At 56.1% G+C, this 132,854-nt stretch overlaps 14 protein-coding genes and 1 non-coding gene across 20 annotated transcripts; 6 read left to right on the top strand and 9 right to left on the bottom strand.

The window, feature by feature from the left end:
• Positions 1–55: 55 nt before the first annotated feature.
• On the bottom strand, positions 56–6,709 carry RXRB (retinoid X receptor beta). 2 transcript variants are annotated; one of them, XM_055128559.1, is made up of 10 exons: positions 6,306–6,709; positions 5,421–5,662; positions 4,861–5,017; positions 4,313–4,492; positions 2,713–2,885; positions 2,237–2,366; positions 1,945–2,077; positions 1,737–1,840; positions 1,380–1,485; positions 56–1,288 (listed from the first exon to the last, which is right to left on the bottom strand). In XM_055128559.1, exons 1-10 carry the CDS (start codon positions 6,535–6,537, stop codon positions 1,141–1,143), a joined length of 1,605 nt encoding a protein of 534 aa, XP_054984534.1. In that variant the 5' UTR covers positions 6,538–6,709; the 3' UTR covers positions 56–1,140. The 2 variants fall into 2 exon arrangements, with proteins under 2 accessions (XP_054984534.1, XP_054984535.1); XM_055128560.1 differs by having other exon boundaries at positions 1,737–1,828.
• A 113-nt stretch (positions 6,710–6,822) lies between these two features.
• On the top strand, positions 6,823–10,267 carry SLC39A7 (solute carrier family 39 member 7). 2 transcript variants are annotated; one of them, XM_004617674.2, is made up of 8 exons: positions 6,823–6,974; positions 7,273–7,663; positions 7,751–7,919; positions 8,046–8,102; positions 8,231–8,371; positions 8,449–8,589; positions 8,798–8,994; positions 9,418–10,267. In XM_004617674.2, exons 2-8 carry the CDS (start codon positions 7,277–7,279, stop codon positions 9,661–9,663), a joined length of 1,338 nt encoding a protein of 445 aa, XP_004617731.2. In that variant the 5' UTR covers positions 6,823–6,974; positions 7,273–7,276; the 3' UTR covers positions 9,664–10,267. The 2 variants fall into 2 exon arrangements, with proteins under 2 accessions (XP_004617731.2, XP_054984537.1); XM_055128562.1 differs by having other exon boundaries at positions 6,885–7,029.
• Positions 10,268–10,464: 197 nt separating this feature from the next.
• HSD17B8 (hydroxysteroid 17-beta dehydrogenase 8) lies at positions 10,465–12,491 on the top strand. 2 transcript variants are annotated; one of them, XM_004617673.3, is made up of 9 exons: positions 10,465–10,573; positions 10,740–10,939; positions 11,028–11,144; positions 11,239–11,331; positions 11,423–11,508; positions 11,613–11,697; positions 11,867–11,909; positions 12,082–12,156; positions 12,299–12,491. In XM_004617673.3, the coding sequence occupies exons 1-9, from the start codon at positions 10,528–10,530 to the stop codon at positions 12,313–12,315; spliced, it is 762 nt and encodes a 253-aa protein (XP_004617730.2). In that variant the 5' UTR covers positions 10,465–10,527; the 3' UTR covers positions 12,316–12,491. The 2 variants fall into 2 exon arrangements, 1 of the variants encoding a protein (XP_004617730.2); XR_008628642.1 differs by lacking the exon at positions 11,867–11,909.
• A 1,567-nt stretch (positions 12,492–14,058) lies between these two features.
• Positions 14,059–17,816, top strand: RING1 (ring finger protein 1). The gene is made up of 7 exons (XM_055128563.1): positions 14,059–14,216; positions 14,318–14,450; positions 15,123–15,283; positions 15,418–15,633; positions 16,315–16,704; positions 16,877–17,147; positions 17,406–17,816. The coding sequence occupies exons 2-7, from the start codon at positions 14,373–14,375 to the stop codon at positions 17,505–17,507; spliced, it is 1,218 nt and encodes a 405-aa protein (XP_054984538.1). The 5' UTR covers positions 14,059–14,216; positions 14,318–14,372; the 3' UTR covers positions 17,508–17,816.
• A 32,869-nt stretch (positions 17,817–50,685) lies between these two features.
• Positions 50,686–65,740, bottom strand: VPS52 (VPS52 subunit of GARP complex). Its single transcript, XM_004617671.2, has 20 exons — positions 65,427–65,740; positions 64,449–64,533; positions 64,256–64,308; positions 63,465–63,540; positions 63,230–63,297; positions 62,139–62,314; positions 61,769–61,919; positions 61,286–61,386; positions 61,049–61,181; positions 60,896–60,953; positions 60,509–60,642; positions 59,872–60,027; positions 59,403–59,521; positions 59,080–59,203; positions 58,749–58,844; positions 58,561–58,668; positions 58,296–58,361; positions 51,970–52,081; positions 51,561–51,679; positions 50,686–51,413 (listed from the first exon to the last, which is right to left on the bottom strand). The coding sequence occupies exons 1-20, from the start codon at positions 65,514–65,516 to the stop codon at positions 51,267–51,269; spliced, it is 2,172 nt and encodes a 723-aa protein (XP_004617728.2). The 5' UTR covers positions 65,517–65,740; the 3' UTR covers positions 50,686–51,266.
• On the bottom strand, positions 65,010–65,115 carry LOC129402883 (U6 spliceosomal RNA). Its single transcript, XR_008628913.1, has one exon. It is a non-coding gene; the product is annotated as a U6 spliceosomal RNA (small nuclear RNA).
• Positions 65,741–65,906: 166 nt separating the features above from the next.
• On the top strand, positions 65,907–70,688 carry RPS18 (ribosomal protein S18). The gene is made up of 6 exons (XM_004617670.2): positions 65,907–65,964; positions 66,357–66,455; positions 69,858–69,944; positions 70,040–70,141; positions 70,371–70,462; positions 70,575–70,688. Exons 1-6 carry the CDS (start codon positions 65,962–65,964, stop codon positions 70,648–70,650), a joined length of 459 nt encoding a protein of 152 aa, XP_004617727.1. The 5' UTR covers positions 65,907–65,961; the 3' UTR covers positions 70,651–70,688.
• An 801-nt stretch (positions 70,689–71,489) lies between these two features.
• B3GALT4 (beta-1,3-galactosyltransferase 4) lies at positions 71,490–72,993 on the top strand. Its single transcript, XM_004617725.2, has one exon. It carries the CDS (start codon positions 71,611–71,613, stop codon positions 72,745–72,747), a length of 1,137 nt encoding a protein of 378 aa, XP_004617782.2. The 5' UTR covers positions 71,490–71,610; the 3' UTR covers positions 72,748–72,993.
• Positions 72,994–73,251: 258 nt separating this feature from the next.
• Positions 73,252–83,030, bottom strand: WDR46 (WD repeat domain 46). The gene is made up of 15 exons (XM_004617668.2): positions 82,878–83,030; positions 82,556–82,768; positions 82,374–82,454; positions 81,551–81,663; positions 81,147–81,234; positions 80,952–81,013; positions 80,468–80,572; positions 80,217–80,367; positions 79,981–80,116; positions 79,734–79,833; positions 74,537–74,850; positions 74,137–74,231; positions 73,846–73,941; positions 73,594–73,707; positions 73,252–73,512 (listed from the first exon to the last, which is right to left on the bottom strand). Exons 1-15 carry the CDS (start codon positions 82,941–82,943, stop codon positions 73,411–73,413), a joined length of 1,836 nt encoding a protein of 611 aa, XP_004617725.2. The 5' UTR covers positions 82,944–83,030; the 3' UTR covers positions 73,252–73,410.
• Positions 83,031–83,351: 321 nt separating this feature from the next.
• PFDN6 (prefoldin subunit 6) lies at positions 83,352–84,481 on the top strand. Its single transcript, XM_004617667.3, has 4 exons — positions 83,352–83,624; positions 83,819–83,889; positions 83,984–84,108; positions 84,338–84,481. Exons 1-4 carry the CDS (start codon positions 83,561–83,563, stop codon positions 84,465–84,467), a joined length of 390 nt encoding a protein of 129 aa, XP_004617724.1. The 5' UTR covers positions 83,352–83,560; the 3' UTR covers positions 84,468–84,481.
• Positions 84,482–88,172: 3,691 nt separating this feature from the next.
• On the bottom strand, positions 88,173–96,984 carry RGL2 (ral guanine nucleotide dissociation stimulator like 2). Its single transcript, XM_055128555.1, has 18 exons — positions 96,571–96,984; positions 96,186–96,383; positions 95,042–95,125; positions 94,678–94,856; positions 94,533–94,583; positions 94,156–94,453; positions 93,657–93,908; positions 93,472–93,575; positions 93,127–93,211; positions 92,986–93,054; positions 92,722–92,796; positions 91,382–91,414; positions 91,158–91,279; positions 90,968–91,063; positions 90,775–90,886; positions 90,400–90,687; positions 88,922–89,036; positions 88,173–88,817 (listed from the first exon to the last, which is right to left on the bottom strand). The coding sequence occupies exons 2-18, from the start codon at positions 96,342–96,344 to the stop codon at positions 88,606–88,608; spliced, it is 2,334 nt and encodes a 777-aa protein (XP_054984530.1). The 5' UTR covers positions 96,345–96,383; positions 96,571–96,984; the 3' UTR covers positions 88,173–88,605.
• A 767-nt stretch (positions 96,985–97,751) lies between these two features.
• TAPBP (TAP binding protein) lies at positions 97,752–107,950 on the bottom strand. Its single transcript, XM_055128561.1, has 8 exons — positions 107,706–107,950; positions 107,450–107,617; positions 107,001–107,261; positions 100,863–101,258; positions 100,184–100,525; positions 100,011–100,100; positions 99,842–99,882; positions 97,752–98,609 (listed from the first exon to the last, which is right to left on the bottom strand). Exons 1-8 carry the CDS (start codon positions 107,740–107,742, stop codon positions 98,592–98,594), a joined length of 1,353 nt encoding a protein of 450 aa, XP_054984536.1. The 5' UTR covers positions 107,743–107,950; the 3' UTR covers positions 97,752–98,591.
• An 89-nt stretch (positions 107,951–108,039) lies between these two features.
• On the bottom strand, positions 108,040–111,629 carry ZBTB22 (zinc finger and BTB domain containing 22). Of its 2 annotated transcripts, none has more exons than XM_055128558.1 (2): positions 111,449–111,629; positions 108,040–110,627 (listed from the first exon to the last, which is right to left on the bottom strand). In XM_055128558.1, exon 2 carries the CDS (start codon positions 110,556–110,558, stop codon positions 108,642–108,644), a length of 1,917 nt encoding a protein of 638 aa, XP_054984533.1. In that variant the 5' UTR covers positions 110,559–110,627; positions 111,449–111,629; the 3' UTR covers positions 108,040–108,641. The 2 variants fall into 2 exon arrangements, with proteins under 2 accessions (XP_054984533.1, XP_054984532.1); XM_055128557.1 differs by lacking the exon at positions 111,449–111,629 and adding an exon at positions 111,224–111,327.
• Positions 111,630–111,870: 241 nt separating this feature from the next.
• DAXX (death domain associated protein) lies at positions 111,871–116,807 on the bottom strand. 2 transcript variants are annotated; one of them, XM_055126573.1, is made up of 8 exons: positions 116,649–116,807; positions 115,245–115,503; positions 114,242–115,070; positions 113,934–114,148; positions 113,584–113,782; positions 112,969–113,440; positions 112,304–112,523; positions 111,871–112,120 (listed from the first exon to the last, which is right to left on the bottom strand). In XM_055126573.1, the coding sequence occupies exons 2-8, from the start codon at positions 115,452–115,454 to the stop codon at positions 112,061–112,063; spliced, it is 2,205 nt and encodes a 734-aa protein (XP_054982548.1). In that variant the 5' UTR covers positions 115,455–115,503; positions 116,649–116,807; the 3' UTR covers positions 111,871–112,060. The 2 variants fall into 2 exon arrangements, with proteins under 2 accessions (XP_054982548.1, XP_054982549.1); XM_055126574.1 differs by having other exon boundaries at positions 115,245–115,500.
• A 5,962-nt stretch (positions 116,808–122,769) lies between these two features.
• On the bottom strand, positions 122,770–123,009 carry SMIM40 (small integral membrane protein 40). Its single transcript, XM_055125815.1, has one exon. It carries the CDS (start codon positions 123,007–123,009, stop codon positions 122,770–122,772), a length of 240 nt encoding a protein of 79 aa, XP_054981790.1.
• Positions 123,010–132,854: the final 9,845 nt, after the last annotated feature.

The following is a 132,854-nucleotide window of genomic DNA, read 5'->3' as shown; positions in this document are numbered from 1 at the left end:
TCCCCCACCCCGCGGCGGCGCGCCCCCCCCCCCCACCCCCAGGAGTCAACCTCAGTCGAGAAAACAGCGATTTTAATTTGAAAGCGATTTTATGTGAGTCAAAGTGTGGGGAAAGGACCCCCGGAGAGGGCTGCCGGGCGGAAGTCATGCAGCCCCGGCACCGGCTCGGCGGGGCGGGCGCCCGGGCTCCCCTCCACTCCGGGGCCCGCGGCCCCCGACCACGTGGCGGGACCCTGGATGCCCAAAGGCCGAGGGGTCGGGGGGGGGGGGGGGGGGGGGGGGGCTGCTCACCAAGCCGGTCCCCAAGCCCCGCGCTGCCGTGGCCGGCCCTTCCCCGTGGGAGGCCGGGCTGGGAGGGCCCAGGGCAGCAGCGCGGGCGCCTCCCCCACCCCACGGACGTCTCCGCCAGCCCGGGGAAGTACAGTACTTCTTTGAGTCTAACTGCGAGTCTCTATCCTCTGAGGAAATGAGAAAGCAGACCAGTTCCTGGTCTTCACCGGCGCCCCGCCACCACCCTTTCCTTTCAGTCTGACTGCAAGAGGTCAAGTGCGAGCGGCGGGCACCGTGGACGGGACACGGGGCAGGAGGGACCCCCGGCACCCTCCTCCACAGCAGCCCCTCATCTGCCGGGCTTGGAGAGAGAAAAGAACTGTGGGAGCACTACTCCCACGCCCATCAGCTGGGGGGCCTGCCCCCCAACAGCCGTCTCTGGGGAGTTCCCACTGCCACTCTTCAGAGGGGGGTTAGTGAAAAGGAAGATGAGAAGGAAGCAAACTCCTGCGCAAGGCCAGTGCTTTGTGCGGGGGGAAGGGGAGCAATCATTCCGGGCAGGGTTAAGGAATCACCCCAAATCGTGGGAGACCCAGACAGACTCAGAGCCTCAAGGCCACTGGAGAGGTCCAGTCCTTACGGGGGTCAGAGCCCCTCTGACGTGGGGCACGGAGAAAACCCTCCAGGAGTTTAGAGACCCCACCTAACCCCTCCCAGAGGTCTGCACTCTGTGCCTCCTCCTCACCCACCAAGATTCTAGGACCTTCTAGGATCCAGGCCCTCCCCAGAGCGCCTCCAGGCTCCACATCCCTGTGGCCAGTACACGTCTCCGACACCAGCGCCCGGACCAGGCCTGGGTGTGGTCTCGGCTCAGGCCAGCTGGTGGGGAGCCTCCAGCATCTCCATGAGGAAAGTGTCGATGGGGGTGTCGCCAATAAGCTTGAAGAAAAACAGGTGCTCTAAACACTTAAGGCCGATGGACCTGAGGGCAGGAAGACGGAGCAGCAGCTTGGCAAACCTGCGGGGGTAAGGAAAAGCAGCTGAGAGCTAGAAGACCCTCTCGCAGATGCCCCCCACCCCACCCCCTGCACAGGGCCCCCAGCTCTCACCGTCCCTGCTGCTCCGGGTACTTCTGCTTGCAGTAGGTCTCCAGGGACGCGTACACTTTCTCCCGCAGGACCTCTACTTCACTGGGGTTGGACAGGCCCTTGGCATCTAGGACGGCAGAGCAGAGGCCGAGGACAACACGTCAAATCAAAACATACGTGCACACATGGCCCTTTGGGGCCTCCTGGCCACCCCGTTCAGGCCCTGACTTGCCCGACACTAGATGCGGCCCGTGGGGCATGTGGGCCACGGGACGGTCCAAGGGGGAACACGGCAGCGGACACGGGAGAGCCTGAGCTGAGGGTCTTCCTGAGGGGACCGCTGGGGGCCTAGGAGGCTCCGAGGGCCGGTGCTCTTACCTGGGTTGAACAGAATGATGGCCCGCAGGCAGCCCAGCTCTGTCTTGTCCATCCTCATGTCACGCATTTTGGACACTAGCTCTGTCAGCACCCTGGAGAGGGACCTGCAGGTCACTCAAAGGTCACAGCTCAGCCAGCCTTGGACACGGACCAGTCTATATGCACCACCCCGACCACCGACACGCCGACCTAGCTGACGGCCACTGACCGGTCAAAGATGGCACCCACGCCGGCAGAGTGGGCAGAGTTGCGGTGCACGTGGAGCCCCGTGGCCAGGAGGATGCCATCCCGGACGTCAATGGATCGGTGGGAAAAGGAGGCAATGAGCAGCTCGTTCCAGCCTGGGCAGGGGGCAGCAAGGGGCAGACGCCGGAGATCAGTCCCCGGGACCACAAGCGCATCGGGCAGGGGAGAGGAAGAGGCGGGAGGGCCAGTGAGCTCAGCCCGGATGCGGGTGACTGAAGGACACCGACAAGGGGGCAAACGTCAAGGGCACTGACCTGCCCGCAGCAATATGACCTGGTCATCCAGAGGCAACGAGGAGAAGTGTGGGATCCTCTTGGCCCACTCAACCAGCGTGAACAGCTGTTTGTCAGCGGCCTGACAGATGTTAGTCACAGGGTCGTTTGGCTGCAGGAGACGGAAGTGAGAGTTACAAAGGGTTTGGAGGTACGCCGAAAGCCCCCCCACACTTGTAAAAGGTGGCTGACACTCCCTCCTTGCACTCAGGCTCTCTTCAGTCCCCACCTATAGCGGCTCCTGCCCATCGGGCCCTCTCTTCCAACAAAGCTTTGGGACTTGCCTTGGGCTCTGCCAGTGGGTTACTGGGAAGCCACACCCCCGCCTATGACAGACCGTGTCTGACAGCACTTCCAGTCCCAGGCCGTGTTAGTTGGGAGAGGAGGGGGAGAGAGACCTAAGTTCCTGCCCCCCGCGCCCCCACCAGGAAGGAGAGTGGACTGAACCCATCACTCACGCTGCTGCCGCTACCCCCGGTTCCCCCGGGACCCTCAACGCCCTGGTCACTCTTCTGCTCCACAGCCAGCTCTGCCTCCAGGATCCTGTCCACAGGCATCTCCTCGGGGGCTCCCCCAGCCCCCTCCCCATCCCCGTCCTTGTCCTTCCCCCGCTGACGCTCCTCCTGTACCGCTAGGGAAGAAGGGAGAAGAAAAAGTAGAAAATCAGCAGTCAGCCCCCAGGGGCTCCCAGACTGTCCTCAGAACTCTCAGGGTCTCGTGGCTCATAGGAGGTATTTGTAGGAACAGTTGCAGAAAGTGAGTACGTCACTAAAACAATGGAGATGGCGTCCAAGAAAGAAAAGGGAGAGGGGCTGGAGCGATGGCACAGCGGGTAGGGCGTTTGCCTTGCACGCGGCCGACCCGGGTTTGAATCCCAGCATCCCATATGGTCCCCTGAGCACCGCCAGGGGTAATTCCTGAGGGCAGAGCCAGGAGTAACCCCTGTGCATCGTCGGGTGTGACCCAAAAAGAAAGAAAAGGGAGAGTAAAGGAATTAGAAAAATTAAAAAACCCTGATATTTAAATGGAGTCCTTACAACACACTAGGAAATGTGCCAAGCACGCTGTAACATTCATTCAGTCACTGCAAGGAACCTGTATTTGTCTGTGTTTTTGTTGTTGTTTTGGGGCCACACCCACCTGTACTCCTGTAGGTACTAGGGGACTGCACCTAGTGCCAGGGACGGAACTGTCGAGCCTTACCCCTGAACTCGCTCTCCAGCCCCGTCCCCATTTGTTACAGAGTTCAAGGCTTGGGGAGTCAAACAGCTTGCCCACGTCCACACATCACACAGCAAGTCAATCTGAATCAAATGCAAATCCTGCATTGGGACTAAATGAAAGGCAACGTCCGAGGTCATCAGAGATAGTCAGACCCCAGCCCTGCCACTCTTTGCTTGATGACCCTGGCTAAGCAGCCCTCACTCACACCCTCCAAGTCAGGGATTGGACCAAGAAACTCTCCCAAGTCTCTCAGAACTCCAGAAGGAGACGTAAGAAAGAGGCGACAGGTGGGTCTTCAGTCAAGTCTGCAGCTTACAAGGGTCGACTCCCAGTGTGGAGAAGACACCACAGACAACAGGGAGATGGGGACAGACACTAGGTCAAAAAGGGGGTCGGAGCAATAGAACAGTGAGTAGGGTACTTGCTTTGCACACAGCTGACCCTGGTTTGATACCCGGCATCCCGAGCACCACCAGGAATAATTCCTGAGTGTAGGAGTAAGACCTGAGCATCACCGGGTGTGATCCCACCAAAAAAAGAGCGGGGAGGAAGGGCAGCTAAGGAGTTCCCACCACTGAAGAAGACAAGTCATCCTTCCCCGCAGCAGCCCAGGGGAGGGTAATCAAGGTAGAACCATTAGGAAGGAAACTCAGGAGGCCAACTAGACCGTGTCCAGGAACCCGGAAGATGAGCTAAAAGGGTAGAGACATGAGAAATCAAACACCGCCCCCTGGAGGACAGAGAGAGAAAAACCAGCGCCGTCTTTCCCTGAGAGTCTGGAAGTCCCCTCACATTTCCTGGGGCCTGGGGAAGGCCGGAGGGGCAGGCCCTTACCTTCCCGCTTCATGCCCGTGGCCAGGCACTTCTGATAGCGGCAGTACTGGCAGCGGTTCCGCTGGCGCTTGTCCACCGTGCAGTCCTTGTTGTCGCGACATGAGTAGGTCAGGTCCTTACGGATGGTTCGCTTGAAGAACCCTTTGCAGCCCTCGCAGCTATAAACCCCGTAGTGTTTGCCTGCATGGGGATGGAACAGCAGCGAAAGGCTGTGTGCAGACCGCGCGCGCGCGTGCGCGCACACACACACACACACACACACACACACACACACACACAGAGCCTGTCTTCTCAGTCTGTCTTCACCAAACAGAGCAGGGCACTCGGACACCAGAGATGATCTAGTCCCACTCCCTCCTTGCTGCCCACTGACCTGACAAGAGCCCCCCTTCCTCCTCATTGCCCACTCTGGGCTGCAGGTTCTGGCACTCTCATCAGGTGTTCTCAGCCCGCTGGCTCCAAGACAACCCCTCCAGCCCAAGGGACCCCCGGGGAGGGAAGGTGAACAGCACACTTCTCCCCTCCAGCTGGTGCTCTGAGCCCCGTACCTGAACTTCGGTCCCCACAGATTGCACACAGCCGTTTGCCAGCCCCAGGGCCACCAGGGGGCGGTGGACAGTGCAGGCCCCGGACTCCTAGGACTGGTGGCTTCACATCTTCAGGGGGGCCAGCCCCACCCACAGGGAGCGACACTGTTGAGTTAATCTGGGGTGGGGGGAAACAGGGAGGTCACAGGGGAACTGAGTGGGCAGGACAGTCTCCGAGGGGAAGGTGATCATTCCTACTCCCCCACCCCATCCCTTCATTGCACATTCCGGAGGGCACCAGCTACAGTACTCCAGGAGTAGGATCACCCCTGGGGCAAGACCCTCAAGAGATTAGCCTCCCTGGTAACAAAGGCCTAGAATGGTTTGGATCTCCATTAACAAGACAGAAGACCGTCTGGGTTTCTTCAAAGGATGGGGAAGGCAGCATGCAATGAAAGGTCAGTCACCTTAAAAGGGCAGGGCTGCCCCCAGACCACAGATCTCAAAGGTCAGTGGGTCACCGAGACCACAGAGAAATTAAAGTGGAGAGGAAATAGAGCCCCCCTCCCCCAACCTCTCACCTGGGGGCTGCTGACAGGCCCGGAGAATCCAGGGGGCGCTGGAGGGGGCAGGCCAGGGGAGCCCATGGAAGAGCTGATGACAGGGAAGGGGGAGCCTAGGGGAGGGGGTGGCATTGGGGGTGGGGCCCCTGAGCCTCCAAGGGATGGCGCTGCTGAAGGGGGTAGGGGGGGCCCAGGAGGAGAAGGGGGAGGGGCTCCCTGGGGAAGGGGGTTGGGGGAGGAACTGTCTGGGCTTCGGGAGTCTGAGGGAGGGGCACACGAAAGCACAGACACACACAAGACAGGAGACAAAAAGAGAACATGAGTTTTCACTTCATCATCCAACTCCAATTCTCTGCCCGCCGCACCACGCCAGCCCACCCCACTCATCCCGAGTCCAGCGACACCCTGTTATCACTCGACAGCCGATGTCCCCACTGTGGTGAGAGGGAGGGGGTCCCAGTGGGGAGGAGGGCAGTTCAGGCAAGAAAAAAAAATCCGGAACAACGCATCTGGTCACCCCAAATCCAGCGGCTTTTCGGGTGGGTAAAGCGGCACGTGGGGTGGCGCAACTGGCCCCGGCACTTCCAGCTTGGGAGCCGGGACATGCCGGGAAAGGGACAGGCGCCCGACACCCCTCCGAGGGCTCGGGACCCGCCTGCAAATGTCGAGTCCTCGAGCCGGGGAAGCCGGGGCGCACGGCCCGGCCGGCCCTGGGGCGCGCGGGGCCTCGGGCTCCGCGGCGCCCCCGCCCCGCCCCGCCCCGGGGGGCCGGGCGCTGGGGCCCCGGGAGGAGACGCGTGTTTACAAACAAGGGGGCGGGAGCGCCGGGGACGCGGCCAGGCGCGGGGGAGGGGGCAGATAACTCGGTCACTGGCCCGCCAGCCCGTCTGCCGGGACACTCACCCCGCCCGCTGTCGCCCATCCCGTCCCGTCCAGCCTCCCCCGGCTCCGGCTCCGGGCTTTGTGGGTCTCCCGCCGCCGCCGCCGCCGCCGCCGCCGCGGGATCCAGCCAGGGCCGCCGCCGCCGCCACCGGGACGCGACCCCACAATGCATTTCTTTTCGCACCCCCACCGGCCCACACTGCCCCGCGGCATGCCGCTGCGGGAGGAAGGGCGGGCGCGCGGCCCAGGACATGCCGCCCGGCCGAGCGCGGGAATGTCGAGGGGCCCGGGGGCTGCCGGGGGACCAGCCGAGCACGAGGGAGACCCAGAGGGAAAGCAAAACCGAGAAAGAGACTGGCCTCGACCGGGTCGGACTACACGCTGCGCTCTGCTCGGTACCAAAATGACAGCGCCGCTGCGGCAGCCATGTTGATACGGACGGGAAGTCTCGGCGCCAGGGCCCGCCCCCGCGGTCTCGGCGGGCCTGTGAGCGGCCCGGCCCGGCCCGCCGCCGCCGCCCCCGCGCCCGCGCATGCGCGCCGCCGCCCGGCGCCTCTCCGCTACCCGAGCGCCTCCATGTTGGTAAAGGGGTCGGGGACGGGGACAGAACGGAACTTCCTCTTCTCGCGGGAGCTGGAGGCGTGACTGCCACGTCCGAGCAAACCGGGAAAGAAGAGGATCCCGGAGCCGGTGAGACTTCCCTGCTTTTCGCTACCGTCCTTCCCCAGGCCTCTCTCCGCACGTGGTGGGTCATAGAGACGAGGGCCCAGAGAGTCCCTAGAGTGCAGGATCTAAGCCTAGAACGGTGTCCCGGGGGCCCTACATCCGGGAGGGATCGCGGGAGCAAAAGAACGAGCCTTGGGAACAATGTGGGTGGAGACAGAATGGAACGGGGGGCATGAGCCTTGGAAGTGGATGACGGGCATGTGTGAAGCCCGCATGGGTGTTGAGGGTCAAGTGGAGTCACTGTCTCTGTCCCTCTGGTCAGCGTGATGGCCAGAGGCCTGGGGCCCCCCTACAAGGTAGCCGTGGGACTGCTGACCTGGGCGGCCTTGGGGCTGCTAGTGGCCGGACACGGGGGTCACGGAGACCCGCACGACGAGCTGCACGAGAACTTCCATGGCCACGGCCACGGGCACTCACATGAGGATTTCCACCATGGACACAGCCATGCGCATGGCCATGGACACAGCCATGCCCATGGCCATGGACATACTCATGAAAGCATCTGGCACGGGCACACCCACGGTCACGACCATGGACATTCCCATGAGGATATGCACCATGGCCATAGCCATGAGCACAGCCATGGAAGCTTTGGGGAGTCTGGGGCTCCAGGCATCAAGCAGAACATGGACACTGTCACTCTCTGGGCCTATGTGAGTCCCCAGGGAATGGGGGGAGGGGATGGCTCTGGATTGTCGTGAATCCCTGCACCACTTGACCCCATCTCTCTCTCCCCCCAGGCACTAGGCGCCACAGTGCTGATATCTGCAGCCCCATTTTTTGTCCTCTTTCTCATACCTGTGGAGTCAAACTCCCCCCGGCATCGCTCTCTGCTCCAGATCTTGCTTAGTTTTGCCTCAGGTGGGCTCCTAGGAGATGCCTTCCTGCACCTCATCCCTCATGCTCTGGGTAAGTGACCTCAAAAGTAAATAAGAGGCTAGCGTCCCTGAGATTCCTGGTCTCCTGATATTTTCTCCAGTGTCAGACTCACATGGGATAAACTCCCTCATTAGGCCTTTCATCCCCTTCCTCCAGAACCGCATTCTCATCAGCCTGTGGAACAGCCTGGAGGACACGGACATTCCCACAGTGGTGAGGAGGGAGTGGATGGGCACGGGTTGGGGCGCTGGGGAAGGTCTGTCCCTTCCTGTCCGCCTGCCCCTGGAGAGAAAGAATCCCGAATCCTCACCTCCTTAATGTGTCACTCTCTCCATCCCCAGGACAGGGTCCCCTACTGTCAGTGGGCCTCTGGGTGTTGGGTGGAATCGTCGCCTTTCTGGTGGTGGAGAAATTTGTAAGACATGTGAAAGGAGGACATGGACATGGTCACAGCCATGGGAGTCATGGACACGGAAAACATGGTGAGTCCAGGAACATTCCAGAGGTCATCTTGCCGATCTTAGGTGCCCCATGCTCACCAACTTCTTTCTTGCCATAGAGCGTTCCTCAAAGGAGAAGCAGAGCTCAGAGGAAGAAGAAAAGGAAGGAGGGGGGTCACGAAAAAGGAAAGGCGGACAGGCAGTACCCAAAGATGGGCCTGTGAGACCTCAGAATTCTGAAGAGAAAAAAAGAGGTTCAGGTGAGGGCCTGGGTTGGTGATAAGCTCTGGCAAGTCGGGTCATCGTGGGTCTCCCGGAGTCTGGGCTGTGGATAATGACAGGTGTTTGGGAAATGGGGAGGGACTGGGTGTGAGGGGGCGCCTGAGCGAGAGAGTGATTGGGCTGGCCGGGGCTCGGTAGGTTGGGCGCCGCCCCTGATCATTTCCTCTCCCTTTCCTTCCATACAAGATCTCCGTGTATCGGGGTACCTGAATCTGGCTGCTGACCTGGCACATAACTTTACGGATGGCCTGGCTATTGGTGCCTCATTTCGAGGGGGACGGACACTAGGGATCGTGACCACAATGACTGTCCTGCTACATGAAGTCCCCCATGAAGTTGGGGACTTTGCCATCTTGGTCCAGTCTGGCTGTAGCAAAAAGCAGGTTGGTGATAATGTGAACCAATTGTGGTTGCCTTCGACCCTTTATTCATTATTCACCCTCTTCAAACCCGAGACTGCCTTCATTAGTTCCAGACAGGTTACACTGTTTGGAATATCAGACCCCTTAGGAAGGCAGGGAAAGGAGTTCCGTTCCTTTGCCTTCTAGTTCATAGTGTTTTGGACTGTGATCCATAAGCCATCTGTGTAACGGCTGATAAAGGCCTTTGTATCCCCCTTTGCACTGGACCCAGTGAATTGGAAGATGTGTGAAAAGTCAGACTCTTCGGGCAGTGTCTACTCTCGACCTCTTTCTGTTCCTTCTCTTGTGTCCCTCTTCTCTGCATCCCTAATACCCCGCAGCCATATATGAGTCACCAATAATCCTTAGGTGTTAGTGAGTGCCTCTCTCTTTTCTGCTCACCAGGCGATGCGTCTGCAACTCCTGACGGCACTAGGGGCACTGGCAGGCACAGCCTGTGCCCTCCTCACTGAAGGCGGAGCGGGGCCTGGCTGGGTCCTGCCATTCACCGCAGGTGGTTTTATCTACGTAGCGACAGTGTCTGTGTTGCCTGAGCTGTTGAGGGAGGCATCACCACTGCAGTCACTTCTGGAAGTGCTGGGGATCCTGGGGGGCGTTGCCATGATGGTGTTGATTGCCCATCTCGAGTGAGAGGTGGGACAAACTACCCCCACCTGATCCCAAACCTCTAGCCTCGAGGTCCTTCAGGTCAGAGTCCTGTGGAGGCTGGGGGCCCTGGCTAGAGACAGCTGCCAAGGGAGCAGCATTGGCTTGGCGTGAGGGTCCGGAGGTTTGTTGACTTTTGTAGAGGTGAGAGGGAGAGGGACCATATGTGTATGTATGTGTATATATATACATGTGTGTGTGTGCTGACCATGTTTGTTGGGTTTGGGGAGCTAAGTAGGGGGGTGGGGGGATGAAGACTGGCACAGAGGGGGAACGGCAGCCTACCCCAGCCCCCTACCCATTAGTTGGGGACCAAGCTGCCACACGCTGGCTTCTGTTTTCCCTCCCTCCCACAGCGGAGGTGTCAGGGAAGGCCGGAGCCCTGGACAGTGGTGGTAGCAGGAGGAGTCAACAGGAGGGATGACCATCAATCAGTGGTGTGGCCTGATTTGGAAGTGATGAGGGAGGGGGTTGGGGGAGCTGTTAATCTTAGGGCCTGATTTTTTTTTGTTTCTATTCTTTTTATATCACTGTTGGAATCTTGGGGAAGGGTGGTGACTAGCAATAAAGTCCTTGAATCTCCGCCCCATGTGCAGTCTTTGTCTCTTCCTTTTTTTGAAGGGTCGGGGGACTGAGGGGGGATTAGTAGGGTCCCATGCTCCCTGGTCTCCCCAGGCCCGCAGCGGTGGTGCCTGGCCACGCCCCCGAGGTGGGAGGTCTGACTGCGCTAGCGGCCGCAGATGGCCCAAGGGGCCAGCAGGCTCTCATTGGCTGGGCTTTGTCCTAGCCCCGCCCCCTCTGCGCCCGGATTGGCTCGGTGCTGAGCGGTCCGCCCCGCGGCTGCCCGCCATGGCGTCCCAGCTCCGGCTCCGCTCAGCGCTGGCCCTGGTCACAGGTTGAGGGGCCTGGTCTCCGGGTCGGGTTGGGGTGCCCGAGCATTCTGGGGGCCCGCAGTCGCTGTGGCCTCTGTCCCCAGGGGCGGGCTTCGCTAGCCGGGCGCACCGCTGACCTCTGCCCGCGGGGCCGCCCCGCGCCCCTCTCCCGCGTGTTCTCTCGCTCAGGTGCGGGGAGCGGCATCGGCCGAGCGGTCAGCGTGCGCCTGGCCGGAGAAGGCGCCGCCGTGGCCGCCTGCGACCTGGACGGGGCAGCGGCGCAGGAGACTGTGCGGCTGCTGGACGGGCCGCCCCCGGGGCCCCACGCCGCTTTCCAGGCCGACGTGTCGGAGGCGGGGGCCGCCCGGCGCCTGCTGGAGCAAGTGCAGGTGAAGCTGGGCCCGGCCCCGCGCCGCCGCCGCCGCCCCTCTTCTGGCCCGCGGGACTTGATTGGTGTGTCACCTCCCCCTCCCACAGGCCCGCTATTCTCGCCCGCCATCTGTTGTCGTGTCCTGTGCGGGCATCACCAGGGATGAATTTCTGCTCCACCTGTCTGAAGATGACTGGGACAAAGTCATAGCTGTCAACCTCAAGGTGGTGACCTATGCATCTGTGGCTTGCGGCCCTTCCTGCCCGGAGAGGGGGTGGCTGGCTAAGACTGCCTGTCCCTGTCACTCTCTCCCTGCAGGGCATCTTTCTAGTCACTCAGGCTGCAGCCCAGGCCCTGGTGTCCAGTGGTTGTCACGGCTCCATCATCAACATCAGTAGCATTGTAGGGAAGGTGAGGCTGGGACAGGTCAGCCGACACAGTGGACAGAGCGCCCGCACCTTGGGACCGCTGGTTTATCCCCGAATGTCTGACTCCCCCGTAGGTGGGAAACGTGGGACAGACCAACTACGCGGCATCCAAGGCTGGAGTAATCGGGCTCACGCAGACCGCAGCCCGGGAGCTTGGACGGTGGGGAGCAGGGGTGCCTTTGCCCAGGCGGGGGAGCGGGGCGCCCGAGGACGGGGCAGCGTCCAGTGCCTCTCCAGGGACAGCAGCCGCTCTCCCTTCCACAGACACGGGATCCGCTGTAACTCGGTGCTCCCAGGGTTCATTACAACACCAATGACACAGAAAGTGCCACAGAAAGTGCTAGACAAGGTAGGCGGCTGGCAGAGAGCAGCAGGGTGGCCTGGGCCACAGGGAGGATGCCGGGCAAGGTGTCTGGCAGAGAGGAGGGAGCAAGCAGTGAGTCGTGAATGAAGATAAAAGTGTTGCAAACTCATTCCACCCAAAACACCATGAAACTTACACGTGTGTCTCCTTACAGGTGACTGGAATGATCCCTATGGGCCATATGGGGGACCCTAAGGGTGAGCACTGAACGATGAGGGGGTCTGAATACAAAGACCCCAGAGTTTGTAGTACCTTGGGTTTTCACCAGGCCTGGGATGGGGGGAAAGGGCAGGGGGGCATTGGAGAAGACCATGCGTCTGCTGGGAGACGACAGCCACTTTAGGCCCCTGATCCTCGCCGTTTCCATAGACGTGGCAGATGTAGTCGCCTTCTTGGCATCTGAAGACAGTGGATACATCACAGGGGCTTCAGTGGAAGTTACTGGTATGAGGCCACAGTGGGGAGGGAGCGGGCCAAAGGGGACCTGGATGGGGGGTGCGGGGAGCCACCAAGGGCAGAAGTTGCCCTGAAGGAGGGCTCCCGACCCATCCCAGTGCCTCTGTCCGAATGTTCCTGCCCCTCCCAGGAGGTCTTTTCATGTAATGCCTCAAGGACCCTGGATGGTGCTGCTCCCCCGCCGCTCCACCCGGCCTCCCGCTGATGAGGACTCGGAGTTCCCAGGCCACAAAAGGGGTGGCCGGTGTATGACTCAGGAATGCTGAATATGGGAGGCAGGGGTGCCTGTGACCCTAATAAATTCCAAATCCTCTTCCCTGCCACCTCCGGTTCTTCTTGTGTCCAAGCCCTCAGACCCTTCCCCACCGCCCCCTCCTTCCCCTTTCCCGCGGGATTGTTCCCTTTCACTGTCTGGTCTCCCAGGGCAACCCCCGCCACCGGGTGTGAGAGGAGAGTGTGTGTCACTGTGTCTGCGTGACACTCTGGGCTTTTTGGGGAGGGAGGGGGGTCTCCACCCCACCCCTTCTACCGGCCCTACAGCCCCCCCATCCCCTACCCCCCAAGACCCTGAGTTCTTATGGTCCCCCAGGGGTGATTTTTTTTTTTCAAGGCCTCATCCCGGTGTCCATTCTGGTCTTGGGAGGGGGTCTTGGAACAGGTGGTCCTCCCCCCACCCTCTCCTTTCTCCAGGTCCCCTCCCCTTTCTCTCCACCTTACAATAGCTGCAGCCGGCCTGGGGTCGGATGGGGGGATTAGGGGAGGGGGCCAGGATTAGGGGAATGGACCAGCCATGAAAGGGGCTGGAGGAGCGCAGAGGGAGGGGGCTGGGAGGAGGAGGGAGGGGAGGGGGTCCGCGCTAATCGACTCAGGAGCCCACATAAGGACTGGCCACCGACTGAAGGAGAGGACAGGGAAGTAGGGGGAACCCGGGGGAGGGGGCGAGGGGACCCACATCTGCCTTGGCCCAGAAACGGGCCACCCCCTGGCAGCTGCAGCCCAAGTCCGGGAGGCCGAGCTCAGGCTGGAGGAGACGGGACGCCCCTCGGGGCCTCCTTCCCCGCTGCACCCCCTCTCGTCCCCCTGCCCTCGGTGGGGTCGCTCTGCCCCTTCCTCTTCCCTTCCCTCCCCGTCCCCTTCCTTCACAGTTCTGGAGGGGGGTTCTGCCCGCTTCCCACTCCAGACACTCTGCCCCGTCCGCCGCGCACACCCCCGCCCCGAGAGGGACCCCATGTAGTGCTTCCGCGTGGTGTCTCCACCGCCCCGACCCTCCCGTGCGCCTCCCGCCCCCGGGCCGGGCCGGGCCGCGGCTCCTGATTGTCCAAACGCAATTCTCGAGTCTCCGGCTCTGGCCGAGAGTTGAGTCTGGACGTCCCGAGCCGCCGCCCCCAAACCTCGAGGGGAGAGCGGGGTCGGAGAGGGCAGGGGGAGGCCAGGCGGAGGGGGCAGCCAGCGCCCCCGGTGGGAATGGGGTTCCCGGACCCCTCGGCACGCAGTTGCGTTCACAGGACCGGAGAACTGAAGCGGCGACGGACGGGGCCCCCCACCCCAGCATCCCGGGCTGGGGGTGCCCGAGAAGTTGCGTGCAGCGGGGTGGGGGCTGGGGGGCTGAGGCCGGCTCCGCGGGGACCCGGGAGTGGGGGAGGGAGGCGGACCCTTTCCCGCCCCCCCCCGCCCCCGGCCGTCCCCTCCGGGGGTCCGGCGGTCCCAGGCCCCGCCCTCCGGAGCTGGGGGCCCGGGCCAGGGGCGCGCCGGGGGACGCGGGGGCCGGCCGGGGGCGCGGCCGGCGGGGCCGGCGCGGGGCAGCGCGGGGAGCCGGGCCTCACGCCGCGCGCCACCCGGGCCGCGAGTGGCGGGTGACGTCCGGGCGCGGGCGGGGTGGCGGGCCGGGCGGAAGTGACGTCGGGCCCCAGCGCCCGGGCCATGGCGGCGGCGGGAGCGGCTGCTGTGTGAGCCGCGGCCGCCGAGCGAGCGAGCGAGCGAGCGGCGGGGCCCCGACGCGGGCCCGAGAGCGGCGCCGCGGCGGCGGGAGCGCGGGCGGCAGGAGCCGGGTGAGGGGCCGCGTGGGGGCCGAGCGGGGACCCCCGGAGGGGCGGGGTCTGCGCCGGGCGCCCCCTGACGCCCGCCGCCCCTCCCCCTCCCCGCTCCCCAGTCTACCTCTCTCCGCCGCCGCCCCGAGCCCCGGTGGGGGTCTGGGCCCCGTCACCATGACGACGCCGGCGAATGCCCAGAATGCCAGCAAAACGTGGGAACTGAGTCTGTACGAGCTCCACCGGACCCCGCAGGTGACAGGGGACCCCCCCCCGCCCGCCCGCGGCCCCTCCAGCCACACACCCCCTCCACCCGCGGCCCCCTTCTCCTCCGGACCCTGCCCGTGTTCCCCGCCCCGCGACCCCCGTCCCCTCCCCCCCAATCACCTTTAATCTGTTCAAAGCACTTTGTCGCCTGTGTCGTTTCATTGCATTTCATCCCACAAACCCGCCACCCCAGCAAGGCAGAGCGCGGACAATTGCGAGCCTTGTTTGAGAGACAGTAAACAGAAATCTCCACCATTGCTCAGTTCAGTGTCTCACCGGGCTCTGCATTTAAGACCGCCCCCCGCCCCCCCAGCCCCACCCCTGCACCCGGACTCCTTCGGATAACTGGAATGGGGATAGGCAGGATAACTGGAATGGGGAGAGGCCGTTGAATCTGCCCCTACTCTTAGTGGATGCTAATCCATTGTTCTATATTTTTTTAAACACACACACACACACACACACACACACACACACACACACACACACACTACACTCCCGTCATAAATCCCATCTTCTTTAGGTAGCAGCGACAAGGGGTACCCACATTCCACCCTCATAATGTATTTCTCAGACCTCCCTTTCATGAACCACTTTGTTTCTAAAATCCTTTTCCCCTCCCACTGCCCCTGTTTCCCCCCCCACCCACGGGACCTGCAGGAAGCCATCATGGATGGCACGGAGATTGCGGTTTCCCCACGGTCACTGCACTCAGAGCTCATGTGTCCCATCTGCCTGGACATGCTGAAGAACACGATGACCACCAAGGAGTGCCTGCACCGCTTCTGCTCCGACTGCATCGTCACAGCCCTGCGCAGCGGGTAATGGAAGGAATCACTGGAGCTTGGGGTGGCCGGGGGGGGGGGGGGCGCGGGGCGGGGGAAGATACAGATCTGGGGCTGCCCCATGACATGCAGGAGACTGACGTGCTGGGCCTTTCTCTCACCCACGCCAGGAATAAGGAGTGTCCTACCTGCCGCAAGAAGCTGGTTTCCAAACGCTCTCTGCGGCCGGACCCCAATTTCGACGCGCTGATCTCTAAGATCTACCCTAGCCGGGAGGAGTACGAGGCCCACCAAGACCGCGTGCTCATCCGCCTCAGCCGCCTGCACAACCAGCAGGCTCTGAGCTCCAGCATCGAGGAGGGGCTGCGCATGCAGGCCTTGCACAGGTGCGAGGGCCGGGACAGGAGGGTGGGGGGCAGCAGGACTGGGGGGGCAGCTGGGTCAGACTCCTGATGCTCTTGGTGGCCAGCCCCCTTCTGAGCCCGAGCAGCCCCCAAGATGCCCACGGCCTCCGGGGCGGGCCTGACTGACGCCCTCCACGGAAATGGCAGTTTGAAACTGGCCATGGCCCTTAAGCCCAACTCCCCCTCCGACTCTGGAGGAGTCAGACCAGGAGAGTGGGAGAGTGACTGAGCATCATTCCCTCTGCGGGTGGTGCACACGCATGCACACATGCACGCACGCACGCATCCACTCCACCATCTCCAGTATGTCTGCCCATGACCAGAGGGCCTAGTTCAAACTGCCAAGTCCCATGGAGTATGTCTGGAGCGGAGGGGCCTGAGGCCCTTTGTGGCCATGAGCGTCTGCTTGCAGGCTCTTAGGCCCCATTTGGAGAGGCGAGGGACTCTGGTCTCAGTTATTTACCCTGTCTAAGTCTCGAATAGAATCTAAAAAATACATATATATATATATAGAATTGGTGTTATGTGAGGCATTGTGTGAACGGCATAGCTAGCGTGTAATAAACCTGAGGTGCTGTCATGTAATTTCTCTGATGTCTTATTCGCTGCAGTGGCGAGTCTTAAGGCCTCGTCTTTTCTAACCTTCCCCACTTGCTTCTACAGGGCCCAGCGTGTGAGGCGGCCGATGCCCGGCTCAGATCAGACCACCACGATGAGTGGGGGGGAAGGAGAGCCCGGGGAGGGAGAAGGGGATGGAGAGGACGTGAGCTCAGATTCAGCCCCCGACTCTGCCCCCGGCCCTGCTCCCAAGCGGCCCCGTCCCGGGGGTGCAGGGGGGAGCAGTGTAGGAACAGGGGGAGGTGGCGCGGGTGGGGTGGGTGGGGGTGCTGGCTCTGAAGACTCTGGTGACCGGGGAGGGACCCTGGGCGGAGGAACCCTGGGCCCCCCAAGCCCTCCTGGGGCCCCCAGCCCCCCGGAGCCAGGTGGAGAAATTGAGCTCGTGTTCCGGCCCCACCCCCTGCTCGTGGAGAAGGGAGAATACTGCCAGACTAGGTGAGCGCCCTGCCCCCACCCCAGACCACTGCCGAACCCATGGTCATGTAGACTTCCGTCCGACCCACAGAGACACCCCAACCCAGAGACCCTTTGGAAAGGCCCCCACGCCCCGTTCCCTCCACCATTGGAGGCTTGCGGTGCCCTAAGCCTGCCCCCTTTCCGTCCCCAGGTATGTGAAGACCACCGGGAATGCCACCGTGGACCATCTCTCCAAGTACCTGGCCCTGCGCATCGCCCTCGAGCGGAGGCAGCAGCAGGAGGCAGGGGAGCCAGGAGGGCCTGGAGGGGGAGCCTCAGATGCTGGGGGACCTGAAGCGGGGGGTGGGGAGGGCGGAGGCCCCGGAAGTGACGGCCCTGAGGAGCCCGCCTTGCCCAGCCTGGAGGGGGTCAGCGAAAAGCAGTACACCATCTACATCGCCCCTGGGGGCGGGGCTTTCACGGTGAGACCTGGTTGGGGGGTGGGGGGGGGAGGCACCTGGTAGCCCGCTCTGGTCCTGACGGCCGGTTGACCATCACTTATTTCTTTCCCTCCACCTTCCTTCTCCGTCCTCTGCTGGCTTTGCTGCTGCTTCTCGTTGATTTCCTTTTTCCTTCCTCCATCCTGGTCACTCATGATTCCCGCTTTCACTTCTCGCCCATCTTCTCCCACCTTCCCGCCCGCTCCCCACCCCTGCCCGTCTCTCCTGCCCACTTCTTAGACACTGAATGGCTCGCTGACCCTGGAGCTGGTGAACGAGAAGTTCTGGAAGGTATCACGGCCACTGGAACTCTGCTATGCCCCCACCAAGGATCCAAAGTGACCCAACTGGGGACAGCCAGAGGATGGAGACCATGGGCTGTCCCTGTGTCCTGTCCCAGTCTAGCTTCCTTGCCCCCATTATTCCCCCCTCTCAGCTCCGCCAGCCAGCAAGAGAACACAAATGAGGACACGTGGCTTTTATACAAAATATCTATATCAGATTCTTCTATATTGTACAGTGTGACCCCACCCCCACCTCCTGCCTTTTCTATCTCCCTCTCCGCCTACACGAGTGTTGGGAAGGTTGAAGAACCCTCCCTCTGTTCCCTCTTACCAACAACAACAAATTTGCTTTGTTTTTCCTCTTTGAGCCCTGCAGTTGTGTGTCTGTGTATTACGTGGTACTAAGGGAGGGGGGAAGCAAAGGTGGGGGGATTCCACCTTGGAACAGGAGGGGAGTGTCAAAGATTACCCAGTGTGCAAATCCCACTCGTCTGAACTCCAAAGCAGCAACTAGAAAGCTGGGACGTGCCAGAGAGCTGGGACTCGCCAGCCTGGTGGCCGAGACCAGGTCCCGGCTGGCCCCAGAAGCCAGAAAGCCTGAAAGGCCGGGCCTGGAGTGCGGGAGGAACGGGAGGAATGGAGGGGAAGCAGGAAAGTGGCTCCAGAGAGGAAGGCTTGGGGCGTCCAGGGAAAGCCGGGTTTGCTCCCCTGAGTAGCCTGAAGAGCTCCCGGGGCCACCGGGTGCGTCAGAAACCAGAGACCGCCGCGCGAGCCTGGGAAGATTGGCGACCGCTGGCAGCGCCCACTTGGTGGCAAAACCCCAGAAGCCGGTTTGTGCGGCAGGAAGATGGAGTGGGGCGGAGTCGCGGGTTCGAGGACCTCCCAGCACTCGGCCCTGACCGCCACCCCCAACTCAAAGTAGTCGGATGGGGGGAGGGGCGGGGATGCGTTCCCAGCTGAGCACCAGCCTGGGGCCTGCGTGCGGGGGTCGCGGCGCCGGGTGCAGCCGTCCGTGCCGCCTAGCCGCCGGCGCGGGGCTGGGCCCGGTCTCGCGGCGTTGGAGAGGAGGTGTCGCCTCCGGGAGGGGACCGGACCCCGCCTCCCCGCCGCAGCCGCCAGCCTCGGGGGCCCTCGCGTCGCCCCTTGCGCCAGGTCGGCTCGTCGACTCCAGCCTGGGCAGCGCCGAGAGGGGTCACCGAGGGCGCTTCTCCTCTGGCTCGCAGTTTCCAGTCCCAGAACCGCAGGCCTCGCACCTGGGGTCACCCCCATACCTTCCGCCCGCGGACACAGCCCCCGCCGAGACCCAAGGGTGTGGTGGAGGAAGGTCCCCGGGAGAGCGCCCGCGCGGGCGGATCCGCCGCGTTCCGGGCACCCCGCGCCCGCTCCGGTCTCCCCGCGCGCCCGCGGCCTCGCCCCCTCTTCTCCCCCTTTTGTTTCCCTCCGGAAAGCTGCGCGGCCCCCAGCCCCACTCCCGCCTCTGGCCCCTGGTGTCTAAGTGGTCCCCCGCCCCCACATACACCCTCCAGCCTGCAGCCCCGCGGTCCCTATCCCCACCCCCCACCGCTGCCTGCGGCCGACCCTGGGTCCCTATCCCCCCACCTGCAGGGGGCCCCGGGTCCCTACTCCTCCCCCGACCAGGCCCCTTGGTTTCCCGCCTCGGCTACTCGTCTTTACGCTCCCTCCTCTCTACTTCCCTGTCTCTCCCGTCTCCACCACTGTGCACTTGGCCGCCGCGCAGATGCCGCGTGTGCGGGACGGCCCGCCCGTTTGCCAGGTCAGTCTCCGCACCCCGCGCCCTCCCGCCCCGGGCCGCGCTCCCTCGGAGTTAGCGCCTGAAGCCCTTCGCCCCTCTCTGCTAAGCCTGAGTATTTGGGTTAGGCGAGGCGAGATACAAAGTATACAAAAGGATTTGGCGCTGCTTGCTACAGATACATGCAGAGCCAGCGCGGGGGGATGGGGGGGGGGAGTAGCGACCCTCTCTGAGGCGGCTACAAAATGCCATTTACAAACCCAGGAGTCTTTTGTACAAGAAGCTTGGACCACACCATCACTGGTGATGGGGGTTGCTTGGCATGTCTGGGATCGAACCCTGACCCTATTCCTATTTCTTTTCTTTTCTTCTTTACTTTACAATTTTTTAGTATTAGTATTTTTTTGGTCACCCCTGGCAGTGCTCAGGGCTTCATCTTGGCTCTGTGCTCAGGGATCACTCTTAGCAGTGTTTGTGGGACCATATGTAGTGCCCAGGATCAAACCAGGGTCAGCTGTGTGCAAGGGGAAAAGGTGAAGGAGAATCGGAGTAGAGTAATCTTGCCTTCCAACAGCCGATCCGGGTTCAATCCCTAGTACCCATACTGCCCCCCAAACCCTGCCAGGAGTAATCCCCGGCACAGGTCCAACAGTAAGCCCTGAACATCCCCCACCCTAAGGTGTGCTAAAAAAAAAAAAAAGTACTTCCAATTTCCGGTGTGCCTGAGAAGTTTAACTGGGCCCTCTGGGACCCACCATCTGTCAAGAGTGGATCAGATTGCTTGGGATTTTCTTGATCATTTTAAGGAGATAACGATTCCACAACAGCCTCTTTTATTAAAGCCTAGTCCCCCACTAATCTTGCTGAACCCATTATTCCCCCTGCTGGTTCCTTCTGTCCTGCAGAACCAGTCCCCATGCCGGATAATTCCATCGCTCCACCTGCTCCTGGCCTCACTGGGTGCTGTTTCTAAGACCCCCAAAGGTCTCACACAGGCAGGACAAGAGCGCGACTGCTGAGTCACAATCCTGCAGGGGCTCTGTGGCTTGTAAAGCTTCCCTATGGTCACTCCAAGAATAAAGCACAGATGGAGAGCTCCTTCTGGCCACCGGGCTGCAGTGCCGGGATGGAGCCCGGGCCTTCACCTGGACGGGGCGTGCCTTGTCGCCGGCCTACCCCGAGGCCCACAGACCTTGTGGACCCAGGAATGCATTCCTGGATGCAGGAGTCTCACAGTCTCAAGTTTGATTCTTGGCACCATGCAGCCTGTCATGTCCCCCCCCCACACACACCCTCCAAGAACTGCTGGGTGAGATCCTAGAAGCCCCGCGCTGCCTGAGTGTCACCTTGGTTGCCCGGCAATGCTTCACTATATGATGCGCTGCCAAGGGTCAGAGAGTACAGCGGGTAAGGTGCTTGCCTGACACACAACCAACCCAGACTCAGTCCCCAACATAACCACAAATGGTCCCCTGAGCAGTACCAGGAGTGATCCCTGAGCAGAGAGCGAGGAGTAGGCCATGAGTATTGCCAGATTTGACTCAGAAACAAAAAAGTTTTGGGGAGGGGGGCCAGAGAAATAGTACAGTGGGTAGGCACTTGCTCTGTATGTGACTGACCTAAGTTCAGTCCCTGGCACCACACATGGTCCCTCGAGCCCACCAGGAGTGATCCCTGAGTGGAGAGCCGGGAGTAACTGGGCACTACTGGATGTGGCCAAAAATGTTTTTATTTTAAATTTTAAGTACCTGTCAGACCCAGCAGCTGCCAGGCTGAATCTCACTGAGAGTGGACTTCTGGCCCCCAAGCACTGCTGGTCAGCCCCACCCCCACCCCCAGAAAAAAAAAGTGTAAACAGGCAAAGTCAGAAGCAAGAAGCAAGGTCGGTGGTGATGGAAGGAGAAATGGGAAGTTCTGTTCTGGACTGAAGAGGAGAATAGGGACTTGGGGGCTGCCACAAGAGAAAGGGCTAGAGAGATGGGACAGGGTTAAGGCTCTTGCCTTGCATGCAGCCGACCATGGTTCAATCCCTGGCACCACTTATGGTTCCTGGAGAGATCCCGGAGCACAGAGCCAGGAGTAAGCCCTGAGCAATGCTGGGTATGGCCCCCAAACAGAGAAAAGAACACCTGGGAAACATCTCAGAAAAGCTTAGAAATGTCTTTAGATACAGATGTCCCCAGGGTTTCACTCACTACTTTAGGTTTTTTTTTTTCTTTTTGGGTCACACCCATCGATGCACAGGGGTTACTCCTGGCTCTGCACTCAGGAATTACCCCTGGCGGTGCTCAGGGGACCATATGGCATGCTGGGAATCGAATCCGGGTCGGCCGCGTGCAAGGCAAATGCCCTACCCACGGTGCTATCGCTCCAGCCCCACACTACTTTAGTTTTACCCCACACTCCCCCACCCATGTCCACACTCCGTGTCCTGCATGCGCCTTCCTGCAGAGCACCTGGTTAGTGTCAGCCCTCCAGGGAACCGGGGCTGGAGCACAGAGTCGGGCCCAGCTGGCAGTAGCCCCCTTAAAGAAGGTTCTACCGGTGAGTTAGTCCCTTGATCCACACCGCAGGAAAGTTGCTGTTTCTCTTCGTGTCTGAGGATTAGGTAGGGACTGGGAATGTGGCTCAAGCAGCAGAGCACAGGCATGGTCTCCCTGAGCACCGTCAGGAAAGCCCCCCACCCCCAAAAGAGGCCTAGGTGGACCTTCATTCCTTCTCTGAAATCGTACTTGTTAGAACCGGAGCAGGGCGGGGAGCAGTTTCTTCTGAGATACCAGAGAGGCTGATCATTGGCACACATAAGAAGCAATTAAAGAACGTTGTTGTCCTTGAGTCCAGCAGATATCAAGGCGTGGGTGTCACCATCAGACACAGGATAGGGTATTTGTGGTAAACATACCAGTACCGAACCCAGCAAGTCGTCCTAGCAAATACAACTTCAGTTCCATCCACGCTTCCCCATCTACCCATCTTTCCTCTCTGGTCCAGCTGTCACAATCTCTGAACCGCTGTGTGTGTGTGTGTGTGTGTGTGTGTGTGTGTGTGTGTGTGTGTGTCACCTGGCAGTGCTCAGGGTTTACTCCTGGCTCTGATGCTGCTCAGGGACCATAAATGGAGCTGTGGATCAAACCCAGGTCAGGTCCCTGCAAGCGCCCTACCCGCTGTACCGTTGCTCTGTTTCTCTGGGAGCTGGAGAGGCTTGGCCGCCTTCGCTAGCAGATGCAGTTCCTCTCCGTAAGAAGAACCTGTTTGAAATGCAAATCTGACTGTCTCAGGCATCCAGCTTAAACCCATTCAACATCTCCCATCCCACTGATCTGAGATTAAAGCTTCAAAGTCCCCCTCCCCCACAGAGTATAGAGGCCTGCACCCTCCCCCCCCCCAAACCCCCACTCCCATCCCTACCACTCACTCCCTACCAGGACTTCCTTACCCCCCACCTCCTGGTGCTCCCTGGGGACACACACTGTCCCTAAGTGCAGACAGATCTCCCTCCACACAGAGCGGGGATCTTGGGTTGAGAGGGGGTCTGGAGAGGGGGTCTGGCCGGGGTCTGGAGTCGGGGCCACACTCGGCGGGGCCCCTGGGCAGATGGATTGAGGGCATGGTCTTTCCTCCAGCAGCTGCAGCTGGGAGGTCCACGGCCTGTTTTTTCCCATCATCCCCTTCTGCTCATCTCCCCACCTCATCCAGCCCCAATCTCCGCCTTCACCCAGGCCTCCAGCCCCTGCCTCGGGGGGCTTTGCAGCACCCCTTCCTGAGGCTCTCAGAGGGCGGCGTGGGATGACAAGATAGCAGCATGGGATTCTGGCCCAGGGCATCCAAGTTTGGTCACTCGGTTCACGGTCTTAGCAGTGCAGTCTTCAGTTGGCTAATGCACACTCCAAATCCAAGTTTCTTCATCCCACAAAAGAGAACAGCTGCGGAAGCAAGCGAGACGGAGGGATGTGAAAATCTACAGGCACCCTGGCTAGGCCTGCTGGGTGAAGAAGCGGGGATATGTGAAGCATGTGTCTGAGTGCACAAAAGGAAAAGTAAAATCCCAAGTGCTGGAACAAGGAAGAAACTGAGGCACCAGAAGACAAGCAGGCTACGGCCTCAGTTACTGGAAGGGGGGCTGATTCTGTTCACCTCAGGCAGTTTTTTTTTTTCCTGTTTGTTTGGTTTGTTTTTGTTTTTGTTTGGGGACCATCCCCAGTGGTGCTCAGAGGTCACTTCTTCTTTTTTTTTTTTTTTTGCTTTTTGGGTCACACCCAGCGATGCTCAGGGGTTACTCCTGGCTTTGCACTCAGGAATTGCTCCTGGCAGTGCTTGGGGGACCATACGGGATGCTGGGGATCGAACCCAGGTCGGCCGCGTGCAAAGCAAACGCCCTACCCGCTGTGCTATCGCTCCGGCCCAGTCACTTCTGGCTCTGTGCTCAGGAATCACTCCTAGAGGGCTCTGGTGACCCTCTGGGATCCTGGTTGCTCATGTGTAAGGCCAAGTGGTCCTATCGCACGGCCCCCTCCAAATGTCAGTTTAATCAGTGCAGGAGCAGGAGGTGAGGTCTTGCTGCTGGTGGAGTGGGAAATTGGATGACAGGTACTCAAAATGGACTCAGAGAAAACCTGAACAAACAATAAATTCTAAGAAACAGAGTGAAGAAAGAAAAAAAAATGCATACTCGGGCTGTAGAGATAACACAATGGGTAGGTTGGATTGCAGGTGGTCAACCCTGGTTTGTTCGTTTCCTGGCACCCCGTATGGTCACCCAAGCCCCTCCAGGAGTGATTCCTGCATGCAGAGCCAGGAGTAAAGCCAACACATACTCCTGACTCTGTGCTCAGGTGCACTCAATGGCTGGGCTCGGGAGACCACATGGGGTGCCAGGGATCAAACTGGCACCTGGACACAAGCAAGGCAAAAGCTTTACCCCCGAACTCTATCTCAGGCCCCTTGAGCTAATTCTTAAACACACACACACACACACACACACACACACACACCTGAGCACCATCAAGAATGATCCCTAGCACAGAGCACCACTGGGAGTGAATCCAAAAACAAAAACTTTTTTTTTTAATCATGATGTAACCCAGGATCCATAGTAAGTCAGTTTTGCCACTCGGCGCCTAAAACTCTCTGGAGACTTGGGAGATGTTGATCTCACTCCTTTCTCTGTCATTTACCACATCTCAGGTGCCTGGACAGTTGCTTCACACCTCGATGGGGCAGAGCGAGAGTACAGTGGTAGGGTGCTTGCCTTGCATGCAGATGACCTGGGTTTGATCACCAGCACCCCATCTTGTCCCCTGAGCACCGCCAGGTGTGATCCCTAAGCACAGAGCCAAGAGTAATCCCGGAGTGTGACTGGATGTGGTTCAAAAACCAAAAAGAGAACAAAAAAGAAATACACGCCTCACTATCATTTTATGCTGAGAAAGTTATGCTTCAGTCCATGTGGCCACATTTGCTACTGCATGAAAGCTCATACCTCAGACTACCCATACTCTAAGAGTACTGCACCACATTTGATGGGGTTTAAAGTAGGATGCAACCAATCTTACAGGGAAAATATTTTTATAGATATATATATACATATATATGTGTATATCTATATATATGTTACTGGTGCCCACTTGAGCAAATCTATGAGCAATGGGATGACAGTGATACAGTGATATATATGCACACAAGGCTCAACCTTTAACAACATGTTAGTGATCTCTTATAGAAGGGCTTAATGGCCCCTGGGTGAAATACAACAATCTTCACACGCTTTCCTCTAAGGAAACTTTTTGAACATTTTCAGCGGTTTTTATAACAAACAATACAAAATAAATTATTTTGTTTCTGCTTTGGGGCAGGGATTGGGATTCTGGATGGAAACTTTCGAAATATGGTGGCGGGAAGGTGTCATGGTGGTGGATTAGTGTTCGAATATTAAATATAATTAAATATTGTGAACTACTTTATAAAATAAAAAAATGGAAAAGAAAGTTATGCTCCAGAGAGGGGAGGTTATCTGCCTTAGGTCACACAGATGACTAGGGCGGGGCGGAGGCCGGAAGCAGGGCGCGAGGCTGGCTCCTTTCCTGGTAGCTCCAGTACCACTTGGCAGCCGGACTCAGATCCTGGAGCGCCCGGAGTGCCACGTGAACAATGAAGATTCTCCCTGGAGGGGAGAGGCAGCCACTGAGAACCCGAGTGGGCTGTTCTGCTTTGCCTTCCGGCCTCGGAGAGCAGCACAGGCTTCAGACGGGAGAGCAAGACTCAGAGAACCCGGCAGGGGCACCCTCCAGAGGCCTGAGCAAGCCTGGCCACGGGGACTGGCACAGAACACATGTGGCTAGCAAGGAAGCCAAGACTAGAGTGATTGCATGTTCAAAAGCGGGGCCAGAGAGATAGTTCCGTGAGGGCACTTGCCTTGTAAGCAGCTAAGCCCTGTTCATCCCCGGCACCATATAGGGTTCCCCCAAGGCCCACCAGGGGTGGTTCCTGAGCACAGAGCCAGGAGTGAGCTCTGAGCACAGAGCCAGGAGTGATCCCTGAATACAGAGCCAGGAGTGATCCCTGAGCACAGAGCCAGGTGTGATTCCCTGAGCACTGCCAGGTGCGGGCCTTATGAGTGTTTGCACCCTTGTCAGGCCTTTCGGCCAGCAGATGGAGCAGCTGATGGAAACCTTAGCAGAGGCAGCTGTCCTGGCACCTCGGTGGGTCCCGAAGGAGCCTCCTGAGGAGAAGGCAGACATAACTGATGTTCCAAGAGCCCAGGGCAAGCGTGAAATAAAGTCCAGGACGTTGCAGGGATTAGTTCATCTTTCTGTCCAGGCCGCCGCTGTTTGGATGACAATGAGTCAGAAAGTTGGTTTATTTTTATCGATTTATGCGGGGGGGGGGCGGTTTGAGCCGCACTGAGCAATGCTCAGGGCTTACTCCTGGCTTTGTGCTCAGGGATCACTCCTGGCAGTGCTCTGGGGTCGCTTCCTGAGGTGCCAGGTCAGCAGCAAGGAGAGCACCTTAACCCCCAAACTCCCACTCCGGGCCCTTCCACTGTTTCCTTTAACTCAGGGCTCCTGGGAGTCCTGCCTTGAGTACTTGCTGATGCTCAGGTGACTTGAATGCCAGCTACTCACCAGCCTCCTCTCCACATTCTGGGGAGTTTTTTAAATATATATATATTTCTGCCCTTCCACTGCCCAGCAGCCCCCCTCCTACACCACCCCCAAGTCCCCAAGTCCTGGACACACTGGTCTGCTTCACTTTTTTTTAAATTTTATTTTATTGAATCACCATGTGGAAAATTACAATGCTTTCAGGCTTAAGTCTTAGTCATACAATGCTGAAACAAGCATCCCTTCACCAGTGCCCATATCCCACCACCGAAGACAAAAAAAAAAAAAACAGTACACCTCCCATCCCACCCACCCCCGCACTCCCCCCACCTTGTAACTGATAAATTTCACTTTACTTTCTATTTACTTTGGTTACATTCAATATTTCAACACAAACCTCACCATTATTATTAGGAGCACCCCACTAGAGTCAGACCTGTTGTGAAGAGAAATAAGGTACTGCGGCCGCGCGGTTTTGTATTTCTGTACTTTAAAAACTAAGTCCAGGGAGATTTCTTCCGGATATTCGATCATTGCAAGCTTGTAAACCCCATCTGTGGTCTTCATAATATGGCGGTCCCCACGCCCTTCATCCCCGGGAAGGGACAGGCGAGAGAGAGAAATACCTTTCCCCTCCTGGGCGGGCATGGGGTCGCGGCTTAGTTCTCTGGCTGGAGACAATCTGCAAGGAGCTGCCCATGTTGAAGTTGGTTCAGCTGGGTCTGGATTCACGCTCGTGCAGCTTCGGAGGAGCCGCACGTGTGTGCGGCCCCCGGGGTCACATCTCGGCAGCGGTGGGCTGGTCTACTTCACTTTTGTTGGGTTTTGGGGAGGATTTTTTTTCTTTTTACTTTTTGGGTCACACCCGGTGATGCACAGGGGTTACTCCTGGCTCATGCACTCAGGAATCACCCCTGGTGGTGCTCAGGGGACCATATGGGATGCTGGGAATCAAACCCGGGTCGGCCATGTGCAAGGCAAACGCCCTACCTGCTGTGCTATTGCTCTATCCCCCTGGGAGGATTTTTGTTTGTTTGCTTGTTTTTGTCCAGCAAAGCCCGGGGCTTACTCCTGACAAGGTTCAGGGACCATAGGAGATGCTGGAGGTTGAACCCAGCTTGACCGCCTGCAAGGCAAGCACCCGCCCCTCCCTTACTCTCGCTCCAGCTCCCACATTCTGTTTTGTATTTTGTTTCTGACCCTGCACAGAATAACTTTTTTAAAAAATTGAATCACTGTGAGATACAGTTACAAAGCTTTCATGCTCCGGCTTGCTTCAGTCATACAATGTTCCAACACCTATCCCTCCACCAGCTACATTTCCTACCACTGATGTCTCCAGTATCCCTCCTGTCATCCCCACCCCCTCCTGCCTCTGTGGCAGGAACTTTTCTTCTTTGTCTCTCTCACTGCTTTTGGACATTATGATTTGCAATACAGATACTGAGGGCCCATCATGTTTGGTCCTTTACCCACTTTCAGCGTACATCTCCCATCCGGAGTGATACCTTCTAACCATCATTGTCACAATGGTCCCTTCTCTATCCCAACTGCCCTCTCCCCTAGTAATTGAGGAAGGCTTCCAGCCGTGGACCAATCCTCCTGGCCCTTATTTCTATTGTCTTTGGGTATTAGCCTCATACTAAATTTTTTTAATATTCCACATACGGGCTGGAGCGATAGCACAGCAGTAGGGCTTTTGCCTTGCACTCGGCTGATCTGGGTTTGATTCCTCCACCCCTCTCAGAGAGCCCAGGAAGCTACCGAGAGTATCTCATCCGCACAGTAGAGCCTGGCAAGCCCCCTATAGCATATTAGATATGCCAAAAACAGTAACAAGTCTCACAATGGATATGTTACTGGTGCCCACTTGAGCAAATCGATGAGCAACGGATGACAGTGACAGTGATTCCACAAATGAGATGCACCGAATAACTTTAAACATGTCTCGGGCTGGAGCGATAGCACAACGGGTAGGGCATTTGCCTTGCACGCGACCAACCCGGGTTCGAATCCCAGCATCCCATATGGTCCCCTGAGCACCGCCAGGAGTAATTTCTGAGTGAAGAGCCAGGAGTAACCCCAGTGTATTGCCGGGTGTGACCCAAAAAGAAAAAAAAACATGTCAGTCTCTGGGGCTGGAGCGATAGTACAGTGGGTAGGGCACTGCCTTGCACACAGCCGACCTGGGTTTGATCATCCATATGGTCCCCTGAGCACCACCAGAAGTAATTCCTGAGGGGGCTGGCGCGATAGCACAGCAGGTAGGGCGTTTGCCTTGCACGTGGCCAACCCGGGTTCAATTCCCAGCATCCCATATGGTCCCCTGAGCACCGCCAGGGGTAATTCCTGAGTGCAGAGCCAAGAGTAACCTCTGAGCATTGTCGGGTGTGACCCAAAAAACAAACAAACAAACAAAAAAGTAATTGCTAAGTGCAGAGCCAGGAGTAACCCCTACGCATCACTGGGTGTGACCCCAAAAGCAAAAACCAAAATCAAAACAAACAACAACAAAAAAAAACCAAAAACATTTCAGTCACGGTCACATTGCCTTTATCACTAAATTGATTTATTAATGGGATCAGTATTCCATCATGCCAGGGAATTTTCATGCTTATTTAACCAAGGTCAAAATGTGGGGTCTGGACAAATAGTCCAGGGATTAAGGTTTGCTTTGCACGTCACTAACCTGGTTCAAATCCCCAACACTGTAACGATCAGTCGCTCCTGAGCATAGAGTCTGGACTAGTACTCACCGTCTGTCCTCAGTAGGCCAGGATCCACACTCAGTGTCTGGGCTCGGACTCTGACGAGGAAGTATGGTGACACTGGCAAATATAAAATCACTGATGATGACAGAACTAGAAAAATCACTGTGAGCATCACAGGCTGGTTAAACAAGTGCACAATAGTCAGCCCCAGATTTGATGCACATCAAAAATCTAGGGGAAAAAATGACAGAAGCAACTTTTTCCATCGCATCAGCTTGGTTTCATAGTTCTGGCAACCTCAGGTGGCATCTAGGCTGCAGGGAAGCAAGACCAAAAACACAGGGAAGGAGAGAAGTCTGGCTTTCATTTTTTTTTGGGGGGGAGGGTAATACATGTGTGCCAATAAACTCCCTCCATGGGGTCAGGAGGAGTCCTACAGGAGTCCTAGAACAGGCTGGTAACTTAATAAACTTACAGAATCTTTATTTTTTGATCTTTGGGTTTTGTTTGTTTATGCTTTGGGGAGCACACCCAGCAATGCGCAGGGGTTACTCCTAGCTCTGCACCCAGGAATCACTTCTGAAGGTGCTCAGGGGACCATATGGGATGCTGCAGATCGAAACTGGGTCATTGTGTGAAAGGCATGTGCCCTACCCCACTGTCCTATCACTCCAATGCCCTGAAATTAATTGTGTTAAATGTGCTTCTGTTTGGCTTGAAATGTTCCATCCTATTGAATTAAAGAAGTCAAATCCTGGAGGAAGCGTTCGGTGGCTTAAGATAAGTGGCTTGGCCACATCCCAAAAAAACAAAAGCGAACAGTGTTGGCGTGGATGTGGGGAGAAAGGGACTCTCCTTCACTGCTGGTGGGAATGCCGACTGGTTCAGCCCTTTTGGAAAACAATATGGACGATTCTCAAAAAATTAGAAATTGAGCTTCCATTTGACCCAGCAGTACCAATCCTGGGAATATATCCCGGAGAGGCAAAAGGTATAGTAGAAATGACATCTGCATTTCTATGTTCATTGCAGCACTGTTTGCAATAGCCACAATATGGAAAAAACTAGAGTGCCCCAAAACAGATGACTGGTTAAAGAAACTCTGGTACATCTACACAATGGAATACTATGTAGCTGTCAGAAAACATGAAGTCATGAAATTTGCATATAAGTGGATCAACATGGAGAGTGTCATGTTGAGTGAAATGAGTGAGAAAGAAAGAGACAGACATAGAAAGGTTGCACTCATATGTGGAATATAAAGTAACTGAGAGGTATAAGCTTGCAATGATGCAATTTCTGGCAGATATTTCTCTGGACTTAGTTACTAAAATACTAAAATACAGAAATCCAAAACCGTGCGGCTGCTAGTGTGACCGCTTGACCTCATATCTCTTCATTCTCAACAATGGAAAACAAATTATCATATGCTTCCTTTTCAGCAGGTCCGACTTTAGGGGGGAGAAACTCCAAACAATAATAGTGAGTTTTTTGTTGAAATATTGAATGTAATTAAAGTAAAGTGAAAGTAAAGTGAAATTTATCAGTTACACAGGCGGGGTGGGGGGCTGGAGAGGTGGGGGATGGAGAGAGGTATACTGTGATTCTTGGTGGTAGAATATGTGCACTGGTGAAGGGATAGGTGTTCGAGCATTGTATGACTGGGACTTAAACCTGAAAGCTTTGTAACTTTCCACATGGTGATTCAATAAAAGAATAAATTAGGGGCTGGAGCGATAACACAGCGGGTAGGGCGTTTGCCTTGCACGCGACAGACCCGGGTTCGATTCCCAGCATCCCATATGGTCCCCTGAGCACCGCCAGGGATAATTCCTGAGTGTAGAGCCAGGAGTAATCCCTGTGCAGAGCCAGGTGTGACCCAAAAAGCAAATTAATTAATTAATAATAATAAGTAAATAAATAAATAAAAATGAAAAATGAAAAAAAAAAGATAAGTGGCTTGGGGCCAGAGCAATAGCACAGTGTATTGGGTGTTTGCCTTGCATGCGGCTGACCTGGGTTCGATCCCCAGTATCCCATATGGTCCTCTGGGCACCACCAGGAGTGATTCCTGAATGCAGAGCCTCTGAACATCGCCGGGTGTGACCCAAAAGGAAAAAAAAGAAGATGAATTACTCAGTGGCTTCTCAGGGTCATGTCCAGAGTTTGGTCCCAGAGGCTGCCACCTGCACTGAGAGCCTGGCAGCTCTGCATCTTCATTGCCCAGTGCTCGGGATGACGTGCAGCCACTCTGCAGCCGGGCGTCTGTGAACCCCACAACAAAGGGCGCTACCCTCAGTGAACAGCTCAACTAAAAAGATGCAGGAACACCACAGCTAGGAAGTGGGTCCCCTGGCACGTGTGTGAGCACTGCAGTGACTCAGCTGAGCAAAGCCTCCCACCTCTCACTCTCCCTCCACCCCCCGCCCCGCTGTAGGCACTGCAACCAGAGTGCATGTGTGTGGGGGGACCAGCTCTGAGTGAGCAGGGCTGAAGCAGGGAGGAAAAGAGACAGACGGCCAAAGCTATAGTACAGCAGCTAGGTTGTTTACCTTGCATGTAGTTGACCCGAGTCCAATCCCCAGCACAATTTATGGTCCCAAGAGCACTTCCAGGAGTGACCCCTGAGCACAGAACTAAGAGTAAGCCATGAACATCATTGGATGTGGTACAACAAAACTGTCACTGTCACTGTCATCCCGCTGCTCATTGATTTGTTCGAGTGGGCACCAGTAACATCTCTCATTGTGAGACTTGTTGTTACTGTTTTTGGCATATCCAATATGTCACGGGTAGCTTGCCAGGCTCTGCAATGCAGGCATGATACTCTCAGTATCTTGCCGAGCTCTCCGAGAGGGGCAGAGGAATCAAACACAGGTCAGCGCGTGAAAGGCGAATGCCCTACCACTGTGCTATGGCTCCAGCCCTGTACAACAAAACAAAAAGAAAAAAATGAAAAGAAAAAAAAAAAGAGACCAACACACAAAAGAATCTCAGAACCAGCAGCTAGCTGCAGAGATCTCTCCAGACCCTAATTATTAAAATTTTAGAATTTCAGGAGCATGCGGCCAACAAGAGTGGCTGTGCAACATCATGTGCTATTCATAACAAGCAATGCAAAAGAAATTGTCTAGCATTGCCTTTGCAGCAGGTTTAAGTGGTGGCGGGAAAATTCCAAATAATAATGGTGGGACTGGTGTCAAAATATTGAAGGTAATCTTAGTAGAGAGAGAGTAATGTGGAAATTGTCTACCACACAGGTAGGGGAAGGGTTGGGATGGGGATGGGGGATATTGGGGACTTTGGTGGTGAAAAATGTGCACTGGTGGAGGGATGGGTGTTTGATCGTTGAAGACCGAAACTCAAACATGAAAGCTTTGTAACTGTATCTCACGTAAGTCAATTAAAAAAAAAGAAAAAAGACAGAGACCAAGATTGGGAGCAGGGTCTGCCGAGAGACCCACTGGTATTTCACATTCCGTATTTATTGTTCTAAACCAATAATCATTAGAAAACTAAGGGCGGCATTTTACAGAAGTTTCTTAACGGGGTTTCCAAAGGGTCTCTGCAGAGGGACCAAGTGGGGCAGTCTGGGAAGTGGATTTATCTTAAGGGACACCTCCCCTGGGGAATGAAGCCTCAGGAGTCTGCCTGGGACCCACGCTCCGGGTTTCAGGGTCCTGTGATCAGGCCCACTCGGACTCTCTCCCCTCTGTCTTCACTCTTGGTTCCCACCCTGTGTGAGCAGTAAAACTGAACAATGTCCCTCTGGGAGGCATGTGTTCAGGCCCCTCCACCAAAGGAAACAGGCTTCCAGCCCCTGGTTCCACCTCTGGTCGCCCCCGCAGAGCCCAGTAGGCACCGCCCCCTCATCACCAAAGCAGCACCAACCAAGATGAGGGACACGGAAGTGGGGGGGGGGGTAAAAAATCCTTTAATTCTTTGTTTGGGACCACACCCAGCGGTGCTCAGCGCTTACTCCAGGCTCTGCACTCAGGGCCACTCCTGGAAGGCTCTGGGGACCGTACAGGATGTCAGGGATCTAACCCTAATTGGATGTCAGGAAATCTAACTGAATTCACAATTCCATCTTCTGTGGAATGCAAGGCAAGTCCTTACCCGCTGTACTATTGTTCTGGCCCCAAACCCCCCCTCTTTTTTTTTTTTTGTTTTTGGGTCACACTCAGCAATGCACAGGGGTAACTCCTAGTTTTGCACTCAGGAATTACTCCTAGCAGGGGGACCATATGGGATGCTGGGAATCGAACTTGGGTCGGCTACATGCAAGGCAAATGCCCTACCCGCTGTACTATTGCTCCAGCCCCAAAACCCATTTTTTAAAAATGGATTTTTAATTTAAACAAATAAAAGCTAGGGCTGGAGAGATAGTAGGGTGGGTGGAATACTTGCCTTGCACGTGGTTTACCTGGATTCAACCCCTGTACCTTATATGGTCCCAGGAGCACCACAAGGAGTGATTCCTGAGCACAGAGACAGGAATAAGCCCTAAGCATTGCCAGGTATGGCTCCAAACACAAAAATAAAATAAAAGTAAGATGTAGGGTTTTTTTAAGTTTGTTTGTTTTTGGGTCTTTCTGTGTGGTCAACTTTATGATTTATGACCCATTCATCTCTGCCCCATTCCCAGAACAGGCTGCTTAGAGCTTCCGCCTCTGGCTGCCGTCCTGGTTACCTGTGCTGGGTTCACTCCTTATGTTTTTCTAACATGCCCATCACTGTAACAACACATCAAGTTAAGACATTTCTTGATTCAAAGTGTACAGGGAAAGCAGAGCAAAAAAAAAAAAAAAAAAAAGGCCGTTTAACCCTTGCATATCCCAGTCCCTTTGCCAGATTGCAAAGGGATGCACTGCTTTAGAGCAGAAATAAGAGAAAACACAGGTTAGCCTCGCAAAGAACATAGAAAAGCATTTCCCAGTTGGGCCACGTGCTCAATTTTCTTTTGTGCTCTAGGGGTGTCAGTGTGGTGTTGAATTTGTAACAGTTGCAATGGACAGTGGAAGAATATTTCACTTATTAAGTATTATCCCATCTGCCTGTGCTGCAAATTCATATGAGTCACTGGTTTCGGTCTGTCTTGACATTAAGTCATGAAATTTCTGCTTTCTCCCCTAAAGATAGCTTTGATGTGATTAGTGAAATGAATTCCCACAGGGTGTGGATGGAGTTACCTTTTGTTTCCAGATTACAGGAGCGACTGTCCCGGGCTGCAGGCCGGGTTATCCTAGCATTGTTATACTATACCGCATCCCAAGTGCCACTTGACACTTAATCAGTGTGTGTCACCTTGCTATACCTAAAGTGTGTAGCCAGAGCAGGACTGCTGTGGTCCAGATCTGAGGCTGATGCTATGGGGGGGGGCATTAAGGGGAGATTATGATTCTGTCCAGAATAGAGTGTGTTTATGGCACCTTTGGGATATCTACTTCCATATGACGTTGGGAGTCAGGCGCAGCAGTCAGGAGCTCAGAGGAGACGCGTGTATTTGAGAGTCAGTGGATGGCAGCCAAAGCCGGAAGTCAGGTGTGACCAGCCCCCTCAGAAGAAGTCCCATACTCAACATCCTTGGCGAGCCCCACGACCATCAAACTCCACCGCACAGAGAAGCCCCCAAAGAGCAAGCTGCAGACACAGGGAGATGAGGGGAGAGTGAGGAGTCCTGGAAGGAAGCCAGCTTGCAGTCCGAGCCGGAAGGGGAGGCCGGAGGAGATTCGCAGTGTTATGGACTGAGGGCTCGTGGGGCAGGGGCTAGTGGCGTGCTGGGCCAAAGCCGAGTACTGAGGTGAGGTGAAGACAGTGCTGCAATAAAGCAGGGGAGGGGCTGGAGCGATAGCACAGTGGGTAGGGCATTTGCCTTGCACATGGCCAACCCGGGTTCGATTCCCAGCATCCCATATGGTTCCCTGAACAATGCCAGGGGCAATTCCTGAGTGTAAAGTCAGGAGTAACCCCTGTGCATCGCTGGGTGTGACCCAAAAAGCAAAATAAATAAATAAATAAAGTGGGGCTGGAGCGATAGCACCAGCGGGTAGGGTGTTTGCCTTGTACGCAGCCGACCCAGATTCGATTCCCAGCATCCCATATGGTCCCCTGAGCACCGCCAGGGGTAATTCCTGAGTGTGGAGCCAGGAGTAACCCCTGTGCATTGCCTTGTGTGACCCAAAAAGCAAAAAAAAAAAAAAAAAACCCGCAGGGGAGCAGGAAGGAGGCAGGCTGGAGTCCACCCAGCGAGGCTTAGGCAGCGTTTATAGTGTCGGCTAAGGGTGAGTTCTCCCCTTCAAGCCTGTCCAGACATCGCTGCTGGTCTATGGTGGGCTAAGCTGCCTCCCGCCCTGGGCCTTCTTCTCACCTCCATCTTCTGTGGAATGGCGGTAACTGACCTATCAGGGTTTCTGCCATGATACAGGGACTCGGGACTTTGCATTTAAAACGGTCTTTGTGGGGAGGCAGTGGGACCAAGAGGACCGCAGAGGGAGAACAGTGTTTACCTGAAAACCTGCACCCCAACTTCGTCCAGTCTACACAGACGTGAAATGCCCACAAACAAAACCTCTAGAGCAAGCGACAGAATGAGAGGGTCCAGGCTGACAGAGAGAAGCACGCCCTGAACGAAACCCAGCCTGAGGCAACCGGCTGAAACCTAGAGAGACTTCTGGGAGGACTTTTGTCTGTTTTTGTTTTGGGGCCACACCTGGTGGTGCACGGGGCTCACTCCTGACTCTGCACTCAGGGACTGTGCCTGTGAGGCCCAGGGGTTCGGGGCGCAGGGGATCAAACCTGGGCTGGATGCATTAAACCAGCCTTCCCAGACACTTTTCTTTTGCTTGGTTTGGGACCACATTCAACCATGACCAGGGCTTGCTCCGGGCTCTGTGCTCAGGGATCGCTCCTGCTGGTGCTTGAAGGACCTTTATGTGGTTCCGGGTATCGAACCACTGTAGGGAGCCAGAGCACATTGCGCATGTGCGCATGCGCATGATCGCGCATGCGCGACAACCACATTGCGCATGCGCAACGACCGCATTGCGCATGCGCAACGACCGCATTGCATGCGTGGCGAGAGCCAATAGAGCGCCACCTCATATGGGGTGATTGGCGAGAGCCAATAGAGCGCCACCTCATATGGGGTGATTGGCGAGAGCCAATAGAATGAGCACCACCCTATATGGGGTGATTGGCGAGAGCCAATAGAGATGAGCACCACCTTAGAGGCGGGGCAACCAGGCTATATAAGGACTGCCATTACCCGGGTTGTGGTTCTTTCTTTCGTTCTTTCTCCTCGTGAAGTTAACTGAATAAAACTGCTGCAGAAGGATCCTCAACCCGTGTCGTCTCACTCTTTGCTGGCGAAGGGAAATCGCGACGCGGGCTACGAACAAACCACCAGGGTTAACTGCGTAAAAGGCGAGTGCCTTAACCCTGTACTATGTCTCTGGTCGTGTGTGTGTGTGTGTGTGTGTGTGTGTGTGTGTCTTTGGTAGCAGGGAGAGGGGTGTGTTTGGGCCACCTGAGGTGATGCTCAGGGACTACTCCCAGCACTGTGGTCAGGGGTCGTTTCTGGTGGTGCTCAGGGGACCCCATGCAGTTCTGGGGATCAAACCCGGGCCTCCAGCTGCTAGGCAGTCATCCTAACCCTGTGAGCTAACTCCCAGTCACTTATCGTCCCCTTTTGAAATGGGATGTGAGGGTCCCCAACGTTTGTCTTATCCTTCATTTTCTTCCCCTGTGGCATGGTCGGCTTTCAGTAGCCTCTTAGGGACTGTGTCCTCCAAGTATGTTCACCTGGACACACCCATCAGGTCAGCGCTGAAGTTCTGAGTCCACATTCCCTCTTCAGCTCAGAGCAAGTGAGCCTCCCGTGCATTACACACGTTCTCCCCCGCTTTGCTTATCTGTCTGCTCCCAGGTGCAGTTTCTTTGCTTTTTTTTTTTTTTGGGTCACACCCAGCGATGCACAGGGGTTACTCCTGGCTCTGCACTCAGGAATCACCCCTGGCGATACTCAGGGACCATATGGGATGCTAGGATTCGAACCCAGGTCAGCCGCATGCAAGGCAAACGCCCTACCCGCTGTGCTATTCCTCCAGCCCCTCTTTGCCTTTTAAAGAAGACCATCTAGGGCTTCTTGCAAGGCTGATGGAATGGCCGTGAACTGCCTTAACTGTTGTTTGTCTATATAGCTTCGTGTCACTTCACCGATCTGAGTGCAAATGTACCCGGATAGTGTTTTTTTACTGGAATGTGTATTGCATGTGTGTGCTGAGTCAAACCATTCCCCTTCAGCCTGTAAATTTTTTCATTTGCTAGGTCTGTGAGTCTTTTTGGTCTGTTGGGTCTTTGTCTTTCCTTTGGGGCCACACTTGTGGGCTTGGGCACCACTCCTAGCTCAGGCTCCGGGATTGCTCCCAGCAGCTCTCAGGGGACCATGTGGTGCCAGAGTTGAATTAGGACCTGACCTGGGACCTCCAGCATACAAAGCATCCAGTGTGCTGCCCCCCAGCCCCGCTGGGTCCTGCGAAGGTCCCTTTATTTATTTATTTATCTATCTATCTATCTATTTATTTATTTATTTATTTTAGGGGGCTTTTGAGGTCACACCTGGCAATGATCAAGGGTTACTCCCGGCTCTGCACTTAGGAATTGCTCCTGGTGGTGCTCGAGGGACCATATGGGATGCCGAGGATTGAACCCTGGTCAGTCGGGTGCAAGGTAGACTCCCTACCGCTGCGCAATCGTCCTGCCGTAGTGCAGTGACTTCTTATTGCAGTTTCCTCCTACCATCTCTTGCCTTCTCTTTCTTCGTCTCAGGCCTGTGGTGTTACTACTACTTCCCTTCTCTTTGTTAGCCATCTTTGCCGTTGCCACTTGGCAGGCTATAGGAAGTTGGGAACGTAGGAACCTCCCCCGGGTCTTGTCTCCATCCATTGTGCTCGTCCAACCTCCTCCCTGCATCTGAGGACCGTGGGGGTCTGGTTTTGTGCAGGCTTTGAATGCAGGGGGGGTTCCTGTTCACCAGGTCTGTGGCAGCCAGAGCTGAGACGGGCTGTGCATGCAGCCAGCCCTGCCTCCCAATTCCCGGTTCTCACCGCCTGGCATCTCACTGAGGCCCCGTTGCCCGTCCGGGAGGTTGTACCACAGAGCGGACCTTCCTGACGCCTGAGCTCCCGTCTCCTCTCTAAGTGGGTACGATGCTGCGGGGAGGGGAAGCGGAGGGGATGGCCTTTGTCTTCACCCCCTCAGGTCACTCTGTCACAACCTCAGCCCAGAATGTCACTGCAGACCCCACTAGAGACCCCAACCTCGACCCCAGGACCTGGCCCACCTCTTGCTCGGGGTGGAGATTCACCAGGAGATTGATGGGGTTGGTCTTCAGCTTATCTTTCCCCTAATGGACCCCCCTCCCCATCCCACTGCCCCCCCAGCTTGGAGTCCCCCTCAAGCTCCTTCCTGTGGGGGCGTGTGTGCTTTGTGGCGGTTTGTGACCCCATTCTGTCTCCTTACACGCTCCTTCACCACCTTGGCTCTATCTGTTCCTTGGGGGTGAGGAGGTGGTGATCAGGGGTTACTGCTGGCTCCACTCTGAGGAATTACTAGGAGGGGCTCAGGGGGACCATATGGGGCGGCGGGGAATAAGCCAACATCAGCTGCGTGCAAGGCAAACGCCCTACCCACTGTACTTTGGCTCCTCCATAAACGTGCGTGCGCAGCGGATCAGGGTGGGGAGCGGGTGGGAGTGGGGGTGGGTCCCTCCCACAGGGAACTGGAGGGGATCGGGCCCCTCCCATGCCAGGGTTTACTCCTGACTCTATGCTGGAGCGACCCCTAGTGGTACGTGGTGGACCAACTGCAGGGCTGGGTATTGACGGAGTAAACTGCGGGTGAGATAAGCGCCTTGGCCCCCGTGCTCTCTCTCGGGTCCACGGTGAGTTTATTTGAGAGAGGGCCACACCCTTCAGTGGTCAGGTGGCCGCGCAGTACTGAAGACTGAGCCTGGGGCTCCTGCGTGCACAGCCCTTTGAGTGATCTCCCTGGTCCCCAGGAATGTTTGCTTCAAGAGAGTGTATTGTTCTATTCCTGTAATGATGTGTGGACTTTATTGTTTGATATGATTCCATAAAAACCTCTTAGGGCCCAGAGAGACAGTACAATGGTAAGGCACTTGCCTTGCATGCGGCCGGCCCCAGTTCAATCCTCGGCATCCCATGTGGTCCCCTGAGCACCACCAAGAGTGATTCCTGAGTGTAGAGCCAGCAATAACCCCTGAGCACCACTGAGTGTGGCCCAAAATATACCCCAATTCCAAAAAATCAGCTTAAAAATAAAAAGCAGGAGCCTGAGAGATAGTGCAACAGGTCGGGTACTTGCTTTGCACACTGCTGACTGGGTTTGATCCTGGCGCCGCATATGGTCCCCTGGGCCCCTAAACACTGAACCAGGAGTAAGTAAGCCCTGAGCACCTCCGGGTGTGACCACACACTCCCTTAAAAAAAAAAAAGAGGGGCTGGAGCGATAGCACAGCGGGTAGGGCGTTTGCCTTGCATGCGGCCGACCCAGGTTCGATTCCCAGCATGCCATATGGTCCCCCGAGCACCGCCAGGAGTAATTCCTGAGTGCTGAGCCAGGAATAATCCCTGTGCATCGCCTGGTGTGACCGAAAAAAAAAAAAGAAAGAAAGAAAGAAAGAAAAATAAGGCATATTTTGTCAGTCAGCCAGCTATGCCTGTGGTGGCGATAGAGCCTGCGAGAGTAGCTTGTTGTTTATCTCGACACTGCTCCTGGCTAAGGAGGAAAGCCAGTGGCAGCCACCTGGGTGGGAACGACAAGTCAAGTCTGGTGCACATTTTATTCATTGTTTGTTTCTGTTTGGGGGCCACACTTGACAGTGCTTGGAACTTACCCCTGACTGTCTGCTCAGGGATCACTCCTGACAGGGCTCAGGAAAACTCACATTGCTGGGAATTAGCCTGCAAACAAGGCAAGTGCTTTGATCCACTGTCCTCTCCCTCCAGTCCCTTGTAAGTCATTTTATTTATTCATTCATTCATTCATTCATTCATTCATTTATTGGGTCACCATGAGATACAGTTACAAGTTTTCATGTTTGAGTCACAATCATATAATGATCAAACACCCATCCCTCCACCAGTGCACATTCCCCACCACCAATGTCCCCAGTATACCTAACCCTTTCCAACCCTCTCCCTGCCTCCATGGCAGGCAATTTCCCCAATACTAAATTCCCCAATACTTTTAGGCATTATGGTTTGCAATACAGATACTCAGAGGTTATCATGTTTGGTCCTTTATCTACTTTCAGCACACATCTCCCATCCTAAATGATTCCTCCAACCATCATTGTCTTAGTGATCCCTTCTCTGTTCAAGCTGCCTTCTCCCCCAGTTCATGAGACAGGCTTCCAACTATGGGGCAATATTCCTGGACCTTGTCCTTGGGTGTTAGTTTCATATCACGTTGTTTTATATTCCACAAATGAGTGCAGTCCTTCTGTGTCTGTCCCTCTCTGACTCATTTAACTTAGCATGATACTCTCCATCTCTATCCACTTATAAGCAATTTTCATGGGTGAGTCATTTTAAATGCAAGAGTTTTGTAAAAATGATGATAGACGAAATCAAGATAATGACACCCAAGATGATCCCTGTGGGAAAATTCATTTTTGGGGGGCAGCAGTTGGCAGACACCCACTGTAAGTGGGCTCTGAAAAAGAAGACCCCTTTTCCCAAGACCACAAAGGGTAATTTTTGCTGAATTCCAGGCCAGCTGTGGCTTCTCTAAGGATGCTGTGCTAATTCTATTCAAATGCTCAGGATATCAACACTGGGTGTGCAGAGTAACCTCCAAGAACAACCCACTCCCAAGCCATGACTCGCAACAAGAGGTGAGTAATGGGCTGGAAAGATAGTATAAAGGGAAGGTTCTTGCCTTGTAGGCAGTTGACCTGGGTTCAATCTTGGGTTCCCCACGCATAACCAGGAGTCACTCCTGAGCATAGCCTCAGAGCACCATTGGCTTTGGCGCCAAAATAAATAAACAATAAATAAAGAAGTGAGATTAAAGAAAGACAGATGGTTTTATGTTGAAGTTAGAAATCCAAGTAGATCATGTTGGTTTACTTCCTTAACTGTGAGTGAATTTATACAACTTATATACAAATTTTGCATTTTTGTTGATATTTGAGTTTGAACTTTAGAAGAAAAATCAACTAAATACTAAGGGGGGTGAACTTTACTACACTTGAAAAGGGAATCTGTGAGTCTTGCATTAAAACTTTTAGGTAAAAATTAAGTTAGAGGGGCTGGAGCGATAGGACAACAGGCAGGGCATTTGCCTTGCACATGGTCGACCCGGGTTTGATTCCCAGCATCCCATATGGTCCCCCGAACACTGCCAGGAGTAATTCCTGAGCACAGAGCCAGGAGTAACCCCTGAGCATTGCTGGGTGTGACCCAAAAAGCAAAACAAAAAAAAAATGAAGTTAGAGGGGCTGGAGTGATAGCACAGCGGGTAGGGCGTTTGCCTTGCACGCGGCCGACCCGGGTTCGAATCCCAGCATCCCATATGGTCCCCTGAATGCCGCCAGGAGTAATTCCTGAGTGTAGAACCAGGAGTAACTCCTGTGCATCACCGGGTGTGACCCAAAAAGAAAAAAAATGAAGTTAGAGGGGCTGGAGCAATAGCCCAGCAGGTAGAGCATTTGCCTTGCACGCGGTCGACCCGGGTTCGATTCCCAGCATCCCATATGGTCCCCTGAGCACCGCCAGGGGTAATTCCTGATTGCAGAGCCAGGAGTAACCTCTGAGCATCGCCGGGTGTGACCCAAAATGCCAAAGAGGCCTGAAGAGAGTATAAGAATTAAGATGCTTCCCTTGCATGAGGCTGATCCCAGTTTGGTCCCTGGTACCACATATGACCCAAGTATTGCCAAGAGTGACCTCACAGCACAGAGCCAGTAGCCCTTAAGCACTGCTGGGTGTGCCCCAAAATACCCCACAAAAAGAAAAATAAAAAGCAGCTCACATTTTGGTATATTTTTTCATTTTATTTAGTTTTGTGACCACACCCAGTGGTGCCTGGGGTTGAGTCCTGGAGTTCCCACATGCAAAGCATGAGCTCCCGCCCTTCAAGCCATGCCCCAGACCCTGGTTCTTAAGCTCTTATGCCTTTACAGTAGTCTATGAAATCTCAGAATAGTTTTCAACTGCGTGCAATATGCTCAGGAGCACAGAAGGAAAATAACTGAAGTGCAGTAATCTAAGTAGAAACAGTCCTAGAGAGATAGCTCAAAGAGGGGAGAGTGGGCCTCACGTGCAGAAGGTCCAGGGTCAGTCTCCACCACTGGCCCCCAAGCAATGCCAGGACTGACTCCCACAACTGAACTGGGAGTAGCCCCTGAGCACCATCAGATGTGGAAAAATAAAAAGAGCAAATAAATAGATCATTTAAAAGTAAATGTGGGGGTCAGAGAGGGTACAGTGGGTAGGCATTTGTCTTGCATGCAGCCAATCCCAGTTGGTTGATCCCTGGCATCCCATATGGTGTCCTGAGCACTTCCAGGAGTGATTCCTGAGTTTAGTAGAGCCAGGAGTAACCCCTGAGCACCTGTGGATGTGGCCTCCTCCTTTCCCTCTCCCCCTCAAAAAAAAAAAAAACCCTGAGCATAAAGAGTATGGCTCCAAACAAAACCAAAGAAAGCGTGTGTTAATGAGATAGTGGCAAGTCTACCCATTACCATAACTACCAAGTATAGAATTTTCTGTAGCAACTTAAAAGTTAATATAGAAATTCTGGCATTTCAGGGCCCCAAGATAGTACAGTGAGTAAGGCACTTGCCTTGTATGCATCCAGCCCTGATTTGATCCCTGGTACCATATATGGCCCCTGAATCACCACAAGGCGCAACCTCTGAACCCAGAGCCCTGGGTAGCCCCTGGACGCTGCAGAGTGTGGCTCAGGCTCCCACACCCCCCCAAAAAAGGAAAAAAAACCCAAACTTCGTTTCAGAGCAGAGATGTGGCTCAGATGTAGAACACTTGACTTGCATGAGGTCCTGGATGTAATCCAACTCTTCCTCCCGCAAAAAAAAAAAAAAAAAAAAAAAATTCTAATTTCTCCTGGTGATAGTCACATGTACTATAAATGCTTATATGGCTTGTTGCCACATTTCTCATTGCAGAATGTGCTGTGTTTCCATCTGAGGTTAGTGAAAATGTCATTTTTTCCACATTTTCATTCACCCTGCTTAGCATCAGAGCAAGCAATGCCACAGAAAAGGCAAGAAGCCAGCTCAGAAATTTCAACTCTTTGTCCACAGCAAGCTGCTTCCTGACTGTGGTCTCTGCTACCTGCGTCCTTGAAATGTCCTGGTTCAGCTTTTTCTTCCATTTTGGAAATATCCTTCTGATAATTTACTTGTTTCTTAGTTTCTTTGCTATTTCTCTACAACCATCTGCTTCCTTGTTCCAGAAGACTGAACCCTCTAAGTGACTGTGGGGTTCTGGGCTCATTAATAATGAAACATATGAAGTAGGAAGAGCCCCTCCTGGGCAGGCGTGTGGAATTAAGGAAGTGAAATAGCTGCTCTTAGACTTCAGGGATTTGGATTTATTTTGTGACACATCCATGGTGCCAATATACGGATAAGGATCAGTATATTCTGGTTTAATAAACTCCGTATCTGAAAGCACTTTGTAAACTCTAAGATCACTATCACTATCATCCCATTGATCCTTGATTTGCTCGAGTGGGCCCAGTAATGTCTCCATTTGTCCTAACCCTGAGATTTTAGCAGCCTCTTATTACTCGTCCTTCACAACAGTGCCACATTAGAGGCTCTTTCAGGGTCAGGAGAGTGAGACCCATCATTGTTACTGTGTTTGGCATATGAATACACCATGGGGAGCTTGCCAGGCTCTCTCATGCAGGCAGGAAAACTCTCAGTAGCTTGCTATAAGGTGTCACTCCCAGGAGCTTGGTTTTACAGTCTCTGGATGTTGGCCGTTGATGGGATTACACAGCACCAGGGCAGTTTCTGGGTGTGACCGCCTAGCTACTGGAAAATGGGGGATCTGGGAGGAAAGAGGTCCAGTCCCATTCTGAGCAGGCTTAGAGATATCAGCCCCGGGTCCCGCACACCTGGGTTCCTCTACCAGTTCCTTTATGCATGAGGCTCATCCGAATGTGTGGAGAGGGGTCTTGAGCATGGCTGTGGCTGGGTTCTAGAGGTCTTCAGCTGCCGGGGCTTTGCTCGGGGTGGGGAGGGAAACTCAACCCACCCCCTCAGAGGGGCCCCTGTGAAGAAAGCCAAGTGCGGGGGCAGGAGACTCTGAACAGAATGGAACTCTAAGATGCAACATGAACTACTGTATTCATTATTGCCAAGAGAGAAGACTTATTTGTCCCTTCAAAATTTTGTCTTTGCCTTGCCTTCTCACACCCCACACCCCCAAAAAAGATCAATGTTGGAACCCAGACAACTATTTTTTCTTTAAATTTTTGTTTCTATAAAGTTGTTCACAATATTTGATTGCCTTTAATATTCAAACACCAATCCCACCACCTTCCCAACACCATATTTTGAATATTTCCATCCCGAACCCCAAACCCTGCCCCCAAAGCAGAACAGAAATAATTTATTTTGTATTGCTTGTTATGAATAATGTGCTAAAAATGATCCTAAAAAGGGGCTGGAGCGATAGCACAGCAGGTAGGGCGTTTGCCTTGCACGCGGCTGGCCCGGGTTTGATTCTCAACATCCTATATGGTCCTCTGAGCACCGCCAGGAGTAATTCCTGAGTGCAGAGCCAGGAGCAACCCTTGTGCATCACCGGGTGTGACTCAAAAAGCAATAAATAAATAAATAAATAAATAATAAAAATTATCCAAAAAGGGTTCCTTAAAGGAAAGAGTGTGAAGATTATTTTGGTTCACCCAGGAGCCATTAAACCCTTCTATCTAAGAGATAACATAAGAGATAACTTAAAGATAACTATAAGAGATAACTTAAAGAGACTCATGTACCTATATATACATACTTGTATAAATAGATTTCACCCTAAGATTGTTTGCCTTCTGTTTTAAACCCCATCAAATGAGGTGTGCTACTCTTGGTGTATCAGTGGTGTAAAGTCTGAGATGTTGCACCATCCAGGAATAAATTGACTCATAAGTGAGGCTCCTGTGAGTGTGTGGAGAGTGGTCCAGGCTTGGCAGTGGTTGAGTTCTGGAGGTTTCCAGCTGCCTGGGCTGGCTCCATTGGGGTGGGGAGGGGAACTCACTCACCCCCTCCGGGTGCCCCAGATGAAATAGCCTGGCACAGAGTCTGGAGGAATCGCTACGGCGAATCTTCTGCGCTCTCTCCCAAGAGATTTATTGTTGAGTCTCTGGATCATGACCATAAAAGAGACTATATGGTGCCAGAGGCAGCTTGTGGGTGTGACTGCCAAGCTGCCGGAAGTAAAGGAAGATGGTGGTGGGGGGAAACCCAGAAAATTTGCCTGCTTCCCCTTTATGTGTGATTTCCTAAATTCGGAAATGTCACCCTCACAAGGGGGAAGAGGCTCATATTAGTGAGAAGGAAGAGAGGAGGATGTCACTTATTTCTTTTGTCCTCAGGACATATGTCCACATTCACTAGCTCTGAATAAATGCTGGGATGGGTCCCCTATACTGCAGAAATGGAGCAGTTAAACCTGGAGAGTTTCCTGGTGTGTGAAGTTAAGAATTAACTCGGGTTGGGGGAGGTATGGTGCCGCCAACAGTCAACCTGTACCTGTGGGGCGATTGCATCAGCAGCCTGATGGTGACTTCAGGGTTCCTGACACCCCAAAATTGCTTGGGATCAAGTTTATCAAGAAATTAAATGGCCAAAAGTTAGGTATGTGGGAGTCATGCCCACAAACCACCTCTGGCTCAACTATACAAGTTCATTTCAATTTCATCATCATCATCATCATCATCATCATTCCGTAGATTGTTGAATTTCTCGAGGGGTCTCAGTAACGTCTCCATTTGTCCTAGCCCTGAGATTTTAGAAGCCTCTCTTTACTTGTCCTTCCCAATGATGCCACATTGGAGGCTCTTTCAGGGTCAGGGGAATGAGACCCAGCATTGTTACTAGTTTTGGCATGTGAATACACCATGGGGAGTTTGCGAGGCTCTCCCATGTGGGCAGGAAACTCTTGGTCACTTGCCAGTTTCTGCCAGAGGGAGAAGTAGGCTATAAGATGTCACGCGGCCACCTCGAGGCCTCGCGCTTCAGGGAGCTTGGTTTTAAGTCTCTGTATGTTGGCCATTGGTGGGATTACACGGCGCTCGGGGCAGTTCCTTGGCTGACTGCATAGTTACTGGAAAATGGGAAATCTGGGCAGAAGAGGCCCAGTCCCAATCCGAGCAGACTTGGAGGTCTCAGCCCCGGGTCCCACACACCTGGGTTCCTCTGCTGGTAACTCATTTATTGGCCTTATTTCAGAGACCCATAGATAAATCTCGAAAGAGATCAAAGCCACAGTTAATCTGGAACCCACGCATGACTGAACAGACTGGGGTAAATCGGAGGGGGACAGATTGGTATGTGCCTGTGCAAGCAGATTCTCCTGGCAGCCACTTGCATCCACAATCCAAAATTGCCGCCATACTCCTGGCCTGACTCCACCTTCAGGATGGACCTCACCAAGACATAATCTGCTGAAATTTTTGGAATGCGGATTTTGTGACTGAAATCTCCAGGCTTTCTCGGGGTCAGGATGGGCTACCTCCCCCGATCTCCCTGTACTTCCAGAAGCCTCAGCAGTCACACCTACATCCCAAAGCTGCCACCAACTGAAAAGCTGCTCCAACCTTACCATCCCAATAAAAATACCGAATGCCCTGAACAAACACCATGACCTCTTAGCACCTGTATTGGAAACCATAATGCACAAAAGGAAGAGGAGAGAGAGAGCAAGAAGGAAAGTACCTCCCATAGAGGGAGGCTGGGGTAGGGGGTGGGGGGCTGGAGGCTGGTGGTGGGAGATGGGGGACACTGGTGGTAGGAAATGTACATTGGTAGAGAGGTGGATGCTGTATCATTGTATGACTGAAACCCAATTATAAACATCTTTGTAATGGTCTACCTCACAGATAGCCAATTAAAACATAGTTTTTAAAAAAGAAAGTTAACTCGGGGGGCCAGGGATGTGGCTCAGTGGTGATGCAGGAGTGGTGATGGCAAGTCTCTGTTCATCCAGGAATTCCAGGTTCTTTAATGTTTTCAAGAGTGAAAATATTGAGTAACAAAGATGTTCAGACTCAGAGTTAGAAAACAGGAAAGTTTTATTGGAACGTATAAGAGAAAAAACTCCCCCATGGGAATATTTAGAGTAAGTTGAGGATGGCTCATGTCGTGGGGTTTTTTTTTTATTATTATTTTTATTTTTATGCTTTTTGGGTCACACCCGGCAATGCACAGGGATTACTCCTGGCTCTTCACTCAGGAATTACTACTGGCAGTGCTCAGGGGACCATATGGGATGCTGGGATTTGAACCCGGGTCGGCCGCGTACCCGCTGTGCTATTGCTCCAGCCCCATGTCGTGGGTTTTTAATGGGAAAACTGGATCTTTGTGTCACTTGTCAAGACAAGAATGTTTACAGAGAATGTGAGGATTTCACAGTGGTCTGGCTTGTTATGGGCCTGTTGAGTTATCTATTGTTTCTTAGTCTCAATGGGCCTAATGTCTGGGGCACAATCTCTGATCTTAGGGAATTATTGATTCCCCAGTCTCGGAAGGAGCCAAGAAATTTTCAGGAAAGTTTAAATGTGGAATAGAGACAGCTAACATGGGGCTGCTTGCAGCAGCTGGCCAGGGGAAACTGAGGTTTCCTCTTGTGGTGGTAAAGCACATGCTTTGCATGTGAGACCTGGGTTTGACCACTGCACTGAAGAAAGAACTCAGGCCAGGAGAAAACTCAAAAGGACTGGAGCACATGCATGGCCAAGCCTGAGCCTGGGGGGTTATCCCTGGCACTGCAGGCGTGACCTTGGCGGCCCCCAGCCCGTCTGGGCCCCAGCAACACCACATCACTGGCCTACGCACTCGACACTTCCACTGGCACAGTCTGGCCAGTCTAGCTGGCTGGGGGGTGCTGAGCACTGCTTAGGAGCACCCCAAATAGAAATAGCTCTGGGGCTGGAGTGATAGCACAATGGGTAAAGCCTTTGCCTTGCACGCAGCCGACCCAGGTTCGATTCCCAGAATCCCCTATGTCCCCCAAGCACCACCAGGAGTAATTCCGGAGTGCAGAGCCAGGAGTTGCTGGGTGTGACCCAAAAAGAAGAAGAAAAAAAAAAGCTCCAGCCCAGGGAGGTGACTCAATGGGGAAACCTCAAGCGCCAACCTGGCCCTTCCACACGCCAAGCTGTGATCCTGCAGCCACTCTGGGCCCTGGTGCTACCCTGAGTAACTCCCAGACAGCACAGCAAACAAAAGGGAAAGGAAGAGAGGGGAAAAGGTAGTGACTCGGGCAAGCTGAGGGTCACAGAGATGGAACAACTCAGGGAAATTTGAGGAGGGTGTGGGGGTTCGCGTGAAGTGAAATCAACCCCAGGCTGTGAGGAACAAAACATGCTCTCTTTAAGGCATCGCCTCCGCTCCAGAGATGTTTCTTTGAAGGTGTCTGTTGGAATATAAGTTGGGTGCTGTTACAACCCACCAGGACATCTCCAAATTCTTATAAGGGCAGGGTCCTTCTGTTTGGGGGCCACACCCAAAGCCTGGGGCTTACTCCTGGCTCTGCACTAAGGGACCATGCTTCGCAGTCCCAGGGGACCATAGGGATGCTGAGGATCAAACCCCAGTCAGCTGCGTGCAAGGAAAGCAGCCCACCGCTGTACTTCCCTTTTGGCCCTCGGGGGTAGGGCTCCATAAGGAGCTTACATCTGGTGTAAGCCAGATGCAGAAATATCTGCAAGATTCGTGGAGAATGAAGTTTCTGATCCAGTCCTGCCCTGGGAAGTGATCCCTGACTCGAGATCAGAGGGCTGAGCGTCTCCAATCAAGAGGTCAGCTGTTGGGACTGGAGAGACAGCACGGCTGGCCTTGCACTCTAGCCACCGGGGTTCGATCCCCGGCATCCCACAGGTTGCCCTTGGACACCGCCAGGACCAATTCCTGGGTGTAGAGTCAGGAGTCACTCGAGCACGGCCGGGCTCCGCCCCAAAGCAGAAAGATGTGGGGGAGACGCTTGGGGTCCAAAGGGCTGCTCCTCTCGGGTGCTGAAAGGGAAAGTTCCTCCCAGCCGCCTCCCGGGACGAGCGGCGGGCCGTCCATCCGCTGGCCGAGGCTGCCCCCTGCAGGCCGCAGCGGGCCTCGCGCCTCTGCGCACCGTTTGTCCCCCGCGCCCCAGCCCGGGGGGGGGGGGGGGGGTTGCGCGGGGCCCGTGGCTCCCCGCGGCACTTCAGTGACCCGCAGGCCGTGTGCTCCGATGCTACGTGAGTGTCCTGGGCTCGGAGTCCCGAAGCCCCTCATCCTGGAACCTCAGTGAGGCCCGCGAGGCCCAGCGAACCAGGCCCCCGCGCTTGACCGGCCACGTGGGACTGGCGGCCGCAGCGGGTCAGGACGGCGGCGCTGCCCGCTGCCCGCGGCCCCACTGGGCTCGCGCCCGCTGGCCGGCCCGAGACCCTCGCGGGGGCGCGCCTGTCCGGGGGCCCCGGCTGCGGTGCCCTCCCGCGGACGCCGGGCCCAGGTGCCGGCCCGGACGGAGGCGGCGCGGGGCCGCGCTCTCCGGGAAGGTCGGCCGCGAGACGGGCAGGACGAGGCGGAGGGACGCCGAGGAGGGCAGAGCGGAGGTGACGGGCGAGGTGAGCTAAGGACACCGTCTCGGACCCGCCGAGGCTCCCGGGCCAGTCAGAGTCCGCTTTCTGGGGGCCTTGACACACACTGCCCTGAGCCAATCGGAGCACTGCTCTCAAAGATAGGGCGGAACGCCGAAAAGGGCGGGAGCGCGAGGAGGCGGGCCCTGCCACGCCCTCCTCCACGGCAGCCAATCAGGGGGCTGTGACTGCGGGCGCGGGCGCGCGGCTAGCACACCGGGTCCTGCGTTCAGCGGACCTGCGCGAGGGGTGAAAATTCCTTTGCCTTCCACCGTGGGTGCAGGTGATCATTTATTAGACTGCCGAGCTGGGATTCCCCAAATGGCCGTTTCCCCTGTTGTTTGCAACCTCCCCGCATCTTTCTGCTCTAGATGAGCCCAGCAGCAGTGGCAGCGGCAGATTCCAAGTTAAACAAAATGGGTAGGATGCACAATGAGAACAGTAGGTGCCACAGCTCTCTGCGAGGGGCCCTGACAGAAGCCAGGGAACTGCGGCGAAGGAGACAGTCCCAGAGTCAGTTGAGACACAAGCGCCCCCTCAGGGAGCCAAGGTGACTTTGGGACCCCTTCATCACCCAGATCCCCCTTCTCAGCACTCACCTACATTCTCCACCAGCCATGATATATGGCACAAGCCCCAAGGTGAGGAGGGCGTGTCTGGGGCCACGTCCCCATGCTGCAGCGCTGAACCAGCCTGCTTTCACACCAGTGCTGGCCTACGAGCAACACCAGGGGGACTATGGGCTGGTTAACACCAGGAAGGAGAAAGCAGGAAGAGAGTGCTGCATCATATTAAATATTTACTGTTTTCTGCAGACTGACCTTGGAGCAAGTCTCACGCCAGGAAGGCAGTGGTTAGTGTTCAGGTTGCTGAGATCTGAGGTCAAAAAGTTACAGAAAGGAAATCACTTTGAAGGGCAGAGAGTGTGTGTGTGTGGGGAAATCAATGGCTCCGGCCAGGCAGGCTCCCTCCCCACTAATTCTCGAGCTGAGTTTTCACATCTTAGGCCATGGTAATCAGAGCTGAGAGAACAGTAGATTGACGCAGCAACAGTTTTGCTGGGGGGAGAAGAGCCTTGGGGTAGTGAGGGCTGCAGAGGGAGGAGAGGTGACAAAACAAGGACAATGAGAAATGTCATTCTGAGTCCAGGGAGAAGTGACCCCGCAACATCTGAAGACACTGGGTGGTCCAGAAGCCAAGGGGCCCCAGCGTCCGAATGAGGCAGCATCCTGGGGATGAAGGTGGCGGAAGCATGTCGTCCAGGACCCGGGAGGCAAGGGAGACCTGAAGGGGGCCCCCGGGAAAGAAGGGGACAGGGTGGGGCACTGAGGTCCATGAGAAGACTGTGGCTCCCCAGGTCCCGCTCCTCAGAAGTTGGGCTTGTGCTTCTTGAGCTCCACCATGAGGTGGTGAATGTTGATGAGCTCAGCGCGTGCCGGGAGGGCGCGGAGCTGGGGCTGAGACAGGACCCGGTGGAAGCGATGGTAGAGCTGGATCAGCTGAGTCAGGGCGCCCTGGGCGGGGAGAGAGAGAGAGAGAAGGACGGGGAGGAATCAGGTCCGAGCTCATGCAGAACTCTGGGCAGCAGAGGCTGAGGGGTCACTGGCATGAGACTGAGACCAGGAACAGAGGGACAGAGGTAGCTGGGGGCTCCCGATCACCTGGATGATACTGGTTCCATTTCTGAAGTTGGTGAAACTCCGCATGACATCCTGACTCAGAGACTCCACCGATGACTTCCAGGAACTGCCAAAGCCCCGGATCAGCTGAGTAACCCGGGCTGAGAGAGGAGGAAAGCGTCAGGGATCAGGCTGCATGCTCTGACACCCCACTAAGCCCGTCCCCTGGGTATCCTGCCAGCCTTTTCCTGTTCGGTTCCCTCATTCTAATACTTCCCCTTGGTTTTGGGGCCACACCCAGAGGGGTGACTGGGGCCTATTCAATCCAGGGTGGCCTGCACCTGAAGGGCGCTCCCTTACCCGACCTCCCCTCCTGTGCCGTCTCCAGTCGCTCATGGGTGGTTCCTAGTCCTCACACCACGGGCCCTACCCAAAGACCCCGTCCTCGTACCTTCTTCCCCTCGAAGTCGCTCAGCCTGTCCACGTTCAATCAGAGCCTCGGCTTCCTTCACGAATGCCACCAGGCCCCCAAAAGGGGGAGAGAGCAACTCTTCGATGAATTCCTGAAGAAAGACACACATACAGAATCAAACCATCTGGCACCAGCAGATTTGCCCGATTCTTGCATCGTGACTGGGCAGGATCCTTACTACAGTCCAGGGGTGGGAGCAGAGGGGCAGGAAGATGGAGAGGAGGACCCCCAGAAGGGAAGCGGAAATAACTCCCTCAGAAAACCCAGCCTGACACCAGCCCTGAGTGGGGTGGTAGAACCCGGACTCTCACAAACACCTCTAAGAGGGGCCTACAAAGACGGGGGTGAGACCGCAGAGACGGTCTCTCCTCTTCAGTGCAAAAGCAAAGGCAAATTCTCTCTGAATTTTAATTCCCCAAGCCTCAATTTGGTCCAGATGACACCCCTAATTAAGATCAAGCAATGAACTCAAAGACCACTAGGCGTATGAAAGCAGGCCGCCAAGAGTGCCAGCACAGACAAAAAACCATGAAATTCAAGCAGCGAAGACTGCCAACATCGGAGCTGTTTCATACACAGCAACTGTATGTTGTATATAAAATGTTCAAGAACTGAAGAGACACAAAGAAAATTAATTGACAAGACTAAGAATGGATAGGCTTAGGACAAAATCTAACTTTTTAGATAAAATTTCTTATTTAGACTGGTTTTGGAGTTACTTTTGGTGGTACCTGGGAGCTCCTGGTTTGGCTGCTCAGGAATTACTTCTGGCAATTCAAGGGCCCCTGCAGTGCCAGGGATCAAAACCAAATGCAAAACAAGTGCTCCTGTCCTTTGAGCCATTTCCCAGGCCCCTATAAAACTTTTGTTCTGGGCTGGAGCCATAGCACAGCAGGTAGGGTGTTTGCCTTGCATGTGGTTGACCCGAGTTCAATTCCCAGCATCCCATATGGTTTCCCGAACACCGCCAAGAGTAACCCCTGTGCATTGCTGGGTGTGACCCAAAAAGCAAAAAATAAACAAAAAAAAAACAAAACAAAAACACTTTTGTTCTGGGGCCACCCCCGGACATGCTCAGGGCTCACTCCTGGTTCTGCACTCAGAGATCACGCCCAGTGGTACTCAAGGGACTGTAAGTGGTGCCAGGGATTGAACCTAGGCCATCCACTTGCAGGGCAAGTGCCTTACCCCTACCCTAATATACTATCTCTCCGGCCCCCTGATAGCAAATCTCTTAATTAGAGGAGCTGGGAAACAGTTCAGCGGTCATGATGGACTGTCACCCAACGCAGGTCCCATTCCTGGCACCACATGGTCCCCTGAACACTGCCAGGTGTGGCCCAGTGTGGCCTGGAGGCAGTGCTGAGGTGATCCGGTATCCCTGACACCACCTGGAGATGCTCAGGCCCCTGCACCGAACCACTGCCCGGCCCCTCCCAGCACTGCTTGGGAGCCCACACTCCCCCTGCCAAAAAAAAAAAAAAAAAACCCTGTTTGAAAAATAAGAGAGAGGAAAAACAAAACCCCCAAGTTTTAAGGTCAAATAGATTGGAAAAGGCTGAAGAATGACACAGCAAATTGGAACTTAAAAAGACGAAATGACACAGACACAGACAATCAAGGGAACGGAGACTCCAGGGCACTGAGAGGGATAGAAATCTAATTAATGGATCAAGGCAGCCATCACTGCCGGCTGCCAGAGCCAGGAGGACATTATGTGTCTCTGATGAAGACACCACTCTCTCGATCATCATTATAAAAACAACCTGCTGGAATCTGACCAGGCCTGTCCAGAGAACTAAAGATTCATGGGAAAAGAGTTAGTTTAGCCACACCATGGAACTCACACTGAACACCACTCTACAGAAAGAAATGATTCCGTTTCTCTGCAAATCAACTGTCAAAAGGGAAAAGATTGTAAAGTGACATTAGAGACCATGATGGAAACTGCCCGGAACCTCATCTATGACACAAAGGGGGAAACTTGAATACTACTTTAATTAAGACAATTTTTGTTTAAATGTGAGGAGCCATTGTGTTTTTATTTATTTTTTGATTTTTTGATTTTTGGGTCACACCTGATGATGCACAGGGGTTACTCCTGGCTCTTCACTCAGGAATTACCCCTGGCGGTGCTCAGGGGACCATATGGGATGCTGGGATTAGAACCTGGGTCGGCCACGTGCAAGGCAAACGCCCTACCCGCTGTGCTATGGCTCCAGCCCCGCCATTGTGTTTTTAAAAACCACCTCATACAGACGAAAGGTATGATGCATAAGACCTAACTCAAATCATGGGGGAAATGGGCCCAAGGAAGAAGAGGAGCAGCAGTGCTGAAACAGAGGGAAAAACCCAACCCAGAGAGGAAACATAAGGTAGAAGCGAAGCTTTTATTTCACTTAAAAATAATCGACTTCCAGGGCCGGAGGAGTACAGCAGGTAGGGTGCCTGCTCTGCACGTGGCCTGGGCTCAATCTCCGGTGCCACACATGGTCCCCTGAGCCTCGCCAGGAGTAAGCTCTGAACACCACCAGGTGTGACCCCAAATAAAAAAATAAAAATAAACGACTTCCATTTTCAAGTAAAATCTCTTCCATTTGTCCTATAAAACATCCAGTTATGTCCACTGAAGGTGGTCAGGTAACCAATACGACACGGGAGATCTCCAAGAATGGACCTTCCTAGAATGAAGGAACTTTGTCCGTGACGCTTTGAGTCAATAACCAAACTCAATCTATGGCAGTGGCCTAAACGCAGCAATCCAAACTCCCAACAGCGTAGCAGAGGGGCTGGCAAAGGGCCAGGTGCATATCTGCACGCGGAGACCTGGGTGCAGTCCCTGAGCGCAAGGGCACCTCCCGAACACTGCTGGGTGTGGTCCCCAACCAAAAACCTGATGTAACAGCGCAGACTCCGAGAGGGTTGCAAAGGGAAGTTCGGTTACCAGGGGAAACCTGCCCTAACACGGGAGGCCCGAGGCACGGGCCGCTACTCACCACCTGCAACACGGCTGGTCGTAACTGCAATATGCTGCGAGCAGAAAACTCCAGGAGAAAACTCCAGATCACATCAAAGAGACCGCACAGGGCTGACATTTGTGGCGGGCACTAATAGCCCTCCTTCTTTGGGGGTTTTGGGCCACACCGAGTGCTCAGGGGTTCTTGGGAAACCAGTTTCCCCACAGTACCAAACGGCAGCCCACACGCACAGGAAGCACTGACGGCGGCTGACCTGACCCCAGGAGGCCCCACAGCACCTGTTCCCCAGGAGCTCCGGACTGCCGAACACAGAGCTGACACTCCTGTCCGGGAGAGGACACCCATGTCCTCTCACCTGACCATGGCCAGCTCACCTCAGCAGAGGATTCCCCTGCGCTCGGGTCCACACCCAGTCCCAGCACCCTCGAACTGTATGTACCGAAGCCTGCGGCGGTTCCAGCTATACCAAACATGTAAATGTCCTAGCTGTTTATTAAGGGGGATGTGTGTGTGTGTGTGTGTGTGTGTGTGTGTGTGTGTGTGTCTGTGTGTGTGTGTTGGGGGAAAGATCTGGACCACTCTTGGTGCTCAAGCATGACTCCTGCGTCAGTGCTCAGGGATGGGATCACTCCTGGCAGTGCTGGGGTTGGGGGATGACCACATACGGTGCCAGGGATCAAACCAGGGTTGTGAATGACATGCGCTTTAATTCTGTACTCTCCCTCCGATCCCTAGACTTACCACCAAACAATACAGCAAATAAATAAATAAATAAACAAACAAACAAAAACCCTATTTCTCTAGCTTTAGGTGTTCTAAGTAATCTAAAGAGGAAGAGAAGGCCCTAGAGGAATAGTGCAGTGGCTGAGCCACCTGCCTCTGGTCACAAGTTCAAATCCCTGGTGTCTCACATGCACCAAGTGTGATCCCAGCAGCTCTGTGATCCCTAGTGTCACTAGAGATTTCCGGTAAGGGGCAAAAGCAATAGTGCAGGGGCTGGAGCGATAGCACAGTAGGTCACAGTAGGTAGGGTGTTTGCCTTGCACACAGCCGACCCAGGTTCGATTCCCAGCATCCCATACAGTCTCTGAGCACCGCCAGGGGTGATTCCTGAGTGCAGAGCCAGGAGTAACGCAAAAAGCAAAAAAAAAAAAAGCAATACTGCAGTGACTAGGACCTGGATTTGATCCCTGACAGGACATGTGATCGCCCACATACCTCCAGAAGTGATCACTGAGCACAAAGGCAGGAGAAAGGCCTGAGCACGACTAGTTGTGGCCCAGAGTGAGACATTTCTGGTTATACCAAGACAGGTATATGAAAACGCCACCAAGAAAGGGGGGGAATGCCATGAGTGAGCACCGCAACTAAAAAGATGTGTTAGTGCCATGACCAGGAAACAGGGCCCCACTGTGTGTGCAGAGGAGCATTTTTTGGTGAGCACAACAGGAGCTTAGGCACCTCCATGAAGACCATGAACCCCCGTGAGTGCATGTGCCAGGAGAACCAGGAGGCAAGCCTCAATGAGCACTGTGGCCGGAGGCATGGACCACAACCTCCAGCATCCCTCAGCAGGCATCTCAGCTAAAATTCAACAGCTGTGCAGACACGGCAGCAGGTGTGTGTGCAACCCAGTCTCCCAACCACAATCACAGCACAGAGGGAGGCGGAAGGAGGAGGAAATAAAAACAGATGGGCCAGAGCAAGAGTGCACTTGACTCCACGTATGACCAGGCCTGGTTCAATCCCTGGCACCACACGTGGTCTCCCAGTCCCACCAAGGTAAAATCTCTGAGCAGAGCCAGGAGTAATCCCTGAGCACAGCAGGGGATGGCCCCAAAACAAAAATAAAGAAGCGCGTCTTGAGTTTTGCTCTGTGACAGGGAAGTTCCACAGATCACGTGGGGAAAGAGGAATTTTCTAGAAATAGCTCTAAACCAATCATTATCCACACAGCACAATTCTGGGGCCAGGGAGATAGTACAGCACGCAGGGTGCTTGCCTTGCACCGTCTGGCCCAGGTCTGATACCTGACATGCCAAATCCCTCAGGAGTGATCCCTGAGCGCAGAGCCAGGAGTAAGCCCTGAGCACCACTGGGTCTAACCCAAAAACAGCAAAAATTAATTCTAAATAAATGTAGTACTTAGAAGTAACAAGATGGGAGCCAGAGCAATAGTACAGTTTGCCCTGATCATGACCAACTGGGTTCCATCCCAGGCACCCCCTATGGTACCCAGAACACTGCCAGGAGTGATCTCTGAGGACCACTGATACTTCCGATGTTTCGAGAGGAATCTTACCAAGCCCATGAATTCTACTCCACCCCCACCCCACCGTCCCCAGAGCTGATCAGCAGGAAGGAGCCAGATCTGAGCCCGGGGCCCCAATCCCATGAGACTGCAGAAACGTGAAACTGGCCCAAACAAAACAGGAGGCGCAAACTCCAAGACAAGGCACCTGTCCTGGCCTTAGTCTCCCGTCGGCCCGGAAGCCTAGTCCTAGGTCAGTGTGGCTTATTTTGGTCTCCCTGTTCAGGTTTGTAGATAAGATGAAGTGTCCCTCGGGAGGTCAGCACAGGGAGAACTGTTTGTTCTGGTGCCCACTGGCCCTCAACCCATCCATCCTTCCCTCTTCTTTCCTGAGAAAAACGCCTTCATGAAACCACGTGGACGAAGTGGTTCTTTTGAGGACATGAATCCACCATCACCCAACCTACTAGCATGCTGCCAATAAAGCTCTTTCCCATGGGAAAGAACCATAATTCTCTTCCCATTGTGGATAGAGGGGAATGGGACGGGACCATAATTGTTTAAAAAATAATGCATTAGGTAGCAAAAAAAAAAAAACCCAAACATTAAAAGAAAGTAACTCCAATGATCACTCCTAGAATATTATGCTATGCTCACAGAATGTCACATTATACAGCAGGAGAATATACATCGCCAAATGGACAAGAACTATGCATGAGAAACAGAAAATAAGCCCCGTGATTCCATCTTAATGACACTTAAAAAGAACCTGCTCATTGTTCTGGCATTCCCACTACCAGACTCCCAGGAGTAAGAACACGCCAAGAGGTGGCTCTGTGTGAGGGAGGAAGGGGCGACAGAGGGGCCGGTACTCATACTGCCCAGATGCAGATGCGTTCCTCTGTTGTTAAAAATAAAGGAACGAGAATAAGCCAATAACAGCGTGTTGTAAACAGTTCCTGCTACTCCCGTCCTGGCATTCCTGGCGTTCCTTACCCACTGCACCCCCAGCTCACTGCCCTGCACTGAAACAGCACACAGGGTGGAACCCAGCTCTCCCCGCCCCATGCCCCTACCTGGGTCCGTGCATTGAGCAGCTGCTGGAAACTCTCCACCTCTTTGCTGTCATCTGCAGCCCGCTCCTAGGGGGAGATGAAGGGCAAGCCCGTGAGAAGCAGCCACTGGGTCCAAAATGCCACTTCCCTCCGCCCTCCCAGGGCTATGCCAGACCCGACCCAGAATCCGGATGAAACACAGGAGCAGACCAATGGATCGTGGCCCCTGGGAGCCCAGGAGCAGTGGGCGCCCATGCCCTCGGGGGGGGGAGGGGGGGCGCGTTACCATCAGCACCGCCAGCATCATGTCGTAGTTGTTGATCAGAAACACAAGCTGCTCCTTCCTCGAGGAGAACTCAGCTGCCACTCGGAGGACGAAGTTCTCCACCTCCACCTGCAGGGGCCAAGACGGGGTATGGGCGAGGACAAAGGTCTGGGCCCCCGCCTCGCTCCCCGGCCTGTCGCTCGCCTCACCTGGAGCTGTCCCAGCAGCTGCAGGGTCCGTTCGTTGGGGATCGTCTGGTTGATGCTGACGAGGGCGGACGAGAACTCTGCGTAGCGCCGCGTGATCTGGGAGGGGGAGGGAGATCACCCACCGGCTCAACCTCCCGACACACTTCCGGAGGGGTCAACCCGCAGTGCCCGACCTGCCCTGGGCTGGCCTCCCTGCCACGCTGCGACCCTCATGCACAGACCCATGGCATCCCGGTGGGGCTGCTTGCCACTCCCTCCCCGCCACACACACACACACAGAGAACCCAAGCCTCCCTGCCTTCCCAGAACCCGCTACCCTCGCCCTCCTCACATAGTGGGGCCGCGTATCCAGGCCCCCCAGACGCTGAGGGTCAGTGCTGCGGACGCTCTGGACATTCATCTCTAGGATCAGCTCAAACCGTGGCCACAGCAGGGCAAGCACCTGCTCCCAGTACCTGTGGGTTTGATCCAGACCGGATCAGCGGGCAGGAAGCACGCGTGCTGGGGGGCAGGGGGCGAGATCAGGGGGGCAGGGAAACCGATCAGCAGCGGCTGCTAGGAAAGCGGATAAAAGCAAGAGAGATACGGGGGTCCCAGGGGCCGGGCGGGATCACGGAAGACGGTGGGAGTGCAAGACACACAGGGCTCAGTGACCTGTCCAGGGCGGGCACGTCCCTCTTGGCGGCGATGTTGCGAAAGCGGAGGACAATGTGGATGCAGAGAAACACCGCGATGGCGTCGTAGCAGTCGGTGAGGTAGGACTCCAGGTGCTTCTGCGGGCGGGAACGGTGCGAGAGCAGGTTACTCCCCTTCACGCAGCCGCGGGACTGGCTCTCAGAGGAAGATGCCCAGCTCGGCCCTGGGCCCTCCCCTGGCTGCTGGAGAGGATGCTGTGCTCACAGATCCCCGACCACCCGCCCCTGGGTGCAGAACTCGGAGCCCCGGGCCTCTAGTGCGGGTCCCTCAGGATTCAGGGGCTTTGGGGGTCTCCCCAAGGGTCCCGGGCATGGGGGAGCAGTTGTGAAGTCACAGTGTGCGCACAGAATGAGGATCCTGGTGGCACAGTCCTGAGCAGGGTCCCCACTCGGGGATGGGCCGAGAAACCCAGGCCTGGGGCACTTACCAGGGTCATGCTGAGCGTCCGGCCCATGACAGCATGGAAGAGGTCATGTGCGGCCGGGCCGGACACCACAAAGAACTCGCAGATGAAAAGATACTCGCGGCAGGAATTGTCTAGAAGGGCGTAGTGCTGGCTGCGGAAGAGGGCCTCAAACGGGTACTAGGACGGGAGGGGAGGAGAGACAGCGCAATGCACCCCAAACCAGCACGCAGGCGCAGCAACATAAAATCAGCGAGCCTGGATATTTGGTCTTTTGGTGTTTGGGGCCCTCCCGGCTGTGTTTAGGGGTCACTCCCGGAGGGGTGTGGGAGACCGCAGGTGGTGCTGGGGATCACGCCTGGGTCAGCCATGTGCAAGTCAAGCTGCTGATCCACTGCACTGTCTCCCCGGCTCCCACCCCTGGCTACTGGGAGCCCGCAGGCTGTCGAGCACCCCAGTGGGACCTGACGGGGTGTGCAGAGAGCGGCCTGCTTCTCCTGCCCTTGGCCAGGGTGCATGAACAGCCTCTGGCTGCCCGGAGCCCACCCTCCTCCCTGGCAACCTCAGCTCCCCCACCCGCCCGAGCCGCTGCTCACCCACAGCCCCCTCACGCGCGTCTGGGGGCCCGCTTCACCCCGCGCCTGGCGTCTCCCCCACCTACCCGCTGCTCCCCCCGCTGGGCAGTGTGGGGCACCAGGATGGGCGCCTCCAGCTCGGTGGGGGAGATGACGGAGCCGCGGGTGCCCAGGGTGAAGATGGTGTTCCTGCTGCGCAGGGAGGGCTTCGAGAAGAATCGTGACGGCTCGGAGTCAGGGAAAGCACACGGAGCACAAGGAGGACGAACGCTCGGGGGACCCCTGCCACCAGACCCCGCCTGGAGGTCCCCGTTTCCCAGTGCCCGGGGTCCCGCTGCCCCACTGCCGGTGAGCAGACTCCGGAGCCTGGGCAGCCCGGGCCCTGAAATGACGGCGCATTCATCTTAGTGGGGCTGCAGGCAGGAGCCCCTCCTTCTCGAGGCCGGACCTGGGGGTCCCCAGCTCTAGGATATCCTTCTTGGCGGTATCTTCCACACCCATGAGATCATCCTTCTCAGCAACCTCCTCATACTGGAGAAGACAAGAGAGAACGGGCAGCTCCTCTCCCCAGAGCTGCGGGACAGTCCCTTCCCGCCGATCCCCCGGCCGCCCCTCTCCAGCCTCACCTGGACCTTCATGAGCCGGCCCAGGTAAGAGCGGTAGTAGGAGAGGTAGATCTTGCTCAGCGTCTCCACATACTCGTCTCTGATCTCCTTGGCCGTTGCTCGCTCGTTGCCCAGCAGGAACTGATAGAAGAACCTAGGGGGCCCACGACCGGGTGAGCCTCCCCGCTGGCGCACGACCTGAGACCAGACACCGCCACCCCCCCCGCCCCCGCCGCCAAACATGTCTTAGGAGGCGACCTGTACTTCAGCAGGGCCGTCTGGGGGATCTGATAGTTGGTCATTGGTTTCCGGAAGGAATAGATCTTCTGAAGGATGAACTCCCGGATCTTGGTCACTGCCTGGAGAAACCAAACCCAGGCCATGAGGACGCGGCCGCTGTCCCATTTGTGAGGCGGGAATGTGCAGCAGAGGCCAGAGAGCAGAAGAGCTACCCCTTCCGCAATCTTTCACTTTTCTTTTTTGTTTGGGGGCCAGCAATGCTCAGAAGTCACTTCTAACTCTGCACTCAGAAATCACTCCTGGCGGTGCTCGGGGGACCACACGGGATGCTGGGGATCGCGCCCTGCCCATTGTGCCATGGCTCTGGCCTAATGTTCCGAGAACCCGGAGGCACGAGGATGAGCTTTGCCAGGTAACGGCAGAGGCAGAAAGCTCCACCAGGGAACACCAGGGCAATTCTGGCAGGCTCCTTCTGGTGTTGGGGTGTCCCCGCTCCCCTACCTTCACCCGGAGCCGGTCAAGCACGCCTCGGACATCCGCACAGGCCGCTGTGCCTCGGGCTTCCTGCTCCCGCACAGCCGCTGCCTTGGCGTCCAGCTCCTGTAGCTGCTCCAGGAACCGGGGCTCAGTCACTGGCGCCTCCAGGATTGCCCTAGGGAGTGGGGAATGGGTGGGGGGGTGAGCTAGGGGGGCACCAGAAGCCTCTCCCTCCTCACGCTTCTCGTACCAGGTTATCTAGTCAAGCCGCAGATACAGTTTCTGTTCCCAGATACCCCCCATCACGCCCCCACCAACACAAGCCTTGGAGCCCTTAACGACACGCCACTGACCTGTAGCCCAGACCCTGGGCCCCTTCCTGCCCACGACTCACGTGACCAGAGCAGAGGGCACCACCAGGCCGTCCACCAGCTCCCCCAGCTTGCCGCGGACTGCCTGGCGGTTCCGAAGGCGAATGTTCATGGCGCCAGACTGTTCCTGCAGTGTCCGGATCTCAGAGCTTATGGAGCTGAGGTCACTCTGAAAAGCCCCCAGCATCTGCTCCATACGCTGGGGAAGGACAGAAGGGACTTCTGGAGGGCTGCCATCGGGGTGGCAGGGGACAGGGGCCACCTCAGAGCCCCGGCAACGTCTCCAGTGTCTATTAGGATCCCACTGAGGGCAGGGAGTGATGAGGGATGAGGGACCCCAAAGGTCACTGGCAATTACTAGTGTGGCAGGGACGGCAAAAAGTCAGTGACGTCATTCTGAGAACGACTCTGTCCCCTCTCACCCTGCCCGGACACTGAGGACCTTAGAACGGCACCAGCCAGTAGGGTGCTTGCCTTGCATATGGCCAACCAGGGTCCAATCCCTAGCACCCCACAGGGTCCCCAGACATTGTGAGGAGTGACCCCTGAGAGCGGAGCCAGGAGGAGCCTTGAGCATTCTCAAAAGCCACAACCGAAATAAAACAACATTTTTAAAACATATCATCGGAGAACTGGGCCAAAACAATAATAAGTACAGAGACTCAAGTGCTTGCAGTTGATCCAGGTTTCAATCCCTGGCACCATATATGGTACTTTTAAGAACACAGGGGTCACTCCAGAGCACAGAGCCAGGACAGCCCGAGCATCACAGGGCGTGCCCCACCCCCACCTCCAAGTAAAGAAAAGATACCCGAGAAGCTGGATAACTACAAAGCTTAAAGCACTTGCCTTGCAGTAGCAAAGCCCAGTTCAACCCCCAGCACCACACGGTCCCCCAATCACTGGGCCCAGCCCTGGAGGCTCAGAGAACTGACAGGGCGAGCCGGGTAATGGCTACACCAAAGGGCCCGAGCACCCCAGTCCTGGGCCCTTCCACTGCACCGCTGGCCTAGTTGGCAGAGAATCGCCAAGCACGGCTTGGAAGGGCCAAATAAACAAACAACAGGAGAGCAGTCTGGTTCAGGGGCACCGAGGTCCAAGGCCGCTGACTAACCTCCAGGACAGCGTCACAGGCCGTGATCTGGTTGTGCAGAGACGCTATGTTTTCGCTCTCTTGAATATCTGACCCACAAAAGTCAAGGTCGCCACCACGAAGTCAAAATCTTTGACCTGCAATTTCTTCCTGAGGTGTCTGAAACCTCCAAGCAAAGGGGTCAGCCTCGCTAAGCTACTTGCACCCCAAATCCCAACTTCAGCGGCACCACCCCTTTCCCGGTGGGGGAGGATACAATCCCGGATGGATTTCTGCTCAATCTGCTGTAGATCCAGCTCCACTTGCTTTGAATAGTGCCGGAGATCCACACCCTGGGACAGCAGGAGCACAGCAGGTCAGGAGAAAGCACCAGCGAGGGGCTGGAGCCGCAGCACAGCGGGTAAGGCACTTGCCTTGCATGCAGGCCACCCGGGTTACATCCCTGGAATCTGATAAGTCCCCCTGGGCCTGCCAGCACTGATCCCTGAGCACAGCCCAGTGTGAGCAGAAAAGAAAACCAAAAAAAGGAGCTGGAGCGATAGCACAGCGGGTAGGGCGTTTGCCTTGCACGCGGCCGACCCAGGCTCGAATCCCAGCATCCCATATGGTCCCCTGAGCACCGCCAGGAGTGATTCCTGAGTGTAGAACCAGGAGTAACCCCTGTGCATCGCCGGGTGTGACCCAAAAGGCAAAAAAAAAAAAAAAAAAAAGTAAAAGAAAGTGCCTGGGAAAGGACACTGGAACAGAAGGCAAGACACCAAGTGACAGTCCAGAGCAAATGCTGCTTATATAGGGGATGGAGCGATAGTACAGTGGGGAGGGTGCGTGCCTTGCACAAGGACAACCGGGTTCAATCCCTGGCACCCCATATGGTCCCCCACGTACTGCCAGGAGTAATTCCTGAGTGCAGAGCCAGGAGTAACCCGTGAGCCTTGCTGGGTGTGTGCCCAAAAGCAAAAACAAAAACAAATAAACAAACCAACTACTTATATGTCTTTGAGGGGAGGGCAAGGAGAGGGGTGAGTCAGGGTAGTGGAAAAGACTCACCGTTTTCAGAGCTTCCTTTACTAATTCATCCTCCAGATTTGCCTGAATATGAACTGGAAATAGAAGTTTATCGTCACGGTTCCAGTTTCAGAACTGCGTCTCCCCACGTGGATTACCAATCCCACTGTATTATGTTCAGCCCCGACACCATCAGATCACAGGCACCTTAGAGCGGCCCAGGGCTGTCACATACCATCCACTTCATCCAGGATGAATTCATCAGAGGTGATGTCCAACTCCCCAAGTTGCAACGGCTCCTGAAGACCTGGACCACCCCCCTGGAGAGACACAGATTAATGGGAAATGGGAGGAAGGGGACAGAGGAAAACAATAAGATACAATGGGGTAACTCCTAACTCTTTATGTGTTGGAGAGGGGGGCATGTTTACTGGGATTGAGCTGAAAATTTTCAAGTTCCAAACTGCCTCCATCTACTATTTAGGGCTGATGTTGGTAAACCCATTAACGACATGAGAATCATACCGGGTATGACCCCCCAAAAAAAAACCAACAACAAAAAGACACAAGAACCATAAAAACAACGAGGGGATCTGAATGAATGCACTTAGGAATTGCAGAGGAGCCGGAAGAGCGGAATTAGGATGCCCAGACACCTGCTTTTGCAATTCGTCCAAGCAGTCCCGGCTTTTCCAGAAACAGCAGCTAACACAGGTCAGTTACCTGCACGCCAGGTGCTACCTTAGACAGTGTCACTCATCTAAGGATAATGCAACCACCTTTATGATAATTTTTTTTTAACGTGGAACATTTTGCCAATGTGTGTGTCATCCTTGCGCAGAAGCCATGCTAACCTTCCCTCTAACCTTCCGATTTTAGAATCCGTGCTGCCGAAAGAGCACAGGTTTTTAACTCAACTTACGTCGAGGCTGATTCATCTGCCAGAGTGATAGCCCCGCCACGTAAGTGGCAAGGTGACTTAAGAGGCCGGCCCTAGGGACCGACGCCCGCCAAGCTCTACCGTACGCCGGGGCTCTGGTCTGATACTGAGATCAGCGGGACCCGAGCGTGGGTCCCTCTGGTCCCCTCGCAAGCTCCCATCAGAGAGGGGGGCGGGGAGCCACACGGGTCGCCTCGCTCCCCTGCCACTGCCTCCGCCTTCCGGACGCGAGGGCGGCCAGGGCCCGGGGGGGAGCGAGCCCCGCGTTCTCACCAGCGGGCCCTCTTCCTCGTCCAGGTCTGCCGCCCCGGCCCGCAACACCATCTCCCGGGCGGCGGCCGCCATGGTCGCGGCGGCTGCCATCCCGCGCGGCCTCACTTCCGGCAACAGTCCGTCCCGACGGCTTCGCTCGCCGGAGTGAAACGAAAAGGCCTACTGTCTGACACTGCGCTAAACCGTTTCCAGATAGTTAGTTGAGTTAAACCGAGCGACTTCCTCATCGCCTGTCCAGCTCGAACCACCTCGAGCAAGTACAAACGGAGCGAGACGACGGGCACCACAGTCGCCGCCCGGAACCTTCGCTGCTCTTCCTCCCGAGAACTCTACGGACTACAAAAAGAGAGACACCCTGCCACCGGAAGTTGTGGCGCCTCCTCGAGCCCTTCCGTAGTCGGCTTTCCCCCGAGTTTCCGGAAGCGTTCTTAACCCCGTGGCCCCGCCTCTTCCGCCCGCTCGCTATATAAAACGATTACGTAACTTCCGCTCCCTCTTCCACAGGAGGCCTACACGCCGTCGCTGTGCCGCCGCCATGGTAAGACGATTTCTTGCGGGGATCCGGCGACATCGAGAGCGGGGCAGGGAAGCACTGCTATCCGATGGCCTAAAACGCTCCATACTGCGGGCCTGCAACAGTCTGTGCGGAACACGGACCCCTCCTCCGCGAAGGGACGCCTCTAGACACCCAGGTCTGGGAAGTGGGGCCAGAGGAGAGTCACTCCCTGGCGCTGGCGCGCGTGGCCGGGGTCTCCGTGTCCATTTCGGAATGGCCGGGAGCCCTGCCCTCCCCCCCGGGGTCGCACTTTCCGGACCTGCCGCGGGCGGGGTTGTGGAAGCCCCAGGGGGGCCCTCGCCCCCCGGGGACAGGCTGATGGCGCCGTGGGTGCTGGCTCACGGTGCCTGATCTCTCCCCCGCTCTCTCACCAGTCTCTAGTGATCCCCGAGAAGTTCCAGCACATTTTGCGAGTACTCAACACCAACATCGATGGGCGGCGGAAAATAGCCTTTGCCATCACTGCTATTAAGGTAAAAAAATAAGTAAAAGCAACAGAGGCTCCTAAGTGACACTTGGGTTCAGACCTAACCCAAAAAAGCCCGGTGGCGGGGGCGACTTCGCCCCTTACACGTTGACCCCCGTAGAGGTAAGTGGCCAAGTCCCCGGGCAGTCTCGGGGTTACTGTGTCACCTGCAGGCCCAGGAGGGGATTCGTTGGCCAGTTGACTAACTTTGAAGTTTTCCGGCGCCGCCTCATCCCCTCCCCAGGTACTCTGCTCTCTGTCCATCTGGCGGCCAATAAAAACGCCTGCGGCTTCCAAGTGTGAGGGAAACCTCCAGTGGGGCGGGGGTAGTTTTCTGAGTGTTCTGCTCCAGTGCTGGAGGAGGCGGAGGTAACCGTTAACTTCCCTGCGGCCAGAGCAGGAACCAGCACCTGGTCGCTGCCCGGAGCATGTTGGAAACGTGTCTGCCTTCACGGTCTGCAGCCAGCTCCCGGCCTGTGTGGGTGCCGGCTGTATTGCTCTGAGATCAGGCCGTTCATTGCGAGAATAGCTGCATGGGCCGAGGGTGGGCAGAGGCCCAGCTTAAGAGCCCAACGTTTGGTAGGCAATAATGCTCTGGTCTTGATTCCCTGGGAATGTCTGTTCGCTTTTTAAAAAACTAACGAAGCCTCAACTTGAAAAGATCCAATAAGTTTTCTTGATTTCTCCCCCCCCCCCCATGCTGTGGGGAGCACAGCTTCATTGATTTCTAAATGAGTCCGTGTAGCAGATGAGATGGAAATCTTGGAAAATACAGAGCAGATGCTGCAAATTCAGCTTAGGGTGGCACTTAAAAGACAGCGTAGGGCAGGGTGGGGGGTTAATAAGTATTTGCTTTAACCTGGGGGAGGGCCACACCCAGCAGTGCTCAGGGCTTCCTGGGTCTGCACTCCTGGGAGTCACTCCTTTTGGTGCTCCAGGGGATGCTGCGGGCTGCTGGAGATAAGACCCAGCGAGGCAAACCTGGAGGCAAACCTGTACCGAGGCGGCTTAAAGGTGAAGGTGATGAGCCGCTGCTTTTGTGGTCATGCCCAGGAGGAATCTGGCTGCTCCCACCTCTGCTGGGGGTCAGTCTGGGCCTCGGACGAGCATATAATGAGCCCATTGTGTTACCTCTCTGGCCTCTAATTTGCTTTTAAGCTTGTTGGGTATGTCTCTGGTGCTGGGAACCAAACCCAGGTCCCCACTGTCAGGCAAGTGCTTGCCACTGATCTGTAGCACCCAAGCCACTTTCTAACCAGAGCCGTTTGTTGTAGTTAGTGGTAAAGTAAATCCCTTAGGAAATGCTCTGCTTAAGGCTGGGAAAGGTCTTCCTAGAGGCCATTGTGTATTTTTGTACTCGGGAGTGGCAGTGCAGGCACCGCCGTCTCACCTCCGGTGACAAACTGGGTAGGCACTTGCCCAGGTACCCCAGGTGATCTGACTTGCAATCTGCTCAGTGCTAGAGGTCGCCTTCAGTTGAGCAACCGCAGCAGAGTGTTTGGAAAGTGGGAGCCAGAGTGATAATAGAGTGAGGCATTATCCTTGCTACTGGCTGACCCATATGCCTCTCAGCACCGCCAGGAATATATTCCTGAGTGCAAAGCCAAGAGTGGCCTCTGCACACAACTGGGTGTCGTGCCCCCAAAAAGAAGTAGTACCACAGCAAACTAAGGAAGGCTGAAGAAAGCTGGGTAGACGAGTCCAAGGATCCTGCACGATTCTTTGCCACTGATCCTTTCCTAGATGCGTTTATTAGAGTGCCCAGACTCAGTTGACCTACTGTCTCCTTTAGAACAAAGCAGCCCCACTTGCACCTGAGGTACTACTGCCTGGGTTGCAGCAGTAACCACCTTAAGAAAGACTGACCAGGGGGCTGGAACTATAGCACAGCGGGTAGGGCGTTTGCCTTGCACCAGCCTACCTGGGTTCGATTCCCAGCATCCCATATGGTGCCCTGAGCACCTGAGTAATAACCTGAGTGCATGAGCCAGGTGTGACCCAAAAAGCAAAGAAAAAAAAAGACTGGCTAGAACATTCTAGATCTGGGCCCAGATGAATAGTACAATGGATCGGGCTCTTGCCTTGCATACAGGAGTGCAAGTTCGCTCCCTGGCAGCATCCCTAGGTATGGCCTCCAAAAATAAGAGTTCTAGATCATAGCTAATGCTTATCAGAGTTTGTGCTCTGTGGGGAGATAGGGGGAGATGCCCAGCATTGATCCACATTCCTTTATTTTAAGAGAAAAATACATCTGCTCTGGTGGTGCTCACAGTGCTTATAGGGGCTTTTTGAGTGCATCACAGAACCAGGGTATCAAGTAACAGCTGGGTGCGGGCCTCATGTCAGATGCTAAAATCGAAAAGCCTAGTGCAGTGTTCAGAATGTCCCTAAACCACAAATCAGATATGAAAAACTAAAGAGCTAAATGTTTTGTGAATCAGCCTCTTGGTAATTTGGGGTGCCATGTCCATAAGTTGCCCAAAAGGATCTGGGTTGATTTCTGAGAGGAACACGTTCAACTCGGCGCCATACTCACTGCCCCCATTTGTTTGGTTCATCTCTGGGGATGCCCGGGTTGGTGATCCACTGCAGGTGTAAGCTTTGGTTCCTCTGTGTTCTAATTTGGACACTGTAGCCCCCTGGAACCTGGTCATCTCTGGGCACTGACATAATCCAGTTTGCAGGGATATGGTGACTACCCAGAGACTTGCAGCTCTTTTATTCTCTCCCAGATGAGTGTCAGTCCTGCCCCTTTTGGTCAGTCCTGTTTGCCTGACTACTAGAGTCGGGGTGTGACTCGATAGCAAAGCTTTGGCTGTTCCTGGCACAGCGACAGAATCCGGAGGCTCTGGTGCTGCACCGTGCTGCACAGGTTTCCTAAGCTCTGCTGTGCTGCCGGCAGCTACGTGTGCAGGGCTGGGCGGGGAGAAGGGGTCCTGGTGGGGGCTGGACAGACGGTGCTGGGGTTCAGGCATGTGACGGCTCTGCTACAGGCACTGCATGACCCGTCTGTTCCCCCAGTAGGGTTGGGTGTGGCTTATACACCCAGCTCCAGATCCAGTATCTCAGGTTCTCTGTTGGTTCAGCCCCTCCCCTGAACAGTTTTGGGGTGCTTAGCAATCCTCAGAGTTGGTTCCCACGCTGAACTGTCTGGCCCCGGTAAAGTATTCCTGTCCATTCTGTTTCCTGGTTAGGCTTCGTGGAGTTGCCATTTCCCTGCTGTGATTTGAGGATGGTGGGAGGAGGGGGTTTTATTTTTTCCCTCAATTATTTGGGCCAGGAATTGAACCGGGTTCGCTACACCTCAGCGACTTTACCAATTTTTACGGGGTCTTTGTGTCTGTGTTGAATGGTGGCACTGTAAGGAGAATCGCAGCTCGGACTCACCAGTTCCAAAACCTTTCTTCAGGGTGTTGGCCGAAGATATGCTCACGTGGTGTTGAGGAAAGCGGACATCGACCTCACCAAGAGGGCCGGAGAGCTCACCGAGGATGAGGTGAGAGCCGGAGGGTGGGTGAGTGTGGTGGGGGCAGGTCACACTGGGGGGCGGGGAGGGGGCACCTGCAGCTGACCCTTGTTTGTTCCTGCCAGGTGGAACGCGTGATCACCATTATGCAGAATCCTCGCCAATACAAGATTCCTGATTGGTTCTTGAATAGACAGAAGGATGTCAAGGATGGGAAATACAGTCAGGTGTGTGCTGGGGCTTGGGGTCGGCAGTCGCACCGTGGGTAAGGGGCTTGCTCACACACCGCTGACCCGGGTTCCCTCCCCGGAGCCCCATATGATCTCTTGAGCGCCACCAGGAGTTGTCAGCATCACCGGATGTGTCCCAAAAAAACTTGTAAAATACAGGTGTAGTGCTTTGCCCGGGTCGTGGTTGTTAGAGCAAACACAAACACCCACTCCCGTCTCTGATCAGGTTCTGGCCAACGGTCTGGACAACAAGCTCCGGGAAGACTTGGAGAGACTGAAGAAGATTCGGGCTCACCGGGGGCTGCGCCACTTCTGGGGGTGCGTAGGGCTGGAATCTCTGGGCCGTTTCTCCTGCCTCCTGCTCCCACCCACCCTTTCCCCCCCTCTTTCAGTGTATCAGTGTAACCTGTCATTCTTCTCGATTCTGCAGACTTCGTGTCCGAGGCCAGCACACCAAGACCACCGGGCGCCGTGGCCGCACCGTGGGTGTGTCCAAGAAGAAATAAATCTGTAGGCCTGTCTGTAATAAAGTTTATACACTTAAGATTTCTGTGTGGTTCTCGCTTTGAGGGGTATGGGGGACACAGCACCTAATCCCTTGCATATATTTCTTCACTTGTCGTCCTTTTGCCCGAGCAGGCACCCTCCATTGTGAGACGTGTTACTGTTTTTGGCATACTGAATACGCTGTGGGTAGCTTGCGGGCCTCTGGAGAGGGGTGGAGGAACTGAACCTGGTTCTGCTGCGTGCAAGGGGAACGCCCTACCTGCTGTGCTATCTCTCCAGCCCTACTTGGCTACTCAGTGGATGAATGCCCAGGGTCTTGAAGCACTCTTGACACTTGGTCACACCTGCGATGCACAGGGGTTACTCCTGGACATGCGGGGGGGGGGGGGACCATATGGGATGCTGTGGAGCCGTTACTTGCCCGTCCTTGAGTTCCTGCTGCTGGAGTGTACAGCTGCATCACTGAGGGGTGATGGCTTGCTTTCTGCTCGGGCCTGGACTGGTTGAAGAACCCATTGCCCGGTGCGGAGGGGCTGGGCCGCACGCGGGGTCGTGACGCCGCCGTAAGCCCCTGACGCGGGGGAGCCACGGCCGGTGCCCGCCGCAGGTCCCTTCCGCGTCCCATCCCTAGGTGGGGCTGGAGCTCCGGGTTTGCGGGAGGCGCCGCGGGGCTCGCGACCCGGAAGAGCTCTGCGGGGGGCGGGCCGGGGGTCGCGCGCGTCCCTCCGGTGCGGGTCTCGGCGCGTGCCCGGGCCGCGTGGCCCCGCGCGCGGCGCTCCCGGGCCGAGGGCGGGCCGGGGCCGGGGCCGGGCCGGTCCCTCCTCCGCGGAGGGCGGGCGTGCGGGCGGGCGGCGCCGCGTTGCGGGCATGGGGCCGAGCCCCGGCGCGGAGGGGCGGCCGCGCGGCACCTGCGCTGCCCCCGCCCGGCCCGGCCGCCGGGCGCGCTGACCGGCCGCGCCATGCCCCCCTGGCCGTCCCGGCGCCTGGTGCTCGCCGCGCTGCTGCTGGGCCTGCTCTGGACCCTGCTGGGCCCCTACGGGCTCGGCGAGGAGCTGCTGAGCCTCACGCTGCCCTCGCTGCTGCCCGCGCCCGCCTCGCCGGGGCCCCCGCTGGCCCTGCCGCGCTTCCCCATCGCCAACGAAGGGGCCTGCGGGGGCCCCGGCGCCCCGCCCTTCCTGCTCATCCTCGTGTGCTCCGCGCTGCACAACCTGAACCAAAGGAACGCCATCCGGGCCTCGTGGGGCGGGCTGCGCCAGGCCCGGGGGCTCGGCGTGCGGACCCTCTTCCTGCTGGGCCAGCCGGGCCCGGGGCATCCCCCCGGGGCGTCCCAGGAGGAGCTGCAGCAGGAGGCGGCGGCCCGGGGGGACATCCTGCAGGCCGCCTTCGTGGACACCTACCGCAACCTCACGCTCAAGACCCTCAGTGGCCTCACCTGGGCCGACAGACACTGCCCCGCCGCCCGCTACATCCTCAAGACCGACGACGACGTGTTCGTGAACGTCCCCGAGCTGGTATCCGAACTGGCCCGGCGGGGCGGCCGCGGGGAGCACCGGGAGACGGGCCCGGAGCCCCTGGCAGAGGAACGGGGGCGCGGGGAACAGCCCACGGCGGGGGCTCCGCCGGTGCCGCTCCTGTACCTGGGCCGCGTGCACTGGCGTGTGTACCCCTCCAGGGCGGCGGGGAGCAAGCACCTGGTCGCCGAGGAGCAGTGGCCGCCCACCCGCGGCGCCTTCCCGCCGTACGCCTCGGGCACGGGGTACGTCCTGTCGGCGTCTGCCCTGCAGCTGGTCCTGACCATGGCCAGCCAGGTCCCTGCCCTGCCACTGGAGGATGTCTTCATCGGGGTGAGCGCCAGCCGAGGCGGCCTCACCCCCACCCACTGTGTCAGGCTGGCAGGAGCCACCCACTACCCCCTGGACCGATGCTGCTATGGGAAGATCCTGCTGACCTCGCACAAGTTAGACCCCTGGACCATGCGGGAGGCCTGGCAGCTGGTGAGTGGCTATGAGGAGGAAAGGACGGCCCCCTTCTGCTCCTGGTTCCAGCGGACCCTGGGCATCGCCCGGTGCCGGCTCAAGGCCTGGTTTCACAGCTGAGAGCCTGGGCCCACGGGATCTCCCAGACGGACCGGGTGGGTCACCGCCGGCCGGGTGGGTCACCGCCTCCCCGCGGCGCTGCAGTGTCTGAGCCGGGAGCACAGGAGAAACCCAGGGCCGGGCCTGCTGGCCACAGGGCGGGTTATTCAGAACAAGCCAATCTTGCAAAAAGCCGGGATTGTCCCTTCCGGCCGTGCGGGAACAGGAGGGGCTCAGCCCCTCAATAAAGTTGTCTTTCTACCTCGAGTGCTGTGTGGTGCGCAAAGTGCAGAACGCCGCGCTGGGAGCAGAGAGGCGGCCGGTGGGGCACCCCGGGTGAGGCATTCCCGGCCATGTGGGCGGGCCGCCTCGGAAACCGTCTGTCTGGGAGAACAAGGCTGAGCTATGGGCGATCTGGCTGCAGATACGCGGGCAGGGCGGAGAAGCCCTCGCTGTTGGCGTCGGCACAGGTGGGGCCCGGGGAGGAAAGCAGGTCTTCAGGGTGACTCAGACACGGTATCCAAAAACAAGCCACCTTCCTCTTTACTGCCCCTCCCACCCCTGCCAGGGCCAGTGCTCCAGGGCACGTGGGCAGGGCCCTCCTCCCCCAGCAGAAGTTGCTCGGCCCAAGGTGCAGGAATGTTTCCGAGAAAGAGTCATTCTTACGCCCGCCCAGAGCTGGGCTCAGCGTACAAATCTATCGAGCACAGATGGACGGGACCCAGCGGGCCTGGCCTCCTTCGTTTGCTTCTGGGACTGCTGCTTCAGGCTCTGCCGGACCTTGTCCTGGGTGAACAGACAGCAGTGGTGACACGGGGCAGGCGCCACCAGCAGAAACGGGTTCCCCACTCCCGCCTGCACACTTACCCGGTGCTCCTCATCCATGACCTTCTTCTTCCGTTTCACCAGGCTGGCCGTGGAGCTGCGGCCCTTCTGCTTGGGCTTTGGCTGGAAGGGAGCCTTGGCGTCCGGGTCGAAGCCCTGAGGGGGAAGGGGGAGGGCGTCTGGAACAGCCTGGGACAGGGCACGAGGCCACAGCCACCCAAGGTGCCGTCCTGGGAGGAGGGGACTTGGGGAGGAGGGCGGGTAGGGACTGGGGCCTCAGGACCACTTCCGTACCAGCCTCTCGATCCGCTCCTTCTTTCTCTGCTCCACAGAGATGACATCCACCTCTGCCAGGGCTCGAGGATCCAGACAAATCAGTTCTGCGGGGACCTGGAGAGGGACCGGGAGGGATGACAGGTGTGGCGGGAACGGAGGGCCTCGGGAGAGATGGCTCGGAGGGCTGGAGCACCCAGGGCTTGCTCCCCTGGTGTGGTCCAAGGCCCAGCAGCGAGCAAGCAGGCCCAGAAGGAACCCACTCCTCCCAAGCCTCCCCACCCCCCGCCCCCCGACCCCACGAAGCCTCACCTTCTCCAACAGCGCCTTCACCTCCCACTCCTGGCGCTGCTTCCGGCTGCGGTACGGATTACTCTCCAGGCCATCGAAGTTGGGCTCAGCAGCCCCTGGAAAACGGGAGGCAGGTGGGGAGCCCATTAAGACTCGAGGCCAGGGACAGGAGAGACAGTGGCAGACTCAAGGTTCTTACTTGATTCAACACCCCAATGTCACGCATACAGGGGCCCCTCAGCTCTGCCAGGGGCCACTCCTGCAGCAGTCAGGAACAGCCCCGAACCCCACCAGGTGTGGCCTAACTCCTTTCCCCCCTAGAAACGCTCCAGTCCATCCGCTCCCACCCGACCGAAGCCCTTTGCTCCTGGGTCTCCACCCACTCCCGCTTCTGACGGAGTCCAGTGCCTCGGCCACTTACCGGGCACCAGCATGCTGGTGATGCCACCGCTGTGGCCCACCCCCAGCACATCTTCGAAGGGGCAGAACTGCAGGCCGTGCACGTGGCCCGAGAGGTGATGTGTGAGGTAGACCTGCTCCAGGGAGGGCAGGCTGCCCTTGCCCTGCCCTGCCCAGACGTTGACCACGTCACCCATCCCCGCGGCCAGCAGGCCCCGCTGGGAGAAGGCCAGCTGCCCGACGCCCTGCGGCAGCGTCCGCGCGCTCAGAGGCTGGAAGGTCCCTCGCAAGTCAAAAATCTTCAGCTGGTGGTCCAGGCCAGAGGTGGCCATGTGCCTGGGGGACAGGGAGACGGGAAATCAGATCAGCAGGATGGCCGGAACACACTGAGGCCATCTTTGGGGGCAGAAAGAGATGAACAATGGGGCCCAGAGAGAGCCCCGTGGGCTGTAGTCGCTCTGAATGTGCCCCCAAACCAAAAAAAAAAAAAAATGTTCAAGAAAGGAAAAGAAACTGATGAATAATGACAGAAACCATTGCCATCACATCAAACATTTCTCAAGTATTCTCAGTTAAATGTAGTAGAACTATTTCAATTATTAGGGTACAATATACATAAAACTTACTATGGGGGTATTGGCAATAATAATAATAATTAAAAAAACAGCAAAAATACTTACACAGAACATTCTCTACCACTATGCTACATCCCCTTCATTTTGGGGGGCTTCTTTGGGGACATGCACCCAGAGGTGCTCAAGGGTTACTCCTGGCTCAGCACTCAGGAATCACTTGTGATGGAGCTTGGGGGATCAGATGGGATGCTGGGGACTGAACCAAGACTGGTGGTGTGCAGGGTACTCGGGGCATACTCTGGTGCTCAGAGGCCAAGAGGGGGGCAGGGTCTAAGCTGGTCAGTGGCATGCAAGGCAAGCTCCCTACAGGCTGTGCTATCCCTTTAGCCTTATGTAGCTGTGTGTGTAACTCCACCCCACCCCTTGGTTTTTAGGAGATACATGGCGATGCTCAGGAGTTACTCCTGACTCTACACTAAGGAATGACTCTCACAGGGCTCAGAGGACCATAGGGTGCCAGGGACTGAACCCATGTTGGTCGTGAACAAGTGTCCTACCCACAGTACTCTCCCCAGCCCCACTAGTTTTTATTTATTTATTTATTTATTTATTTATTTGTTTGTTTGTTTATTTTCTTTTGCTTTTTGGGTCACACCCAGCGATGCTCAGGGGTTGCTCCTGGCTCTGCACTCAGGAATTACTCCTGGCAGTGCTCAGGGGACCATATGGGATGCTGGGAATTGAACCTGGGTCGGCCGCGTGCAAGGCAAATGCCCTCCCCGCTGTGCTATCGCTCCAGCCCCACGCCACTAGTTTTTAAACAACAACAAAAAAATTTCTGTATTACTGTAAATCAGCTCTCCAACACTTTCTTCAGAAGCCACTCCTGGCGGTGCCTGGAGAACCATGTGGTCCTGGGGTGGGAACCAGGGCTCCCACATGCAAGCAAGTGCTCCAACCCTATGAGTCATCTCTCCCCAGCACTTATTTCTTTTATAATCTTAAATTAGATCATTTGGGGGCTGGGGGAGGAGGCATTCTTACTATTTCCTGTTTACTTAGGACTTACTCCTGGCTCCGTGCTCAGGGATCATGCCTGGAATTGCTCAGGGGACCACCAACGGTGCCAGGGACTGAACCCAGGTTTGCCACATGTGAGGCAAATTTAGTCCTTTTTTGATGTTTTGGGCTTCTGGGGCCACACCCAGCAGTGCTCAGGGATCACTCCTAGTGGCACTCAGAGACCCTCTGTGGTGCCGGGGATGGAACCTAGGTCAGCTGCCTGCAAGGTAAGTGCCTTCCCCACTGTACTATCACTCAGGTCCAAGTTAGTCCTTCTAATCCCTTTCACCAACTCAAGTTGTCCATGCTCTATTATTTTGTTTTGTTCTGGGATCACACCCAGTGATGCTCAGGGATTACTCCTGGCTCTGCTCTCAGGAATTACTTCTGGTGGTGCTCAGGGGACTGTATGGAATACCAGGAATTAAACCTGGGTTAGTGGTGTGCGAGGCAAGGCCATACCTGCTGTACTTTCGCTCCAGCCCCTGGCCCCTGTGATTTTAATTTCCCTTTTATAGACGAGGAATCAAGCTCAGAGAAAGGAAACCAGCGCTGGCCTTCAGCGCTGTCTGCCCTCAGAGGCACTGGGGGTAGAGAAGGGGAGTTCAAGGCGGTCACAGAGGACCTAATGTCCTTCTGCATAGACAGATGCAAGGATGGAGAAAGGGCAGGAGCAACTGTGGGGGTTGGGGATGGGTGGGGACAGACCAAAGCCATGCTTCAGGGGTGGCACATTTAAAATGTCTATATAGGGGCTGGAGCAATAACACAACGGGTAGGGCATTTGCCTTGCACGCGGCCAACCCAGGTTCGATTCCCAGCATCCCATATGGTCCCCCAAGTACCGCCAGGAGTAATTCCTGAGTGCAGAGCCAGGAGTGACCCAAAAAGCCAAAAATAAAAATAATAATAATAAAATAATAAAATGTCAAAATAGGGGTCTGGGCGATTACAGTGGTTTGGGCATTGCAGTGGGCACCTCATGTGGTCCCCTGAGCCCTGCCAGGTGTGATCCCTGAGTGCAGAGCCAGGAGTCAGCCCAGAGCACACCTGGGTGTGGCCCCCATCCAAAAAGATAGTTGAACCAGACTGGGGTCCAAGGTGACTTAAAGGGGTGGGGGGAGGCTGGAATAATAGCATAGTGGGTAGGGAGTTTGCCATGCACACAGGCCACCCAGGTTTGATCCCTGGCATCCCATGTGGTTCCCCAAGTGCACTGCCAGGACTAATTCTGAGCGAAAAGCCAGGAGTAACCGCTGAACAACGCCAGGTGTGACCCAAAAGTTAAAAAAAAAAAAAAAAAGCAATCCCCCACCAGTGCATGTTTTACACATTGGAGTCCCAGGCCCATGTGAAGGAGAAGGGGAGTTCAAGGCTCCCAAAATACCTAGCAGGGACTAATTAAAAAAATGTTTAGGGGCTGGAGCAATAGCACAGCGGGCAGGGCATTTGCCTTGAACTCGGCCGACCCAGGTTCGATTCCCAACATCCCATATGGTCCCCTGAGCATCGCCAGGAGTAATTCCTGAGTGCAGAGCCAGGAAGTAACCCGTCACCCAAAAAGAAAAAAAAAAAATGTTCAGGGGCTGGAGCGATAGCACAGCAAGTAGGGCGTTTGCCTTGCATGCGGCCGACCCAGGTTCGATTCCCAGCATCCCATATGGTCCCCTGAGCACCGCCAGGGGTAATTCCTGAGTGCAGAGCCAGGAGTAACCCCTGTGCATCACCGGGTATGACCCAAAAAAGAAAAAAAAATGTTTAGGAAGATGACAGAAACTGAAAGACAAAAAACACCGGCTGGGGGAACTTTGTGGGAAAGTAGGCATTTCTACCACTCGGGGAATTTGCAAGAAATCACATGACTAAGACAAGTGGGACAAAGGAACTAACTTCACAGTGTGGAGATGGTGAGGAAGCAGATCAGGACAGGACAAACAACAGGGGCTTTTTTTTTTTTTTTTTTTTTTTTTTTGCTTTTTGGGTCACACCCGGCGATGCACAGGGGTTACTCCTGTACTCCTGGCTCTGCACTCAGGAATAACTCCTGGTGGTGCTCGGGGGACCATATAGGATGCTGGGAATTGAATCCGGGTCGGCCACATGCAAGGCAAATGCCCTGCCCGCTGTGCTATCACTCCAGCCCCATTTTTTTTTTTTTTTTTTTACAGGGGCTCTTGAGTGACAGAGGGTCCGAAATCCCGTGCTGGGGAAACTCCGGAGGCAGCCTCTCGGCTCAGCCTGCTGTCCCGGTGCGTGTGCCCAAGGCTGTGTCCTCAGGCCTGAGCTTTGGCTGCTCCTGAGGGGAGGCCCATCAGGGGGCGGAAGCTGGTCAAAGGGCTAGCGGGTTCTTCCACGTTCTTTCGGTTTGGGGGCCAGACCCACAGGTGTTCTGGGCCTTCCTGACCCTGTGCTCAGGGATCACAACTGGCAGACTGCAGGGGACTCAAGTGGATGCAGGGGACTGCACCTGGGTTGGCTGTGTCCGAGGCAAGCACCCTGCTGCTGTCCTCTCTCTCCAGCCCAGAGTGTCACTGTTTTGGTTTTGGAGCCACACCCAGCAGTGCTCAGCGCTTACTCGCAACTCTGTGCTCGGGAATCACTCCAGTCTTGAGGGGCTCGGGGGAACCGTATGGGCAACCAGGGATCGAACCCTGATCGGCTGCAAACAAGGCAACTGCCTAACCCGCTGTACTACCGCTCCAGCCCGAGTATCACTGCTTGTCATCAGCTGTGAGGTCCGAGAGAAAGGAAATTTCCTCGGAGTACAGACTGACGGGGTAGCATCGACTCGGCTGGACACTCAGGGCTTGGTGGCGCCACACCAGGAGCACGAGGACGCAGGACAGCGCTCGTGGACGGCACCTCAGCACCAGCACTGCTGCCCGCAGTTCAAGCTGAGGCGATTCCTGCTGGCCACAGGCCCCGCCTCCTTGTACGAGAGGATGTGTTCAAAGGAAAGTGGGTAAAATCACTTGACTGATCAGTATTGGAAAATTAAACACTTGGAGTCAAATCTAATGACCTGGATCCCTAATTTGGAACCTCAGTTAAGAGAAATGTTTTTCTCCAAAAGACAAATGCAGGGTTGGGGAGAGAGCGCCAAGGGCAGGATCGCGGGCGTTTGGATTTGTTTGTTTGTTTGCTTATTTGTTTTCGGAGGGGGGCACAGGGTTTACTCTTGGCTCTGTGCTCGGGTATTATCTGGCAGTGCTCGGGTGCAGGGATCGAACCTGGGTCAGTGGAGGATCGAACCTGGGTCAGCCCTGTGCAAGAAAAATGCCCTACCCGGGGGCCTGAGCAATAGCACAGCGGGCAGGGCGTTTGCCTTGCAAGCGGCCAACCCAGGTTCAATCCCCAGCACCCCATACTGTCCCCTGAGCCCAACAGGAGTAGAGCCAGGAGCAACCCGAGCGGGTGTGGCCCCCAAACCAGAAAGAATCTCTAAAAAGAGTGGAGGTAAGGAGGTGTCCACGCTGGCCAGGCAGGCTCTAAAGCCCCCGCCCTCGGCTTGAGTCTATGCTCCTCCAGGCACGTTTCTGCCCAGCCAAACCCCTAAAACCTCTGCCCAAACAAGCAACTTACGTGCCTGTAGAATCTACTGCCACAGCCCGGACCCCACCACGGTGACAGAGAATCTTGGCCAGCGGCTCCTTCATAGCGGGACTCCACAGGGACACAGTACCTGGGGGCCGGAGGGGAAGAGCTACAGTGATTAACAGGGACAGTGGTGAGGAACCCTGGGAAAGGCGGGGACTGAGGCCACGGGGTGGCGAGGGCGGGAGGTTGAACGGGAAGACAACTCCACAGTCGGCGCTCAGCGGGGACTGACCATTGCTGTGGCCCAGGTGGATGACAGCATTGTAAGGGTTCTGAGTCATGACGTCGAGGCGGCCAGCCCGCGCGTTCAGAGCAGTCACGATCTTCCCCACGGACACGTCCAGGTAGGTCAGGAAGCCGGTCTCCGACTGCGACAGAGGGAGACTGAGCCCCCCGCTCCCCCCTCGTCCCGGCACCCAGCGGGGGACAATCTCGTCTCTCCCGTCGCTGTGCACTGAAGCCGCTCACCGCTGAGGCCAGGAGGAAGTGGAAAGGCAGGAACTCGAGGCGCGTGACGCGGTCACAGCGGCGGATGCAGTGCAGCTCGATGCCCTGGTTGTCGTAGATGTGAAGCCAGCGGTGCTGAGCAACGGCCAGCAAAGCCTCCGAGTGCAGAAAGCTGGGAGGGTGGGGGCGGGTCAGAGGGAGGAGGGCCCCGGGGCGCCTGTCTGTCCTGGGCTCTCTCGCCCCCACTGACCGCCGGCAGACAGGCCACTGACCGGATGTCCCGCACTGCCTCCATGACGTTAATCTCGCAGGTGAGCCTCTTCGTCACCCAGTCAAGGGCAGCCACGTGTCCCCGGCGCCCTCCGAGAGCCAGATGCCTATTGGAGGGGGAGGGAGGGAGGGATGTGGAGGGAAGAGCATCCTCGGACGGTCTGCAGGCCACTCCGTGCCAGAGAGGCGAGAGTCTGTGTGGTCCCCAAGGTAGCAACCCAGACACGTCCCCCTTAGTTGATGCGGTCACAGAAAGAGTCACAACTTAGTTCAAAAGCCATGGGAACGAGAGGTCAGAGAGACAGCACAGCCAGTAGGGCATCTGTCCTGCACACGGCCGGCCCAGTTTGATCCCCAGCATCCCATAGGATCCCCTGAGCACTACTAGGAGTAATTCCTGAGTACCGAACCAGGAGTTACTCCTGAGCATTGCCGGGGTGTAACCCAAAAAGAGAAAAAAAAAAAGTCACTACAATTCAACTTTACCTCCCAGTGCGAGAATAATTCAATCTGTAAGGTCCAAACTGTCGCAAGTTCAGGTCAAAGTGCTGGGCGAAGTAGAGGAGAGGGGAGACGAGTTTTACAAAGCACTGCTTCCCTTCAGTAATCCCGTCCTCTCCGGCCTACCTCCTTCTTGGTCTGTGCCACCCACCCGCCATTTTGTCCCACACTTGGGCCAACCTTGGCTGCGCTTGCAATGTCCACAGCCTCCACGATGTCAGCCTGGCGAATCGTTGCTGTGTCCTCCCCATCGTCCCCTTCCAGAAACCTGCAAGTGAGAAAGCATCAGGGGGCATGAAGCTTCCTCAAGGGACACGGACATTACCGGATCTAAATGAACATGAAGAACCGTCTCAGGGGGCAGGAGCGATAGCACAGCGGGGTGGGGCATTTGCCTTGCATGCGGCTAAGCCGGTTTGAATCCCAGCATCCCATATGGTCCCCCGAGCACTGCCAGGAGTAATTCCTGAGTGCAGAGCCAGGAGTTAACCCCCTGTGCATCGCTGGGTATGACGCCCCCCCACACACAAAAAAAAAGAACCCCGTCAGGCAGGAGCGGGGAGACCCTGTTAGGGTGCACTTACCCAGGCTCTTCAGCGAGCAGCAGTTCCGAGCGAGCCGCTCTGGCACTGGCTTCTTCTTCTTGGGCTTCCGCCGCCTCAATTCGACGTTGCGGCCCCGGCTCGGAACACAGCAGCTAGATCATCATTGCATAGGAGAGAAGTGGGGGGAAACTCAGAACACATGGTGAACGGTTTGGGCCATGTAGCAGCAAAGGATAGGGTTAATGTTTTGCTAACTTGCTTGATTGCTTTCTGTAACTTGCTAACTTGCTTGATCGATCTCTGTACAACAATACCTTGCAGAATGATCTAAGCTACACAAAACAAGGACCTGTTTCAGGAAATGAAACTGCCCAGACGCCTGGTAATGTTCAGGAAAGGCACGGACATATGGCGAAATTTACTCTAGCAAAGCAGAATGTCACTGATGACCCCCCTTGATCCCGAAAAATGAGGATGTTGATCTAAGTGACCTGGGAAAAATGAAGATGTTGATCAAAGTAACCTTGGAAAAATAAGAAAAATGAGAACGATCAAAGTAATCTTATTTACTAAGGTGTATAAAAAGAGCCTGAACTCTGTATACGGGGCTCTCTTTCTCTCTCTCTAACCCTCCTCTGCGTAGGAGTGAAAGCGGAGGGAGAGCCCCAGCATGCTGGTCTGAATAAACCCCCTTGCTGTTGCAGAAAGAGTTGTCTCGGCCTGTTCCTCCGCGCCTCCCGTGGGCAGAGATCTGCTCCACCCTAACAGTGGATCACAGACGGGTCCCCCTGGCCGCACTGTCACCCAACTCATCCACATCCTGAAACGCCTCCCTTCTCCCCTCTGGCAGGGGATGGCTCACCTTCTGGGATTTGTTGATGCGACGGAACTTCTGGGCCACCTCTACCTGCACGGGGGCGGGGCCTGGAAATGGGTCCTGTGCCTGGGGAGGAAGAAAGCAACTAGGAGGTAAGTCCGTGTGGCCCCCATTCCTTGGACCCACAAGGCGACTTGCCCCGCCACCCTCTCGGGACCCGGGCTCACCCCTGACAAGGTCCGCTGATGCTCGGGATCCTTCCATTCTCGGGCTCTCTTCGTGCCCGGGGGCTTCCTGGAGACCCGAGACTTCTTTAGGATGTGAGTGTTCTTCGCCTTCTGAGAGCGCAGCTCTCGAGTCCTCTTCTTGCGAGGGGGCCCTGGCGAGGCTCCAGCGGAGTTGGAAGCGGCGGTCTCTTCCTCCCAGTAACGCCGTGGCTTCTAAGGGCACACGGGCAGCCCTGATTGATGCTCCGGGGACCGCGGCCCGCCCCACCCGTCCGTCCCGGAGCCCTGCGCGACCCTCCCACCCCAGGGAGGAGGTCCGCACCTTCTTGACCTGACGTTTGGCCTTCTTGGGAGGGACACCGCGGCCCGGCTTAGGGGCGGTCTCCATCTAGTCCACCGAAGGCGTCCCACGTGCAAAACTCTCAGCTGTCCCACGGTCCGACTGCCAGCTCCCGGAAGCCCTCTTGGTCCCATCCAATCAGCACGCAGTGGGTCTGAAGCTCTCGAGGCACCATCTTGAAGAAGGGCGAGCGTTTCCGTGAAGGGCGGGACTTCCTGTTGCCCTGGTCGGACTATGCCCAAGCAATGAAAGACAGATAAGTACAGGATGGGACCCCCAAAGCAAGTGCGCTTACTTTTTCCAGTTTCATTACCCTACCTTGCTTGGAACCTTATGATTCTAGGCCTTTACAGCCGAACGCCACGCATTATACAAGTCAGGACTACAATTCCCGGCATGCCTCGGGAGCCAGTGCCCCGGGCCCCCTTTTCCCAGCATGCTCTGTTTACTTCCGGGTTTATCAACACTGAAGGGAGAGCGTGAGTGGAGCAGGGCTTCAGTTGAAGGACTGGGGAGCCCGTTTCTCAGGCCGGCTCCCTGAAAAGCTGCTGTGGCCCGGGAAGCTGCCTCGAGGAGAGCACTCGTTTCTGCGGGACGTGGGGGGTCGGGTACCTTCCGCAGCGTGAGCCCCACTCCCCAGCTTCCCGTAGGCGTGCGTCCGCGCCATGGCCGAGCTGATCCAGAAGAAACTACAGGGGGAGGTGGAGAAATACCAGCAGCTACAGAAGGGTGAGGACGGGCGTGAGCTCGCTGCTGCAGCCCCTGCCCGCAGCCCCGGGCCCCGCAAGACGCGCGATGCTGCGGGATGCTGCGGGATGCAGAACCGCCGTCCCCCGCCGGGGCCGTTTCTTCCCACCCCCTCTGCCCCGGACGCCGAGACATAGGTGAGGTCTCTGACCGCAGTCTCTCCTCTTGCTCCGCAGACTTGAGTAAGTCCATGTCAGGGCGGCAGAAACTTGAAGCCCAGCTCACAGAAAATAATATCGTGAAGGAGGTGAGCCTTGTGGGTAGGGGGGGCGGCAGTGGAGCGAGGAGGGGGCAGCCGGGAGTAGTTCTGATTCTGTTGTCTCCCACCCACCACCCCTCAGGAACTGGCCCTACTGGATGGATCCAACGTGGTCTTCAAGCTGCTGGGTCCCGTGTTGGTCAAACAGGAGCTGGGGGAAGCGCGAGCCACGGTGGGGAAGAGGCTGGACTACATCACGGCTGAAATGTGAGTCTGCCTTGCCCCGACCTTTATGCACTGGACACAGTGGCCTGGGGGTGTGGAAGCGCCGGCACAGCAGCTCCCAACGGTCAGGCCTCTCTCTGGCTCTCCCTCCTCTGGGCCCCTCCCTCCCCTACCTCTTATTGGTGGGCATTGGTCGTGCCTATCAATGTCTGTCTGCTGCAGCACGCGCTGATTTCTCCCTCCGTGCTTTGTCTCCCTGGCCTCTCCGCAGTAAGCGATACGAGTCCCAGCTCCGGGACCTGGAGCGGCAATCGGAGCAGCAGAGAGAGACTCTGGCTCAGCTGCAGCAAGAGTTCCAGCGGGCCCAGGCAGGGAAGGCGGGGGCTCCTGGGCAGGCCTAACTGCAGGGGGGCGGAGGGCAGGGGAGGGGGGGAAGCAGCTCGAGGGTCTGTACTGTGGCTAATAAAACATGAAAAAAATCAGCTGTTCTACTTTTGTCATAATTGTCTCCATCCATTACCCTCTCACCATGTACGTTACTCCCTGGCGTAGGAATTCTGGCGACTGGACTCTCTGGCACAGCAATCCGTAATTCTTTTTTTTTTTTTGCTTTTTGGGTCACACCCGGCAATGTACAGGGGTTACCTCCTGGCTTTGCACTCAGGAGTTACTCCTGGCGGTGCTCAGGGGACCATATAGGATGCTGGGAATCGAACCCGGGTCAGCCGCGTGCAAGGCAAACGCCCTACCTGCTGTGCTATTGCTCCAGCCCCACAATCCATAATTCTTGAAAAGGTCTGAGGACCAGAGCCGGAGCCATAGTACCTGGGGTACAGTGTTTCCCTTGCATGCGGCCAATTTGGGTTTAATCCCCGACATCCCCCAAGCACCACCAGGAGTAATTTCTGATTGCAGAGCCAGGGATAACCCTTTAGCATTTCCAGGTGTGGCCTCCAAAACCAGAAAGATCTTGGGACCAGAGGGATTGTACAAGAAGGAAGGCACTTGCCCTGCATGTGGCTGAGCCCACTGTGAATCCTAGCACCGCACCTGGCCTGAACACTGAACAGGAGCAATTCCCTGAGTGCAGAGCCAGGAGTGTGCACCACCAGGTATGGTCCTAATGCTAAAGCAGAAAAATACAGGCAGATAAAGGGCCTGAGAGATTGTACAGTGGGTAAGACACTTGCCTTGAACATGGGGTGACCCAGGATTGATCCTCAACGCCTCATATGGTCCCCTGAGCTCCCCCAGGAATGAGCACCGAGCCTGGAGTAAGCCCTATGCACAGTGGAGCACAGCCCAAAAGTGGAAAATAAAACCCGGAGGGCCAGAGTGATAGTGCAGCAGGTAGCGTGTTTGCTTTGCTCATGGCCAACCCAGGTTCAATCCTTGGCACCCCGTAGGGTTCCCTCTGCCAGTAGTAACTCCTGAGCGCAGAGTTAAAAATGAACCCTGAGCATCGATGGGTGTAAACCTCCCTGCACGCGCACGCACACACACACACACACACACACACACACACACACACGTCTAGAATGTCTGACCTACTTCCCGTTGGGATACATTCCTGCACTCTCCCTTATCTTTGGTGATGTACCCCTCAAGGCACCATGAAGGGTTGCACTGCAGCAAGCGTTGGGCATGTCAGAATGCAAACACTTCCAGGTAGACAAAACTGCAGGGTGAAAGTGGAGATAAACTGGCTCTGGTTGCTACTCTCCAGGCAGCCCAGCATCATCTTGTTTCTCAGCAGCCTAATTCCTTTAATGTTTGTAATATATATTATATAGTATATAGTATAATTTTATATCATATATGATGGGCTGGAGCCATAGCACAGCGGTTGGGCGTTCGCCTTTCACGCGGCCGACCCGAGTTCGATTCCTCTGCCCCTCTCGGAGAGCCCGGCAAGCTACCCAAAGTATGGAACCCGCATGGCAGAGCCTGGCAAGCTACCCGTGCGTATTGGATACGCCAAAAACAGTAACAAGTCTCTCAATGAGAGATGTTACTGGTACCCGCTCGAACAAATCGACAAGCAACGGGATGACAGTGACAGTGACCGTGTGGATTATATATGATGTTATATATGTCATATATATTATATATATATGTGTGTGTTAAAACTAATATCCAAAGCCAGGGAAAACAGGGCTAGGAGGACAGGTCAATGGTTGTGTGTGTGGGGCAGAGGGTAGGTAGGCTAGAGAAGGGAACAGTATGACAATAATAGCTGGAAATGAGGGGCTGGAGTGATAGCACAGTGGGTAGGGCGTTTGCCTTGCACGCGGCTGACCCGGGTTCAAATCCCAGCATCCCATATGGTCCCCTGAGCACCGCCAGGGGTGATTCCTGAGTGCATGAGCCAGGAGTGACCCCTGTGCATTGCTGGGTGTGACCCAAAAAAGCAAAAAAATAAATAGCTGGAAATGATCACATTGGATAAGAACTGAGTGCTAAAAGTAGGTAAAGGGATATTCCTGATAGCTTTTCAGTATCCATATTGCAAACCACAATGCCAAAATGGGGGGAGGGGGTGAGGAGAGGGAGGGGGGAGAGAGAAGCACCTGCCATAGAGGCAGGCGGAGGGGGCGGGAGGGTGATGGGAGAGAAATCGGGGCCACTGGTACTAGGAAATGCACATTGGTGGAGGGATGGGTGCTGGTGGAACACTGTGACTATATCCTAATCCTGAACAGCTTTATAAGGGTCTATCATAGTGATTCAATTGAACATAATAAAATCCAGCACAGCCCTTGGCAATGTTTTAAGTCTGCCTATCGTCCACCAAGTTCTTCCACTTTGTTCTTGCAAATTTGTGGCCACGAGTTCTGACTTGAAGGAGGTGGCTGCTACTTGGTAAGGGTTTATGGCAAGGGAAGAGAAAAACAGAGACCAGGGTGAAGGGGATGCTGGGAGGACTCAAGCCAGCGAAACTCTGGCATCTGGCTTTCCGCCCTCCACGGAAAAGATCCTGGTCCCCTGGTGTGTGCCTTCAGCCAGCTGCCCACTCACCCACTCACAGCAACTGCCTCGGACACACACTGCGAGGACAGAGAAATCGCTTCAGGTAGGGATTGAGGTACAAGATGGAAACACCCGAAATATGGTGGGAAGGTGTATCATTGTGGGGTTGGTGTTTGAATATTAAATGTAATCCAATATTGTGAACTACTTTATAAACTTAAAACCAAGCTCCCAGAAGAGAGTGACAGTTTCTTGCCCCCGAGCCTGGCTGTCTTCCCCAGGACCCTTTGGAGGGGGTGGGCTCCAGCTTCCCTCCCTGCCCTGAGCAGCTCTCCTGAGGCCAAAGACCTCCGGAGCCTAGCCACAGCCATGCTCAAGGCCCCTCTCCACACGTTCGGATGAGCCTCATGCATGAAGGTACCAGCAGAGGAACCCAGGTGTGTGGGACTCGGGGCTGAGACCTCCAAGCCTGCTCAGATCGGGACTGGGCCTCTTCCACCCAGATTTCCCATTTTCCAGTAGCTAGGCAGTCACAACCAGGGCCTGCCCCCGGCATCGTCTAATCCCACCAACGGCCAACATCCAGAGACTATAAAACCAGGCTCCCGGAAGCAACATCTTATAGCCTAGTTCTCCCTCTGGGAGAACCTGGCAAGCTACCAAGTGTTTCCAGCCGACATGGGAGAGCCTCGCAAATTCCCCATGGCATATTCATGTGCCAAAACCAGTAACAATGATGGGTCTCATTCCCCTGACCCTGAAAGAGCCTCCAATTCGGCACCATTGGAAAAGACGAGTAAAGAGATGCTTCTAAACTCTCAGGGCTAGGGGCTGGAGCAATAGCTCAACGGGTAGGGCATTTGCCTTGCACGCGGCCAACCTGGGTTCAATTCCCAGCATCCCATATGGTCCCCTGAGCACCACCAGGGGTGATTCCTGAGTGCAGAGGCAGGAGTGACCCCTGTGCATCGCCGGGTGTGACCCAAAAAGCAAAAAAATATATATAAAATAAAATAAATAAAATCTCAGGGCTAGGACGAATGGAGACGTTACTGAGACCGCTCAAGAAATTCGATGATCAACGGGATGATGATGATGATGACTTTGTAAAATAAAATTTTTTTTAAAGAAATTGCTTCAGGTAGTGTTTTGGTTTATTATCTTAGTGTTGTCACAGTGACAGGGACCTCCAGAAGAGGAAAAGAATCTCCTGCTAGAACCACCTTGTTGCCATCCCCTCTCCCCAGGACTCAGAGCCGCTAGGCTTTTCTTCTCCCCCTATTTCTAGGCCTTTCTTTGGCTCTTGGCATGCTAAGGTGGGGCCAGAGCCAGAGAGCAACCTTCTCCCAGCACCAGCCCTGGGCTGCACTGATGGGAAGTGGGGAGCGGTACCCAGGGATCCCACACGGCTGGATCCTCGGCCGGCTGCAAAGCCAGCGGCTCTTCACTGCCCCGGGGAGGCTGGCCACCTCTCCGGATTCCTTTCCAGTGCGGCGTGACTGCCCCCCTCGGGACGGCCACCCATATCCAGTAAGGCCACCGAGGGCTCTGTGGGTTGACAGAGCCTCCTCAGAACAGTGCACGGGCGAGCTTCCTCCCCGTGGCCTTGATCCTGGGGAAGGACCCGCCGCCTCCCTCACTCGGGGGGGTCCCAGAGGCAGCAGGGCCGCTGGCAGTGCCTGGGGTGGCCGCAGAGGACCTTCGCCGCTGCCGCAGGAGGAAGTCGTGTGACGCGCCATCCATAGCATAGAAGACGTTGGCCGAGGGAGGGATGGTGAGCTCTGTGGGTTCAGAGGAGGGACACTGAGCACTCGCTCCAGACGTGGCGCATTCCCACGGGGGTCCCCCCCCCCGCCCCCCGAGCCAGCTGCCCGCCGCCTCTGACCTCGTTCCCCTGGCAGCAGCTGCACGAGTTCATATTCTGAAGCCACTGCGGAATCACGATTGTTTTTCTTAAGGACACGACTGATGACACTTGGAGCCTTGTCCTGGCTGGTCACCTGGCAGAACAGGAGACCCAAAGCTGTAAGTCAGCCACGACGACTCCTGCTTCCAGTTCTTTTTCCCTTCCTTTACTTCTGCTTGAGCTTTGGGGACACACCCAGCAGTGCTGAGGGCTCACCCCTGGCTCTGTGCTCAGGGATCACTCCTGGCAGGGCTGCCCATCGAACAAGGCGGGGTCAGCCATCACCAAGCAAGCGCCTGACCCACCACACTGTCTCTCCAGCCTGTGTTCAGTACTTTACAGCAAATGACGAAACCCAGGATAGCGCTTCCCTGTCCGTCCTGTCAGCCATCAAGTTACCGGGTGACACAGGGCTACTTCCCTGCGAGGAAAAGGAAGTTGGTTCTGAAAACTGAATGTGGCCATGCAAGGTGTGGCAGCTAAGACAGAGTGGCCATGGAAACCAAATATGGTGGGGCCAGAGACAGCACAGGGCTGAAAGGCGCAGCCCTGCATGCGGCCGGCTTGGTTCCACCTCCAGAACCAGAGGGTCCTCTGGGCGCTGTCAAGGGTCATTCCTGAGCACAGAGCCAGGAGTAGCCCTGCAGCACTGCTGGATGTGTCACGAACAGCCCTTTACAAATTAGAAAAAATGGGGGGCTGGAGCAATAGCACAGCAGGTAGGACTTTTGCCTTGCACGCGGCCAACCTGGGTTCGATTCCCAGCATCCCATATGGTCCCCTGAGCACCACCAGGAGTAATTCCTGAGTGCAGAGCCAGGAGTAACCCCTGTGCATTGCCAGGTATAAACCAAAAGCAAAAAAAAAAAAAAAGGTAAAATTAAAACGTGAAAAGAAAAAGTGTTAAAAAAAATAATATTTTTTTCTAAGCCCATGCTTGTGCTCGCATATTCTCTCTCATACATACATTATAAATTTCTTCTTTTTGGGAGGGGGTTTGGAGCCACATCTCGTGGTACTCAAGGCCTACTCCTTGTTCTGTGCTCAAGGATCATTCCTGGTGAAGCTTAGGAATCACATGGGGTGCCAGGGACTGAACCCAGGTCAGCTGTGTACGAGGCAACAGCCCCCCCCAGTCTAAATTTTTTTCAATAAAAGCTATTTTGCAGGGTTGGAGAGACAGTACGGCCAGTAGGGCTCTTCCCTGGCACACAACTGACTGGGACTTTCCCCCTATATCCCATACGGTCCCATGAGCCTGCCAGGAGTAAATTCCTGAGTGCAGAGCCAGGAGTAAGCCCTGATCATCGCTGGGTGTGGCCCCTAAAACAAAACAAAAAGACTATTTTGCTTCACTAACAGCAATGGAAAAAACAAAGGTCATAGTTCAAACTGGAACGCTCTTCCCACTGGCTCTGCGAGCCCAGCTCTCGCCGGAGACACTCCTCGGGCCTCACCAGGATGCTCTTGTAGACGCTGCCGTCTTCCCCCAGCTCCATCTGGACCCGGATGATGCGGCAGTCAGAGGACCCCGGCCCTGAGCCCCCGGGCCCATGCCCGGCGCCCCCAGAGGCCCCCTCTGCGCTCCCACTGAGCGGGGAGCCGCAGGAGGCAGAGCGGCGGTGGCCCCGGGGGGGCCTGGGGGAGGTGGCCGGGGGCGAGAGGTGGCTGGGGTCGGCGCTATGCAGGGACGGAGACGTTTCCAGGGCAGAGTCCAGGGACGACACTGAAGGCCACTTCATGTGCTGAGGACAGGGAGGGAAGGGGCATGAGTGCGGGAGGGCCGGGGAGAAACCGTCAGGGTGGGCGTCGGGGCTGCGGACGCGGCTCACCTGGGCCAGGCGGGTCAGGAGTGGAGCGGGGGTTCCAGAGCCCTCATCTCCCCCGCCACCGGGCCGGTCCCAGGAGACAAGCGGGCTGGGGCCCCCCACAGAGCCCAGCACCCTGGAGAGGGAGGAGGGCAAGAGGGTCACAGATAGAAGGGCGAGTCCCCAAGACACAACCCGCCGCTGACTGGCTGCTCACTCTGTCCACTGAGAGATGACCAGCGCTGGCCGAAGCACCCGCGGGGCCGCAGGATCACTGGTACCAGATGGCTCCACGTCACAGGACACACGATGGCTGGGGAGCAGGTGCCAGGGGCAAAGGTCAGGACATGGCACCCCCAACATTCACTCCCGGCCTGTGTCCCGGGGTCCCAGCATCGCCCCGTTACCTCTGGGCCTCGGTCAGTGGCCGGAGTCCCCGCAGCCAGCGCTGGATATCGGGGTCGGGTCGGAGGTCATAGCCGCGACACTCATTCTGCAGCCGCCGCAGCTCGGAGAGGACAGCGAACTCCTAGGACGGACCGTCAGATTGTAGCAGGCCGGACTCGGGAGCCCCACCGCGCCCCCCGGGGTACGGACAAGGGGGCCAGCCCCGCCCCCCACACGCCCTCACCTTCCTCCGCTTGTCAAAATTGATGTATCCATTCTGCAAGGACAGAGGGGTGACATGAGAACCCCAGCGTGCCCCAGCCCCCCGCCCAGGCTCACACACGCCCCCCCCTCGGCTCAGACACCCCACAGTCTCCTGCCCTCGCCCCCCACTGCCCCTCACATCCAGCCGGACCTAGGAACTCGCCACACCTTGTTTTCACCAATATCCTTGTTTCCTGGGCCACACCCGATAGCGCCCAGGGATCATCCTGGCAGAGCTGAGGTGCCAGAGATCAAGCCCGGGTCGGACCCCACACAAGGCAAATGCCCTACCCACCGCGTCCTGCCCACTCTGTCCTCACTTCCATGTTCTATCAGCTGTTACTTAGCATGCCATTATTGACAGGATCATCAATGATACCATTAACATATACAACGTGCCAACACCACACACTCCACCAGTGTGTCCCCTTCAGCCCACCCAGTCCCCCACACAAGCCTCACCTAGAAAGTAAGCAACAGTGACAAAACCTGGGCCTCGGGTGCCCAAGCCAAGACCAGGCAGGGAAGGGGCACAAAGGGCGGCTGTGGAAGTAACAGGAGCGCCCTGGGGGAAGCCCGGGGCACTCTAGGGGTGAGCCAGTGCCTGGACATCAGGACCGCCATCGCTGGGGCGGGGGAGACAGCACAGCCGTAGGGCCCTCACTTTGCATGCAGTGGACCCCGCTCAATCCCCAGCACCATCTGCAGTGGCCGGGCACCGCCAGGGGGCGCACCTGAGCACAGAGTTCAGAATAGCCCTTCCGCACTGCCAGCTGCCGGCCCTGCTCACTTTACAGGGAGAATGTTCCCGCTCAGACAGGACAAGGAACCTGCCCAGGTCTCAGTATCTGTTTAGCACACTATCCAGGCTTACACTCAGGCATAGTCCAGAGAGCGGACAGGTGGAGATGAATCTCCCGGGACAGGACACAAGGGCACAGAGAGGTTAAGCAGCTTGCATGCAGGGAACATGGACCTCTGTGCAAGGGGGGGCCCACAAAACACCCGTTCCGCCGTGTGGGCGCGCACACACATGGACACACATGTGCTTGTGTGCGCACAAGCATACAGACACCCCCACTAACCTCCAGCTCTCTCACACACACTGTTCTCTAGCGCTCACACACACACCCACTGACCTCCAGCTCATACAAACACAAACACACTAACCTCCAGCTCACACACAAACACACACAAACACACTAACCTGCAGCTCATACACACACCACACTGACCTCCATCTCACACAAACACACCCACAGACCTTTAGCAAGCGCGCGCGCGCGCGCGCACACACACACACACACACACACCACTGACCTCCAGCTCATCCTTGGAGGCTGCATCCAGCATCACCAGGTCTTTCAGGAAAGTGCCGAGGTAGGGAACCACACCCTGCAGTCAGAGCTCAGGGTCAGGTGCCCCCCAGGGATCTGGGCCTCTCCATCCCCCTCACGTCCCCATCCCACTGCCTCTGAGGACCAAGTATCTCTTCTTACCCTGCCATGCCCCCTCCTGTCCCTCAGGCCAGTGGGTGCCCCCCGCCCCAGTCCCATCCAAGCCCTAGTAACTGCAGTCACTCACCCCACCCCGGAAGCCAGACCTCGGGGACTTCTTGGAAGTGGCCTCCAGGGAAGGCTGCAGCTTGGCCTCCTGGTGGGAGGGAAGGAGCAGATATGGGCGCCCGCCGGGCAGTGGGGACGGCCGGGCCTGGGGCAGCCTTACCTGCAGCAGCAGCTCCCGGCTCTGGGAATAATTATCCTCCTCCGAGAAAATCTGGCAGAGGTTGGAGAAGACTCGGAGGCTGTCCCTGGACCAAAGGCAGCAGCCTTAAGGACGGGGCCGAGGCCGGAGCGAGAGTGCCAAGGGGAGGGCATGTGCCTTGCCCGCAGCCGGCCCGGGTTCGATTCCCCGGCACCCCATATGGTCCCCCAAGCCCACCAGGAGTAATTCCTGTGCACAGAGTCAGGAGTAACCCTTGAGCACCACGGGCTATGGCCCAAAGATCCAAAAAAAGGGGCAGGGGCCGGTCTGCACCCCTCCCGTCCCCACCCGCCCCCGCCCTCCAACCTGGCTGCTTCCCCCCAGGCTGCGCGGAGCCTGTGGATGGGGCTGGACTGCAGGGCAGACACCACGGCGTAGACAGACGAGAAGTTCCGGAGCAAGCGACACTCCTGGGGGACAACACAAGCAGGTCGTGGCTGGGGGACGCCCTCCACGCCACAGCCCCCAGAGGTCACCCGTCTCCCACTCACCTCTGCCACTCGGATCCACTTCTCCAGGAGCCGGGCCCTCTGCGGGGGACGAAGGGGCCTCACGGTCACCTCCCCGGGGCCCTCCCCCGTGGAGGTGGCGCCCAGGACAGAGCTGACCACTGCCCCGGCCACCTTGTTGAACTGCGTGACAGTAGCTCGGACAGACGGGCAGAGGTGGGAATGGCCTGGCCGGTCTCGGTGACCCCACAGGGCCCCCAGGCACTGAGAGGGGACCAGGCTGAGAAAGAGTTCCTGCAGAGCAGAGGGCAGAGGTTATAAGGTCAGGGTCAGGGGTGAGCCATCTTCTACCAGCAGGGGTGCGAGGATCGCAGGTGGCCAAGGAACCAGAGGGGTACCAGGTGTCAAAGGTCACACCCCCAGGGGGAAAAGGGGGTAGAGGAGGCTGGATCGGGAAGGGGCGGAAGCAAGGGGAGGCGATGGAGTCAAGGAGAGGTTAGTACGGGGCAGGGGGCAGGAGAGTCAGAGGTCAAGGTCTCACCGCATCTAGCAGGGTCAGCTGCTCGGCCAAGTGGTCAGCGAGGAACACCAGGACATCCGTGGGGTCAGCAGGGGGGTCGCCGGGGAGGGCCAGGGGCTTAGGAAGGTCGGGGGCCTGGGGGTCCACCCGGGACCGAAGGTTGCGGATGAGGTCAGCGCGGCCCCCCCCAGCACCCTCCCCCGCTGCGTACCCTGTCCGAAGCAAGCAGCTCTCAAGCCGGTCAAGCTGACCCTTGACCTCAGAGCCAAAATCCTCAGGGTGAGAGGCCAGCCAGGTGGACAGTACAGAGATGGCTACCCTAGGGGGAGGGAACCGGCCAAGGGTGAGACGCCAGGGCCTTGGCTGGGGCCGCGGGCAGGGGGGAGCGCGTCACTCACCCCGCGCTTCTCTCCAGTTCCTCGACAGGGCCGGACTGCAGCGCTTCCAGCCTAGAGGAGAGACCCTCTCTGTCCGGACCCTGCGGGGGGCTATCCCAGCCCCAGCCTGGCCGCCTCCCTGACCCCCGTCCCTCCTGACCCTCACCTGTCGGCCACCAGTCCGAGCAGCGCGGGCGTGGAGACGAAGGCCCGGTGGGTGGCCAGGAAGGCTGCGGTGAAGGTCACGTCGGCCCCTGCCGTGCGGGGGTCCAGCAGGTGTCTGACCAGGGCCCCCAGAGTGCCAGCCCGGAGCCTTCGGGAAGACCGTGGGGGAGGGGTGGGGGCCTGGGGGAGACAGAGGCAGGCACTGACCCTTCCTTGGACCCGCAAGAGCCGGGCTCCTGGCCCTGCGGCCACACGACGGCGGAAGGCGGGTCTCCCGCCCTCCAACCTGGGCCTCGGGCCTCAAAGCCAGAGGCCACAATTGCAAGCACGGGGTCAGAGGTGAGAGGCCGGAGTCGGAGCCTCACCGAGGGCTGCAGAGACCGGTACTGGCGGCTGGTGACAGTGAACGTGGCCTCATCTTCCTCCTCATCCCAGACAGACACAGGGGCCTGGAGGAGGGGAAGGAGAAGTCGCGGATCCCCCCCACCCCCCCCAACCCCCAGACTCCAGCCTCCAGCCTCCAGCCCGGGGCCCTGCTCCCCGCCTCGGTGCCCCTCACCTGTAAGGGCGGGGGGCAGTACCAGCGGGTGCGAGGAGCGGGGGGAGCCGGTGACCCCAGGTCTCCCCCACTGGGGCCCAGACAGCCCCAGCGCCCCCCAAGTCGCCTCAGGGCCCGGTGGAGTGGCGGGGGTAGCGCAGGGGGTGAGGCGCGCTGGCAGGCACCCCGAGGCTGGAGGCTCCCGCGGCCCCTTCCCCCCAGAGCTGAACCCCGACACGGCGGCGGAGAAACGAGGTGCAAAGGGCAGGAGAGGGAAGCGGGAGCCCCGAAACGAAACCTCAGCCCCGGCGCCTCCGCATGCTCCGCCCTCCCCCACCGGAACCGGCTGGGCCCAGGATCGGTCCGTGCCCTGCGGCCCTGAAGGACCCCCCCCTCCAGTAGCCGCGGGAGCCGGGTGCAGGGAGGAAAAGGGGAAGCGGGGATGAAGTGGGGGATCGCCTCCCCGAGTCACGTGGGCCCGGCCCCTCCCCCAACGGAGCCCGAAAAACCAGCCGGGCCAGTCACCCTGCCCTCACCCGGCCTCTGGACCCGGGACTCCGGGACCTCGGGGCCGCAAACCCCACTCCTGGCGCCTCCCGGGGCCGGCGTCCCGCCGGGGGCCGCGCGCGGCGGGCGCCCACCCCGGCCCGCACCCCGCCCGGCCGGCCCCGCGGGGCCCCGCGCCGGCCCGAGGGGGGAGGGCTCACGCACCCGAGGGTTCCCTCCCCAATCCCCGGCGCGGGCGCCCGTCTCCGTGGAGACAAACCCCTCCCCGCCAAACAACAACACCGCCGCGTCGGGACCGAGCCGAGACGCGCGCACGCGGGCCCGGGCGACCCCCGGCCGGGACCCCCCGCACGCGGACCGGACGGACGCGGGGCCGAGAGGGAGCCCGGCGCGAACGGGACCGGCGCGGGGACCAGACCCCCGCGAGGAAGGGGGTCCGAGTGTGCACGCCCCCCGCCGCTCACCTCGTCTTCTTCCTCCTCCTCTTCCTCCTGCCCCCCGCCCGCGCCCCGGCCGCCGCCGGGGCCCCCACCCTCTTCGGGGTCTCGGCTCCGGAAGCTGCTCAGCACGACTCCCCCGGGGGGGCTCGTGTCCCAGAGCAGCCGCAGGGGCCGCGGGAGCATGGCCGGGTGGGAGTCAGCGGGGTCGGCCCATGGGGGCGCCTGGGGAGAGACCAGAGCGCGGCGGGAGTCAGGAGGGCGCGGGGAGTGGGGCGGGCGCCGCCGGGGGGGGGGTCCTGGGATGGGGGGGCCCATCGGAGAGGCCGGGGCGGGGGAGGGCCCCTGGTGGAGAGGGGGCAGTGGAGGGGTCACGGGAGCGGGCAGGGTCACGGGGCGCTCGGGCTCTGACCTGCTCGGGAGGGGATGGGGGCAGCGCGCGTCCCGGGCCGCCGTTCCCGCAGGTCTCCGGCCCCCGACGGAGTCCCCGGGCCGAGTCCCCTCCCCGGCTTTCCGCACCCCCGGCGCCCCCCCGCCCGGCTCCCGGGCTCTCCCGCCCTTTCCGCTCCCCCCACGTCCGCCCGCTCCGAGAGCGGGAGCCAAAAGAGGAAGGAAGTGAGGACAGTGGCCGGGGCCGCGGGCTCGGGGAGCGCTGGACTCTCGGGCGCCGGGACCCCCAAGCCCGGGGCGGCGGCCCCGCGCCGCCGGGCGACCCCCTGCGCTGGCCCCGAGGCTCGGGGGCGCACGTCGCCCCGCACCGCGCGGGATGGGCGTCGCCGCCGCGCAGGGGCCCGCGCGGGGCGGGAGGAGGTGACCGCCCCGGCCCCGTGCGCTGGGCGGCCGCGGGACCGGCCCCCGCCCGCGGGGCCGCACCCTCCCACGCGTGCAGCGGGCCGCGCGGTCCACGCCGCGTTTTCCGGGGAGCCCGCGGGGGGGCGGGGCCGGAAGCCGCCGCATCCGCTTCCCGACGGCGCGCGGGGTTCCGGCCGCCCGGGCCGGCTCGGCTGGACGCTGGAGGGCGTCGGGCCGGCCGGGAGGGCTGCCCGCGGCCCGGGTCACCCAGAGGTCACGGCCACTGCGAGGGACCCGGCTGCCCGAAGTCCCCGCTGGCGCCCGGGAAGCCCCGGGACGGCTTCGTGACCACCCCCGAGACCCGCCGCCCGCAGGGCGACAGACCTGGACTCCCCGAACCGGGCTGAGCCGCCGTTTGCTTTGCCCCGCAGTTTTCTAGCCCCTCTGGATCTGTGAACCTGAAGGGCTCGGGGTGGGGAAATGACAGTTACGTCGCGCGCCCCCCAGTGGTCGCGGGGCCAGGTGCGGGCGCTGCGGGGACAGCAGTGGTCAGACGAGCTGGAGCCGTGCAGGGACCCCAGTCTCGCGGGGAGACCGGCGTGCACCAGCGATTGGCACAGTCATTTCAGTGCCACCGTCGCGGGCTGCACAAGAGACATTGGCTTTCCGAGGGGGGTCGGAGGAGGCAGCACGGGGGGATCAGCCTGGCTGGAGGGGCGGGTGGGGACAGCCTGGCTGGAGGCTTCTGTCTCCCGGGAGTGAGGGGCAGGTGTGCCCTGGCTCCAGCACACGATGCACGTGTCAGTGGCAAAAAGGAGTATTTATTAGGGAGCACCTGTTTTCCCAAATGTGAGCCAGACCAACAGTGGTCCCTATATCAGGGGGGAGCCCAGGTTAGGACTATTTTCATCACCCTCTTAAGATGTCCCTGGCCCTTTTCACACTTCCAAACAGCGTTACCTAGCTCCGTTATCTATATACTGACATCACTGTTCTCAGAATATGTGCCCTAGATACTGCTTCAGTTTCAAATTCCAGTACAATAAATATCTAGTTATAACCTACCTAAGCAAAACCTCTCAGAGGTCCTTTATAATTTGTTAGAAATTATAGAGATTTAAAACAAAAAGAATTTTTTTTAATTACTGTCCTAGAACTTTAAGATGAAAGATGCAGATTTCTGTCTTTCAAAAAGTATCCCAGGGAGGGAGGGAAGCTCAGACACACACACACACACACACACACACACACACACACACACACACCACACACACACACACACACACACACACACACACCACCCCTCCCCCCAGAGCAGTAGTACAGCGGATAAGGCACTTGCCTTGCAAATGGTCAACCGGATTTGATTTGATCTCTGGTAATTCCTGAGTGCACAGCCAGGAATGACCTCTGAGCATCACTGGATGTGGGCCAAAAACAGAACACACACACGCACACACACACACACACACAAACACAAACTCCCCATTCCTCCACCCAGCCTCTGATTAAAAAAAAAAAAAATTCAATCGGTGGAGAGCAATCCAGGGGAGCTCCTAGGAGCAGGCAGGCAGTACTGTCTGGGGGCCGTTCCGGTAGCTCAGGCTAAAAATCATGTTGGCTTCCCCAGAATGGTGGCCTTCACTTTGTTTTCTCTTTCTGAAATAGAAATAGGAAGGGGGTGAGGAATGTGGCAGTGGAAAACAGAGTGACGTTCTCACAGTCATCCCAAATATAAATGAACCATCACAGGCATGGAGGGGGGAGAAGAATGGAACTAATGTGTCGTGTTCCCCGCAGGGCAGACTGAGCTCTCCCTCCCGCATCTCCCAACGGAGACACTCCCCTTCCACCCAGCAGCATGCACAGCTTTGGTGTCTAATTGTGTCGTCACCATCCACATCTGAAGTCGAACATCTGAAGTGTGGCTCATTTGGGGTTTCTGGGGCAGGGGATGGTTTGGGGCCACACCCGGCGGTGCTCAGGGCTTACTCTTGGCTCTGTGCTCAGGAATCACTCCTGGCGGTGCTGGTGACTGAACTGGGTCAGCCACGTGCACATTCTCTCTCTCCAGCCCTGGAGTGTGGCCTGTCTAAATTGTGATTTGCTGACAGTTTACTTATTTATTTTTTTGCTTTTTGGGTCACACCTGGCAATGCACAGGGGTTACTCCTGGCTCTGCACTCAGGAATTACCCCTGGCGGTGCTCAGGGGACCATATGGGATACTGGAATCGAACCCGGGTCGGCTACGTGCAAGGCAAATGCCCTACCCTCTGTGCTATTGCCCTGGCCCCTGCTGACAGTTTAAAATAAGCACCAGTGCTTGAAAACAGGCCAGAGTGGGAAAGACTCGTTTCCTCAAGCAAAAGCAGATTGAAATGGTATTTTGTAAGTCCTTGATTAAAAAAAAATCAAGTACATTGTTATAATACACTTCATCTTTTTTGGGGGGGTGCATAAGGGAGGTTGCGTTTGGGGGCCATATCCATCGATGATGTTCAGGGGTTATTCCTGGCTGTGCACTGCTGGTGGTGCTCAGGGGACTAGATGGGATGCCAGGGATTGAGCCCGTCAGCCAGTGCAAGGCAAAAGCCCTACCTGCTGGACTATCACTCCGGCTCCTTTGACCTTTTTTATGAACCTACTAAATGATTAAAGTTGGCAGATGTCCCTTGGATCCCATTTCTAGTGGTCAGCACGAAGCTTTTAATTCCTATCCCCAAGGAAAACGAGAGCTCCATTAAGCTGCACGGTCAAGGCTGCAGGATTTAAGCCCGGGCTGTGTGAATTCCAAAGCCAGGCTTTGTCCCCCCTCCCACCAGCACCGCCCCCAAAGGGTGAGGGGCTAGTAGAAAGGAGGGACAGGGAAGGGAAGTGGGGTGCTGTTACCTCCTCCTTCAAATCCGTCTTGGGACCAGTCAGGTAGGCAACTGTGGAGAGAGAGAGAGAGAGAAAGGTTGGGAGGAGGGTGGCAGGGGCACGGAGTGGGTGCCAGGGGAGGGGGTCTGGGAGGCAGGGACGGGCAGTAGGGTCCTGGTCAGATGGGGGTCACACGCACCAACCCAGCCCAGCGCCTTCAGCAGTCCAAGGAGGAGAAAGGCAGACAGGAAGAGGCCAACGCCGTCCTCCAGGGAGGGCCCAGAGACACCTGCAGGCAGAAACAAGGGGTCCCCGTGAGCTCCCCAGCTTCCCCGGCCCCGGCCCCAGCTTCTGGATGCTCCGAGTCCTTACCTGCCACCTCCAGTGTCACCGCCGCACTACGCCCGAAGGCTGGCAGGGTGCGGTGGCGGACACGGCAGGCGTAGCGGGCCCCGTGCTGCTCGAGGGTGACCGGGGGTGGCTGCAGGTGTCCGGAGAGGCTGACGGAGCCATCGGCGTGGTGGCGCAGCGCCGAGAGCCACCGCTGTCCCTCCGCCTTTTGGAAGGCGCCCCCAGGGCCGCCCCGGAGCTCCCACTCCACTTCCAGCCCCTCGGGCGGGTAGAACTGGGAGACCAGGCAGACCAGCTCCGGGGGGGCCTCCCCGGGGGCAGCCCACACAAGAGGTGCTGGCATCAGAGACACGGTGGGGGGTTCTGGGGAGAAGGAAAGGAGCATGATGAGGGGGTGAATCCACAACGTCCACCCCTCTGGGGCCTTGGGCTGGCCTCAAACTGGACTTTGGGTTTTTCTCTGGGGACTGGCACCCCACTTTCTCCCTACTGGTGCATCCCAGGAGCCCCCAGGTCCAAGTCCCCCATTCTCCGGGGCCCTAATTCCCTCAGGCTTGGAAGATCTTCCTCAAGTCCCTCAAGTTCCCTGGTGCGCTGGCCCCCTGCCCCTGACTCCCACGAGCCTGGCGCAGCCTCTCCCCCACCATCCCGCCCCGACCATGGTGTTCCCGTACCCCTCATGTTCCCCCCCCACACTCACTCTGCACTGCGAGATCCAGGGTGACCTGTCCCTGCAGGTAGGGCAGATGGACAGTGGCCAGGTAGGAGCCCTCCTGGGAGGGATGAATTGCAGGCAGCACGAAAGTCCCGTTTCCGGTCCACGGGCCCCACAGCTCGTCATCATCCCAAGCAGCAAAGGTCACCGCCCCATCCTGGGCTCTGGGCAGCGACCCCTGCAGCCCAGGAGTGGCGGCCAGGACCAGGTGTCCCTTGCCCTGGTGCTGGCGCCGCCACTCCAGCCCAAAGGGAGGGGCCCCTGGAGCCGTCGGGGCCCCGACCGTGGGTGGCGGTGCGTATGCAAAGCTCAGGTCCAGCACTGCATCTTGTCCCAGGCGAACTCGAGAGTTGGGGGTGTGGGAGAAGACAGTCAGCACAGCTGTGGAAGATGGAGGCAGGGAATGAGAAGTGGAAAGAGAAAAAAAAAAAAAAGGAGAGATACAGAGTTACAGGGAGGCCCATACCCATCTGTCACCATTTGGGGAACACCTTTTTTGGGGGGACGGTCACATCTGGTGCTGCTCAGGGCTTACTCCTGGCTCTGCACTCAGTAATTACTCCTGGTGGTGCCTGGAGGACCAGATGGGATGCTGGGGATCGAACCCGAGTCAGACACATGCAAGGCACTGCCTTACACGCTGTACTATGGCTCCGGCCCTGGTACCTCTTTTTTTGATGGTGCCCATTACCCACTCCGCTATCATGCCATGGATCTAGAAGTGGGGGAGCGAGGGGGGCTGCCTGAACAGAAACTCGAGGTGAAAAGGGGGTTGGTGCTCAGAACTCACAGCCATATGAGCTCCGGGACATCTGAGGAAGTTTTTTTGTTTTAGGTTAGGGCCACACTCGGTGCTGCTCAGGGATCACTCATGGCAGTACTCAGGGAACCACGTGGGGTGCAGGGGATCGAACCCAGGTCAGCTGTGAGCAAGGCTGTGCTCTCTCTCCAGCTCTGAATTGGGCGCCTGATGCCATCTGAACCCACCCACCTCCAAGCACAGCCTGTAAGGAACCAGGAAAGGCCAAGGTGACTCCGGAATCAGCCCGAGCGTCCCTGCACCAGCCTCAACCTGAACACAGACCTCCAAGCTCTGTGGAGGCAGTGGGTCCCCGTTAACGGGCTGAGGCCCACCTGCCTTGGTTCGACCCAACTCCTGCAGCTTTGGACCAGTTACTAGGACCAATTACTCTTCCCCACTCAGCTTTCTTCTCTCTGAAGCTGGATAACAATAACAGTATCCAGAGCCTGGGGTGATTGGTCAAAGTGAAATCACTTCATCCCTTTTGCTACCCCCGTTTACTTCCTTTCTGAGTGTAGATAACAAAGTCACCAAGTTAGCACAGTCCCAGGAACATGGGAAGACGTTTCTGCAGTGGTCCCACTCACCAGAGTACATCTACCAGGCAAACTCGGTGGCATTTCGGGAACCTTCCCTCCATGGCTGCAGTGTGCGTCCTGCACTCCATGGCCGGACGGTCCCCACCAGCATTAGATTCTTCATTTCTCCCTCCCACAAGTCTGCACAGACCAACTACAATGCTCCAACTGTAATGGGGCGGCCGCCTTTCCTAAGGTGGGCATATCGGCCCCGATGCTGAATGATCAAGGGGCCTCAGGAGCACTGTGGGGGGAGGGAGGCGTGCATTTGCCTTGCCCACAGCTGACCTGGGTTGATCCCGATGCATCCATAATGGCCCCGAGAGCACTGCCAGGAGTAATTCTTGCGTGCAGAGCCTAGAGCATTGCCAGGGGTGTGACCCCCAACTCCTCCCCCACAAAAAAAGAAGGTAGATTCCAAGGAGGTCCTAACTTTTTTTTGGGGGGGGTGGGCCACACCTGGCGGTGCTCAGGGGTTACTTCTGGTCCTGCCCTCAGGAATTGCTCCTGGCAGTACTCAGTTATGCCTGGGGATGGAACCTAGGCCACAAGCATGCAAGGCAAACACCCCACCTGGGGGCTGGAGCGATAGCACAGCAGGTAGGGCGTTTGCCTTGCATGCGGTCGACCCGGGTTTGATTCCCAGCATCCCATATGGTCCCCTGAGCACCGCCAGCAGTGATTCCTGAGTGCATGAGCCAGGAGTAACCCCTGTGCATCGCCAGGTGTAACCCAAAAAGAAAAAAAAAAAACCCACTTGCTGTACTACCGCTCCAGCCCTAACTTTTTTTTTTCTGCAAGAGAGTAATAGTCCAAGTGATGAGTGAGACAGGCGGTCCCTGCCCTTCAACTTACAAAGGAGATTATATAGGTTTATAATCTAATAAAGGAGACAGGCAAGCACCTAGCCAGAGATAATATTACCTGCCATTCCCCCAGGCCCTAATTCTCTCTCCCATAGATGTGTTTCCAACTCCAGAAGCTCTCATCACTGAGAGCAGAGTACACCGGCCTCCACTCTTTATCCTTAATCTCCCCTAACCAAGGAAGCCAGTAGCTGAAAGCACAGCCTGACGCCGAATGGCCTGAGCTTGGGCAAGGGAAGTAGTGCAAAGGGCTGGGACACGCTTTGCATGCAGGAGGCTGGGGTTCGATCCCTTAGAACCACCAGGAGCAAACTCCAAGCACTGAGCCAAGAGTAATCAGATAGCCAGGTATGGCCCAAAAAACAGAGGAGGGAAAAAAAAGGCTTGGGTTTAAATCTCAGCCCTGCTTCTTACAAGCTGAGTGTCCTTGAGCAGATTACCTAAATGTTTCCTTTCTTCTTCTTCTTTTTTCTAATCTGTGTCATAAGGATAATTATCACTTCTATTTCCTATGGTTATTGAGCGGAATAAATGGAGCCATGCATGTAAAGAACTTTGAACGGGTGTGGAATACAGAAAATGCACCTTTAACAATTGTGGTTTCTATTTTCTAGTTGTTGTCATCATCATTATCATTCTTATCATTATCATTATGGGCTTGCTGGTTATCTTGGGAAAGTCATTCAATTTCTATTTTCCTCATTAGTCCAATGACCCTATCCTTGCCTCCTTTTATAAGAAACAAATAAAATAATAGGACTTGGTGGGAGGAAAGGCTTACATACTTTATATCAGCTATAAAGCCCAGTTTTCAGAGTTATCCCTTCAAAGTCCTGATTAAGTAGTTTAATAATTATTTGATAATTTGGCACCCAACCACCATTCAAGTGTTCTTTTGCACCCAAACTTAGAATTTTTTTTTGTAAATAGTAGAAACTCTGACTTTTAGACATAGCTTTGCTTGTAAGATTCTTTTCACTCATAATGTCCCTTCCATTTTCTCCAAAACACCTAAATCTTCCATGTCCATCACAGTCAGTTTCACAGCTTTTTTTTTTTTTTTTTGGCTTTTGGGTCACATCCAGTGATGCTCAGGGGTTATTCCTGGCTCTCACTCAGGAATTACTCCTGGTGGTGCTCGGGGGACCATATGGGATGCTGGGGATCTAACTCAGGTCAGCCGCATGCAAGGCAAACACCCTACCCGCTCACAGCTAATTCTTACCACACATATGGGTCTTCCAGGTAGATGTAATATTTTTTTTCTCTTGTGATAATATCATTTTTACCCCCAATTTCTGGAGCCTACAAAAATTACACTTCTTTCATCCAAATAGAGTAAAACAAGTAGGTAATTCACCAAGTTCATCAAAATCCAGAAATATCCCAAGTGAGGGCAGTTTGGAAAACCTCACTATAAATTCTACCTTTTGTTGTTTTTGGTTTGTGGATCACACTCCGCAGTGCTCAGGGCTTTCTCCTGACACGGCTTGAGGGAACTATATCTGGTGCCAGGGAGAGATCCGGGGTCGGCCACATGCAGAGCAAGTGTCTAACCCTGTACTATCTCTCCAGCCCCACAAAACCAACTTTGTAAAACTATGCAGGATGGATTCTCTACCGTGGAGATCCAACATTTCAGCTTTTTGAATGTCCCTTGATCTGGGAATCCCAAACTCCAGAGCTGAGAGAAAATAAATTATTATTCCAGAAGAATTCCAGTTTGTGATATTTGGGGCTTCTTTTTTGTTTGAGGGTTACCGCCATACAACGCTCTTGGCTTGGTGCTCAGGGGTCACTCCTAGAGGTGCTTGGTGAACCACATCATACCAGGAATCAAGCCTGTCAGGAATGATTTCTGAGCACAGAGCCAGGAGTAACCGCTGAGCACCCCTGGTTTCTCTGCCTCCAAAACAAATCAAAACAAAACAAAATCTATGCTGGTTGCCTCAGGATTCTGATATAATTTGCCGGGAAAACAGTCAGGGATAACTCGCAAGGAATAGGATCACAGGAATGCTCAGGCATGTGTATAATTTGCCAGGAATAGGGTCAGGTGTGTGTTTGGTGCTCTGGAGACAGTGCTCCCAGGGTCATTCCCAGCTGTTCCTGGGGGGCGGGGGAGTCATGCTGTGCCTGAACCGAATCCAGCCTCCCTCCTGGATGCAGTGCACACAGTCCAGCTCTCTCCGGTCCATTAGCATGTTATAAAACTTCCCAGAGGAGGGGCTGGAGCGATAGCACAGCGGGTAGGGCGTTTGCCTTGCACGCGGCCGACCCGGGTTTGAATCCCAGCATCCCATATGGTCCCCTGAGTACCGCCAGGGGTGGTTCCTGAGTCTACAGCCAGGAGTAATCCCTGTGCATCGCCAGGTGCGACCCAAAAAGAAAAAAAAAAAAAAATTCCCAGAGGATTCTTACTTGCCACCAGGGCAGAGCAGAGACCCTCACTCACGAGTGTTGCCTCCGTGAATAAACAAAGGGCCTCTCTTGATGGTCTCCACAGGCGAGGGCCACTGGGAAACTGTCCATGTTTTCACATGTGGAAGATGGAGCCCAGAGGAAAGGGCCTTCCCCTCCCAGCACCTTGGCAAGCGTCCAAGGGAAGTCTCTGGCCCCGGGGGCTGAGCACTGGGAGAGGAGGGGAGGCAGGGTTCGAGGGTTGTGGGTGGGTGCTGACTCCTCTTTCCTATCCATAAGGATGGTACTGTCAGAGAAGGGGGGGTTGGGAAAAGGAAGGGTGGGTTGTCCGGACCGAGGTCAGGCCACGCTGTTTGTATAAAATCCCCCACAGGGGAAGCCCGGGTACCTGCTTTCCCCTATAGGAGGGAAAGCTCTTAGGTTATGGGGTCAGTTCACCCTCGTTCTTGCCTTTCTGCCCTCAGCCTCCTGCGCCCCAGCCCAGTCCAGGGCCGCAAGCCTGCTGCACGCAGGACCCAGCAAGAGGCGCTGGCAGTGGGGCCAGAGGGTCTCTGGCGTCATCCCTTCTTCCCCACGGTTCCCGGGCCCAGAGTCCATCCGCCCTAGGCTCCGTGGGGAAGGGGCTCCTCTGTGTGTGCCTGTGCTGGGCTCCCCGCTCTGGCAGCCGATGGAAGGGGGAAGGTTTCCGAAAGGGTGAAATGGAGAGGTCGGGAAGCCCACCAGTCTGGGAGGGGGGAGAAAAAAATGGTGCAGAGTGGGCTGGATAGTACAGAGAAGGCGCTTGTCATGCATACAGCCAACGTGGGTTTGATCCTCCAGCATCCCAGAGTCCCCCATCCCCCACGCGGCAAGTGCAGAGCTAGGAGTAAGCCCTGAGCATCGCTGGGTGTGGCCCCTCAAGTCAAAATAAACCAACCAATATAAACATGTTCTTACTGCGGGGGGGGGGGGGGGATAATAAATAAATAAATAAACCAATAAATAAAGTGCCTGCTGGGACCAGAGTGACAGTACAACAGGGAAGGAATTTGCCTGACAGCGACCTGGGTTCGATTCCCGCCAACCCCCCCCCCCAATCCCATCCCATATGATCCCCCACCCTTGCCAGGAGTGATACCTGAGCACAAAGTCAGGAGTAAGCCCTGAGCAACCCTGCCCCCCCCACCCCACCCCCACCGCCCGAGAAAAGGAAGAGAAAGGAAAAGTAAGTGTTCGCTTCAGAGCCGTTTCCAGCCTCCTGAGCGTTCCGGTTCTCAAGGACGCAGAGCAGAGACCCCGCCCCTCGGCACGCCCACCTTCTGGACTGGGCGCCCCCCCCCGCCCCGCCCCGCTTCACCAGCTGGAAACTGAGCCCCACCCGGAGGGGAGCCTCGAGTCGCCCCCCCACTCCCCCCAGAGTGCCCCCCGCGGCCGGGCTGGACCCGGATCCCCCCAACCTCACTTTCCAGCCCCCTACCTGTGACCATGGTGACGAGCCCCGGCTCCGGCGACTGTCCGGGCTGCTGCCTCATGAGGATGGACAGGCTAAGCAGCGGGCTGGTGACGCTCACCAAGTACCAAGTACCGTCCAGCGCCCGCGGGCAGCTCGGCTCGGGGCTCAGGCCGCTGGCCCAGGGCGCAGAGGCGGGCAGCGGCACGTAGTGGCTCATCTCGCAGTGCGGCGCGGGCGCGTCCCGGGGGGTGCGCTGGAAAGCGGCCCGCAGGGCGCCGGCGGGGTCTGGGAGACAGCAGCGCGGGGGTCGGCGCCCGGGCGGGGAGGGGCGCGCGGGGCGTCGGGGGCGGCCCCTACCCCACCCCACCCCACCCCACCCCCGGCGGGAGAGATCGGGGACGGGACGGAACCGCGGTCCGGGGGGACGGGGTGGCGGCGGGGCCGCCGGAGCCGGGGAGCGGGCGGAGACTCACCATGCACCTGCAGGTAGCACTCGGGGCCGAGGTCGGGCCGGGGCGGCGCGGGCCCCGCGCCCGGGCGCAGCAGCAGGACTGCGGGGTTCTTGTTCAGGCTGCCGCGGCCCCCGTCCTGCACGAACCAGCAGTCGAGCGCGGCGAGTCCCGCCGCGACGGGCGCGCAGCCTGCGGAGAGGGGCGCGGGTGAGGGCGCGGGCGCGGGCGCGGCGCGGCCCCCCTGGTGCCCGGGCGCGGGGGCGCGGGGCCCGCTCACCCACGGCCGCGGCGAGGAGCAGGAGCACGGGCTGCATGGCGGCGATCTCGGGTCCCGGAGCCCCGCGGTCTGGGCCCCTTTCGCTTTCACTTCCCCGGAGGAGGTGTCCAGGAAATCCCCCGCGCGGGAGCCGAGGGCGCGGCGCGGGCAGGTGCGATCCCGGGGCGGGTCAGGGGCCCGGCGAGGCCCCGCGCTCTGGTCACGCTCTGGTCACGCCCAGCCCGCCCCGCTGCCAGCCCCGCTGCCCGCCCCGCCCGGGCGCCCTTCCCCACCGCCGCCCGGCCCACCTCTTCCGTCTCCCCGGCCAACACACAGGGGCTAGAGAAAAGCCAAGTGAAATGACCAATAAATATTTTTTTAATCACCGTTTTAAAAAAAATAAGATTTAAAATAAAAACCTTGTACTCCTAAGGACGTACTCCCGCATCTCCAAGCCCTCCCCGTAGAGAATCCAGTTGTGAGGCCCCGAGGACGGGTGGGGGGAGGAGGGTGGGAATAAAGGCCTATGGGAAGGGCGGGGTGGGGGGGTCTAGGACACGGGCGGGGACACAGGCCTGGCCCCCACAACACCACGAACACAGACATCACGGACACCAAAACCGCCTGGCCCTTGACCCTGGCGCGTTTGGTTGCTCCATAGACCCCCACGCCCTCCCCCCATTTCCCCGACGCCCCGTTCCGGATCGAGGGTCTCCGGATCGAGGGTCTCCGGGCACCCGTGGGAGGGGAGGGCGGGCGTCGTCCCAGGGGGTCGTTCCCGGGAGGGAGGGGCCGAGGAGTTCCGGGGGTGCGGCCGCCGATGCCACCGAGGTCCCCGTCCGGAATATATACAAGTCCACAGAGATAAGGAAGACAGTGAGTGTGCTGGGAGGTCACGGGGCCACCGCGCCCCTGGCTCGCGCCCCCTGATCCCGCTTCCCTGAAAGCGCCCCTTCCTCAGTTGGCTCCTCCGCCCCCACTGAAGCCCATCTCCACCTTGGGGACGCTGGGCGGGGACCAGGCGCGGCGGCCCGCGGGGGGCGTGGCCACACTGTTCTCCTCGCTGCTGCCCGCGCTGGCCCCCGGGGACTCTCTCTTGGGCGGCAAGGCGGGTCCGGCGGGGGCGCCCGAACCTGGCCCCGGGCCCGGGCCCGCTCCGGGTCCCGCGCTGCCCAGCCGGTGCCGCCGCTCACAGTGTCCCCGGTGGCGCATGAAGCTGTCACGCCACATGAACTTCTTGGCGCACACGCCGCACTCGTAGGGCTTGAGGCCCGTGTGCGTCTTCATGTGCTCGGTCAGGTGGTGCTTCATCTTGAACTTCTTGTTGCACACGGGGCAGTCAAAGGGCCGCAGGTTGAGGTGCATGTTCACGTGGCGGTCGCGCATGCTCTTGTGGGAGAAGGCCTTTCCACAGTGGCACAGAAAGATCTTATTCCCATCCCCAGTGCCTGTGGCCACAGGGGTCCCACCACCTGGCACCCCCAGCCCCGCAGCCGGGGAGGCCCCCAGGGTCACCGCCCCGTGTTCAGCTTGGTTGCCCGGCGGCTGGCCTGGAGCCTGTGAGGAGGAGGACGAGGAGGAGGAAGAGGAGGATGGGAAGACCAGGATCTGATTGCCCTGCATGTCCAGTGGGAGCAGGGGCCGAGGAGGGTGGGAGGGGCCATATGAGGAAGGGGTGGGCCCTCCTGGGTCATCGAGGCCTGGCCCAGGACCCCCACCCTCATAGGGGCCAAAGTCGTTGGAAGACTCACAGAAATTGACTTGCTCTTCTCCCTTGTCTGGAGGCTCCGTCAGCGTCCGGACATCACTGATGCTGAGGGTGGCCTCGGGTGCTCCCCCGGCCGGAACCCTGGAGCCACCCCCTAGCTCTTCATCTTCATCATCCTCACAGGTCAGTACCAAGTCTTCCTCCTCCTCCTCCTCTTCCAGATCTGGGTCTTGGGGGGCTAGGGGCGCTGGTGCTGGGCAGCTCCCACCCCGCTTCACGTAAACCCAGTGTTTCTGTGGCATGATGCTGGGGGGTGCGTAAGTGGGTCGTCGGAGGCCAGACCCAGGGACCACGGCACCCCGTCCGTCCCCACCGTCATCACACAGCTCGTCGGCCTCCAGCAGCAACTTCCCAGAGGTAGCCCCCCCGCTGCCGACCACAGGGGCTGGGAAAACAGGGCCACTCCCTCGGCGCTCCCCACTGCCCACTGCTGACGCCGTGAGCGCCTCTTGGGAGGAAGAGGAGAAGTCGGCGGACTCCCGGGGACTGAAGTAGTTGCTGCTGCTGGGGGACTGGTTCTCACTGGCCCGGCTGGAGGCATGGGAGCGCAGAGAGCCCATGGTGGCAGTGGCGCCACTTGCTGACGGGGCCCCAGCACCGGGGACCGTGACCGAGGTGGCTGCAGCAGTGGTGATGGTGGCAGTGGCCGAGGCCCGGCCTTCACGGAGGAGTTCAGTGCACTTGTCCACAATGTGCCACATCTGGAGCACAGACCCCACGGTGAGGAAGTTGACAATGTCCGCCGTGGCCATGCTGAGACGGCCGGTGTAAGCTGAAGCCAGGACAGTCTCGAAGGCGCCCGGGTCCATGACGCTGGGCAGAGAGATGGAGGTCATGCCCTTGAGCAGGACCTGGTCATGGAAGTAAGGGGAGGAAGCAGCCAGGACAGCACGATGAGCCCTGAATTCCCGGCCCTGGACTCGGATGGACACATCGCAGAGCTGGCCCTGCAGCCGCTGCTGATTGAGGGACTCCAGGAGGGCACTGGTCACCTCGGGAAAGGACACGTGGACCACGGCAGCTGCAGGCAAGGGCAGTGGAGGAGGAGCCAGCGACAGAGGCAGGGGAAGTGCTGCCCCACCAGGGGACAGAGCAGAGGGCTCCATGGCCTGGAGGGAGGGGGTACCCCCCCAGCCACAAGTACAAGGGATGGAAGAGGGCGGCCGGGGGGGTCTCTGGGGAGAAAAAAGAGAGAGAGAACAAGAAGAATATCTCGTAAACACAGTTCTTTGTGGATTAAAAACATGGTCATACCCATCATTACCTGAGTAACTCCACATCACTGTGAAGTCCATAATCCACTTCTACCCATCTGACACCTAAACTGAATTTAATACGGTCACAGCCATCAAACAACTGCACAAGCAACGCTCTTTACTTAGAAGTCAGAAATATAGATGTTCTTGAGGAGTGGCACGCCCCCTCTTAGAACTTTCTATTTTCCTGAGCAACTGATTTTCCCAAATCCACCTTCTGCAATCCTTTCTTTGGGGAGGTAAAGTCTGTTCCGCCACGGAAAACCATCTCTCTCCCCATTTCCCTTAAGGCTATGCTATGCATTTTCCCCCCCAAGCCCCAAATCCCGCTCTTTCGCCGGCCACGCCCCTCCACCCCCTGCGACTCTGTAGCCCCGCCCCCGTGGCCCTTTCGGCTCCGCCCCTTGTCTACCCCCGCCCCCATCAACCCCGCCCCCTCTGCTCCGCCCCAGGAGCCACTTCGACCTCCTCTCCCACCCGGAAGGTGCCCCCCAACCCCGCGCGTCCCCGCTTACCGGCCGCGCGCCCCCGGGCCCCCCCCCGCCCCTCACTCGGCGGCCAGAGCCGCAGCCTGGGCCCCTCCCGCCGCCATCTTGCGCCGACTCCCTCCGCCCTCCGCCTCCGCTCCGCCTCCCGCCCCTCCGGCTTTAAAGGCATAGGCAGACACCCCGCCCGAGCCGCTGGGCAATACTCGGCCGACGCAGCCACTTCTCCTTTAAAACACATTCGCCTCACTCCACCTTAAAGATACCAGGTCTCTTCCGCCGCTGAAGATTCAGGTCTTGGTTCGGCCGAAGCGCTCACTCCCCTTTAATTTCGTTCGCCTGCCTCTTCCCATTGGCGACGCGTCCGGGCCTTGGCAGTTCAGATTCCGCCCCCGAGCCGCAGCCATTAGCGCGCCGGCCGCGTCTCCGGCTGACAGTCCTCCCGAAGCCCCACCCCCTCCCTCCAGGCCCCGATTGGCCGAGTGACCCCGAGCGGGCCCTGATTGGCCTTTCCAGCCCGGCCGCTCCAAGAGGGAAAGTACAAGGCTCGCGAGGGGCAGAGCGTGCGGGAGCCGCCGGGAGAGGCGGCGCGGGGCCCGGGGCCCGCCAACCCTGGCCCGGGGAGGGGGGGCAGCAGATGCTGTTCCGTGCGCACAGGACAAGGAAGTCAGTATACATACAGTAAGAAAAGAATTTTATTGGTATTTGTGTAAAATGCATCTTTATTTAAAGAAACACGGCCGTGAGGGCTTTGCTCAGTCCATCCCTTCCTCAGTCCTTGGCTGCCCACCAGCCTTCGAATACTATCCCCAGACACTCTGGAGAAGGGTGTGAGGCGAATACTATCCCCGGACATTCTGGAGGCGGCTAGTCCGAGTCTGAGAGCACGATGATCTCTTCGGGATCGCACTGTGTGGCCACGCTCATCTGCCAGGGAGAAAAGATTCAAGAGAGAGGTCTGCAATGAAACGGGAGGGGGAAGGGCTCCCCAAAGGTTAAATAAGGGAAGGGGTACGGGGTGGGGGGAGAGGATGTAGTTGGATGCACTATTCTGATGGAAGAAGGAAGGAGAGAAAGCAGGTCAGAAGAAAAACAGCATCCCCCTCTTACCTTGCAAGTACCAGGCCGGGTGGGCTGTGGCAGGGGGTTTGGGGGGAACCGGGCTGGGGATGGGCTGCAGAGGGAGCTGGTCACGAGGGCATGGCTAGGAGAGTCCACCCGCGTGGAGGAATCGGCAGCCCGGGCCAGAGAAACCACGGGGGAAGGAGGGTTGGCAAGGACACGCATCTTCCCGTTCTTCTCACGCACCGGGCTCTGCCTCTCCATGTACCTAGGGACAGAAACAGCAGAAAGGGGGGCTTGGAGCGCTGAGGGCTGGACTGAGGTCTGTGCAATCTCTCCCCGCAGATTCCGTTTCTCCGTGCATGCAGGGCGCCCTTCGGGGCTTGGGCAATAGGTCAGGGGTTAGAAGCTGTCCTGCACAAGGCCCACTGCAGTCCCTGAGCACTGCCAGAAGCCATCCCCGGCACAGAGCCTGGAGTAGTTCCCAAGCACCACCAGGTGTGGCCCCACGCTCCTCTTCCCGCCGAAACGTACAGAAAGCTCCCTGCAGGGTGCGGAGGGCGGGCCTCGCCAGAGCTCGAGTGGAGAGCATGGCAGTATGCTCAGTGTCGGCCTCTGGGTTCAGTGCCCAGCACTGCCTGGACACTAAGGACTGCCGGGCCTGGCTCCCACCCGCAATCGGGCTCCCTCTAATCCCTCCTTGATGTCGCTACCTGTTTTCTAAGGACCCTGCTTCTGTCTGCTTCTCCTTTCGAGACTTTTTGCAGGGGGGGCTGGAATCTCGCCAGGTGTGAGAGACACCTCCATTAAAGGAAGTGGAGGTGACCAGAGCGGCTCCGTTCTCCACGACAGTGGTGAGGGGCTCATCGGGTTGTTTCCTGGAAGAGGAAATGTCCCTCTCTTCGGGGGATGGGGTGGCATCCAGGGGCAAGGCTTCAATCTCCAGCTCAAAGATCTGGGACATGGGGCTCTCCTCTGCCAGGGGCTGCTCCTCCAGGTGCTCGCCATTGCTTTCGGCATCTAGGCTGGAGAGGGCCGGGGGCTTTCCTGACAGGGAGGACGGCGACACTCGGAGTTCTTTATCTTGCAGTTCCCCCGACGACTCCCTGATTCCCGTGCTCTGTTCCAGTTTGACTTTGGTGAAGACCTGTGGCGGCGACATGGGGCTCTTGTCTCCATCCTGACCTGGAAAAGAGGGGAAGGGCGGCCTGAGAACCAGGGGAAAGCTGGGGGGACCAAGAGTCAAGAGGAGGAAGTGAAAGCACCCAGGTGGCTCCTGCCAACAGAGCAGAGGAAACTGATGTGAGGGGACCGTTTCCTTGACCTACCTGCTTCCTCCTCCTCCTCCTCTTCAGCGTCCCCCAGACCTTCCCGTATCTGTTCCAGATCCTCATCCTCGTCAGAATCTGTGACCTCCTCCTCTTCCTCATCATCCTCTTCTTCTTCCTCACTCTCCTCATCATCTTCATCCTCTGTCTCGGCCTTGGAGGTGTTAAGACACTCCTGGGCCGCCATCCCACTAGGACCCTGCAATTACAAAGGAGTTTCTCGAAGGAATCCGTTGCCCCAGAGGAATCCACTCTTGCATTCCTTCTACACTGCCCCATCAGACCCCCCGGGCGCCCTGGAGGCCAGCGCAGGAGGACCACGTCTGGCAAAAGGATCTAACCCTCCATACCTCACCAGATTCCAAGGACGTCCCAGAGGGGTCTACGGAGTGGGAAGAGGAAGCCTGGGGGAGCCGGGCTCTCCTCCTCTGTCTCTCGCCCTCCTCACTCTGGTCTTGCATCATCGCGTATTTGGTGATGATCTCATCCAGCCGGCTCATGGCCAAGCTCCTGTTTTCCCTCAGGCGCCGGGCTAGGCCAGGATCTGAAAGTGCAGGGTCAATGCCTAGATGGGAAGATAAGAAGTCAAAACACTCAGCCTACCAGAGACCTGACCTGTCTGTCACAGTCAGTGATGGGCCCCTCAACCAGTCCCGACCTGGCCTATATTCATCCGTGAGGTGACAGCCGAAGTTGTAGATGAGATCCAGGTGGCGTCGCTCTTGCAACCGGACGCCCACATCTCGGAAGGCATCCTGGGCCATGAGCTGGAGCTGCTGTCGAGGGAGGCCCAGGCTGTGGCGGGTCGCTGCCTTCTCCACTGCCCGAAGGACATCTCCATAGTCAGGGAAGGTATCGAGCCCCGGTTTGTTGATGAGCCGCTCGATGCGCCGGTTGACCTCGGGGTAGCGGGTCCCCCGGTAGGGGATGCGCTGCTCGATGACGCGGCCCGTGAGTGACGAACACTCCTTCAGCTCACACAGTCGTCCAAAAAGGCGGATCAGCTTCCGCTTCAGCCTGGACTCCTGCATGTACGTGGAGTCCGGGTCGTTTAGCTCGGTGAGGTCCAGCTCCTTCTCCTGCAGCCGCCGGATCTCAGCCACGTACAGCGCCAGCAGCTGCTCCAGGCGCTGGATCTGCCGCCGGGAACCGCGGGTCCTTGGCACCTCAGAGGCAGCGGCACTGGGGGCAGCGTCCGAGGAAGGGTTTGGGAGGGGGTTACTCCCAGAGGGTTCACCAGCGGCGGTGGCGGCCGGGGCCAGGTTCAGCTTTTTTTTGGCAGAGTTGGCCTTAAGAACAGTGCAGAGCTCGTTAATGTAGACGTAAAGCTTAGCTGGCTGGTTCCGGGCCCGAGACAGAACCCGAGTGAGGACGTTGCAGAACTCCGCCGAGGCCAAGAACAGAGGGTGGGCCCGATGCTGCCGCTCAGAGAGGAACGGGACCACCTCAGGGTGGTCCGCTGTCTGCGTCTTACACAGTGCAAGGAACTGGCGGAATCGGAGAAGTAACGGAGGGAGAGGGGGAGGGGGGCCGGAGGAAGACACAAGGGCAAGGGGCGAGAGAAAGAAGGTGAGGGGTTAGTGGGGAAGAAAGGACCAAGAGCCGGTGGTGTCTGCCTCCCCCCGCCCAGTGTCAAGAAACCTTCCCCCACTAACGCTCACCTCTTCAAACAGCTTCTTGTTCTCCAACTTGTAGCATTTCTTGCCGCCAGAACTAGTGCTTCCCCCAGCCCCCGGGGGCTGAGAGGAGCCAGAGGCATCAGCCCTGGATGAGGTGGAACTGGGGGGTGGGTGGGAAGGCCCTGGCTGAGCAGCGGCTTCATCTTCATCATCATCATCATCCAGCACAATGATGCTGTTAGCGGTGGCCATGGGGGATCAAATCCCCCGGAGGGAAGTGGTGGGGGTTTCGGAATTCCTGCTGGAAGGGGTTGGGGCCTCAGCAAGAGCCCCTCAGCCTCGCCCCCTCCCGTCACACCCTTGCCAGCCTTCTGGAGGGGGGCAGGGGCCCCAACAGCGTCCTCCACGCCTCTCTTCCCACTTGGACCATCCGCCTTTGCAGACTTCTGACCCCCTAACTACCAGAAAGACTTCAAGTGCTCACCCACCCGCCCCGCCCGCCAGTGATATCCTGTTTCTAGTTTCCATTTCCCCGCGCGGCTCACACGGGCCAAGCTGATTCTCCCAGCCCCAGCCCACCCCGTCTCCGGCAGCTGGAGGCGGTCCCGGTCCCGGGTTCTCCCAAGTGCTTGGGACCCGAGTGCCACTCCCTCCTGGGGACGGCTTCCTGCCAAGTCCCCTCCCCCAGTTCGGATCCTCCCCCCCCTTCATGAGCCACTAGTGCCACGCGCTTCCCCAGGCTGTGCCACCTCGGCCCCTGTGACCCGAAACCCCTGAGCATCCTCACGCCCGGCTCGGGCCCCTCGAGGGGCGGTGCAGTGTCCAGTTTCGGATTCCCCGCCTTTGTCACAGCTGCCCGGCGGAGCCTCCTCCAGCCCGGGCCGCCTCCCAGCAGCCTCGGGTTTGTGCCCGGCCCGTGTGCAAGTGCCCCCGCACCCCAGCCCTGGCACCACCGCCAGGGTGGCCCCCCTTCTCAAATGCACCAAAACCTACATCCTCACCCTATTCTTTGGGGTCACGCCAACTCCTAGACTCCGGAGCAAAGGGGGCGTCTCTCCAAACAAGTCTTTCCTTTGACTTTCCCCCCCTCCGACGGGTCTCGACTGGGGCATGAGGCAGGAGCCGTTTCACCGCAGCTCGCCGGCCCCTCACCCCATCTGGAATCCCCCCATTCTCTCTCTGTCACCTCCGGCCGGCCCCGAGCCCCGTCCCGGCGCCCCCCAACTGCGCTCGGACCCCAGACCCGAGCCCCACCGCCTGCCCGGGGGGAGGCAGCTTCCCGCCAAGTCCCCTCCGCCCGTTCGGACCCGGCCGGCCCACTCCCCTTTTAGACAGAGACGCGAAGGTGCCGCCGCGGGCCGCTCGCAGCCGGCGCCCGTGGCTCCCCGGTACCTCGCCCTCCCGGGTCCCGCCCCCGCGCCGCTCCCCGCACGGCCCGGCCCCCACCTCAGAAACGGTCTGTCGAGACGACCCTCGCCGCGGTTCTCGGAACCTCGCATGGTTCCTCCGCCTCCTGCCGCGGTTCCCTCCCCCCGCGGGCCGACTCCGAACCGGAAGTCAGAGCGCTTCCGCCCGGAGCCTCCGCGGCAGCCATGTTGTCGTACGGACCCCGGCGGCCGGAAGTGACGGCAGCGGCCCCTTTCCCCAGGGCCCGGCGGTTTGCGTCCCCCTCCCTCCCTCCGCCCGGTTGGGCGGGCTTATCCCCGCAGAGAGTCCCAGACTACCATGGGGCAGCCATTTTGTCGTACGGCACTGCCTGGGCCCGGCCCGGGCGTGCCGCCAGGGAAGCTCCTTTCTCCCGGTGCTTCCGCGACTCCGCCAATCACAAACTTCCTGCATCCGGCCCCGCAGCTGGCGAGTCGCGTGCGGAGACGGACGCGCCACCCCTCGCCGTCAGGCCCGGGCCGCGAAGGATGGGCTTCTCCGGGGCCGGCGGAGGGCGGGGGGGGGGTCTCTCGAGAGGGGCGTGGCCCCCGCCCTGCCGGGGACGCGCCGCTCCTCCGCGCCCGCCCCTCCCCTTCCCGGGGATGCCGCCTTCCTCGCGGCTTCCCGGCAGCTGCTTCTGTGCCAGGTGCCTGCGTCTCCCGGCCGTGAGGTCCCACACGTCCACAGATGAGCGCCACGCGCTAGGCAGATGTGTCGTTACCTCTAGGTAGACGGCACCGTTACCGTCACACGCGACTCCTCGCTGCTGTGCTCGGTCAGCTTGCCCAGCTCTACCGCCACTAACGCGGCCGAGCTCGCGGGTGGGACCCAGGTGATGGCCCGTCCTAGGGGAGTCGGGGAGTCGCCAGATGCAGGCGGGGACCACCACGGTGTGGGGTCGCAATCGTTAGCCCCCACCCCCACCCCCGAGCCGAATTCAGAATCTGAAGGAGTCTCTGCACACCGGCCGGCCGGCGGGCGGTCCTACAAGGCAAGCGCAGCGTCACAGCAGGAGTACTGGTCTTTTATTAGTAAAAAGCTCCTCCTGTACCCCGCACACTTTCGAGAACACTTGCAAAAATGTGTTTAGCTCACCAGGCCTACAGCCTGGTGCCCGGCAAGTTCACGCAAAGGCAGCAAAGCAAGCAATGTTACAGAGAAAAAGGGGTTCTAGCGGGAGCCCATGGAGCAATCAGTCGTTACAGTTTAACCATCTCCCTCTCGGACCTTATCCCACTGTTCCTGTTTGCAATCTCTAACGCGCTTTCTGGCCCTTGCGGGGAGTTCAGTGTGCTGATGGAATACACTTAAATCAGATAAAAAAATAAACTTCTGAGAAACGAAACTTTCCAATGATGCAGGTGAGGATCGCCAGAAGGCCGGCGCTTAAATCCAGGAGCCCCAAGGCCTGAGGAGGTGATGGGCGCCCGGGCTTTGAGGAGAATCTGCAAATTGCTGCCCAGTGCTGGAATGACGTGAGGCTTGTCTAATACACCTCCTCTTTCCTAGAGAAGAACCAAGAGAAGTGGAAAACATAAAACAGCTGATGGTGACATCCACCTCACTCTGTTTAGGGAGCCTGAAGGAACTCCAGGAGGGGTGGGTGTCCAAAGGGGAGTCTCTAAGGAGAGATCTGAGAGGGTCACATGGTTCCACTCCGGGAGCTTCCCACCTGAAGCAAAGGGTGTCTTGCTAAGACTGCAGAGCTCCCGACTAGTGTGATAGTACAGCGGGTAGAGAGCTTGCTTTGCACACCACCAACCCTGGCTCAGTCCCCGGCACTCCATATAGTCCCCCAAGCACCACCAGGAGTGATCTCTGGGTATAGTCAGCAGTAAGCCAGGTGTAATCCCCTCCCGATGCCCCCCCCAAAAAAAGATTGCAGAGTTCCTTAAATCAGAGCCCCATATCCACAGACCCTCGCTCTTAGGAAGGAACCCAAACCACTTCGTGCCACTCACCTAAGCCTCAGTGTTAAACTGGGGAACGAAAAAACTCCCTGAAGGGGACTCAGACTTGAGAGATAACATTTCCAGGTTTTAATTTTCTCAAACTTGATCTCCTGCGTAAATACCTGCAGTAGAGGTTCTTTCTCCTTATACTGTACTCTTTCACTCTTAAAAAAAAAAAAAAAAAAGGTTGAAAGTATAATTACCTGTCATGAAATCTCCTGAAAACAATCTTGTCCTAAGAGATGTGCAGGGACCGGAGTAGGGCATTTGCCTTGCCCGTGGCTGACCTGCGTTCAATCCCCGGCATCCCATAGGGACCCCAAGCACCACGAGGAGGTAATTCCTGAGCACAGAGCCAGGAGTAACCCCTGAGCATCACTGGGTATGACCCAAAAAGAAAAAAAAAAAAAGCTGTGTAGAGATCGGAGTGATAGTACAGCAGTTAGGGTGTTTGCCTTGCATATGGCCAACCTGAGTTCAATCCCTGGCATCCCATATGATCTCCTGTGCACTGCCAGAAGTGATTCATCAGTGCAAAGCTAGGACTAATTCCTGAACATCGCTGGGTTTGACCCAAACACCCCCAGCCCTCAAAAAAAAGGAAAGATGTGTAGCCTATTTCTTTCATGAAGATTTCATAAATTCCACATTGACTAGCTCATAAAATGTTGCTTTTGGCAGTAAAGCTTTGTCTTGCTTGCATGAAGCTCTGAGTTCAATCCCTGGCTTTAAAAAAGTCTCATGGGGGCTGGAGCGATAGCACAGCGGGTAGGGCGTTTGCCTCACACGCGGCCGACCCGGGTTCGATTCCCAGCATCCCATATGGTCTCCTGAGCACCGCCAGGGGTAATTCCTGAGTGCAGAGCCAGGATTAACCCCTGTGCATTGCCAGGTATGACCCAAAAAGCAAAAAAAATAAATAAATAAAAAAAATTAAAAAGTCTCAGGGGCCAGAGAGATCATGCAGAAGTTAAGCTGCAGCCAACCCAGGTTTAATCCCCGCACCTTATATGAGACCATCAGGAGTGATCTCTGAGTGCAGAGATAGGAGTGAGCGCTGTGCACAGCTGAGTGTTGCCCAAATTTCCCCCACCCCTCCACCCCCGCCCCCCCAAAAAAAAACAGAAAAAAGTCTAGTTTTGTTTTTAGCAACTTAAATATAGAGTTGCACTGTTGATGTGATTCAGCAGTTATCTGCAAGTCTTGCACGAATGAGACCTTGGTTTGATATTTTGGGACAGAGGGGGCACACTTGGTGATGCTCAGGGCTTTCTCCTGGCTCTGCTTGCAGGGATTACTCCGGCAGGGGCTCAGGGGACCATATGGTGCATCTGGGATTGAACCTGGTTCAGCTGTGTGAAAGGCAATTTTCCTACACATTGTACTATCTAGATCTCTGGCCCCAGAATGGTTGTTTTGTCTTGTTTTTTTTTTTTTTTTTTTTTTTGGTGGGAGGGGACACCATACCTGGTAAAGCTCAGGGCTTACTCCTGGGTTTTTGCACTCAAGGAGAAAACAGAGTGATGAGAGAAGACAAGGAATGGATTCCAGTTATTAAGAGGTTATCTATGTATGGTAGTTTCTTGTTTTATTTTGGTTTTTGTTTGGGATATACAGGATACTGGAGATAAAAACTGGGTTGGCTGCATACAAGGCCAGTACCTTACCTGCTGTACTCTCTCTGCCATTTTCCTTATTTTCATTAAGCAGGGTAGGCTGGGCTACACCCAATAGTGTCCAGGGGCACTGACTTCAGGAGTGACTCCTGACAGTGCTAAGGGGACCATATGAGATGCTAGGAACTTAACCCCTGTACTATCTTTCTGGCCCTGAAAAAAAATTTTTTTTTAACATGTGAATACAATTTTTTTTTTAAAAAAAGTATTTCCCAGGGCCAGAGCCTTACCCTTACAGTGAGCAAGGCCTTGCATGCAACCAACTTGGGTTTAATTCCTGGCATCTCATATGGTCCCCTGAGCACTGCCAGGAGTAATTCCTGAGCACAGAGCCAAGAGTAACCCCTGAGTATCACAGGTGTGGTCCCCCACACCCACAAAAAAAAAAAAAAAGCGTTTTCCAGAGAGACCAGAGGGACAATATAGGAGTTAAGGTTACATGCCTTTTATCCTGCAGACCCCGGCGCCCATGATCCCCTGGAAACCTGCCTATTGGCTGAGAATCACTGGGAGAAAATGCCAGCATCTCCTGAACATAGTTTGGAAGTCAAACCCCTCCAAAGAAAATAATAATGGCAAACAAAAATTATTTCCCAAATAGGTACAGAAATCTGGTTTGTTTAGTTTTAGATTTGGGACCACAAAACCAAAAGACTCGCTTTTTTGGGGGGGTCACACCTGGCAATGCACAGGGGTTACTCCTGGCTCATGCACTCAGGAATCACTCCTGGCGGTGCTCAGGGGACCATATGGGATGCTGGGAATTGAACCCGGGTCGGCTGCATGCAAGGCAAACGCCCTACCTGCTGTGCTATTGCTCCAACCCCCAAACCAAAAGACTCTTGGAAAGCTGTTAAGGTTCTTGGAGGACAGTGAGGTGCCAGGGATTAAATTTGGGGCTCCTCCACTACGGAGCACCGGCCTGGAGTGGGGCTTGTGAATGTGGGTGCAGTGTGGCCATAGGCGTTGAAGCTGGTGGAGTTTCGGCAGCTCTTGGCACTTTGGGCAGTGGGCTGTCGTGGCAACAGAATATTTGCATGAAGAATAGTGCTCTTTGGGGTCAACCTGTGACCACCATGGAGAATGGGTCCAGAGTTTAGGGTACGCCCCAGTTTCCCACCATGGGGGGCTGGCTTGGACGGCCTGGGGGACTCGCTGCTGGCAGGGCATCCCTGCCGCCCCTGCTTCCCGGGATCAGACCTTGCTGATGGTGCTGTGCACAGAGTATGATGGGGGAAAATCTCCCTGAGCACCCATTGTCTGGAGACCAGATGGGAGCCCGGGGGCATGTGCTCCCAGTAAGGTTGTGCTGTACTGGTCGCTCTGGCCCACCCAGAGCACCTGAGCTGCACATGGTAGACACTTGGCCCTCGTTCTGGTCCCTGCCGGTATTCTTCCACCACCACCACCACTGGGGCCCAGAGGACACAGTGCCACAGGCAGGTCAACCTGGACCCGCTGGGCAGCAGCCTGATGGTGCCCTCTCACTTCCTGACGCTCCAAAGTTGCTGCTTTGCCTCTGGCCAGACTCCAACAACTCGGGACCAAGTTTTCTAAGAAACTAAATCACCAAAATTTAGGTATGTGGGAGCCATGCCCACAATCTCCAGCTCTGCCATACAAGCTCATTTATTGGTCTTATTCTAGAGAGTCATAAATAAATATCGAAAGAGATCAGAGAGATGCAGTAAATCTTCTCGGACCCATGCATGGCTGAATCAACCAGGGTAGATTGAAGGGAGGCAGTTAGCCCAGTGCCCACCCAAACAAAGTCCCCAGCACCCTCTTCCCCCCACAATGCAAAATCACTGCATTGCCCCTGGCTGGACTCCACTGTTTTGGGATGGACCTCACCAAGATATTAATCTGCTGAAAATTTAGATATGCGGGTTTTGTGACAGAAATCGCCAGGATTTCTCAGACTCCGGGTGGGCTACCTCCCCTCACCTCCCTGTACTTCTGGAAGTCCCAGCAGTCACATCCACACCCCAAACCCAGCTAAAAAAAGCTGCTCTCCCTACATCTTCCTGATAAAAATACTGAACTCCCTGAACAAACATGATGACCTCTTAGTACCTGTCTTGCAAACCATAACGCACAAAAGGAGAGAGAGAAGCAAAGTGCCTGCCATAGTGGCAGGCTGAAGGGTGGTGGGAGGGCAACTGGGGACAGTGGTGGTGGGAAACGTACACTGGTGGAGGGATATGGGTGTTGGAACACTGCATGACTGAAACCTAGTCATGAACAGTCTTGTAATGGTCTATCTCACAGTGATTCGATTGAAAACAAAGTTGAGAACGGCTGCTCTGTTTAAGCATGCACTCCAGCCCTTCAGGTCCTCTTCCCCGTCCCTAGCCAGCACAGGAACTTAAGTACAGAGCTCTAAGCACACCCTCACCCCAGTGTCCATGTACCTTTCACAGGCCCCAAAAGTCCCATTCCCCCCCCCCCATTTCTTTTTTGTCTTCCCCTCACCTGTGTGGCAGGGAAAGAAGGTGCCTGTAGGGATGGGGGTCACAGTTCCAACTCCTCCTCCTGCCAAGGTGTTTCTAGGAGCCAGTTCCCAAACTTGGTCCATGGAAGCAGCCCCAGCAGCCGATAAACTGCATCCAACGTCAGGAGTGTGAAGACGAGGACCAGGAAGATTAAGAAGGCCTGGTCCAAGGCCCGTCGCAAAGGACCTCGGGGAGGAGAGGGACCCCGAGCAAAGGCTAAGAACACGTCCTCTTCCTCAACCCCTCCCTCCTCCGCCATCCTCCACCTTCCGACAACTGTTTGGCTCAGGCAGGCTGAGAGAACCGTTGGCACAGCAACACCGGGATTATAGGCACGATGGCTTGACCCTAATTCCCATCCAAGTGGAGAGACAGCCTCTAAACCCTTTGCATCACTTTTTTTTTCTCTTGTGGTGCTCACTCCTGAAGATGCTGGGTGGGAGGATGGCAGCACCAGGATGACACCCAGTGTTCTGGGAGGAGGCCTGTGGTGCCAAAAATCAAACCCAGGGCCTCGACTGTGCAGGGCATGAGCACTACCACTGGAGCCTCTTCCCTGGCAGAGAAGCTCTGACTCTTTGGTTTTTTTGTTTGTTCTTGGGCCACACCTGGCAATGCTTAGGGGTTACTCCTAGCTCTGAGTTTAGGGATCACTCCTGGCAGTGTGGGAAGCTGGGGATCAAACACAGGTCAGCCACATGCAAGTTCTCTACCCACTGTACTATCTCTTCTTCGGCCCCCAGTTCTGAGCCTTTGGCATAATCAGCTTATCATCCATTGTAATGTGAATGCATGTTGGGAACGAAGTGATCTCATCCAGCTAAGGTGCATCGAACTTTACAGCCTAAAATTCTGTGCCTTGGGGCTGGAGCGATCGTACAGTGGGTAGGGCATTTGCCTTGCATGCGGCTGACCTGGCTTTAATCCCCAGATTCCATATGGTCCCCCAAGCACCACCAGGAGTAATTGCTGAGTGCAGAGCCAGAAGTAACCCCTGATCGTCACTGGGTGTGACCCAAAAAGCAAAAAACTTAAATTTAATTAAAAAAATAATAAAATTCTGTGCCTTGCCAATAGAGAGCAATGCAGGCTGGACCCACCCGAGTTATTCTGGATCTCTAGGTGGAAGGTCAGCTCCTGGGCCTGGTAAGATTGTGACTTACCAACTGAAGTTCAACTAATTTGGTGACAGGGCCAGACAACCATAATACAGCAGGTAGAGTATTTGCCTTGCACAGAGCTGAGCCAGGTTCTCTCCTCAGCATCTCATGTGGTCCCCTAAGTACCATCAGGAGTAACCCCCGAGCATTGCCAGGTGTGGCCCAAGCAAACAAAAAAAAGAACAAAGCTGGAGAGATAGAATAGCAGGTAGGGCTCTTGCTCTGCGCGCAGCTGACCTGGGTTCGATCCTGACACCACACACGGTGCTGAATCCCATGAGGAGTGATTCCTGAGAACAGAGCCTGAGCACTGCCAGATATGGCCCCCAAACCAAAAATAAACTATTTTATTTTATTTTATTCTTTTATTAGGGGGAGGGAGGCTGAGGCCACACCCAGCAGTGCTCACGACTACTCTCAGCTCTGTGCTCAGGGCACTCCCAGTGGTGCTTGAGGTGTTGGGGAGTGAACCGGAGGCTCCGGCGTGTAAAGCATGTGTCAGCCTGCCAGACCTCTGCGGGGCTGCACTGGTCTTAATGGGGGGGTGTGCTGTGTGGGATCAGGGACCAAACCCAGAGCGTTAGCCATGCGACATGCTCTAGAACCCGGCCACTCTGAGTTCCTAAAACAGCCGCTTTGAGACACTCCTAGAAGACTGTACCGAGATTTCAGAAGGGACCCAGTGAGGAGAGGTGGGCTTTGCTCCGTTTCTCTGGGTCCTCAGAGGGGAGAGCTGTGGGGATCCCTGGAGGCGGGAGCTGAGCCTGACAGTTGAGCCTGGCCTGCAGCTGCAGCGCCGTCGGCCAGAAGAGCTGCAAGTGTCCCCGGCCCCAAAGCACCGGCCCATGTGGGGACAGTTAGAATGTTTCCGGGGTGCTCTAGGCTGGAAGGCAAGAGGCTCGGTAGCAAGGCAGCAGCTGCTCCACCTTTCCTGATCCAGCTGCAGAAATCCTGCCCGCTAACGCTGCATCTTGTTTGTAAGAGAGTTGCAGACCTCCTAGAATCCTAGGAAAGAGTTCGAGAACCCCTGCACAAGAGGGAGAGAGGTAGGCGAGTAAGACTACAACCAGTTCTTTAAAAGCATTCTCCACGAAGCAAAGGAGAGATGCAGCATGATGTGATAGGGATGTGGGATGGAGAGAAGGTACTTTTTTGAGTGGTGTGGGGGGCTTACACCCAGCAGGGCTCAGGGCTTACTCCTGGCTCTGTACTCAGGAATTATTCCTGTGGTAATCGGGACTGCATGGGATGCCAGGGATCAAATCTCAGCTGGGTGCATGCAAGGCGGGTGCCCTTCCCACTGTACTATCACTCCAGCCTCAAAGATGGATATATTGAGGGGCTGGAGTGATAGCACAGCAGGTAGGGCGTTTGCCTTGTGCAAGGCTGACCCGGATTCGATTCCCAGCATTTTATATGATCCCCTGAGCACTGCCAGCAGTAATTCCTGAGTGCAGAGCCAGGAGTAACCCCGGTGCATCGCTGGGTTTGACCTAACAACCAAAAAAAAAAAAAAAAAAGATGAATATATTGTGATAGGAATTACAAAATAAGAATGGACTAAAGACATAGAGACACTTCTGTGTCATTTCCAGATGTATTTTATGTGATGATATCTGAGATTTCTAAAATCTCAGGCTCAGGACTGGAGAAATGCTAAAGTGGATAAGGAACTTTACATGCAGCCAACCTAATTTTGATCACTAGGCTCCACATATGGTCCTTTGAGCACTACCAGGAGTGATTCCTGAGCACAGAGTTAGGAGAAACCCCTGAGCACCTCCAGTGGTAATATGATAAAATGATGACAAAATGATAAAAAAAAAGTATATAAAAAAGTATATAAGTATATAAGTATATAAGTTCTTCAACAGTTGAATGTTTCACATTATTTCCTCCTTAAATCCATATTTTAGGGTGGAGCGATAGCACAGCAGGTAGGGTGTTTGCCTTGCACGCAGCCGACCCCGGTTGATTCCCAGCATCCCATATGGTCCCCTGAGCGCTGCCAGGGTTAATTCCTGAGCAAGTGCAGAGCCAGGAGTGACCCCTGTGCATTGCTGGGTGTAGCACCCCAAAAAAAAGAAAAAGAAAAAAAGAGTTTTCATTCATGGAGGACAGATAATACAATGGGTAAGGCGCTGGTCTTGCACAGAGCTGACTGGAGTTTTACCCCAGTACCAATGTCCCCCAACTTCCAGCAGGAATGATCCCTGAGCACTACCAGGTGTGGCCCAAAACCAAAACAGAAAAAAAGAGTTTTTATTTATTTATTTATTTATTTATTTATTGCTTTTTGGGTCACACCCGGCAATGCACAGGGGTTACTCCTGGTTCTACACTCAGTAATTACTCCTGGCGGTGCTCAGGGGACCATATGGGATGCTGGGATTCGAACCCGGGTCGACCGTGTGCAAGGCAAACACCCTACCCGCTGTGCTATCACTCCAGTCCCACCCAAAAGAGTTCTTATTCATGAAAATAAGTAATGAATGGTAGTGGAAATACTTTTATTATAGCAATGATGCACTTCCTTGAACTTCTGAATTATGTGTCAAATATCATGTAGTGAATTATCATCCAATTTCTTTTTAATGATATTCAAAAGTTACAACTCAATTATAGTCTCTTAATTTCACTGAAAGCAAAGCGTTGGAAACCAGCTGACTTGTTAAATCATTACTCAATCACTATGGTCTTTTACTTTCAAAAACATATTTCAAATTGTACTTTTATTTGAAAATTCAGATGTATGTTTTTCTATTCTGCCACCTTGGGAGAAGGGAAATGAATGGGCAGTGCTGAAGGAGGAGGAAAAACTGATGAGAATTTGCATAACTGTTAACAGGCAAGTCAATTTTTCCCCTCCTTTTAAAGCATTTTTATTTTAGACACTGATTTACAATATTGATAGTGGTAGGGTTTCATGCAAAAATCATTTTAATAGCACACCCTCCACCAGGGGCAACATTTCTCTACCATTTCCCATTGCTCCCTATCCTGATTTATCCCCTTAGCCCTTCTACAATGATATGCTTCCGATTAAAGACCAGTTTTTAAAAAATTTTTATTTTTTGCTTTTTGGGTCACACCCGGCTATGCACAGGGGTTACTCCTGGCTCTGCACTCAGGAATTACTCCTGGCGGTGCTCAGGGGACCATATGGGATGCTGGGAATTGAACCTGGGTCGGCCGCGTGCAAGGCAAATGCCCTCCCCGCTATGCTATCACTCCAGACCCCTAAAGACCAGTTTTCAGTTTCTGTTGACTTTGAGTATTTGGTGTCCAGGCAAATCAGGTTGTTGGTTTTTTTTTTTTCTTTTGGGGCCACACCTGGCATTGCACAGGGGTTACTCCTGGCTCTGCACTCAGGAATTACCCCGGCAGTGCTCAGGGGACCATATGGGATGACCCGGGTCGGCCGCGTGCAATGCAAATGCCCTACCGCTGTGCTATTGCTCCAGCCCTGGCAAATCAGTTTTAAGAAAAGAACATATAGGGTCTGGAGAGACGGTATAGTGAGTGGGTAGGGTGCTTGCCTTGCATGCAGCTGAGCTGGGTTGCCAGGAGTGATCCCTGAGCGTAGAGCCAGGAGTAAGCCCCGAGTACAGCCAGGTGTGACCCAAAGACAAAAAGAAAAAGAAAAGGAGAATACAAGAACGTAAAGGCCTGGAGAACTAGCACAGAATTCTTACAGTGTTCTTACCAACTTACCTGAGCACTGCCAGGAATGATCCCTGAACACAGAGCCAGTCTGTGTGTCCTAAATTTTATTTTTTTGTGTGTCACACCCAGGAGTTACTCCTGGCTCATGCACTCAGGAATTATTCCCGGCAGTGCTCGGGGACCATATGGGATGCTGGGGCTAGAGCAATAGCACAGCAGGTAGGGCGTTTGCCTTGGACGCGGCTGACCTGGGTTCAATTCCCAGCATCCCATATGGTCCCCTGAGCACAGTCAGGAGTTATTCCTGAGTGCAAATCCAGGAGTAACCCCTGTCCATCGCCGGGTGTGACCCAAAAAGAAAAAAAAATTAATATCAGGTTGTTCATATGGGATGCTGGGAATTGATCCTGAGTTGGCCCCATGCAAGGCAAATGCCCTACCCACTGTGCTATCACTCCAGCCCCGATTTTTTTTTTTTTAAGAAGAAAAAAGGACATATAGAAATAGAGGTTGTGAACATAGACACCTACATAATTGGCAGTGGTTATGTATTTTTTTTTATAATAAGGTCTTTGTAAACTCACTGGGGTCTTCACATTCCAGGGATAGAATCATTTTTTTTTTTTGCCTGTTTGATTCAGGGACCAGAGGTCACTCCTAATGGTGCTCCCCAGGGGGACCACACAGTATTTGATGAGCATGTGGTGCTGGAGATGAATGCCGGCTTCCACATGCCAGACACGTGCTCCAGTCCTTTGAACCACCTCTTTATTTCCCAGGGATGGTAGCAATTAACTAAGGAAGTACGCGGTGTGATTGTCATGAGCATTGAGATCTCGCTTGAAGTTTACTATAAATTCGAAGTGAAACTAGCCAGCAAATCTTGGGGTTTTCTTTCTCTCTGCACCTGTTCAGCCACATAAGGGCCATGGCAGAGTTAGCTGAGAGTTAGGGCTTTGCCATAAGTACTGGAAAAGCACCAAGTAGCAAGGGAATTGAGGTTCCCTGCAAAAAATAACATCAGGATTACTGGTGGAATCCAGACCAAAAGGTGCAGGCTAAAATTTCCAGTTCTTTTTAAGAAATATTTTTTAAAAATTTATTTTCCCCTTACAGTTTATATAAACTTTGTGGTTTATAAACCACATAAAACATTATGTGGTTTCATAATGGTTTGTTACAGGCATTCAATATTCCAACACCAATCCCACCACCATTATACCGTCCCTCCACCATTCTCTCCAATTTCCCAACTGCCCCTTAAACCTGCCCTTATAGCAGGTCCTCAATAATTTATTTTATATTGCTTGTTATCAATATTTTGCTAACAGAATGATCAAAACGTGTTTCCTTAGAAGAAAGTTAGTGAAGATTGTTATCTCACCACGGAGCTATTAAGTCCTTGCATAAGAGATTACTAAAATGTTGTGGGGTAAGTCTTCTGTGTTTATGTTTTGTTAGTTGAGATTGGTTAATTTCTACCGCACATCCTATCCAATCTGGTGTGCTACTCCTGGTTTATCAGTATTGTAGAGTTTGAGATGCTGGGCAGCTGTGAACGTGCTCCAGGAAGTCCAAAACTTTTAACAGGATGATACAGCTGGAGATAAATTTTTAACTGGGTGGCAGTTTTGGGGTGTGCGTGTGACTGCTGGGGCTTCTGGAAGCACAGGGAGATGTGGGGAGGTAGCCCATCCCCAACTCTGTGAAAGCCTGGGGATTTCATTTGCAAACTCCACACACCTGAGTTTTCAGCAGATTAATATTTGGGTGAGGCTTGTCCCAAACAGTGGAGTCTGGCTGGGAGCATGGTGGCGATTGTGGAGTGTGGAAGTTTTCAGCCTCCAGTATAGTTACTGGGCTCACTTTTGCCGGGCCACTCCATACAGGGGTAGGTGCCATCCCCCCGAATGCCCCTAGGAATCCCGGTGGCCGCCATCTTCTAGAACTCAGCGAAAGCTCCAGGTATGGAGTGGTGGTGGTGGTGGCAAATGCCAAGCCTCAAGGGACAGGGGAGGAGTTGGCCCTTCTCCTTCCCCCTACCCCGCCCCATGGGACTCTGAGATGACGCCCACATACGGCCACCGTCTTCTTAAGCTCCCACATGATCCAAAGACACACACACGAATCTCGAACCCAACAACTTGCTGCTGCAATCTCTCCAGACCCTAATTATTAAAATTTTAGAATTCCTAGAGCACATGGCAGCTCTTGCGGCTATGCAACATTATATTGTATCCATAACAAGCAATACAAAACACATTGTCTAGCATTGCCTTTTCGGCAGGTATGAGTGGTGAAGGGACTGGGCTCAAAGTATCGAAGGCAACCAAAGTAGAGAAAGAAAGTCTTGTGCAAATCGCCTGCCACACAGGGATGAAAAGGTGTGGAATGAGGGCGGTGGGGGGGGCGGTACTGGGGACTTTGGTTGTGGAAAATGTGCACTGGTGAAGGAAGGGATGGGTGTTTGGTGACTGAATGATCAAAGCTCAAACCTGGAAGCCTTGTTACTGTACCTCACAGTGACTCAATAAAAAGAGGGGTGGGGGAAAGACACTTGTCTGCATGTGATCAACCCTAATTCTATCCCCAGAACCTCAGTGGTCCTTGAGTATTGTCAGGACTGATTCCAGAACTGGGAATATGCCCTGGGCACTGCCCAGGTGTGACCCCCAAATCCTCCCCCTCTCCAATATAAACAAACAGCATTTAGTATTGTATGGTATTTATTTACTTAGGCTTTTTGGGTCATACCCGGCAACATTCAGGGGTTACTCTACTAGCAGTGCTTGGGGGACCATATGGGATGCCGGAGATTGAACCCAGGTCGGCCCCAGGCAAGGCAAACACCCTACCCACTGTACTATTGCTCTGACCCAGTATTGTATGGTGTATAGTTTTTATTTAGAATTCTATTTCATCATACCTTCATCATTCTTCTCTACCTTGTTGTTTTCCTCTTAATATAAAACCAATATTTATAGAATTGCTTGTAGGGACAAGAGAAATTTATTTAACAATTTTTCTATGATGAGCAATTGAATTAGTTCTAATATTTTACCATTACAGATAATACTGCCTTGAATATTTTATATTTTCATAGGGTGAGACCAAGGCACATAACAGGGTTGGTTCTGATTTGCAATAGCATTCCACTGGATCGTCTAAAAACATCCAGTGTAAGTGTATCTCCTTTGCAGTAGATTACTAGGTCAAAATATATTTCAATATTGAATTTTGGTGGTGGATGTTGTGAAGTTGCTGTCGGTGGAGGCCATACCCTCTCTTCAATAATGTGTGACGGTGCCAATTTTCTTCTCCTGCCTCTGAAAACTGTGTGATCAGGTTTTTCTGATATATTGTTTTGATTTTGGTTTGGCTTGGGGTCACACTTGCCGGTGCTCAGACATCATTTAGTGATGTCTAGGGGCTCTAGGGACAATGTGGTGACAAAGATTGAACCTGGACCTGCAGAACGCAAAGCACCATTTGTTGAGTTCTCTGACTCCAATCTGTGTTATCCAGCCTTTTATAATTATACATATATATATGATGGGTTATATGATGGGTAGAAATGATTTGTCATTATTCTTTTAATTTATACTTAATGAATTGTGAGTGAAATTGAGCATGTTCTAATTTCGGGTTTTTTTTGGTTTTTTTTTTTTTTGCTTTTTGAGTCACACCCAGCGATGCTCAGGGGTTACTCCTGGCTTTGCACTCAGGAATTACTCCTGGCAGTGCTCGGGGGACCATATGGGATGCCGGGGATCGAACCCGGGTCGGCCGCGTGCAAGGCAAATGCCCTACCCGCTGTGCTATCGCTCCGGCGAATCCCTGAGTCCAGAGCCAGGAGTAAATTCGGAGCATCGGCAGGTGTAGCCAGACCATCCCCCACCAATGTGAGAAAAAACACTCAAATTTCATTTCCTTAAATAGTTTATCTCCTTTGTTCATTTCTGTTGGTGGTTAGTCCTTTTTCCTTTTTTTTTTTTTTGCATCATCCTGGCTGTGCTCAGGGCTTTTTCCAGGCTCTGAGCTCAGAGATCACTCCAGCTGGAGCTCAAAGGACTATATATGGTACGAGGGATAGAACCTGAGTGTGAGTGAGCCGTGTGCAAGGCAAGTGCTTTACCCCGTACTATCTCTCGAGTCCCATTTTTTTCTTGTATATTTATTTAATTATTTCTTGCAGTGCCTGAGATAGAATCCAGGACCTCACACAAGCTTTATCACTGAGTCATACTTTTTTTTGGGGGGGGTTACCTCAAGTGATGCTTAGGAGGCCCAGGGACCCCCTTGCAGCAATCCTCAGCCTGTCAGCCTGTCAGCCTGTCAGTTCCACGCTGGGGCCTGATGAGGGTGTTGTGTGGTCCTGTGGTGTCAGGGATCAACCAGGCCACCTTGGCACCTTGGCACCTTGTAGGCAGTGCTTGAGGGCCTCCTGGGTAACCTGAAACATAAAAATATTTACACTCATGTAAGCCAATAACATCCCAATTAAAAATAAGCCCTTAAAAAGGGGCCAGGGAGGGGCTGAAGTGACAGCACAGCGGGTAGGGCGTTTGCCTTGCACGCAGCCGACCCAGGTTCGATTCCCAGCATCCCATATGGTCCCCTGAGCATGGCCAGGGGTAATTCCTGACTGCAGAGCCAGGAGTGACCCCTGAGAATCGCTGGGTGTGACCCAAAAAGCAAAAAAAAAAAGGGGGGGGGGCCAGGGATATCCAGCTCTGTGGGAGAGCACTTGCCTGGCATGTGAGAAGCGCTGGCTTAGATTCCCAACACCACCAAAACAAAAGAGGGTTCTAAAAGAACTTCAGATGAAGGGGTATTCAAAAGAAAAGAAAGTTAACAGAATGCAGTGGTTAAAATACATATTTCACCAGAAAGTTACTGAGAAAAGCCAGAGTCACAGAGAGAACGGAGGGATTAAATTGCTTGCTTGGTGCCACATGGTCCCTTGAACACCAAGAGAATCCCAAGCACAGAACAGGAATTGGCAATGCTCAGGGGACTGTGTGACGCCAGGGATCAAGCCAGGGTCAGCTGTATACCAGACATGCACCTTAAGCCCTGTACTAAGTCTCTGGGTCTCCCCCCACCCCCACTCTTTTTCTTATTGATTTGAAAGAGCTTTTTATATATTGAGGAGCACTACTTGTTATTGAGAAATGCCGTGAGGCAAGTTAAAGCCGGGAGGTAACAATATCTTCTTTGTTTTTTTTTTGTGTTACACCCGGCGATGCACAGGGGTTACTCCTGGCTTTACACTCAG

The sequence above is a fragment of the Sorex araneus genome, chromosome 2 (assembly GCF_027595985.1).
Source record: "Sorex araneus isolate mSorAra2 chromosome 2, mSorAra2.pri, whole genome shotgun sequence".
In the NCBI taxonomy this organism is placed as follows: domain Eukaryota; kingdom Metazoa; phylum Chordata; class Mammalia; order Eulipotyphla; family Soricidae; genus Sorex; species Sorex araneus.
This window is presented reverse-complemented; position numbering and strand designations above follow the sequence as displayed.

What these genes read in the sequence shown, in the direction of transcription:
- TAPBP (XM_055128561.1), bottom strand. Translation starts at nt 107,742, where the DNA reads ATGCAGCCCGTGCTCCTGCTCCTCGCCGCGGCCGTGG. An exon ending in GTGCTACCTGCAGGTGCATG is followed by an intron (nt 107,262 to 107,449) that starts GTGAGTCTCCGC and finishes GCTGTCTCCCAG; the next exon opens with ACCCCGCCGGCGCCCTGCGG. An exon ending in GAAGGCGCTGGGCTGGGTTG is followed by an intron (nt 99,883 to 100,010) that starts GTGCGTGTGACC and finishes CTCTCTCCACAG; the next exon opens with TTGCCTACCTGACTGGTCCC.
- PFDN6 (XM_004617667.3), top strand. Translation starts at nt 83,561, where the DNA reads ATGGCCGAGCTGATCCAGAAGAAACTACAGGGGGAGGTGGAGAAATAC. An exon ending in AAAATAATATCGTGAAGGAG is followed by an intron (nt 83,890 to 83,983) that starts GTGAGCCTTGTG and finishes ACCACCCCTCAG; the next exon opens with GAACTGGCCCTACTGGATGG. An exon ending in GACTACATCACGGCTGAAAT is followed by an intron (nt 84,109 to 84,337) that starts GTGAGTCTGCCT and finishes GCCTCTCCGCAG; the next exon opens with TAAGCGATACGAGTCCCAGC.
- HSD17B8 (XM_004617673.3), top strand. Translation starts at nt 10,528, where the DNA reads ATGGCGTCCCAGCTCCGGCTCCGCTCAGCGCTGGCCCTGGTCACAG. An exon ending in AGCGCTGGCCCTGGTCACAG is followed by an intron (nt 10,574 to 10,739) that starts GTTGAGGGGCCT and finishes TCTCTCGCTCAG; the next exon opens with GTGCGGGGAGCGGCATCGGC. An exon ending in CACAGAAAGTGCTAGACAAG is followed by an intron (nt 11,698 to 11,866) that starts GTAGGCGGCTGG and finishes GTCTCCTTACAG; the next exon opens with GTGACTGGAATGATCCCTAT.
- SMIM40 (XM_055125815.1), bottom strand. Translation starts at nt 123,009, where the DNA reads ATGGCGGAGGAGGGAGGGGTTGAGGAAGAGGACGTGTTCTTAGCCTTT.
- RING1 (XM_055128563.1), top strand. Translation starts at nt 14,373, where the DNA reads ATGACGACGCCGGCGAATGCCCAGAATGCCAGCAAAACGTGGGAACTG. An exon ending in CGCATGCAGGCCTTGCACAG is followed by an intron (nt 15,634 to 16,314) that starts GTGCGAGGGCCG and finishes TTGCTTCTACAG; the next exon opens with GGCCCAGCGTGTGAGGCGGC. An exon ending in GGAGAATACTGCCAGACTAG is followed by an intron (nt 16,705 to 16,876) that starts GTGAGCGCCCTG and finishes TTCCGTCCCCAG; the next exon opens with GTATGTGAAGACCACCGGGA.
- ZBTB22 (XM_055128558.1), bottom strand. Translation starts at nt 110,558, where the DNA reads ATGGAGCCCTCTGCTCTGTCCCCTGGTGGGGCAGCACTTCCCCTGCCT.
- DAXX (XM_055126573.1), bottom strand. Translation starts at nt 115,454, where the DNA reads ATGGCCACCGCTAACAGCATCATTGTGCTGGATGATGATGATGATGAA. An exon ending in GGAGGAGGAGGAGGAAGCAG is followed by an intron (nt 113,441 to 113,583) that starts GTAGGTCAAGGA and finishes CCTCTTTTCCAG; the next exon opens with GTCAGGATGGAGACAAGAGC. An exon ending in CCCGGCCTGGTACTTGCAAG is followed by an intron (nt 112,121 to 112,303) that starts GTAAGAGGGGGA and finishes TCTCCCTGGCAG; the next exon opens with ATGAGCGTGGCCACACAGTG.
- RPS18 (XM_004617670.2), top strand. An exon ending in TTGCCATCACTGCTATTAAG is followed by an intron (nt 66,456 to 69,857) that starts GTAAAAAAATAA and finishes ACCTTTCTTCAG; the next exon opens with GGTGTTGGCCGAAGATATGC. An exon ending in GAGAGCTCACCGAGGATGAG is followed by an intron (nt 69,945 to 70,039) that starts GTGAGAGCCGGA and finishes TGTTCCTGCCAG; the next exon opens with GTGGAACGCGTGATCACCAT.
- RXRB (XM_055128559.1), bottom strand. Translation starts at nt 6,537, where the DNA reads ATGTCCTGGGCCGCGCGCCCGCCCTTCCTCCCGCAGCGGCATGCCGCG. An exon ending in CTGTGGGGACCGAAGTTCAG is followed by an intron (nt 4,493 to 4,860) that starts GTACGGGGCTCA and finishes ATCCCCATGCAG; the next exon opens with GCAAACACTACGGGGTTTAT. An exon ending in CCGGGGGTAGCGGCAGCAGC is followed by an intron (nt 2,367 to 2,712) that starts GTGAGTGATGGG and finishes CGTCTCCTGCAG; the next exon opens with CCAAACGACCCTGTGACTAA.
- WDR46 (XM_004617668.2), bottom strand. Translation starts at nt 82,943, where the DNA reads ATGGAGACCGCCCCTAAGCCGGGCCGCGGTGTCCCTCCCAAGAAGGCC. An exon ending in CTGCTCGCTGAAGAGCCTGG is followed by an intron (nt 81,235 to 81,550) that starts GTAAGTGCACCC and finishes TCTCACTTGCAG; the next exon opens with GTTTCTGGAAGGGGACGATG. An exon ending in GCAGTAGATTCTACAGGCAC is followed by an intron (nt 74,851 to 79,733) that starts GTAAGTTGCTTG and finishes CCTGTCCCCCAG; the next exon opens with GCACATGGCCACCTCTGGCC.
- RGL2 (XM_055128555.1), bottom strand. Translation starts at nt 96,344, where the DNA reads ATGCTCCCGCGGCCCCTGCGGCTGCTCTGGGACACGAGCCCCCCCGGG. An exon ending in ACCGGTCTCTGCAGCCCTCG is followed by an intron (nt 94,857 to 95,041) that starts GTGAGGCTCCGA and finishes TGTCTCCCCCAG; the next exon opens with GCCCCCACCCCTCCCCCACG. An exon ending in AGCTGACCCTGCTAGATGCG is followed by an intron (nt 93,909 to 94,155) that starts GTGAGACCTTGA and finishes TCTGCTCTGCAG; the next exon opens with GAACTCTTTCTCAGCCTGGT.
- B3GALT4 (XM_004617725.2), top strand. Translation starts at nt 71,611, where the DNA reads ATGCCCCCCTGGCCGTCCCGGCGCCTGGTGCTCGCCGCGCTGCTGCTG.
- VPS52 (XM_004617671.2), bottom strand. Translation starts at nt 65,516, where the DNA reads ATGGCAGCCGCCGCGACCATGGCGGCCGCCGCCCGGGAGATGGTGTTG. An exon ending in GCAGAAATCCATCCGGGATT is followed by an intron (nt 63,298 to 63,464) that starts GTATCCTCCCCC and finishes TTTGTGGGTCAG; the next exon opens with ATATTCAAGAGAGCGAAAAC. An exon ending in GACGTGCCCGCCCTGGACAG is followed by an intron (nt 59,204 to 59,402) that starts GTCACTGAGCCC and finishes TCAAACCCACAG; the next exon opens with GTACTGGGAGCAGGTGCTTG.
- SLC39A7 (XM_004617674.2), top strand. Translation starts at nt 7,277, where the DNA reads ATGGCCAGAGGCCTGGGGCCCCCCTACAAGGTAGCCGTGGGACTGCTG. An exon ending in ACACGGACATTCCCACAGTG is followed by an intron (nt 8,103 to 8,230) that starts GTGAGGAGGGAG and finishes CTCCATCCCCAG; the next exon opens with GACAGGGTCCCCTACTGTCA. An exon ending in CTGGCTGTAGCAAAAAGCAG is followed by an intron (nt 8,995 to 9,417) that starts GTTGGTGATAAT and finishes TCTGCTCACCAG; the next exon opens with GCGATGCGTCTGCAACTCCT.